Source organism: Phaseolus vulgaris, chromosome 7, assembly GCF_051622355.1.
Source record: "Phaseolus vulgaris cultivar YP4 chromosome 7, ASM5162235v1, whole genome shotgun sequence".
Taxonomy (NCBI): domain Eukaryota; kingdom Viridiplantae; phylum Streptophyta; class Magnoliopsida; order Fabales; family Fabaceae; genus Phaseolus; species Phaseolus vulgaris.
Genome location: NC_143504.1, coordinates 9,568,919 through 9,702,031, shown reverse-complemented (window position 1 = coordinate 9,702,031; position 133,113 = coordinate 9,568,919). Strand labels below are relative to the sequence as shown.

The following is a 133,113-nucleotide window of genomic DNA, read 5'->3' as shown; positions in this document are numbered from 1 at the left end:
ACCGGTGTAAAAGGTTGAGGGTGAGGGGAAAGATGGGGGCTTCTCTAAAAGGTTGAAGGTGAGGGTGTGAGTGAAGGGAAAGATGGGATGTTTAGGTTGCTCTCATAAGTGAAGAGAAAGGAAAGTAGGTTAAGATGAAAACCACATAGGATTTGAGGAAAGACAATGGTGTCATTGCTTTTGCTAAACATTTTTGGACTTTATCTTACACACTTCCATTACGCGAGCTTTGCATGACATGTAGCAACAGTGCAATACTGACACAACAATGCAAATGCGCATGAGATTCCTGACTTTGGTTTACATAATCTATTTGACCAGAGTTGAATGTGAATTCAATGCATAATTGAGTTGGTGAGGGAGTAGACGCGTCATAATGGTCATGCACATATATAAGATGTTTCTACGAAGCTAAGAAAACACATAACAAATTCAAATCACCCTACAGACTTTCGCATTGGTTTAGGGGACTTGGAGAGGCTCGTGAGTAAGCATAGTGGTAGGAGAGTGAGTTTGATTTTTCATCTCTGACCTCAGGTTAAGTTTCTGTGACTTTAGTTTCGTGCCTAACCAATTATCATTGAAAAACAATGCACTACATAATCGATTATGTAGTTAAAATAATAATGGATAATCGATTATATTTGTGACATAATCGATTATATGTTATTTTTGTCTGAACATAATTGATTATGGAGGTTGTGCAGATATGAACTTAATCGATTATCCTGGAGCATAATCGATTATGTTGGATTTATAACGGTAAGAAGAGTCGATTATGCCCCCTTAAATCTTTGGATAATCGATTAGGTGATATTTTGAAGGCAACTGGTAATTGGTTATGTTCATGGTTTTTCCAGATTTTTTTTTTTATTTTTGTTTTTATTTTTTAATAAAAAAAATTCAGGCACGGTTTGATCTTGCTGACAGTTGCATTGTGTTGTGATGGTCTTCTTCCTCCCAGTTCAGTTGTGATTTTATTATGCTCTCTTGAGGTATGTGTGATTTTTTTTTAAATGTATGTTTTATTTCTCTTTAAACTCTGTTTGGATGTTTATTGTTTTTGAAATTTAATTTCCTAAAATTATTTAAAAGTTGTTATTCATGTTAATTAGTTTATAATTTTAGATATCAATGTTTAGGAGAAATTTAATAATTATATTAGTAAATTAATTATTGTGTTAAGTTGTTTATAATGTGAAGGAAAAAATTTGATGAAATATCAATATTTAGTTTCTATGACATGAATTGAAATTATAGATGTGGATATGTTTTTTAAATATATTATTATTAAAAATATTGTAGTAATTAAAAAAACCAAACAAAGTTTAGAGAAGAAATTAGATTTTTTAATAATATGTGTAGATAGTTATTATTTTATGAATATTTAATTTTTTATAAAAAATAATTTTTTTTATTTAAAATTAATATTTTTACAGAAATAGAATTTTTTAATGTTATTTTTTTGACATTTTACATACACATAGCATAATGTTATTATGAAATAGATATAGTTTATTTCTCACATTTTACATAAATTATTAATCTTATAATTAAAAAGATTATAAATAATATTGTAGTAATTAAGAAAACCAAAAAAATTAAGAGAAGAAATTAGAAGTTTTAATAATATGTGTACATAGTTCTTATTTTTTAACATTTAATTGTTTATAAAAAAATACATTTTTTATTTAAAATTAATATTTTTACATAATGGAAATAAATTTTTTTAATATTATATTTTATTTTTTACATTTTACATATACATAGCATAATGTTATGAAATAGATATAGTTTATTTGTCACATTTTACATAAAATATTAATCTTATAATTAAAAAGATTATAAATAATATTGTATTAATTAAAAAAACCAAACAAAGTTAAGAGAAGATATTAGAAGTTTCAATACCTCAATCAAATCATTTAATTACATGAATATTTGAAATTTGAATATTTGTACATTGTTTTATGAATTATTGTTATTTAATTTTATGTAATTGTTAATTTTGTTTGTTTATGAAATATAAGTTTTTATTTTCTTTGGCATTAATTTAAATTTCAAATGAGAATATGTTTTTTGAAAATATTATTATTAATAAAATTTATTTAATTATTTTTTATAAAAATTAATTATATACATTACTGTAAAATAGAAATATTAAGATAGTAATAGAATTTATATTACATCATTTAAAATTAATTTAACAAACTAAATATATTTATTATTGAGAATCCATTCAGTTTGAGAGTGTTAATTAAAATCCATTTTAAATATAGACTAAATTAATGTAATTATTGTTTTTATTGATTAATAGGAGTTTTTTTTTAAAATATTAATCAGAACACATTTAATTTTGTTTTCTGTTTTTATATTATTTCTTTATTTTTTAGATTCTTTCGTTTACAAAAATTATTTTTTAACATTTAATTCTTTATTAAAAAAGATTTTGTTTTTATTTTAAATTAATATTTTGACAGTAGAGAAATATAAAGTGCATTTTTTCCCTATCAATCATTCAATACTTATGTGTATTAAAAATAATACAATTCATGTATTAATTTAGATAGGCTTTATTAATTTGAGATATTGTATACAGTTGAACATAATTTATATATGTATACAGTTTTTAATATACTAATTAAAAGTCAAAATTGAATGTAACGTTTGGATGATTATTATTAATATAAATTAAGTTTGTCTTATTAATCAAAATTAATTATATGCATTATTTAAAATGAAAAATATTAATATAGTAATGGAATTGATGTTATATTATTCATAATTTGTGTAAATATTTAAATCAATTTTTTTATATTACAGTATTATAATAATTGCATTATACATGATATCATCACTCCAAATACGTCATTGAATTGATAAGGGTAAAGTTCCAGCAGAAGATCATCATGTTGTTCCTCCTCCCCCACCCCCAACAACGCGGACGTTCTTGATTATTCAAGATACTTTAGTACAAAACGTCAAATGATGATGTTTGAAAATATGTTTCACGGAAACCAGTCTTATCACCAAAGGCTATGCATTATCCATTTTTTGTTGCTCCGAATTCCAAAATCGTCTGAATTTTCAAGGTTTACAACATTTTCTTGAAATCAAACTTTCGTATTATGAGGACTTGGTCAGAATATTTTATACAAATATAAAGATCACACATATTGGTCACCTTGCAATTGAGATTTGCAGAAAATGAATACACATTAATCAATTGGATTGGATGAATATTGCCAATCTCAGGTGTGACGGTGTTAAGTTAACCCCTAGGACGATTCTTGAGGAAGTAAATTTTGATCGAGCATTGACATTATCGTCCATGATTTGTGAAGATGTTCAAGGTCAAAATGTTAGAAATGTCTTTAGTCTGAAAATGAATGACCGAACTATTACATTACACATGGGCTCACATCTTGTGCCCTCGTGAGAGCAACTTTGTACAACTCTTGAATGAAGATATTTTCATGTTGAGGTGCATCAAAAATAATATAATGACTAATCAGCCTCATTAGATCATGCAACACATGATGAAATGTCGGGATAACAACATGCCTTTGTCGTATGGAATTTTGAAAACACAGATCTTGCAGGTGTATGGCTTCGACTTGTCAAATGAGCAAGCAATAATGCTAAGATGGAATCATTACTTTGGAAAAAAGAGTATGACGAAATTAAATATATTCCATGTCAATGGTGTTTGGCAACTTGGTAGGCCTCACCAGGCAGACAAAGAAGATGATGATGAAGAGGATCAATTGCCACAAGAAGATGTTCAAGGTGGTCAACCTAAGCCCGAAATCCCTAGGCAAACCGAAATGTTAGCCCAAATTTGGACGGAGATTCAAGACATACAACAAAGTATGAGGACCGTTAATACCCGTATTGATAGGGTAGATCAAAGGATGAAGCGAATTGAGGATACATTACCTTTATTGGAGAATCGAGAGCATTACTTTATATATATATATATATATATATAATTTAAAGAATCATAAATAATATTAAAATTATCTAAATACATTAATTTAACTAAAAAAATTAAAATAAATTAATAAATTGAAAAATAATATAATTATATTTATATTTTATATTTTATTTATTTGAATTCTACATTATTTTATTCTTTTATTTATAATTGAAATTTTAAATTATTTTAATTAAATAAAATGTGCACAAAATTAATTATAATTTATTTCTTCTTTTTTTATACATAAGGGTAAATTTGTAATTGTAAGGATCGAGAAAAAATAGTCTTAGAGTGGAAATGGTACAATTAAAATAACACCTGAATATTTTATTATTAAAGTGAAAATGCTATATAAATAGAAATTTAATTATTCAGGTTTCATTTTAAAAGAACTATCATCTCTTTAAAAACTCATTTTCCTTTCCTCTGTCTTCTCTCTAACATTCCGACCTCCTCGCTCATCAGATCAACGATCGGAGTCTGCCATTGGACTCCTGACATTGAACTCTACAAGATTGATCGATCAAAATCTTAGATAGAGTAAGTTCATTCTTGGCTCCTTTTCCTTTGGGTTAATTTTGATATGGTTAGGTTGCCTTTTAGTTTAAGTTTGCATGTGAGGTTTTTATCTTCAAAATTAGTCTCTGATAGCTCAGGGTCCTAGTGATATAGTTAGATTTGTGATCAGGACTCTGTGGTGCATGTTAGGGTATCCTTAAGCTTTTGGTGGGTTTGGAGCTCTTAGTGAGCATATGCTGGTAAGGGAAGCTAGTTTAAAATTTTCAATAGAACCCTAGGTTAGAAGATTTGAATGTGAGTGTGACGTGGTCACCAATTCCAAATTTTGTTGCAAGATTTCTTGTTTTGAGTAGATTGTAGTTTGATTGAAATTAAAAGTGTTTTAAATGGTTTTGCAATTAGAAATCATTTATATGTATAGATGGACATAATAGCTCACTGATTCAATGAGAGTGATTGTATCATGTCAATGTAATGTGTAGATTTACAAATTTATGAATTGAATGATATGTTGATTTATAATCTAATAGGTATATTAAGTTATGCAAAAAATTTCTGCATATTTCGCTCAAGCTAGATAATTCTAGTTCAAGCTAAAATTTTGGGTGCTCTCGGGTTGAATTTAGCTCAAGCTAGATAATTCTATCTCAAGCTAGATAATTCTAACTCAAGCTAAAATTTTGGGTGCTCTTGGGTTGAGTTTAGCTCAAGCTAGATAATTCTAGCTCAAGCTAAAATTCTGGGTGCTCTCGGGTTGAGTTTAGCTCAAGCTAGCAAATTCTAGCTCAAGCTAAAATTATGGGTGCTCTCGGGTTGATTTTAGCTCAAGCTAGCAAATTCTAGCTCAAGCTAGACTCTCTAAAAAACAAAAAAAATCTGAAATTTGTTTTCTATATATATTTGTTTCTAAAATGTTGGTTTATTTCTTTCTGTATAGTTATAAATTTTATATAAACTTTTATTTCATGTATATTTAATTGAAAATCTCTTTAATTAGACATTTATATGATTAGTAGATGAATTGTGGTATGTTTTGGAAATTCTAAAATTTTGTATGATTTGATTCTTTGATGTTGGATTTTTGTGAGGTTCAAAGTATGAATTTTAATCAATACAGTATTTTCAGGAAAGAAAAAAATACCATGTTAAGATTGTTTAGGATGTGCATTGACTAGGGATTCGTCTAGAAAGAGATATTTGACTCTACTGAGATAATGGAATCATATAGATGAAGTTATTCAGGTGGTGAGAGTCGAAAGAGATTCATATGAATGTGTAAGTTGTTTGAAAGATAACTAACTTGACAATTATATGAGTTAACCATGTCATACTATGAGAGAGATGATATTGAGATTATTTATGCGCATAGTTGTATGAATTTCACAGTAATGTAGTATGACAGGTGCAGATCTCTGAGTCTAAGTCAACGCACGAGTCTTCCAGAAGTAGAGTCAAGTGCCTATGTGTTATGAGTCAGTAGAAGTCTAACATAAGAAAGATGAATATTGAAATTGTTGATAGACACTTGATAATTATGTGGAATGCATGAGAAAGGATGAATGTATGTGGATGTTTAAATTTATATTTATGTTATAAGTTTTAAAAATACCTAACTTACCCTTTGTTTTGTTTTCTGATTGTTTTTTTTATCTATGATGATCTTGTATTTTACACAAGAGCAGATGATGCTACAGGTGATAAAGTTTTTCGACGAGAGGATGGATGATGGAAAATGTTTATTTTCTTTTGAAATTTTCTTTTTAATTTTATGTAAATGTTTCAAGTCTTATAAAGAGAGAGATAATTTGAAAGACTATATGAAAGATTTGCAGATATATTTGTATTATGCTTATATATTTATTTTAATATTTCATACAGATTATGATTATTAGATATGAGAAAATATAAGGATGTTATAGTAATTTTACAATTTACACAATTAAAAATAATTCAAATATATCTTACAACCATCACATCACTCACATATTTCAATGAACTTTACTCACACATCCACCCTAACATATCTCAATCCAAACACTCAACTTTCTTCACAAATCTTCACACTTTCACTCCCCATATGCTCAACTTTTTACTCCCTAATCCAAACAAAGCATAAAAAAGTAGTATAACAAGGCCTCTTTAATTCAAGAAAACCTTTTTTTTTTACTTTTCAGTTGTGCTAATGTAATATTTATAAATGTCATTTTTCTTAATTTTAAAGACTTATATTTGACAACAAACATTACATGTACAATAAAAAATGTGATAATTTTATGAATATAAATTAAGTTATAAAAGAGAAACATATTATGTAAAGAAATTGGGAGTACATGACTTTATCTAGCTTTATAAATTTGACAAAAAACAAAAGGATTATTGATTAACAGGGGAAAAAGAAAAGAAAACACAGACATTATGTAGAGAATAACATCATTATAAATGGTCACTACAGATTGTCGGTACTTGATTCACCGCCACCAAATTTTGGAGCATAATTAAAGGATCCTGACATGAGAAAAGAGAAAGAACCTTCTGAATCTTCAAAGGGAGTTTGAGGGAATTCATTAAACGCCCCAAAGTTACAACCTTCGAAGTTCAGCGATGAGAAATAATTCATAGGATCATCAATATTACCTTTCATATCCATCATGTTTTGAACTCCATTTTCACTTGAAAGCTTTGATCCAAAACAGAAGTTAACACTTCCTACCTTATTGCTGCATTCTCTGTTCTGGGGATCAGGTGGCTCGGCCACTCTTTTGATGTCATCCAAAGGAATAGCTGGTGTATGGCCTTGGAAAAGTGCAATGTGTCCAAAAAGCTTGTCTTTCCTTGAAAATGTTGTGCCACAAGAACAGAGCCATTTATCCTTGCCACAGTGTTTTTCATGAGTTTTAAGGTCTGCCATGACTGAAAACTTCTTCATGTTACATCTGCTGCAAGTATAGCTCTTGTCACAGTGCGTTCTCTTGTAGTGGTTTTTGACACACAAAATAGTCTTTAGTGGTAGGAATTTCTTGTGATCCTTGTTACGCTTGCAGCCGGCATAGGGGCAGGAATACCTCTTGATAAGCTTCGGTTCAGACCCAGTTTCTTTATGTGGTTTTGCAAGAGCTGCAGGGGTTTTGTACTCATCACCATGGCCACGCATGTGCATTCGGAGATTTGCATCCCTCTTGAATCCTTTCCCACATATTGTACAGAAATGTGTGTGAGGGGCAAGAATTTCTTCTTTTTCTAACTGTAAAATCTCATAGGAACCGGGTGGAAGACTCTCTCCCTCATCCACATCTTCTTCATCTTTTGGCTCATGTTCTTCCATGTTGTAGTTTTGCTCCATTTCACAAGGATTTGGTCGATCATTTGGAGTGGACTTACCAAACAGTTTATTTCCACTACTATTTTGTGGCCTAATACCACTACTTGGTTCTGATCCAAAAGGGAGGTTAATCCCATGAAGCTGGTCCATCTGGCCAACCAAGGGATTTGTATTTGTGAGGGTGTGCCTAACAGAGGGGAGAAGATTTCCAGCAGTAGAGATCAGTTGAACAATAATTGATGTAAGATCAGCTGTGACGAGCTGCTGTTCCTGAGTCACTAGTTCATGAGATTGTCCAAAGGGTTGGCACTTTTTATTGACAATTAAATGCACTAGATCCCGAAGATGATGAATCTTTTCTTCAAGGAAGCAAAGATTGTTCAACATTGCACTTGGATTCCAATCTTGAAGCTTAGTGGTATTTGATGAGTCACTTAGTGGACAATTTTCTTGGTCAGGGATCTCAATATCTGTATTAGATTGACCTGGAAGTACAGATTGGATTGGAGGAGAGGGTGGGTTGAATGTATTAAAAGGTGATTCAATTTCGAGACCATAGAAAGAAGGGGGATCTGAGGACAAATTTGTTTGCAATCCATTCCCAGGAGAGGTTAAGGAAGAGGACCTTGTGCAGTTATTAGCACATAAGCCTCCTTCTAGATCCATTTTAAACTCTATTCAAGGAATCAAAATCCCTGTCAATCAAAGTTATCAATGTAAAGAACAGGTGATGCACATCAGATGTTTTATAAACAATTAAATTATGACATATTACATTATATTGTTTACTTAAAGACCCAAGTAGCCTATATGCGATAGCTAAAAGGATCAGAACCAAATGATGAAGTGGGAGAATATATAAATGCACGGACATACACACATATGACCCCCCCTATTAGAAGAAATATACCATTCAACATTAGTGATGCAAATACAAATATCACATTCCATTTACAATTGGTATCAGATTCATGAAATCAAACCAATCTAGCAAATCAATCAACTTTGTGGTAATATGGCCAATTAGCTAGGAAACTCAAAGCTTTCAGTTTAGTCAATAACTACAGTAGTCTCAAACTCTCAAAACCAAGCTAGCTATTCCTCTCTTCAGGTATCTTCAGATCCAAAAATCCAGAATCAAATTTTCCCCTTTCCATAAATGTTTAAATCATCGTACAATCAGAAATGATAGGAAAAAAAAGGCAAAACCCTCATGCCATCACCCTTCAGTTATTACTATTTATAAAGCTGCAAATTCCAATACCCCATTTGTAGATAATAAATCACCAAATCTCTTAAAGGATAACTAGATAGTTACATGCTAAAAAGTTTATCCACCCATTCATTCTCACTTGTTCTTTACATTAATTAACAGCCCCAGTTTCAAACATATCATATCAGTTGCAACAAAACACCAATTCAGATTTTGACACCATAAAAGGAGGGGGTTAAAAAGAAGCAATTCAGAAAGAAAAAAAACACACAATAGATTCAAGGTACCAATATATGAAAATCTCTCCCAAAAAAATGGTACAGAAAAAAACGAATGCTTTCTGACCAAACCCTAAACACAGAATTAGAAACAGGCAGATAAAAAAACAGAATTAGAAACAGAAATCCCAGGAGTAAACAACTTACTGTCACAAATGATAGATTCAAAGCTCTATTAACAATCTGAATGCTCCAGTTGAAATGAAAAGAAAAAGAAAAAGGGGGAAAATTGAGATGGGGAAGAGAGAACATAGGAGGGTGAAGTGACTGCTTATATAATCAATAATAATAAAAAATAATAATCTCTGTTACCAAGAAGCTTAAAACTTTAAACTCTGTTTCTTCCTTCCTTCCTTCCTTTCTTCTCGTTGAACACAGCAGAAGCATATTTGGTCAACCCACCCACTGTTCCTACCCACCATTGGATGGGTCAATGCTGTGTGGGGCCCACAGTGAGGTGGTGGGCCATTTCTTATCACTTCCTCTCTGCATCCATCAATCAGGGCCGTTGGCTTGGTGGGTTTCAATCCATGATGAGAAGAAGCCAAAAAGGTTGAGCCTTTGAATTGAGACACGAAAGGGTCCCACATGCACACGACACAACTGACTACTAGGATGAAGTGTGGTTTGTTGGAATGTACATGCATGCATGCATGCATATGAAAATTATTTGAGTTGTCTTGAAAAAATGAAAGCGTGTGAAAAGTGAAATAATGGTTATGGTGGCGAAGTAGCTGGTGGAGGCATGTTCCTGTAGCGGCAACTGAAAGTGGTGAGAGCTTCCCACGAAGCTACCCTTCCTACAAACGTGGCTTTGTTACTCCTTTTCATGTACTTTTTCGGATCGTATCTACGTTACCCATATAATATCATATGATGCTACTTTTATAAAAAAAAAAATTCTCATTGTGTTAAAAGTTACTCGATAATGTATTTTTAATTTTAAGCTTCTAAACACTTCTCTTAAATGATATATCAGTGTTCGATATGACATCTAGAAGACACATATTCTTTAAGTGTCTAATTCAAAAAGTATTTGATAAATTTTTGATAATTTTAGTACGATTCTAATACAATTATAAAAAAGAAAAATACATTAATTTTTTAAAAATTCAAACTTTATTGTATAAATTATTATTATGATTAAAAATAAAAAACAAATCCTTGTGAACACAGTCATGAAAAATATCTTTCTGCTCCAAAAAATAATCTGAAACATATTTGTGCACGTAAATCTTTATTGTCAATTTATATAATTCATAATTATATAATATATAGATATGTGTCCTCGTGTCCTACATTTTAAAGATTTTACGTATCTTCGTGTCTGTGTCGTATCAGTGTTCGTGTCAATTGTCTGTGCTACATAGCTATCAATTTAAAAATTACTTATTGTGGAAAAAATATTATTTCTTTAACTAAATTTTGAATTTTTTTTATGTTCAAGATTTTCATCTTTTCTTTAAAAAAAGATTTCGCTTATTTTGAACAAGATTATCTCTAAATATGTAAGAATATTTTTTCTTTTTTGTATTTCCATTAAAAATAATAAGAGTGTTCATTTTTAAGAGAAAGAAAATGGTACACTAACATTTGGAAATTATTCATTGAATCTGTTCATTTAATTAGAAGTTGTCTTTTCAAAAATATAGTTTTTCTTCTTCAAGCTCATCTCCTTTATATATATATATTAAAGGGTACCAAAAATACTTGATCTCTTTTAATTATTAACATTTTTTTTTCAATTTAAGGTTTTTTTATATTAAAAGCTACCAAAAACAACTAAAACAACGGTGATATTATGGTTGTGACAAACAGGTACTTTTTTTGTTGAAATAGAAAGAAAAAGTTGAGGTAACATGACATACAAATGGAGTCAAAAAGATATATAAAAAGAGAGATAGTCAATCAATCTCAAAAGTCAAACAATTCTACTTTTTCTATTCATTTATCTTAATTTTCTATTTACTTTTCTTTAATCTAAATAATTTAACTTTAATATCTTAATTTTCTTTTCTACTCCTTCGTTTCCCCTCTCAATTCTCAACCTTAATGATTCAATTTGATGTAAGAAACAATTCTTAGTGTTTAGGATTTGATAACATGTTATTCATTTTTTTTAGATTTAATCAATAGTGTTTACAAGAATGAGAGACAGATTCAAAAACTGTTTATCTTTGAACATTTGTATGAAACTTTAAATTTATTGTAGGTTAGTGATTTTTTTATTATTTAGCTTACAGGGTTTGTAGGAAATATAAACATATCAAATTTTGTTCTTGTGTTTTTACGATGTTATGCATGCATTAGAAGTTGCTAAATTTTGAAGTAAGAGGAAAATTACTAGTGGGTCTTATTGGGAAGTTTATATTCATCAATACCAAACTGTGATTTTTGTTAACAAAATAATCCAATTCAAATACTCTAGTTTTATCTGTATAGAAGCTGAATTTATAAATCGGTTTACATTTTAAAGTTGTTAAAATAGAAGGGAAGAACAATTAAATGTTCCTTTGAAACTTAGAAAAGTTCTTACATATGAAACTAGTGTTCATCTTTTTAGCAAGCTTTTATAAATTGTCAAGAAATCTCATTTTCTTAAAGATATTTTTCAACAGAAAATAAATACGTTTTTCTACAAGATCTAAGAAAAAATTCTCAAGAAAATGAAAAAAAATATAACTGTATCTTTTATATAAAGTTACACTGACATCAAACAACATATATCAGAAATATTTTTTGTTTTTGTTTTTAGATAGTAATCTACATACTGTCAATTTTTACACTATTATTCAGTCATAAATCATCACATATACTAAATTCATTAACTTTTACAGTAATTATTTTAAAAGTAATCATATAATTTTTCTAATATTTTTTTAAGAGAAACTAAACTCTGTTACTTTAGCTAGTAAAGTCATATTCTAGACTTGTAATGGTTGAAGGACAAAGTGGAGGCCTACATACAGAGCACGCCAACAATGATTCAAAATATATGATATAAGCAATGACGAAATGACAAAATGATGAAAGGAACCACTATAACAAGGCTTGAAAATGACCATTTTGTAAAATAAATAAAAATAAAAGGAGGATTCTCATAAGTGAAAACACCATCAGCACCATTATTAGAGAATTGAGCACTTTCAACTACATTTGCTAGTTTGTAGTAACTACACCAATAGAACCAAAATTCCTTCCAAACACAACCAAGTTATTGAAAACTATGTATTTAACTATGCCATGTTCATAGGGTGAGTTTATATAATGGCACTCATTTCTTCTCTGCTGATTTGGTGACGGTAACTCCTTTGCTTGCATCAACAAGTCCCTTCAAAGAATCTCTCCTAGGCCGTGCAACCTTGTTGTTAGGATCAAATAGCAGGACTTCTTCAAATGCCTTCAAAGCAGACTTGTAATCTTTTTTACTGTCATAGGCATCTCCAAGATTGTTCCAAGCTGTGACATAGCCTGGTTGAAGCTTGACAGCTGTCTCAAACTGAGCAATTCCCTTGTCAACTTTCCCATCGCGGACATAGCTTACACCAAGAGCGTTGTAAACCTATTGGTGGATTGGTTTATGCAATAGTCACCAAAGTTGTTAACAAGTCATATTAGAATAAGAAAGGAGAACCACCAACACACTCTTTATTGTTGATAATTTTTTTATTAGAAACTACTAATCATGAATGGAAACTCATTTAATAATGAGTGAAACTACAATGGTTGCAATCAAACAAACCCTCTAACCTGAGCAAGATCCGGGTTATCCCCATCCCATTTATCAATTGCTTGGAGCAAGAACTTGGTAGCAGCAGGGTAAAATTTCCTGCGCAGCATCACTGCACCAAGTTCAAAAAGCTCAGTTGCACCAGCATCACCACTTCTTACTTGCTCCTGAGACAGTGGAAGAAAAGGAGTAAGGACAAAGGATCATAAAACATCTAGTTCCAAGTGGCTTGCACTTGTGTATATAATCTTTATTAGGTACCAAACCAGAGAAAAAAAATCAAGACACCTAACATAAAATTCAGGGTCTAATACATTTTGAGGTTCACGTCATGTATCCTGCACAAGAGAAACGTCTAATAATATAAAGGACCAAAGGGAAGATAGGTTCTTACCTGCAACTCCTTGGCAGATAGGTCGAGTTCTCTGCGGACAAGAACTTGACGAATCACAAAAAAAGTCCCAGTCCCTAGCAAACCCAGTAGCAATAGCAAGTATATTAGTTGGATGCTTAAATCAAACAATTCTCCAACCTCATATATCTCATTTATCTTCATTGAGCTGCTTGCATAAGAAACATCAGGAGAAATCACTGATATAGTTTGTCCAAGCAAGAATGCTGAAACCCATTTGGATGATCTTGCACCATCTTCAAGATGTTTGGTTGTAAAGTCATTCACTGAAAATCCTGCAACATTAAAACAAGTGACTATATCAACTTTAAAACAAAATTTGAAGACTTTGAATTAGCTGACGTTTGCCCAAATGTTTGAACCAAGTTTAACACAATGCTTAGAATTAAAAAGGTACGCAAATTTTCCATAGATTTTACCCAATCAGTTTCAGCAATTTGACTACTAACAACAATCAACATAATTAAACTTAATGAAAACATCATGATTATTTTTGCTACCTACAGCTGTCAAATAGAGTTGAATGATTGAATCCATTCCAATCATTTAGCCCATTGTAGTTTGCACACTTCTTAAAGACAGGTTCAACCCCTCCCTTAATCCGCTAGCCATTCAAGGTGGCTGGCTTTCTTATGCAACAAAAAAAAAATTAAAATACTTTCCCAAGTATTTTTCTTAATTTAAATCCAAATTATTGTTTATAAGTTATACTTAATCGTATTGAAGAAGAATTATAAATTTATGGCCTTTTTAGGGTTAAAAAAATTGTATCTTGGCTGTTAATTTTTCTGCTTGTAGAAGTGTTATTTTTTAATTGCTGTGTGACAAAAAAGAAAATAAGAAACGGGGATAGTAATTTGGTTCCCTACAAATTAAGAGGGTTAACAACCCCAAATTCCATGACTTGTCATGGATGGTTAACACATTGAGCAGCTTGAAGATCAGCTACAAGAACAAAAGATGCAAACACCCATTACCAATAAATACAAGCAAGGGATAGGGGCAAATCAGATTACTGAAAAACAAAATGGGTAACAACACACTTCAAATTAGTGAAATAACACTGATTAAACCAAGTCCATTAGTAGCAGACAGTCAAACACAGATGGGGAATCTTCTCAACAAGCAAAAACGTACATCCATATCAGTAACATTATATACAATGTAATTGACTGACGAACATGTAAATCTAAATGCATAGCTGCATAATATAATTTTTCCTGCTGTTCATCTCAACAAACCTCATTATCATTTCTTTTATGTTTTTGTTTTATCTTGGCATAATAATGGAGCATTTATTGATCATTACATAGAATGCTTCAGAGGTCTATCAAAATTTGGGCACGAATATGGTCAGTTTCTACATTCTAGAGCAACAACAACTTGTTAAGACTATACTTTGTACCATTACAAAACTTGCCATTTTTCTATAAAACACATTAGACCAATTCACTCGTTATATATGGAAAAAACATGTTAAGAATAATAAAATTAGAAACAGAGAATAGGGAATTACCTGTAAATTGTTTGTTGAAAAGGGTGCTAAGGAATTCCATTGGCATTTTCCTTTGAAACTTCTGTCTTCGTCCACGATGGAAGAAAAGATTAGTATCCGGAACTTAAGGAGTAAACAAAAGGCATGAATAATGAGAATGCTTTACTGATGATGGTATTTAGAATGAAGCATTTATACAAGACCTAGAGTTTATTTCTGTCAGCAAAATAAAAGAGAAATCAATGCATGAGTAGGAGAATCAGATAATGAAAATGAAAGATGAAATTTGAAACACAAGATTCGGTATAAAGGATGTAATGAAATGCTTAATTTTGCTGTAAAACACGTGAATGTTAAACAACCTGCAGCAAAATCCCACTCTTCATTGCATCAAGATTGTCTCCATGTCGTATGGAACCTTTATGCTGAATTCCGAAGGCATTTACCTTTCTGTAAATAGTGCTTTAAGTTAATATTCATCCATGCATCACACCACTGTGAACCACTAAAAAACAAGAGCCTTTTAAGAGGGTAACAAAACTGAAAGTATTTAACACGAATATGTATCATACTACAAGTCTAGAAATTCCTCTCCCCTAGCACTCCAACACAAATCACTCTATTACAAAAAGAGAAATGCTAGCAACCCACTTTCCACTGTGAGCTGAAATTTGTTAGAAATCGCAAAATTGTACTCTTTAGTAGCAGTAGTAGCCAACAAAAAAACTAACTTAGTGCTGGCCAATTACATAGTTACCCAATTCAGTACTCTCTTAAACAACATTAATCACTAACACTGACAGCATTTACACGAACCATTGAAGAAGGAGGCAAATGAGGCACCCCATTAGCACACGATGCTTAAAGCTCTAAACTTCAAAGTAAGAGACATAAATGGTAGAAAATTAAAGAGATAAGAGAGAGGATTACTTTACAGAACATGAGTAACGACGAGGAGGTGAGGATTGGGAAGGGAATTGGTTGCAGAAAAGGGTGAAGGGAGCAGATTCATTGAACTTGGATGTGAACAGAGTGGAAAGAGAGGGAGGAGAAGAGGAAGGGAGAATGGAACCACCCATCTTCTGTTTCTGCTTCTTGGGTTTGTTCCAGTTGGGGTTATCCTGCTCAACCAACCTATGCCACCTTGGACGGGAACATCATGGTTACATTACCTTTTCCATTATCCTTTTTAGTTTTCGCAATTTTCTTTACTAAATCTCATACATATATTGTTCTATCACTTTATATATATATTTTTGCTTTTATTGATTGGACTTTAATATTTTAAAAATAATATTTTTAATCTCTAGTTTTAATGGTCTAATTTTAGTTGATATATATGAAAATATTTTTTTAGTAATTTATTATCTGATTTTAATAATGTAACAAATTCATTATTTACATATATTAACCAAATTTAACAAATAAAATCATCATAATCAATATTATTTATTTTATAAATTTATGGAGTACAAAACTATAAATATAAAATTATTCACATATGAAACTATAGAGACCAACATTATAACTAGACTTAAAAGAAAAAATTCTAATAAAAATACATAATATGTCATAAATTTTTTTAAAAAAATGTCTTAAAATTATTATAATAATTATTTATAAGAATATTTTTTCAAATATATCACATTATTGATGTGCAATTTTAATTATTATTCTTATTATAATTCAATTAATATGATTTCTCTGTAAATATTTGACTATATAAAATTATATTGAAAAAAAACCCTACTTTTTTACAACATACTTTTGCTAGAAATCTTTGGTGCTTATTGTTGCCATCCAACTCAATCTCTTCCTCCACTGCATGTTAAAATTTACCATTAATTATTCAATCTATATTAATTAATATTTATAACTAGTTATTGTATTCTCTCATTTTATCCTAATAATCTATATATACTTATAAATAAGTCAATTCTCCCTTTCAAATAGATCTTGATTTTGTTGTTTCACTACATTTTTATAACAATGTCTATTCATTATTATTTTTAAATAGATAATTTAACAAATTTTATGTTTAATTAATTCTATTGCGTAACACAAGTATGATTTATCAACTAAGTAATTTTGTTGATTTTTAAATTTGAAGTTGTGGCTGGTCGATAATTATATATTTCCAGTACAATGTTTTAAGTTATAATTTACTAAATACATTTCCTTAGTTTAATATTTAAAATAAAGAGAATTTGAGAAGTAGAAATATATTTTTAAAGTTAACCATTGAAAAACACAATGTTTTGATATATAAATAAATCACTTTCTATTTTTCTTACAGTTTTGACTACTTCACCATTTTTTTTACTAAATTGCAATTTTTATTTTATATTTTTTTTATCACGACTTTGTTACTAAAGTGCAAAGAAACATGAACTAACACTTAAAAGACGTTACTAACATTAACACATAACATTGGCGGTGTGGTACGGTGGTTGATTGGTTTGGTTTTGTTAGAGTTAGAAGTTGGAACCTCCGTCTTCCTTCGATGAATTCGAGGAAATCGCTCTCTACTTAACAACACTGAACAACACACTCATTCTTCTCATTTTCTTTCTCTTCAATCGAATCCAACCCAAAACCCATTCTCATTTTTTCATTCATTCAACCATGGCTCACCTTCTTCACACTCCCTTCATCCCCTCTTCCTCCTCGCTCCGCCGCGCCGCCGTTACCCACCGCAAAACGACGTCTCCCCTGGTCGTTCGGGCTAAGATCCGGGAGATTTTCATGCCGGCACTCAGCTCCACTATGACGGAGGGCAAAATCGTCTCCTGGACCAAATCCGAGGGCGATAAGCTCTCCAAGGGCGACAGCGTCGTTGTCGTTGAGTCTGACAAGGCCGACATGGACGTCGAGACATTCTACGACGGCTACCTCGCCGCCATCGTCGTCGAGGAAGGTGGTGTCGCTGCCGTCGGATCCCCCATCGCATTCCTCGCTGAGACCGAGGATGAGATTGCTCAAGCCAAGTCCAAAGCCTCCTCTTCCTCTTCCGCGCCCGCGCCTGCAGCTGCAGCTGCACCAGCACCGCCCGTTGAGTCTCAACCGGAGAAGGTTGCGGCCCCCGTCGCAGCTGCGGTTCCGGCTCCGGTCGTAGTGTCCAGTCATCCCGCTTCGGAGGGAGGGAAGAGGATTGTTGCGTCACCTTATGCGAAGAAGCTCGCCAAGGAATTGAAGGTGATTTTATAGTTAGTTAGAATTTGGTTAGACGGTTGTGAATGAGTTAGATAGTTACATAAATTTCTAGCTGAATACTTATATAAGAAGAAAATAATGCACAAAATGAGTCAAACTTGTTAAAGTTAACTTATGCTGCTCAACATTTGCCATTTAGAGACCTTTAGAGAAGGTAGACAAGCTTCTATAAATATTGAAGTGCGTGTGTAGGTTTAAGTTATAAGAGATGTTTATTTTGTTTTATGATTTTGTTTTCTTATGAGTTGAAGTTTAACTTAAGAGAAATGTTATAAGAGATGTTTAATTGATTTTAACTAAGGAGAGAATTTTAAGTCATTTTACCTTTTTATATTTTTCTCTTATAAGTATTTATTAAGAAGTTTAATCTATTAAGGTCTTAGTTGCATTTTGTCCATTACATGTTGCCTAATTGTAAGAGCTTTACTCATCTATCACATTCACATCTTCTGCATTTTCTTGTTCTTTCCATTCTCTCTGTTCGTTTGGACTCTTGACATGTTTTCCAACAGGTGGAGTTGGGGAGGGTAGTGGGAACTGGACCAATGGGGAGGATTGTTGCTAAAGATGTTGAGGCATTTGCAGCTTCTGGAAATGTTGCAGCAGCTGCATCACCAGCACCAGGCAAGAGTGCAGCACCTGCAGGGGTGGAGTTGGGATCTGTGGTGCCTTTCACCACAATGCAGGGTGCTGTGAGTAGAAACATGGTGGAGAGTTTGGCAGTTCCCACGTTCAGGGTTGGTTACACCATCACCACAGATGCACTTGATGCCTTGTACAAGAAGGTGAGCTTTGAATGTGCAATACATTAAATGTGGTTGTATTGAGTTGCTATTCTAGTTGACTAAATCACATTGATAGATTATGTTGGTTTTCTTTTCAATGTTTGTTATGGTTTTTTTTGCTAGTTTGATGTTGCAATACTGTGTAGGGAAGAGGTCACACTATTATTACAGATCCTTTGGCTTGGTTTTTTGACTGTTTGAAATGTTCTAAATGTTTTCAAACTCTGTTCCCAGGTTCTGCATTTTGTTGAAAGCTTGGTGCCTTTAGAGATTAACACTCAACTCATAAAAGGGTGATAAGGGGGGAATTCACATACTTTGTAGTTTGTATATGGTACTAAATATGAAAGTTCTACCACTAAGTCATTAGATATGGTTGTGATTATGATTATGATTGATGCGAGATGAATATCACATGGATTCCTGTGACCTTTGTGTTTAATATATAACAGCACTTTATCCAATTTGCATATTCGATAGTTTGTTTCATAAGATAATATTCTTAGACCGTGTAATGAATGGGGGTTTATTAATTGACAGAGTCAATTGCAAGTATTGTTCCCATTTTTTTTCTATAGGATCTTCACATAACTCAAAAAGGAGTCAAAAAAGCTGGAAAGGAATTTATTACCATAAGGGGTCAAGTGTAAAAATGCTAGCCATGTATTCTTTGTGATGTTCTTACTTGTGATTTGAACATGCTATCGGCAGTTCATGGTAGTTTGATATCTTCACCTTTTCAAATTATTTGTACCGCGCACCCTGGAGTTCTGGATTCATACCCAAACTGTTATTATCTTTTCATTCATTAATTCTATGTTAAAATCTTCCAGATAAAGTCAAAGGGAGTTACTATGACCGCATTGCTTGCCAAGGCTACTGCGCTTGCACTGGCCAAACACCCTGTTATCAACTCAAGTTGTAGAGATGGTAATAGCTTTACATATAATAGCAACATCAATGTTGCAGTTGCTGTGGCTATAGATGGCGGATTGATTACACCAGTGCTTCAGAATGCTGATAAGGTTTTTTTTTATACTCTAATTTGATCAGCTTCTAATCCCCTCTTCTCTAGTGTAAGATGGTTCTTAATTGTGAAAAGGTATATTTGATGTAAATTGTAGATTGATGTATATTCATTGTCAAGAAAGTGGAAGGAGTTGGTCGATAAGGCCAGGGCCAAGCAGCTTCAACCTCATGAATACAACACTGGTACTTACATGCATTTTATTGGTTTTGTTCTACATCTTAGCAAATTTTAAAATTTATTATTGAATCCTTAAAATTTGTAGGTAGGGTCTAGAAATTTTGATAGTTTACTTCATATTATTAGAGTTCAGAAGTATATCACTACATACCTAGGAGATATCTTTGAATGAAAAGAAACAAAGTTTCAAAATATGAATGACAATATTGGCGTTCAAGTTCTTGATTAATGTGTGCACTGGGCAGACTTGTCTAAAGTTAATTTCAGTCTGAAAATTGGATTGGGATGCTTTGATGTTTTATCATCTACTTAGTCTTCTTTGACTGGATTGCAACTGTGAAATCAATGAATATATGACACAAACTTTATACATATGCATGGGCTATATATTTGAACAGTTGGTTTTAGGCATGAAATGTAATCATGTAGGCGTAAAGTATATTTGTGGAGCACTTGCAGTAGTTTATAACTATATACCAAAGAAAAATCTTTGTTCATATGGGTAATTCACTGACAAAGCTGAAGATTGTATCTGAATGTTTATCTATTTTCTTTTAGTGTAAGTTGAAGTGATGTATGAATTTTGATACCAGAAAATCTGTACGGATCAGTTTTCTGGAGGGTTTTGATGTTCCGTAGTTGTATTCTTTTAGGTTTACAATTGCAATGATGTTTAAGGTTGAAAGAATACATTGGGCTTGAAAGACTAAGGAAGATAAATGAGTCCTTAAGCATGAGGATTGACAAATATGATTTAGAATTAATTTTTGAGCAGAGGATATATCCTCTATTATCTGGCCACTACGGGGGCTTTAGTTAACCTAAGACTAAGGATGCAAAAAAGTTCAATGAATAGAGAATGTGAAGTTTAGTGATGCTGTGATCATCATTATTCAACAGCGAGGTGTGATAAATAACAAGTTGGAGGGAATAAAAAAGGCATACAATTTAAAAACAAATAACAACAACCAAAGGCTTATCTCACTAAGTTTGGCCCTCCATTTTGGATGATATATTAGTTAAGGCCATCAGACTCTTTTAAAGATCAAAATTTTCGTAAAACAATTTAGCACAAGGTCTTGATAGTTTTTCTTATTGTTTTCTTAGTTCTTTTACCTACCAATTTTAATTGTACTATCTTTCACTTGATCCACTCTGCTATTCACTAGAGCCTCCATTGATATTCTTTTTACATACCCAAATCACTTAGATGAGTTTTGGCCATATCCTTGTCCAAGTCCAAGTTTTATTTTCTTGTCTGTCTACCTCATCCATCATAGTCTGTTTTCTTTTACTTCACTTATTTTTACTCTCATTAATACCAAGATGGATCCGAGATACCTAAATTGCAAAGTTTCTGGTATTATGTGGGGAATACTAAACTCTGTTTTTCTCACCAATCTTAAAATCTCAGTTCTGACTTTACTCAAGTATAAGGCATTGATTCCCCCCCATTAAGGAGACATTACACTGTTATAATTGAATATTAAGGTTTACAACCAATGATTTAAATATTTTTAAAGGCCATACTTTATTATCATTCTGTGATTTTCTTGGCAATTTAATGGAACCACTGGAATTCATGGTGCTGCTGGTGTCTTAGTGGCCCATATTGTGTGGACTATTAGTGCTGACTAGTTCAATTCTGCCTGATATATTTGCTTTCTATTATTCTTGTTATGGGGATCTCTTGAATAAGAAGGATACAGATCTATTTTATTTACGGTGAAGAGTTTATGCCTTTCTAATGGTTGAACACTGACATCCAATTGGATCAAATTAAGGACTCTGATTTGGATATTTGTTCATCCTCACTGATTGCTTTTATTATTTATTTTTACAGGTACTTTCACTCTTTCCAATCTGGGAATGTTTGGTGTTGATCGCTTTGATGCTATTCTGCCACCTGGAACTGTGAGTGTTTTACTTGTGGTCAAATATTGCAAGAGATTGGCTATATGTTCCAATTCGATTAGTGATGGGCAACACGAATATTATCATTCTTTGGATTTATTTGTGTAGGGAGCAATAATGGCTGTTGGAGCATCACAGCCAGCTGTTGTGGCTACCAAGGATGGTCGCATTGGCATGAAGAACCAAATGCAGGTGCGAGAGTCGTAACATATGTATATATAGGAGTATCCGAGTATGACTTAGTTATTGTTAGAAAAACATAAATCCAGTTCCAAACTTGTTTCCTATAATAGAAGAAATTTAAATTTGCAGGTCAATGTTACAGCCGATCATCGAGTCATCTATGGTGCTGATTTGGCTTCGTTCTTGCAAACACTTTCACTGATTATTGAGGATCCCAAAGATCTTACTTTCTAGTCTCATTTTCCTAACAAAGTGAAAGAGCATTCCAATTCTGGGTGTGATTCCTCTCATCAGGTTTGTGAAGTTATTAATTGTTGACAAGCAGAAATTGAGGAGTCAATTACTCTTCACTCGGGATTTTGCCAAGAGTTTTGAGTAGAAAAGTTGAGCTGTGGTTTCTTATAACATATTTTTAGTCGAAAATGCCATTTACATTTTTCTTTTAATGCTACCTGATTTTTTTTTATTTTGTTTATTTGGGATGTTCATTATTGTCTAATAATGCACATAATTTATGTAAGCATACAACTTATTTTTGGATTCCAAATCTGGAAAAGTGAAACTCAAAGGATTGAACATTGATTATGTGATGGAATGGAACCAGGAAAGGTTAGTGATGAAGAAAATTGCTGCTGCAATATGATTGTCATAACACTTTGATTCAATGGCAAAGAATAATAGAAAATATGGTTGCACTTAGTTGAGGGAAAGTTAGACTTGTTTCAGTATTGAATATTTTTCAATGGAAAAACCTCCGTAGTCTGAGTTACTTGTCCAGAAATTTTGCAGGTTGGTAGTAAAATGAGAAGAGAAATACGTATTCAAGTTGGTTACTTGAAATGCTATTTGTATTATTTTTAGTTCTTGAAAAAAATTGTTTATGTATTTTTTTAATTAAAAAAGGAGGATTAGAAGCCCCCAAACTATGATGAAACAACACAGGGATTTAAGTAGTCTCAGTACATCTCCAAGAAGAAAGAACACAACCAATAGAACCTCTTAAAAGTTTGTTTCTAAGTTTTTATTGTACTAACAAATTTATCCCATTGTACCTCGTTCACAAGTTCCTTTTTTTTTTGGACTGATGAAAAATATTATACTTCTTTTTACTAAAATTTATCGGATCAAATATTATGTGTTACATTTGAACTCTGTATGATATACACAGTAAACATGAATATTCAAAAGTTTAAATGTACTTATTTTATCCTTTTGGTTCTTACTTTTTTTTTGTTATTTTAGCTCTTATAATATAAAACTTTTCTATTTTAATTTTTTTATAACGTTTTACTATTAACCGATGAGTTGACACACAAAATACCATATCATTTAGATGTGACATTACATATCATAAAAATGAAATACCATGTCACTTAGATATGACATTACATCACATAGGATCATGATATATCACATCATTACTTAAACACAATATATTGATATTTAAGATTGAAAAATGTAAAACTTTATGTTGCAGAAATTTAAATAATAAAATTAATACATTAAAGAAATCATTTACATATTTAATGTGAGATTATTTTTTTCCTTGTAAATGTTTATTATATTATTTTTATGGTATTTTTGAAATATTATGTTACTTTACACAACTATTTTTAAAATAAATTAGTGTAAAAAAATATTTTATACTTAATAACTCACCTAGGAAAAATGATAGTTTTAGTTAAATTAATTTAAATTTTTTTACTCTATTTAAACATTGATTTAGATCGATTTTTCTGATCGATGAACAGATGAAGTAAAATTGCCTAAAATATTTAATATTTTCTTTTTATTCTACATATAAACATATTATTCTTCTTATTATTAAATATTGATAAATATTATTGAAATTTTTACTAAATATAATGTGTCAAGAAGAAAGAAAGACATGGGGGTGGAAAACTGATTGGGGTGCCGCGGGATGAGAGAACAGAGAAGAAAGAGTGAGGTGAAAAGTTATTAAGATTTTAAGGACAAAAAGGTACTTTCATATTTACTATGGGTGCCTGAAGAAAATATGGTGTGCAGGAAGAAGCAGCCTTAAGCCACCCTTAGAAATAACTTAGCCCAATCTTCAAATACCAAAACACACCAAGAATAGGAAGGGAAAAGAAAAAGAGTCTCAATTTTCAAATAAAGAAAATGAAACATACAATAAAAAAACAAGGTATATAATAAAACCCTTATAATAATATGAATTTTTGTGTTATGTATAGTGTCATTAAAATTGTTAGTGAAATAGAGTAATTTTTTTTCTGATATGCTTTTTTTACAGATAAATTTAGTTGCTACAATTTATCTTTATTTCTTAAAAAAATTACATTTTTTATTCTTTTACTGTTATATTTTATACATAACGATATTTTTAAAATTAAATTCCAAAATATTTAATCTTTTAGAGTTTATTAACATAAAAACTCGAAACAAAAACAAATAGTTTTATAACATTCTTTTCCAAAATCAAATAAGTCATCACTAATTATTTTAGCCCAATATTTGTTGAGAAGAAATATGGACATATTAAAGCAAAACTTAAAAAAAATAAAAATTAATGGTAATGGAGAAAATATATGAAGGATTATACAATGGATAAAATATTTTAAGCAATGAGCTAATCATTTATATATGCTAGGTTAAAATTTGAAAAAAAAAATATAAGATTTGATTTAAGGATGACAAAACGGGTCGATCCCCAACCGACTTCATTTAGGTGAAGTAGGTTAATTTTTTTAAATCAGTCAATCATATTAGTTGCGTCCGCCTAAACCGCCTGAAGGTCAGAGAGGCGGGGACCCTTTCTTATTTATTGCACTTTTAAAGAGAAATGTTATGCTTTTGGAATTAAGATTGATGGTAGTTATATAAAATTTTATTTACATAAAGAAAATTTATGCATCATTTTATTCATTGAAATATTGTTGATATTTACTTTATTTTGTTAGCCATTAAACCTTTTTTTATTGAAATATTAATGTTTGATTCAATTTTATTATTTTTTCTTATATTTTTATTGTCTAAAAAATAATATTAATAACTACAATCAAGTAAATAGATTCAAAACAAAATAATTAAAAAAAAAATGTCAAACCATCTCGTTTGGTGGTCACTCCTAATCTGACTATAATGAGAAAACATAAAAAGGATGATACAACTTTATTAATTTAAGTTTACTTTAATTTTTATTTATAGATTTAAACATTTCTTATGTATCATAGACATTATTTGATAATTAATGTTTTTAATTAATTAATTTAAGCATATTATTAATGCAAGTTAAACATTAGAAGTTATATTTTCTTCATTAAAGTTTTACAATTTGAGTCTAAAATATTTGAATTTTAGATATAAATTTTAAGTTAAAATTTGTAGAAAAAACTTATGATATATTTTTATAAGTTGTTTCGTATGTTAATTAACTTTTTAAAAAGTCATATTATCCATAAACTTACTTTATGGTTGATTTTTTTTTATTTCATTTAATCATACATAACAATTTATCTCCAAATTATGACATATACTTTTATGTTAATTATTTTCTTTAAACATTATACTGGTCAATTTAGAGAATGTGGGTTAGGTGTATGGAGGAGAAATTTTACATGCCTTAAACACTTTAAACACTACTAGACCAGGTGTATGGAGGAGAAATTTTACATGCCTTAAACACTATAAACACTACTACTAGACCATTTTATGAACTAAAAATTATAAATATTTAAAGTAATTTTTTTTATTAACAAAAGTTTTTAAAATAATTTTTAAATTAATATCTAAATATCACTACAAGAAAATCATGAAACAGAAACCAATTTTAGAAACTAACTGTTATAATGACTAAATTAGAAATCATTTTAGAGACTAAAAATATTTTTGATTTCTAAATTAATTTCTATTATTGTTAAATGGTTTCTAAATTGGTATCTAATTAACAATCAAGGTTTTCGCTATCAAATTTAGAATCTAAATAATTGGTAGTTAAAATTTTGATAACTAATTAGATACTAATTTAGTAACTATAATACCTAATTATTTTTTATGTCTAAAATTAGTTTCTATTTCATGATTTTTTTTTGTAGTGTATTAACTATTAAGTTTTTAGCTACTAATATTTTAACTATTAATATTTTATAGCGCATATGTTCATAAGCATTCTTAATTAGTTGTCTTTTGATTAACTGAAAATTAACCCAAAACAAAAAAAATATCATGTCACACGATGTTTCTTAGTATTATTGGAAACACATGTGCTTTTATCAAATATATCCACACAAATTGTGTGTAGAGAATCTCTTCAAACATTACATCACAATAATATAGTATTGTTACGTACTTTTAAGTTTCTCCAAGTGTTAGGTTCTGTTGGAGTTATTATTATCATCACGAGGTTTTGGCTAGTTAAAATGGTGTTGTAGTTCGATAGAACCAATTTGAATATTTCTTAAATACTATTATTTTTTATTTATAAAAATAATTATCAATAAATTCATAGTCTCTCGTTCCTGTTAAATGTTGAATTGAATCAACAATCTCAAATACTTGTGTAAAACAAAAATCCTGTATAACTTTTGTTTTTTTGCCTATTATTGATTTCATAGTGGATGAAGAAATGGGTACATTGGTTTAGGCTTTCATGGCAAATGAATAAATCTCATACTTAATATGTAGTGACAATAAATGTAGCTTTGTGCAGCAGTTGAACTAAAACCCTACCCATAAAACAATAATCTGGTCCAAACCCATACTACAAACCTAACCTAATCCACACTCAGACATCATTCAATCTCTCTAATATCAGAAAAATTTGTCATTAACTAGCCAGGCCATGGATACAGAAGCCTTGAGCTTCTCCAAAATGTGTGACACTTGTGTTTATAGCAGTGATTCACCTCCTACATCACCAAAGGCTTCTTCTAACCAAGTTCTTAGAGAAGGAAGCAAAGTAGATGAAGAAGAAGGGTTTGAAGCAAAACTGGTCTCTGAGGGCCACAGGAAAAGCTTTTCATTTGTGGAAAGTGGAAAGAAGATGAAAAGAGTTGATGATGATGAAGAGATTCCAATGGACTTGTTGTGGGAGGTTTTGAATGAAGAGTTGTCTTCAGCAACAAAGTTTGGTAGCTGTTCTTCAAGGGAGATGGTTGAATTCAGATGTGCTACAGTTGCCAAGACAAGCACTGCTCTTGTTCAAACCAAGAATAGGTATGGTATGGTGCTGATGATTAAGGTTTTCAAGAAGTTTTTTTCCCTCAACAATTCTCAAATCAAGTTATTTTGGCAATCAGACTAGAAGTAAGATTTTTCTCTAATTGTTTGGTTAATTAGGAGGTGGTTTTAAGCTTTCTATTGCATGAGATGCTGTCTCTCACCATGTAATGTGTATAAAAGAGTAAATATAAATTACAGATATTGTCTTTCTCTGATTTATTCATACGAGTTCCATTATTAGCTTTTGATTAATCAATAATTACATGCTTATGTTTTATTCTACATTTTTTTTCCCACTCATTAGAATTTTTTTTTTTACAAATTAGTTTTTTTTTTTCAATCACTCAATTCCATAAAATTAGTTTATGAAATGAGGTTTACAAACACACTCCTTTACAGTTTGATAGCGGGTGGTTTGATAAGTCCAACAAACATTCGTTAGGAAAGATTCGAAATGACTCTAATATCATATTAAGAAATTGACTTTAAGTCTAATTCAACCCCATAAAATCGATAAAAAGTTGACTTTAAGTCTAATTCAAGCCCATAAAACCGACTCATGAGATGAAGTTTGCATTCACTTAAATAACATATTTTGTGTTTCCTTCTTATAATATTAATCTGCCACTCACATTCACTCTTTTTTTTATAAAAAAAAAAACTATTTTCCTCATGTTTTTAATGAAATGACATATATATCTTCTAATTTTTTTAAATAGAAATTTACTTTTATTTTATTTCTAATAATTGATACCCATTTTTATTTTTTTTAATAAAAATGGCAAACAGTATAAAAATTAAGGATTTTTTTTATGAAAAAGAAGTTGAAAGATTTAATTACATTTTTTAATATAATGTCATGTGGTTATTGACAAGACAATCAAATTATTGTACAAGAAATTAGTCTCTGAATCAATGAAATAAAACAAATTGACATCTCACATACATTACTTTTAAAATAGACATTTAGCTACTTTATTGATGGATGTTGTTGAATTATTGGTGGATGGAAGAGTTTATTAAATACAAAATTTCATAATTTTGAATTTAAAATTTAGTCAATATTTCATTATTAGATAAAATAAGAGAAGAGAAAGTCGCTTTATTGAGTGCCATCTAAAAATATATAAAAGATAAATATTTATTTAAAAATAAGAAAGGTAAATATCATTTATTAAAAAAGTATGAATTAGAAAATTATATTTAAAACCTGAGACATAAGTGTCATTTTATTATAAATATAAGAAAATGTTGTGAGACTTTTTTAAAATTAGATGTGGTGTGAGTTTTATTTAGTTATATGAAGTGCAATCTTCTCTTAAAAACAAATAATTCATAATAACATTGTTATTATTAATTAAGAATAATAATAAATTGATATTTATTTATTTTAATTTAAATTAAATATTTAAAAAGTATTTTTCACTATTTTCTCTTAATTTGTTTTCAAACTAACAACTACTATTTTTCACTAATTGTTTTTTTTTTTTCTGTTTTCACCAAGCATTCTCTAAATTATTGAAGAAGAAAAAAACCACTCTCTAAAGTACTTTGCATGAATTTTCAAATGTGCTTCTCTTGGTGCTTTGTTAACGTTGTTTTCTTGCATGAAAATGATGCATAACACATGTCTACATGCTTGCATTTTTAGCATGAAAAATTCGGAAGGCATTTTAAAGGGTTTTTTCTTTACTCAATTTTCATTTTCTTAACTACAAAGATATTACCTTCTACAGAAATTCATAGGTAATATAAAAAAATTTGTAGATAAAATTAAGTTATCTATAAATTACTTACAGACAAATTTTTAGATAAAATCACTTTTAGATATTTATTACATATGGATTCTAAAAATTCACAAATAAATTAAAAACGATCATATATGTAAAAAATATCCATATGTGATATATATGTAGGTTCCATATGTGATTTATTACGAACGGATACCAAATTTAGTATGGTATTACTTACAAAAATATCTATAGAAAACTTTTTCTTTTGCAATTTTAATAGAAATGAGTCTTTTCTATTTTATATATAAAATTTAGACATATGAATAAGATTTTTTTTTTTTAAAAAAAAAACTCAGTGAGATAAGTAGATTTTCAGGAAACTTTTTAAATATTTAAAATGTCATTCAACAAGTAATAAATGTTGAAAGAAGTATTATCTAAGTTTAATAATGTAAAGTAAAAAAAATTCAGACATAACACAATAATTCAACCATAATGAAAAACATATAAGCAATAAATACTCATCTAGTTTGTTAATACACTAATAGTCACTTAGTGTTGTTGTCCATCTTCTTACACTTGTTTATATAAACATTGTTGTTGTGATTGCAAATGTAAGAACTTTTGTTATTATTAAGGCCTTTTTCAAGTTAGCTTTTCTTAATCATTGGGTTTAAGGAACTTCAAGGTTGAATATTTATAAAGGGTATAATTTTGGTTTCATGATTTTTATTACTATTAGATTTATGTGTTATTGCTAATAAAGATTAAAATAATGTGTAACATTTATTTGTTTTTACAAAGTTGTCACAACAATCCACCCAAGAGGTATGAGTGACACTCCAGTGTGCATTATGTTACTACATTACAAGAAAATCATGAAATACAAACCAATTTTAAATATAAAAAGAATTAATTGTTATAGTGATTAAATTAGAAAGCATTTTAGACACTAAAAAAAATTGGTTTCTAAATTAGTTTTTATTATTGTTAAATGGTTTCTAAATTGGTATCTAATTAGCAACCAAGATTTTTGCTACCAAATTTAGAATCTAAATAATTGGTAATTAAAACCTTGATAGCTAATTAGATACCAATTTAGAAACTATTTAATAATAATACAAATTAATTTAAAAACAATTTCTTTTTAGTTTTCAAAATGGTCTCTAATTTAGTCACTATAATAACTAATTTTTATTTATTTTTAAATTAATTTTTATTTCATAATTTTTTGTAGTGCTAGTAATTACGTTATAATGTATATTAAATGTCCTAGTTTTCTATGATTGAGAGATTTTAAATTAAAGAAACTTTGGTGAAAAGAAATCAATTTTCTTAGAAAATGAAGGCATCTTTAGTAGAATTGATTGGTTGCAATGATAAAAGACAACAATATAACAAAATATCTTTTATAAAATGAAGACTCATCATGACCATTGCATTACACAGACTCTCATAAACTATTGGGTGAAGACCACAAATAATTTTACATTTCATTTAATACAATCAATGTCATAAAGAAAAGCAACTAGAACAACATAATTACACCAACACAATATATATGCAACAACAAGGTCACAATTTCACTAACAATAAGAATTTCACTTTGAACCAAAACTTTTGGTTGCAGAATTAACAACATATTGGGGAAGAAAAGAAACCATAAACATATCAATAATAAAATCAAAAGAAAAATCATGATTAGTTAAAATGTTGAAAAAAAATATCTTGATCACAATTGGGATTTTTCCATGTCAGACGTGATTCACTAAATTGTTATTTAATGGTAGATGCGATGACTTTCGATGTATTTTTTTTACGGATATACCAAAACATATTCATATTATTTTATTAGATAATAAAATGTTTTAATTAATAGTAAATTATACATATTTAAGTTTATTAATTTCTTATATTTCTCCAACAAGTTGAATAATAGTACGTTCACCAACCGAGGAGGACCTCCTCTTTTGAGTGTGACATGTGATCCAAATGTTGCATGTGACTCTACTAAATAACAATTAAATTTAAAAAATATAATAATTAGTTATTATATTAAAAAATAAAAATAAAATAAATAATAATTTAGAGACTAAAATTATTGATATCTAAAGTAGTTTCTATAATTAATAAAAATTTATAAAATAATTTATAAATTGATATCTAAATTAGTTACCTAGGTTTTAGTTACTAATATTTTAGATTATAAATTGGTGTCTAAAAGAGTAATAGAGACTAATTTAGAACATAAAGTATAGTAAGTAGTTAAAACCTCGGTAGCTAAGAGTTAGATACCAATTTAGAAACTATGTTATAAACTTTTATTAATAATAGAAACTACTTTAGATACCAATAATTTTTTTAATTTATAAAATGGTCTCTAATTTAGCAAAATAGTAACTAATTATTTTGGTCTCTAAAATTAGTTTTTATTTAATAATTTTCTTGTAGTAGTGATTGACTATTGAAGCTAAGTGTGTGACTGGGATATGGAGAGGCGAGGTTGCAAGATTAGGAGTAGTGTATGATCGATTAGAAGCAACAAGTGGGAAAGAGGATGGGGTGGATCCAATAGCAAAGGTTGGTCGCCAACATCAATTGCTAAACGGGTAAGAAATGAAGATGAAGAATGTGTAGTGAGTTAAGCAGATAGTGAGTGTAAGTTGTTTTTCCGTGATAATAATTTTTTCATGTAATGTTTCTCCCTTCCCTTTGTTGGCATGAGGTGATAAGGCAAGAGAGGTAAAAAACTTCCTAATGACATCTCTATATACAAAATAAATGTTAGCATTTATATTCCAAGGTAAGCAAACAACAATAAAAAGGGATAATTATATATAATAATAACATTTAATATTATTAATTATACAAGTTCATTACAATATATTAACACAAAACTCAAAATGCCTAAATTATTCCGAGCTAGAGATGTCATAGTCATCTCCAGAGTCATCTTCACTTTCTCTCTTTTCATTATGTTCTTTCCATTTATTTGTTTCTTCATTCATTTTATCTTAAAATATTTACACGTTGGTGATGTCCACTTGTTCAAGATTAGTCTCTAAATCAATCCAAAAACTTCTTCAACTTTAATCACTTCATCGACATGTGACATTTCATCTACTTTATATGACACTTCCATTTGTTCACCATCTTCTTCTATGTAACCTGAGGACTTTGTCTTGATTGCAACATATCAACCACATTTTTATCGTTTAATGTTGGTATGGTACATAATACACTTGCCACATGTGCAATGATAAATTGATAAAATGACAAGTGTTATTTCCATTCAAATATTCACAATATCATTTTTAGAATTCATTTTTGCACCTCTTCTTAATGGATCAAACCAATACAATTTTATTGAAATGATTAAAATGATGTTATACAAGTGTTTCAAATAAACTACGTCTACATGTTTTTCCATTTAATAGATTTTCAAAAAAAATTCTCCATTCAAATTGATCCATACATCACAATTCACACAATCCAAATGTGCAGTAAGTCTTCGAAATTTCAAAAACCTTTAACTAATTCTTACTTTTATAAAATGACTTGCATTATATTTTATCTTGGATGCAGAATTATTACAGAATAAATTTGTTAGCATCTAAAATTCCAATTTATAAAATTGCATAAAGTAGTGTAGAATTCAATCTTTGTACACAATGAACATAACTGACATCAACTAAATCAATATTAATTACTAGAATATTAAGTAGATTTTTTTTTATGTGGACGATATCAATGTTTCAACACCCTTATTATTATAACTTATCATAGGTTTAAAAGTACTAATTAGAATGACAAATTGTATTTAGAAGGTTGGAAAAACAAGACAAGTAGAATGATAAATCGTATTATTTTTTTAACTTTTTTTTGCTTACAATCTGCTGTAGCTTTTGTCTTGATACCTTAACACTAATTTCATCTATTTTTTTTTTAAATATTATTTATTATAATATAATATTTATTTTAAAAAATAATTTTTTTATTATTAAAGTGTCAAATAACATATTAGTTATATTAGTTAACTGTGCCGCTTCTATTCGAAAATGTGGATAACATATTAATTTATTACATGTTTATACTTTTTGTATAAAAAAAGCTTATAATAACTATTTTCCTTTATAATAGACAGATAAAGTCTTTTACACCTAAATCAAGAAAAATATTTCACTTCTTTTTTTCATTTTTAATGTAATTTAAGTGAGTTTCACTTGTTGTCAGTAATTTTCTTATTTTAATACAAAGTTACGTGTCATGGTATTAATATAACTATTTTTTCATATTAATTAATTAAGACGTTATTAATATTTCTCATGACACTTTCTACATGACATAACTAAAGGATATAAAAGATAATTATAGTTGTGACAAGAGGATAGAATATTTTGTTGTTGTTTTACTGAAACTGAAAATTTTACTAAGAACGTATTTGATTCCTACGTGATAATCCACTTATCACAGTTAAATTACCCTTCAAATTATTTAAATTCCAAAAATCTTTTACAAACTGAGAATACTGTAATTTTCCCCTTTTTATTTTATAATTACTAGTACAATAATCCATACTTAGACGGATGTTAAATTAATAATTTTACATTATTATAACAAGAAATTTTATTATATTTTTGTAATTATTTTAATATATATTAGTAAATGTATAATTTTAGATACTATTATAAATACAAAGATTTCTTATGCACATATATCATCTTGATTTATAAAATTGTATACTTTTATAATCATTTGCTTGATTTTTGTATATTTTTTCTTTTCTTTGGCATAATAATTAATAACAATAATCAAACAGAAATAGAATGCAAGAATCACAAAAAAAGCTTGTGTTTTACGTTTTCCATAATTAATACTAAACCAAAAACACATAAAAAACGAGATTAAATGCAGATTAATCAGAACCAGAATTCAGAAAGTGAAAAGGCCAAAAATAATAAAAGAAAAAAGGACAAACCCACACTAAGGCATAGATACAGAAGTTACGCATACCCATGAATTTTTCCAATTCAATAAATAATTCTATAAGATATTATAAATATCTTTATTGTCTGAAAGCAAAAACCTTATTCTCATCCACAATCCTTCCATCTTTTATCAGGACAACAAAACTTATTAAAAAAAAGTGGAAGCATAAACATGTGTGTACATCAACTCCAAAGCATGTGTGTACAAAAACATCAATTTCAAGTTTTGTAGAACAAGTACAAAAACTTAATCAGATCAAATAGTTCTACTTTATTAGAGTTGAGGTTAAAAGAGAGTTTATCCGATGTTTTTTAAGGATAAAACCACAACATCTACTACTTAAACGCATGAGTCTATAATTACTTCAATACTCATAGGAAGATGATGTATTTTATTCATTTTACTTACATTGCAGATGCATCACCACTTCTTGAATAAGAACAAAACACATATTTGTTATTCCTAATATGTGACTCCAAACTAATTTGCATTTTAATGTAACAACATAGTTAAGTTTTTATATTGTGGAGTAACCAGAATGCAGATTTGGCTATAAAAACCACATGCACTGGGATAGGGAATACGCACAGAAGAAAACAAGTTGAACAGATTTAGTAGTGAGAAGGGACAAGCAAATATGAGTTCCTACAGTGCAAGTGGTGATGTAGTTGTGACAACCTCTCCCAAAGAAGGAGAGGATGAGGCTGTCATTTATGCTTTGTTACTTTGCACTAGTCAGGTGTTTCCTTCAATGCTCAATGCTGCTATTGAGCTTAACTTGTTTGAGATCGTAGCAAAGGCAACACCACCAAATGCACCCATGTCAGCCTCTGATATTGCATCTAAGTTACCAACCCAACACCTAGATAGGCTCAAGCGCATGCTGCGTTTGCTTGCTAACTATTCTCTGCTCACTTGTTCCACCCACACCAATGAAGATGGTAGCATTGAGAGAACCTATGGACTCTCATCTGTTGGAAAATACTTTGTCAATGATGAAACTAGGGGTTCTTTGGGTTCCTTCACAACACTTTGCCAACATCCTACAGTGCTAAAACTTTGGTATGTTGTTTTATTTGCTTTATACAATAATCTAAATGGTAATGTATTACGTAGTGGACTTTAAGCCTAACTGAATCCTATAAAATCGGCTCATGAGGTGAAGTTTGCACCCACCGGTCCGATAGCGGGTGACCTGATAAGCCCAACAAACACTTGTTAGGATAAACTCGAGATGACTCTGATACCATATTACGAAATGGACTTAAACCTAACTCAACCCATAAAATCAACTCTAATACCATATTACGAAGTAAACTTTAAATCCAACTCAACCCTATAAAACCGGCTCATGAGGTTGAGGTTTGTCTCTACTTATATACAATGAAAAACTTTAATCTCTAGTCGACGTGGGATCTCCAACATAATGTTTGGTGAAAATCTCTGTGCTTATATACATTGCCTTTTAAGGAATAATTTATTTACCTTGTCGTGGTGCTGTGACTTTAGGCCGAATTTTAAGGATGTAATAACTGATTCTGAGGACGACCTATGCAAGAAGGTTCATGGAATGTCTTTCTACCAATGCACTGAAAGAGATCCGCAACTGAGTTACATTTTCAACGATTCAATGGCTAATCTTTGCAACATAGAAATGAATAAGATTCTTGAAGAGTATAAAGGATTTGAAGGAGTGTCAAATCTGGTTGATGTGGGAGGTTGTACAGGGCAAACTCTCCACATGATAATCTCCAAGTACTCTACAATTAAGGGTATTAACTTTGATTTGCCCCAAGTCGTCGAAAAAGCGCCATCTTACCCAGGTATATATGCCATTAGCACAAGTCATGTGTTCGATGATGCATGCTAGTTTTAATTTTAATTTTTACCAGAAGTTGACTTGGACATTGTCTAAAATTGCATGAATTAAGGGATACAGCATGTTGGAGGAGATATGTACCATTGTGTACCAAAGGGTGATGCCATGATTCTAAAGGTTAGAAAACACTTTTTATTGACACTAAAATTTTATGTTTGAGAATGGTTGATCTATCCAACGATGATTCTATTCAACTCAATTTTTATTTATTTGACTCTATGTAGGCTATGTTGCACAATTGGTCAGATGAAAACTGCTTAAGCATTTTGAGGAACTGTCACAATGCACTGCCACAGAATGGAAAGGTGATTGTGATAGAATTTGTAGCACCAGAAGAAGCTTCAGAGTCGAATGTATCAAAGCTTCTTTCCAACTTCGACAGCCTCATGTATATGACAAGTGGTGGGAAGGAAAGAAGTGAAGAGGAGTACGAGAAATTGTGCAAGCTTTCTGGATTCTCAAGATTTCAAGTTGTCTGTCGTGCGTTTTCTGCCTTAGGAACCATGGAATTTCACAAATAAATTTGCTTTCCATTAATGAACAGAGCTAGGTAGTTCAAAAACTACCTTCTTTGAAGCTAATAAAACTACCAATAAGATGTTACATCACTTCAGCTCTACTTTTCAAAAATATGGTTGAATTTCAGCTGATTGGCAACTTTTCTTCACGAGGACAGTGTTATTTATGTTTTTGTTGTTGTTGAAGACAGTAGTACTATTTATTTGTTGGTTGTATAACTTATTTCAAATAAATTATTACAGTCATACTTTTATAACCATCCTTTTAATATGGAGTGTGATCTTGACACAAATTTTTTAATTTATAAAAACCATAGATATGAATTTAAACGTAGGAAACTAAAAAACCTCAAATTTACAAGTAAATACATATTTAAATGAAAATACTTTTTATGTTTTAATTATGATGCAACAAATACAAAAGTTGTACTTATTTTTTGAAGATTTTCATATTCCTCATGTTTTGGTAATCACGAAAGATAGTCTTTTGTAGGTTCAAAAGCATTCTAATTAGTTGTCTTTTGATTCATTGAACATTAACCCAAAAAACGATGGTAAACAACCGATATAATAGATATTGAATGGAAGCATGAAACTGATGCTTCATGAAATTGTATGATGAATTTTTTGTCTTTGTTAAATTTTTTTTTGTGTGAAATAGGCTTTTACAAGTCTACGAGTCGAGTTTACGAGTCGGGTTTATTGGATTTATTGGACTGATAACCTTGGATACTACTGACCTGTTTACAGAAACAATAAAAAATAGCAGGTCACATGATCAGTTTGTCAGTACTATTGAAAACACTCACAGCTGTTGTATAGATGGATAAATGATACATTGTTTATCTGCAGAAATTTGTGAAAACTTGAGTTGATTTGATGAAACAGTTTTCAACCGACTCATCCTAAAAACAATCAGCTATTACAAAGATTAAGAAAAGATAATAAACAAATCAAAGTTCCAAATATTAATTTTTTCTTTTATATAAAGAACAATGTCAAATGAAACAAAAACTAAGGTCCAAAATGTTTCTCTGGAAAGTACAAGATTTAAGCAGAACAAATAATCTTTTTCATAAGAAAAGCAAATGTTTCCAGTAACAAAAAAAGAAAGGGAGACAGAGAGGTATTTGAACTATGTAGTAGTAGAGAAAGTGTTACACATTTAATTTAACAACTCATCCGTGCTTAGTAATGAAATGTTTAATTATAATAAAATCAATAAGAATGACGGGTGAGATTTCTAAGGTGAGTGTTAATGGCCTATCAAAAATTTATACATACAAACAATCCCAATTTAGAAAAGAAAAATGAGATACTGGAAGTGATGGAGAGGGAGTGAGTCATTTGATGCTTTGTTTGTTGTCTGCCAGGGCATAAATGAATTATGTCACAAATGACGGATACAGGTAATATGATAAAACATAACCACAAAATTATGTTGTGACACAGCAGCAGCACTGTAGTAGATCATACTTTGAGAAACACCACTTCACTTTCATGGCAAACACCTGTGCTGAAGCACAAGTCACTGAATCATCATGTTGTTGTCACACTCTGCAGCAGATGCTCAGCAGCAGGGAATCACAACTTCAACAGATACAGAAAACACTGGCCAAGTACATCATGTCATATCATAAAAATGTTGATAAAAACTGGCATTATTCTGGTGTATTTTAATGATGTGTCTTCTTCTCATCCAATCTATGACGGAACAACTTGGCTATGTGTCTCCTTTCACAGTCCTGGACATAGAAGAACAACAAAAAACCATTAATGCTACTTTCATCGCCGACCACCATCTACTGTTACAGCACCACCAATAATCTTTCTACATGTAGCTGAGCTTATATTGCCTCACCTTGAACATATTCAGATGAAAAGGTTTGTCTGCATTCATCCTTCTCAGCTTCTGATATGTATATGCAAAACTCAGCTGATCACGAGGAGTGAACCGATCAACTTCATTGAACCAAAGACAAGAAAATAAATTTGACATTGGAGTGTGCGCTCTAATAATAAAAGAACCTTCAGGTACATCTGTCAAGATTTTGTAAATCACTTCAGTTCATTTAATCAACAGCTTCGGAGAATTGACAGAAAATAAATACTTAAAAGAACATACTGCTTGGAAGAAGCTTGTTTGGATCCGATGCATCAAATCTTTCCATTCCATCGGCCCGGTAAAATGAAAATTGTTGATCTATAACTGTGTGATTATACTTGTTCAATTTCTTGTTCTGTGCTACTTCTTCCCACACACAATGCCGATCATAGTGATTGGATATTGCAAATTCATAACCCTTTCGCCACAAAAAGTACTCCAAGATAAGTAAAGGATCAAGCTGCAGCCGTAATTTGCTATCCAACCAAATTGAATACCTGAAATGAAAATTGAAAATCTAAGAAAAGAAAATTATACATGAAACAAACAGTAACTAAATAATTAACTAATAACAAAGAAAATCAATAAGAACCCTTTCCAAAGATTTCAGATACCTATGTACAGAACTAAATACAAAATAAGTTCACATTTTTGTTAATCCCCATTGCAATAAGGACTTAAATGTTCCAAAACCCAAAATTCTAAAATAAGGAAATGCACAAAGATTCATTTTCTAAGTTGGTTTAGGCTAGAAAGGTTGGGGAATTAAAAGAATCACTATAATTTAAGCCATTAGTTGTATTACATACTAAGGCAGTCTAGATTTTTTACTGAAACACCTCCAACTTATAAAACATTGGAACACACAGTAGCATCCACAAGTATAATGAAGCCTTAATCCCAAGTATGTTCAAGCCAATAAATCATTAATTAAAATTTGATATAATACTCCACACAAATCTCTTTCAACATTCAACCCCATCAAAGATTTATCAAGCAGTAACCTTTGTGCAGTTATAAGGCCCTTTATTGGTAATAAAAACCTATGGTCACACTCTTTAGTTTCTCCTTTACAATACACTATTTCCAACACAACGATTTGGTGTGCATAATAAAAGAATCAAATGTTAGAATCAGCTAAATAAAATTTTACCATTTTATCTTAAAGTGAAAACATCATCAACACATCTTTTGTGGTGTTTAATGCCACATAGCAGTCATCATAATTTAAAACATCATTACTGTTAATTTCGAAATTACACCACCTATGCTTTCTCATATCAGTCTCACCTTGCAAAAGGAAAAAGTCGATGTGGCAACAACTTAGGTATTTTGCCCACTCTTCGCATATCATCATATGGTAGATTCTTCACTACCACCAACTTCCAAAAGCCAATGAAACCCATTCTATCAGGCACATGCCCTTCAGAAGAGAGTGTCCGTATTGTAATTTCATCAGTAAACATAACAAAGCAGACATTCTTCCTCGACAATCGAGTGACCTGAAACCACAATGATTTGGATCAATAAATAAAACATACTCTGGCAATTACATCAAAAGTTGATGACTATCCCCAAATTTCCAATAGTTCCAACAACTCAGTGTCAAAACCAAAACATTCAATGCGAATAAAAAAATGCAATTTTGTGAAAATAAAGTAAAAGATTATATCAGTTGGTAACCTTAAACTATTATCCTTGGGTAATAAAAGATTATTAATTTTATATAATAGATTATAGATGCCTCACAGAGAATAGAGCACTGCCATACTTAAATTGAACTTTGAATAGAGTAACATTTTTACTAGAAAATTCATAAGTGATTCTTAACCCCCGAATGCATCTCCAACCGACAAACTGAACTAAAAGATAAAGTAGACCAATTACCGTTTTGGTGGCTGGGATCCTCAAACGATCAGAATTTCCAAATATGCATGAAATCACAGCAATGTGGCACCTGCTGATGTAACTTGTATCGTCTTCTGTCAAGTCAAATCCAGTACTTTGAGACCCTTCAGGACCTTTAACAAAACCACAGTTTATTTTCTGATCACGTGCCAAAAATGAACTTTCTCTCTCTTCTAAGCTCTGATGGCCTGCAAATCTGGGAACCCATTGTTCTTCTCCAAGGGGCTTCTCTTCCATCTCTGTGTAATGTAAGTTAAATCTTGCAAATTTTCGACTTTCTAGGGGTTCTACAAGCTGTGAAGTTGAGTTTAACAATTTCATCTCACAGGATCCTGTTAAATAGGTAACATGTCAACAAAATCTTCTTTCTTATATTTTATACTTGTGATAAAAGTGGTGGTGATAGAGAAAATATTATGAACAAAACCACTTCTAGGAATGATAGAAAGTCCAAAGAGGGCTTAAAACAATAAAAAAACAAAAACAATTAGATATGTCTATATAAAGTTGGAGATATTCATAAACTATATTAATAGTCTGTAAACAGGTCTTAAATCAATTTTAAGAACGTCATTTAGTAAATCTTTCTCACACTTAGATACATGAGGAAAAACGGTGAAAGCAGGAAGCAAAAAGACAAAAAAAGTAATCACACATAAACTGTTTATACAGATCTGAGATTTCTATGGAATCAATTTCAACAAGAAATTTATTAAACAAAGAAAAAACATCACATTTTTTAAATATTATCTATTATTTTTTAACAAATTATAAACCAACTTCAATGTCCAATTTATCTGTTTTTAAATAAAATATACATGCCCTCCCGCCCTCAAAATCTTGCAGGAGATATAAGATATAATTGAAACTTATATTCTAAATGTTATTTAATCTTGACTTCCATATCTACATAATCATCTCCTGGTTGATAGACCATAAATCAAAGACGTCCAAAGCACATCTTAAAACATTAATAGGTATTCATATATTTAGTCCTAGACATGAAATAAAAAACCAGAAACTTGCTGCTTTTCTACAGCTAATGTGTGAGTTTGTTTGATCCTTTATAAGAAAAAAAAAACAATTTTTTTACAGAAAAAACACATTATATTTTTTTGAAGATGTTCGTTTAAACTTCTTTTAGAAAAGCAGAAGCCAAAAAAGAAGCAGGAAACAGCTTATTTTGACAAGTTACTTTTAGCTTATTGAAATAATCTAGTCCTGAAGCTGTTTTCAAAATCATGGATGGAAACTACACTTTTTTTTAATTAAGAGCAGACATAAGTAACTTCTGCTTTTACAAGAATCACTAGTTAACTATGAAGTTCGGAGAAGCATCTTCAATGGTTTGTCCTTGTGTCCACCACATATCGGACGCTGACACGCTTATGACACTTGTAAAACATGTATCATATACTCTGCTGAAATGTCAAATTTAAAACCTCTCACACAGCTCCAACACAACTAAGACACGACACACCATCAATAAAGGCAGACACGATTTCTTTTATAAGTTAGAAAGGCAGAAACTTAATGGTTAAGTTTCTATTGTAGTTTAAAAATTAGGAGTGGCATGAATATTTAGATTATATATGTATTATTAGGAATGTTTTTATTTATTGTCATATCATATATTCATATATTGTGGAATTTTTGAAGTTGTTAATTTGTCTTTAGATGAACCTTGTCTAGAGTGTCTTTTTGAATGACGATGATCAAGAAGAGGGTGAAATTTCTTAAATAAATTATATCCTCTTTTCACTTTTTGGACTTTAGATAGATGGATTTTTTTTTTTTTTTGTATTAGGTAATAATATGTTCAAATTGTTATATTGACTAACTTTTTACAGATAATTTTAAATATACTAATCTTAATTGTCAAATTAAATAATTCATAATGATGTTCAATACACACATAGTATCTGTGTGGTGTATGTGTCAGTATCTGGTCTGTGTCATGCCCGGTGTCCGTGTCATGCCCAGTGTTCATGCTACATATCTAATTAATAGTCATTTTTTTCAAAAGCACATTACTTTTAAGCTTAAACAAACACCCAATCAGCCTAAAATATTTGGCTTCGAGTGTTCAAATGTCATTAATAAATTGATCAGAACCACTACATCCTTAGACCACGAGTATTATACTAATTTAATACACTGTAAGCAGGAGATTAGACAAATAATCAACGGATCAACATTGTTAGTAACTCACCAAATGGCATAAAGCAGGAAATCATCAAAAACAGGGATCATCGCTCTATTAATTCCTTAGCCAACCGAAGATATAAATAAAGTAGAAGCACATTTGGGGAAGCCTAGTACAAGTTCATTTACAAAATTTGTAACCATTAAACCAAATAATACGTCAAACTAACTATAGTCTACATAAATCCCCCATGTCCCTGGCTCTTTTCATTAAAGGGAATAAAAGGAAAACCAAGAGGAACCAAGCAACACAAGCTGTGATCTTGAATGTAGACTGTTTCATTTTTAATCAGAGCATTTGAACAATTATTTCAGTTTCAGTATCTAATGATATAAACTCAAAAGGTGGTTTATGATGCTGCCACACTCTAATTCTATGGTTGCACAAACCCAAGTAGTGAAGTATTCACTGGTTCACTACTTCGGAGATAAATCACTTCCAACTGAAAAGTCCATTGGTTCAGTCAAGGCCAGCGAAAGATAAATTGTGGTTTGGTTTGACGAGGTTCCCTTCTGAAAACAAAGCAGAACCCCCAACCCCCAGGCGAGTGAGTAAATAGCTATTGGTCATTATGATGATAAAAAAATGCTTAAAAGTCCTTATAATTTAATTTGAGAAATTAGGGGGTGAAAAGGCACCGTGTAACCTAATGAGGGGCTTAAAAGTTAAAACAACAAGAACACCAGAATGAAAAGAAACAAAAATGAGAAACAACATATTCAACACGTAAAGGATATCTCAAATTATATTCCCAACACATCTAGACAATACCCCCTTACTCCAACCCATAAGAAGCCCTCGAGTTTAGACAGTTCCCCATTTTAAGATTAACTGTTAGAAAAGGTTAAGAATTTTATCCTTTATTCAGAAACTACGAAAAGACCTGCACTGCAACAGAACAGAACTACAATATTTGCCAGCAACTCTATCTTCATGACCAACAGTAGTATGGGTAACAAATAAATGGTGATACTGAATACAGATGCAAATAACTTTCAGAAGGAGTTCCATGCAACAGATATAATTTGGGAGATCTACTAAAAAAATCAGAAAGAATGAACTTCACCTGAAAATTTACGTCGCCTGACTTTCTTCTTTGTTTCAGGATGTGATTTTCTAGTTGATTGTCCATTAAAGTTACTTGCATGTTTAGAATTTGTTTTTCCCTCAAGAAGGATTTTTTTATTCAAGGAAGACGCCCCTTCAATATCCTCAGAAGTAACATCATCATTGTTTTCCTCAGCAAGAGAATCATTAGATTCTTTCTGTTTCTGAACTTCATTGTCCAAGCCTAACACATTTGCATTTGAATGTTCGCCTCTCATATTTTTGCTATAGCTAGTGTTTTCCAATTGAACATCATTAAAATCAAAAAAATCATCATATTCATCGTCAATGTCATCCGACGCATTTTTCTTTTCAAGGTCAGTCTCATGCAACAGTTTCCCATCATCTTCAGTGGAGTGTCTCAGATTCTTCAAAGAAGCCTCATATTCTGCTTCATATCTTTTCAACTCATGACGTCCAGCTTCATTATATAAGCCATCGCCTCTCCGCTTTAAGCCATCATGAGAAGACTTGGTATCTTGGTCCTTCTTTACAGCATCATCCTCTTCAGCAATTTCATCTCCAGGATCCTTACCTGTCTGCTCCATCATATCCTCATCATAATCACCATCCCTTCTCCTATCATCCTTATCCCAATATCTTGAATCTCGGCCATGTCCTCCAGAGCCATGCCCAAAGTCAAGAACTTTCTTCTTCTGTATCCGAGGTACATTTGTAAGAAAATCAGATTCACTCTTTAAATCAACACTATCATCGCCATTGTTACTTATTTCTGCAACACAGATTGACAATCTTTAAAAGCCAGAAGCAAACTAAGCTAAAAAAGTAACAATAAGAACAAAATGAACTCCGATGCTGAAGCAACAGCAAACAATTTTATCATAATAGATGAAACCAAGAACTCAATCTATTACTTTTCTAAATAACCTAACCCCAATCAACCAACTGAACAGCCCAAACCAAACATTAACCAAGAAAAACTACAGATTCGAAAACCCTCTCCCATTCAAAAACCAAACAAGAAATCACACTCAAGTTCATGCAAAACCCACAATGTTCATCACATGGGTGCTCAAGAACACCAAAATCAACAAAGGCATTGTGATCAAAGAAAGAAAGAAATAAAAGACTCATCAAAAGCAGAACTTCACCGTCTCTAGAAATGTAAGAGAAGACGAGCACAGTAACGACAAGTACGAGGAAGAGGAAAACAAGAATTGCCACCACCGACAGTTGCGTGCCCCTTTCGGATCGCGCCGATCGCCGGGACCGCTGCTGCTTGTGAGCGGCGCCACCGCGAATCCCAACAGCGAGGTGATCGCCTGCGCCGTTGGTGTGGTGCAGATCGTGGGGCCCCACTCTCACCCCAAGCCTCTCCATTCCCGATTGCCTCTGCTGAGCCATACCATAACAATGATGCGCACACACTGTTTCTGTTTCTCTCTCTACCCAGCACCGATTGCCCACGTGCTCCTTTTCCTCTAAGATTCAAACTTCCACACTTTGGTGTGATGGGAAGGTGTAGATTTCAGGTGGGTACGAGGTGAAGAGGAGTGTGAAGCAAGCGATGGTTTGAAGTTTGATTTTCTGTGATTTGGGGAAAAAAAAAATGGTTACCCCGTTTTCAATTTCTTTTATTAATCTAAAAAAAGATGGATATGTATGACAGTAAGCAGAGGTTGAGTAAATAAGAGAGAGAAACGTGGCCGGCGACGGTGCGCCGCCGTAGTCTTGGGCGGAAATGGGTTTTATTTTCCCCCTGAAATTAGAGGCCAATAAAGTATATCATCTTTTTAATGATTGGGATTCAAAGATTGGGTTAAACTTTCTGTTTTCTTCTTTTCCTTTTCCATACAACAGAGAAAAATATCAAATAAGAATGATTTCATTACTCTACTCTGTTAATTATTGATTGTTTGTTGGGTTCCATTAACCATACTTGGATTGTGTTTTGATCTAGTTTTAGAAGATCTCACACATTATAGCATGGTTTGATCCACTTTTAGAAGATCTCACATGTTTCATAAAAGAACTACCATTTACTCACAATAATTACTCAATTGCAAAATTATGAATGTTAAATTTTACAATAATTGTTTTTAAATTCACATTACTGATGATTTATAAATAGATTATAAACTTAAAATTTGATTTGAATGATAATAAATAAGGAAGGGAATTTTCCCAAGACATTGCATGCTATACGCGTAGCCAGAGGAGCAATGTTAACATAATGCTGTCACGAGTAATGCCATTTATTCTCATTCATAAAATATTCTGTTAGTCAAGTTTAAAGTACAAAATTTATTACTAACCACTTTTTTTTTATTTACAAAAACTTAATTCACACTTTATCATTAATGTATAATTTGTAGTCTAAAATATTCTGTCCAAAATGTATCTTTTTTTTTAATTTATTCTCCGTTTTCAAGTATTTTTACAAGAAATACTGAATAATGATTAGTTTTACTCACAATTTAAAAACATGTTTTAAGTCGATAATGATTAGTTTATAGAAAAAATATTGCATCCAGTACCAAAGGTTTTGTCACTACTATTTTTCAACCAAATTTGACAATTTATCTCAATAACTAACTATTATATGTTTTAAAGATTGAGATGAAAATATGTCAAAAATAAAATATTCTTTTATTGTGAAGAATTATATTACCATAAAGTTTATCTTTAATGTGAGATATTCAATCTTAAAATTATATTTTCAAAAGGGTTTAATTGCTTGCAATTTTCTCAACCACCAAAATGTGGAACCTTTGACTCCACAAAAACACTGTTTTTCAGTGATGGTGTTGGGTAAGCCAATTAGCGTAGAAGCATAAGGGCGTTGATGGAGAGTCTCAAGTTTGCATCTTTGGTGCTGTCTCCTTATCGACGTTCTGGTACATTCAATTTTTCAATCCTTCTCTTCCTCTTTTCTGCTATTCATTCATTTCTTGTCCCTGGACAATTCTGGTTCTGTTATCAAATTCAAAATCTCAATTCAGCACGAGAAATATGAGGAATTTGCTTTTTGGGTGTCCTTGATTTTTGTGACTCTTTTAGAGGGTGGACTTTGCTTTAAATTAATGGTGTAGGTGGGAAAGTTGTTTTTGCTTTTCCTGGGTACCCTTTTTGTTTTTCACCTTCTTTTCTCTCCCATATTTAATTTGCTAAAGTTTACTGTTATCAGATGTTTATGTGTTATATTGCAAGTGCAGGGATGTTAGGGAACCGGTTGAATTCTCCTTTACTTACTATTGATTCTGCTGCACACTTTTGCTCTTGCAAGGTAAATGCTTTTTTAACATTTTTCTAGTTTTATGAAAATGTTTGTCAGGAAATGGTTTGTCCCGAATTATTTATAAAACAGAATTCATGTTTAGGTTTACATTATAGGGCTTTCCAAAGAAGGACTGAAATCTGTTTTATAAAAAGTTAAGAATCGGTGCTAGTCTATAAAAAAGTCAGCTACAGTTAGAAAATTTTGGGGGATTCCCTTGTTTTGTCAGCATTTAGCAATGAAAATGTAAATAGTAAAGAGGTAGGCAAGTGTAGAAGATATATTGTTTGAATTGCGATTAGGACAAAAGTTAGATGGAATTCCAATAGCACTTCTGATGTTATTTTTTATCAAAATTGGAGTTTCATATTGATGATCTGCATGATTAGCTAATGTTTATAACAAAGGTTAATATAGACTACCCAGAAGAAACTTCAATTCTGATTTGGGAACCACACTAAAAACTACATGTAAGTTTTGTCGGATTGGTTATTGTGTTTGCTTGCTCTGTGGAAATTAAAGAGAAGTCTGTTGATAGGAAAAATGCTTGCAGTCAGCTAGTCAAGAGTGTAAAGTTTGCCATCTTTTGGAGAGGACCATGTTATGTTAGGCTTTTCACTGTACATAATCCAAGAAACTGGTCCAATGATGGGTTTTACAATGTTTTCGGACAGTTATTTCTTCAAAGAATGGGTACTAGTTTATGCTATAAACTGAAGAGTGAATGCTCTTTTGTCCTAAAAGAGACATCTTTGTCTGTATGCATTCATTTAATCATCAGGGGGATTGTGGTATTGAAAAGTATTACCGTGCTAACATGTTTAATTTCTCATAAGCCTTCTAGGATAGAAGTATATTAGAATGCTTCATGGTTTTGTATTTTTGTTGGTGGAATTGGACTGAGGTAAAGAAGGCTATGATTTTAGCATATGTATTAACTGTCTCCAACTACGAGAACTGAAAAAACATATTTTTTTTTTATTTTGAAGGTTGACTTTGATACTAAAATTACTTTAGTAAGGAAACATGGAATAGAATTGAGTAGAAAATACAAAAGGACAGTTTTACAATTTGGTCATTGTGACATGTGGGGATTTTGTTATGGTTGACTTGATACTAAATGCTTGGTTATCTAGCATATGTTACATTTTTTACTCCCTATTCAACAAGGAACTTTATTTTATTGTTTTGCACAATATAAGTAATATATGAAGATTCAGAACTGAAAATTGAAGACTTCGATATGCTGCTAGAGAATACTAATTTTTAACAACTAAACCAAATCAAAATATTGTAGTAGAGCTCCAGAAAAGTAAAGTTCACTGTTCCTTGTTCTATGATGTCCTATCCTTATCCTGCATCTTGAGGAATTATATATCAGAGTTGAATAACTAAGTGTTGAGCTCCTACACACGCACGCTATATATCTAAACCTTTTCTAAAACTGTACTAAACCCGGGCTTTGACAGTTCTCCTTGAGTTACAACTGTGCAGAGGTTTGAATTTAATCATGGGGCTATTTATTCTGTCTTTACAGTCAACATTATCACACATTGTGTTTTTTATGCCTTATGCGCAGCACCATCAGTCCTAAAATGCGTATTTGGATCTGCAATGGACAGAGTTGAAATGCAACATTTAACAAGAATATAAAAACTTCATAGACAAGGTTAATAATGGTCGTCCAAGTCTGAAAATTGCATATAATCTTGCAGGCTGATCTTGCTGCTGCATCATCAAGTATTCCACTGCCAAATATCAGATTTTCACCAAGTGTAACAACAGCAACATGGACCTCAAATCTTTGTACCAAACATTGGATATTGCGCTCAACTGTGCAGATAGAAAATATAATCACAAGTAATGAAGATCAAAGCATGTGGGAAGCATGTAAACAAGCTCTTTCTGCATTTAACTTTAGTGATGAAGAAAAGGACAAGATACTTGGGAAAGCATTTGGTCTTGTTCATTCCCCTTATTGGGGAGAAGAACGTAAGACAGAAGTTCCCAAATTTGAGACAGTAAATGGAATACTAGACTATTTAAGTAGTTTAAATCTTTCTGATGATGATCTGTCTAAGTTGCTTAAAAAGTTTCCAGAAATTCTTGGATGTAATTTAGAAGAAGAGTTGAAAGGAAATGTAAAGATCCTGGAGGAAAAGTGGGGTATCGACGGAAATTCTCTTAGGAAACTTCTTCTTAGAAATCCAAAAGTTTTGGGTTATAATGTTGACTGCAAGGGAGACTGTATTGCACAATGCACTAGATGCTGGGCTCGCTTCTAGATGACATTTGTACTTGTATATGAAGAAATGTTCTCACTTTCTAGGATCCCAATAACTAATTTATTCTCAAGTTGAAGAGGATTGTTTAGCAATTATGATTTAGACACTACTGTGAATTGTTGATTGCTGTATGTAGTAGTGTCCCAACTAATAGGTGGTTTCTAAATCATGTTCTTGTGTTGGAAGAAGTTCAATGTTGTTGATGAGCTATAAACAATATTTGATACCAAATTGAAAAAGTTACAACTTCAATGCAAATTTGCTCTCCTTTAAAATCCATAGAAAGAGATATGATGAAGTGGAATAAAATAAAACTATCAATAGGTTTTATTTTTTGGATTGCTTACAAGAAGAAGGAATGAACATGAAGTAATGTAAGGTATTCAATTCTATTTAATACTTATCTTCTTCTTTCTTTCCAATTTGGGGTTTTAGATGGATATTTCTTTGTTTTGCTTTTATTCTATCATAATAATATCTAAATATTAAATATAAACCTTAATTTATCTCATATTTAATTTTATTCATCATTAAATTTGAAAGATGGCATAAAGGGGATGACTTACACCTTTGTTTTTGTCAGCAGGTAGGTATTTGTGTTCAGTTTGTGCAAGAGTTTATTTGCATCATTATAGATCAAATTTATTAGAAACTATAAAATCATGGGAAAGTTTAAAGTTGTAACTTTCAACTAATTTTAGACTTAGTATAAATTAGAGTAACCACTCTTGACTTTTAATCCATCCTCACACCCCTAATTTCATGCTTAAAAAGTGGTTCATACAAACTGAAAAAGAAACTAACATGTTTCATAATTCATTATATATACAGTTGGTGGCGGATCTGCTTAGACAAAAAGAAAACAACATGAAATTTATTGAAAGAAAAGTGGTGGCAAGATAAAAATCTTACGTCAATTTGGTGTTTGCATAAGAGTGAAAACCAATACAAAGTATTAATAATGTTTTTATAATAAAGATTAATCTAATCGACAAACAACAGTTCATATTTTATAAAAACATCCGTTTGATTCTTATTAATTTTGTCACTAATTTGTGAATGTCTCTTCATACTTTATTCAGTTTTGAGATTTATCCCAACTTTAGTAGTTTATCGAGACCTTTAAATTAAAAGATAGTAAATATACTCTTTTTTTCATAATTTTTCTATAAGTATATACTCTTCAACAACCTTTAAATCTTAAATAAAACTTTAAGTAAATAAAACTAAAAAAAAAAATCAAGAAATATATTTATATTTTGATCTTAAGTATGTTAAAATAATATTGAGCGTACCAAACAAATCCTCCACGGGGAGAGAGTTTGTCTTTATAACAATTTTTTCATTCCTCTAGTTAAAAATGATAAGAAAAATAATTGCATTCAAAGTATTGTCTACTTTGGAGTTCAAAACTTCATCACGATTTTGTCTTTAATATACGCATCAGAGGATTAAGGGAGGAATGTGTATTTAAATAGTCCTTGACCTTGACTCCTAAGCAATATAAAACTATTGGACATATTGAAACAAACCTTCAGTCGAGTTCTAAGGAGAACAAAGATTTGTCTTTGGAATCACTTTTTCATTCCCCCGTCGGTTAAAAGTTAAGGGAACGAGACTTTGTCTTTGAAACTTCTTCTCAATCTCACATAAGGTGTCAATGTTTTGACTCAAGTCCGTTGAGATAACATTCACATCTAAGGTATTGTTTGTCTTTGAGCTCGGAGTTCTAACATTGTTTTGTCTATAAAAGACACTTTAGATGATCAATAGAAAAAAATATATTTAAATTTCTCTTGACCTTAACTCTTAAGTGATGTGAAACTATTCAGCATACCCAAAAAATACATTATTAAAAGAGAATGTATCCTGAGAATACCCAAAAAAAAATCCAATTTGATGGTTGTTTATTTTCAAACAACTTTAGATTGTGTTGATTCGATTTGGTAGTCTTTTATTTTTAAAAGACTTCATACTTTTATGATCTAATGTGTGACTTCATACTCCTTTTATAAAACCCTTGCAAAAGTAGTATTATAATGTAATACAAAACAACTTTGAAGAATTCTTAAAAATTAGATAAGAAATCAAAACACTTTAGTTAAGTATTTACATTCACTAAATGGCTAACTAGATATTTACTGTCAAGTTTTTTTTCACATATAAATGGCCTGTTGTGACGACAAGGATTACCTGGTATATATAACGTTGGTGTTATATTTAAGACCTTTTAATGCCTTATTGAACTAAAATTCAAGGCCATGCAACCTCTGCTATAATAAATAGTTATTGAAATAAATTCCACTAAATAGATTAGCCAATAGGTTTGTGTGAGGCAAACAAAAATTTCAGATAATAACATGTCCTTTACTTTAAATAAAAAAAATCTATTGTGAAATAAAAAAATTTAACAATCGATAAAACAGTATAAAACAATTCTTCTTTAATTAAATTGTATTTTTAAAAATTATCTTAAAACATAGCCATTTATTTTATTAATAAGATTTCAACATATGAGACATTACAAGAAGCAAATGTTCTATGAATAAATAAAATTATTGTTTTCTTACTTGCCTTCACGGCAATAGAACTTTCAAAGTGCATGCATACGAATGGGGTGGTTTATCTTGCTACAGCTGGAACCTGTTCTCTCAAAAATTACCTTTTTCTTTTCCATATAAATAGTGAGAGCTGGGATCAAAGCTTCAGACCCAGAATCTACCTCTATCTGTCACTGTCTCTTTGTCTTGCTTAAAACCTTGTTTTTCTTGTGAAAGTTGCAGGTAATTTAACTATGGCCCTCACCAGAAAAACAGTGGTCATGGCTATTTTCTGCTTCATCCTTATGCATGAGGTTAAGTGGTTCATTCATGACGTGTTAATATTACTTCCTTGCTATATCAAATCTATTTATCCATTCATCATGAGTTATTAATTGGCCATTATATTTTCCCACCTTTTTCATTTTTTGTAAGCAAAAATCTTACCAAAGAAGAGGCAAAACCAGCACAAAAACATGTACAAAGTTTTGCAAACACCAGTTTTTTGTTACAGTATGTAACATCAACACAAAAGAATGTGCTCCTTTCTATAAGACTGAACTCATAAAAGATAGATCACATCACATGTTAGAACAAGCCATTCTTGCTACACCTGACACATGAGAGAAAAAAAAAACTCAAAAACTCCTTGATAAAACATGTAGCCTCTGAAGCCTTGTAGAGACAAGCTCCAATCAAATGCATATTTTTTTGGAAAAGCCAATAATTCAATGTTGTCTAATTTCCTAGCTAGGAAGAACTTTTGAACCTCTTCAATATATAGCAGCAAGCTAAACTCAGATACCTAAGATTCTGACTAATATGAAAAAAATTATTTTGCTATTTTGCTATTTTTCTCTTTTTTGTTCTTTCTTAATTATGGGAAAAATTTCAGTTGGGGATCCACAGTGGAAATAAGCACATGGTCGCTGCCAACAAGATAGGTAAGATTGAAAACTATTATTTTACATATTCTGTAGTGTTTGTAGTTTAATTAGTTACTGATGCTATAAAATATCTCAGATGAATCAAATAATCCGAAATCTAGTAATTAATCAGTATATATATAATATAATATTGGATTTTAATCCTCTAAAATGGGGTGAATAATTATGTGGTTAAATGGTGCAGACTGCGATGGGAAGTGCAAATACAGGTGTGGGAAGGCTGAGAGGTACAAAATGTGCATAAGGGCGTGCAATAGTTGCTGTGAGAGGTGCAACTGCGTGCCACCAGGAACTTCTGGGAACCAAGATTTGTGCCCTTGCTATGCTGCACTCACCACACATGGAGGAAAACTCAAGTGCCCATAAACATGCTTTTAATAATCTATAATGTACTCACCACACCATATATGCACTTAAATAAAGATGCAATATTGACTCCAAATCATAGAACAACTTCAACTCCAACTTCCGTTTTCTTTAATCAGAAAATTAACCATATGAACCTCGATCTTGAGAAGAATTATGTAAATACATATGCTGGATTTTCTTTCAATACTATCTTCTCGATCCTAACCTCTATAGACTCAATAATGTCTCTTACAAAATGCAGTATGATGTCTATTTGTTTCATGCTCCCGTGGTAAATTTGTTAATCAACTTAATGTACGGTGTTTTGACAATCACAATAAACAATTGCATAGTCTTACACAATATCCACCTCTCCAATCATCTCCTTCAACCACAGTTCCTCCTTTACCCCTTCTATGAGTGCGATATATTATGTTTGGATAGTAGATAAAGTCATGACTAATTGCATACTAGATCTCCAACAAACTACAGGACCCAAGATAAATACATACCTAGAAAGTGACTTTTTGGTATCAACATTTCTTACATAATCAACGTCCAGATACCTTTCTATAACAACTTTGTCATGGACAGACCTTTTATACACTCAACCAGACAATGTTATTGCTCTTATATATCTCAACACATACTTCAAAGCCTCCCAATGAATTTATACAGGATTCGTCATGTACCTGCTAACAACATGAGTCAAATCTAATTTGCTACAGACCATCTCATACATGATGTTACCAAGCTCATTAGCATACATGGTAGTCTTCATCTTCCTCCTTTCCTCCTTAGTACTTGGAGCTTAAGCAATTGAGAGCCTCATATGGTGTCCAAAAGGTGTCCCCAGAGATTTAAATTCATGCATCCTAGACCTCTCAACCACCTTTTACAAGTACCCCTGTTGAGACAAACGTAGTATCTCAACCATCTCATCCTTTTGTATGTTCATCCCCAATATACATCTCGTGGGATCAAAATTTACATAAGATCTCATTCATCAACAAGAAATATAAATCCAAGATTAAGCAGAGTTCAAGTCATAAACATTTACCATGTTAATTATCCATTTAGTACCATCTAAGGATTTCATTATTGAAAAAGTGAAGATGCATAATATTCAACATAAATTCTCTTAAATGTACAATGTAAAACAAAAAATAAAAATTTCATGAAACCAAGGTTCCAAGCCTTTGGAACCACATCCGTAATTGGACTATGGACTATATTAAAATATAGAAAGAAAACAAAACACTTATGAAAAAGAACCTTTATATGATATAAAAGATTATAAAGAGAAAAGAAGATTCTAATAGTAATGTAGGATTATAATACATCATCCCTATTATTCTAAATATTTGAGAGACATAGGCTCTCCCCAAACTTTCAAACCAACAATTCCCCTAACTAACTCTACTAAGTCTACTTTTAAACAACTTGGAAAGCTTTGAATTAAATCTTGTTATCTGTTGTTGAAAAGTTAAAAACTATTACGATAAAAGTGATTTCATTAATTATTTTCAAGAAAGCATCCAAATAAATCAATGAAGACTACCATTAGACCTCTGAATTTAGCTTTGGCCAAACGACTTGTCCCTAACTCATATGGGCTAGGGTTAAAAAGTCCACAAGACCAAAAATCCTACACAAGAAAAAGTTCATAGGACCAAAATGTCAACAAAAGCTCAATGCCCCAAGGTCAACCATCAACCACTTTTTTAAAGCAAAAAAATCTTATTTAAAAATAAAAATGAAAAAAAAATTACTTAAATTTTTTTATACACATAAAAAATATTCACTCAATCAAAATCCAAACTTAGTACAAAGACAAAGTGGGGTCAAGCTTAGGTCATGTTAGGTCAACCGACCATATCTAACTAACCGAGATGGACGCAAATCAGGTTGAGTCTAGGCTAGGCTGAGACAGATCAAGTTCATTCAAACCAAGTTAGACCTGACCTAAGACATGTTGAGTCAAATTGAGCATGAGTTGGGACAAGTTAGGTCAAACCAAGTCCAGGTCAGGTTGAGTCCAGTTTCAGGCAGGGCAAGTCAGTTTGACAAAGGTTCAACTCATATTAGGCCAAGTTAAGTTGTAGTTACGTTGGCCAAGTCGAGTCACGCCTAGGTCAGATTGAGTCGGGCAGAGACTAGGTTTTCTAAATTCGATTCTAGGTCAATTTGGGCAAGGTTGGGTTGGGCTCAAGTCAAATAGGTTGACTTCAAGACACGTTATTTCGGGTCCACCTTGGGTCAATTCATTTCGGGCCTAGCTCAGGTCGAGATGAGTCAGACCCACCTCGAGCCAAGTCATGTAAGGCCCATATCATGTCGAGTCAAGTATGATCTAGGTTGGACCGACTTAAGTTGGGTCCATGTCAGGTTGTGTCAAGTCTGGCCCATGTTGGGTTAAGTCGACTCAAACTCATGTCAGACTAAGTTGTGTCGAGACTGCATTGAGTCGAGTAATTTCAGGTTCATGACAAGCTGAGGCCAAGTCAAATTGGATTCATGTTAGGCCAAGTTGAGATTGAGTTGTGTTAGGTCAAGTTAATACAAGGTCTGCCAAGGATAGACCCATGTAAAATAATGATGGATCAGCAATTTGGTTGGACCCTAACTTTTTTAATTAAGTTACAAATAATGAAAATTAATTAAGGACCAACTTATAGTTAATGTAAAGTATTTAGGGATCATTTTTCAATTTAGAATATTTTAAAGACTCATATGATTCTAAAATAATTTAAAAATTAATTGAAGTCTTATAGTAAGTCTCACACACTTTAATACTGATTCTAACCCACTTAATGTGAGTTTTGCGGATTATGGCTTTTTCAACCTACTCATTTGGTAGGAAAATAAAAAAAAGAGCTTATTTGTATAATGGGTTGGAGTTAGCCCATGAATCATGGGTCAAATTGATAACTCTAATTACCATAACCAAAAATGGAAGATAAAAAGTCCAAAATACCAAGACTATTTAGAGAAAAAAAGTAAAATAAAAGAGAAGTTGTAAGCATAAACACAATTTTATAAAAGAAAAAGTCATATATTGAAATACAATTTATTTATTTTCAAGATAATTTTTTTTTCATAAAATGGTTATTTTTGTAAAAGAATTACTCTACCGATTATTCATCATGGTTACGATTTATTACATTATCAAAGTGACATAAAAATAAGATTCTACATGGTTATAGTTAGAAGATTCTACATCGATCGTTGAAAAATTGATGTAAAATGTTAAAAAAATGAAGTCTCTTAAAAGAATAAATGAATTTGGCCAATGACATAAAAAAATGTTATCATGTCTGCTCATTTTCTTGGTTCCTTCTCACTTCATTTTGATCAAAATTTATGGACATCAATAAGTTCATGTCTCTTCGTCTATTGAAATCACTTTAGGCTAATTCTCCCTACACCATTTCAATTCTGATGTGCATCCAACATATATTTTAAAACTCCAAAGTGCCCATGTCATCTTTATTTTCAAAAAAAGTTGCAGAAGAGGTGTTTATTGTGGTGAAGGCGTTTTGAGTAGAAGTGGTGATGGTGTAGTGGTTTGTTGTGGTGGTGAAGGCCAAGACATTACTTTTATATGCGGTGCAGTTGACTTTTGAGGTAAGGAAAATCGTTTCCGTGTGCTTTTCACTTGCAAATGATGTTGAGTTTATACCGGATATCAGGATCCAGAAAGTTGCCTACGGATGCAGAAATTCGGAAGTATGTAGTGTGTACTTCAGATTTCCATATCTGTAATGAGATAATAGGTTTGTGGATCTTGGCATCCAGAAGGTATTAATGTTTGTCCATATAAGCTTGTGGATGGCCATATCTGAAAGTGACATATTAGTTATGGACTTGCATATCCGAAACTTCCTAATTTGGGTTACGGATATGGATATCCGAAAGGTAAAGGTTCCTGACATATGTTCTTTTTTTGTATACAGTAGTGCCAATGGATTTCGTGGATTCACACATGGGAATTTCAGGGGAGATTGATGTGTGGGATGGATTAGACGATGTTGATCTGGAGCAGTCAATATCCGGCAACGGTGCCAAAAACTTGATGACTTTTTATGACAAGTGCATCACGTTGTCAGAAGTAATAATGTGTCCCTAAGGACAAATATCGAACCCACAAGGAACAGTTGAACAACCAAGTAAAACATTCACTAAATATAAAACAAAATAATAAAATTTTGTTGGAATTTGTTGTGCTAGCAATGATTAAGAAGAGAACAAGGCAAAAAGTTGTTGCTTCAATTGGAAAAATAGGGATTGAGTTTCATCTTTCTCACTCTTGTATATTTTGATTAGCCTAATAATATTATGTCCTTTGATTGATATTGACATCCGTATAAAAATCATTTATATCGATTCCTCGCATATAAAATTATTAAGATGCTTCTTAAATATTGATTTCTCGCATATTTATAAAAACAACTTAGAATTCAGATCATACGTTGATAACAATTAACATTTCAAGTCTATTCCTAACACTCAAATATGTTAACTATTATTGTTTAGGTCAGAACCCTAAAAATACTTTCCAATCAAATTTAAAAACAAGAATTAGATGCAAAACAATAATACCAATAATAAATCAAGAACATAATATTATGTTCAGAGATCATCTCAATACATTAAAGTTTGAGCAAATTACTCTCAATCCTAAAGAGTAGAATTAGCCACACATCTTCTAACACCTTCTATTATCCCAATTGGATCACAAGTCACTCAATGGTGTTTTCCTCTCAATCTTGCACATTAGGGTTGTGCCTAAAACCTCTTATTTAACCTATTTTGCTTGGACTCAAGTGACTTTTCGCTTAGGCGCTAATGGGCTCGCTTGGGCAAACAAAACGTAAATAGGCCCAACGTTACTAGAGTCATCTCGCTAGTGTCATGTCTCTTCAATTGCAGCTCCACGGTCAACACATAAGGATTCTAACAACAAGTCATTCGCCTTATTTGCATCTAAGGTTTAGTGCGTATGAAATTGTCCAACAATGGCCAGATGCAACAAATTTGACATGTCATCTATAATGATGATCATCTCCCCAATAAGTAAATGAAATATGTTTGTCTCTACATGCCACCTCTCTACGAATGCACAAAACAATCCTCTGTCTAAATTCTCATAATTTGCATGAATGAAACCACCTAAGCCAGACATATCTACTGCAGCCTTTGTGCTCTTGTGTGGTGCTCCTAACTTATTGACCTTTCTCCCATGAGAAACCACCTTAAGCTCACCACGATCCTACAATAATCAACAAATACATACATAACACACTCAATTAACCAGTCATATAAAATGTTCATTACTTACCAAATCATTCATAACTGTCTCGCCACATGATCTTCATAATTAATTAGTAATGACTTATCCACTGACCCTCCTGGATAGCCTTCGTCTTCAATTTCCACTTCTTCTTGTTCAATATTCTATTCAAAGTCCCCATTTGCAACTGAATTACTAGGACCACCACACTTTCTTCTCACAGATGCAGTTAGTCGCATGCGATCCACATTAGAAGATCTTCCTCCTCTAGTCCTCACCATGTTCCTAAGCATTTCATAAAATGACCTCAAATGAAAAAAAAACACACACACAATTACTTTTGGATTATCATATCTGAAACACACTTATGGATTTATGCATCCAGAAAAATCACTGAGCATTGGCTTCCGGATTATCGTATCCAAAATATTTACGAATATCCAAATCCACAAGTCATCACTCCTACTTTGTGCTTCTAGATTACAACATCCGGGAAACCTCTGAATTTCAACATTCGCATAAGACTTACATAACAAAATTCACTTTCGGATATACATATCCGAAGTTCAACAGGTTCACGAAAAACTTACATTCTTCTTTGATGAGTACAACCATCCTAGCAAGACAACCACCACTTTTCTTCTCCAACGACAGTTCTTCTTCGCGTGTCATCGTCGCTATACATAAGTACGAGGATTCAAGTGATGGATATGAAATGTGCTCAATAAACTCTAAAAGGTCTTTTAAATCAGTAAGAGTAAATAAAAAATTTCTTATGATAAGATCAAGACTGATCTGTTACAGGGAAAATCAACCATCACTTTATTGTGTTTGTTTTTCAAACAAAACAAGAAAAATAAAAAAGAATTGCTAACAAGAAAAAAAGAAAGAAAATATGTATGAAATGGTTTACATCTTACATGTGTTATACACTTAAGTATTAGAAATTTGTTCTTATCAATACTATTTTTGACTCTTATATTAGAAGTAAATAAAGCCATCTCTGGATAATAAGAATGATCTTTTCATGAATCAAACTATCATAGGATTTGTTATAGTTGCAAGCAAATGTTAATATACTTAGTGTTTAGAGTATTGATTTCAGTAATGTGTTCGATATGTTTAAAATATTAGAAACATGGACAATACAAATAAATAAGAATACATGCATGTTTGGATTCATAAACATTTTAAAAGTAGGCAAACATATTTACACTATATATTGCATACAATATATAGTATTACTATAGCTGTAGTAATAATACTTACAATGAAGTTACTATTTTTTTAATAAAGAATCACAACTTGGCTTAAAAAGTGAACATACTAGTCACATGTTATTTATATAAATATAAAAAAAATGAAAACTTGAATATTTTTGGTAATATTGGAATATCTTACATTTTACACTAATAATAGTTAACACATGTAATATGTAAATTATAGCATGCTAAAAAACCTTTATTAGTTAATACTCTTAGAAAATATTTTAAGAAGTTACAAATTATATAATTTTACAAAATTAAAATTATAACTTGTTAACCTACTTTTTTTTTTTTATAAAAAGTGAGTGTTTGTTTTTTTAATAATAATATCACCAGATACTATTTTTTGTTTATTTAATAAAACAACAACTTCAAATTATTAACACAACTTCCTAAAGATGTAATTATATTATTACATTTGATGGTGGACGCTTTTATTAAAAAAAGTATGTTATATTGAATATTAAACTATTTATTTTAATTATTTTAAATCATATAAGGATTAATACATAAACAAGATTTAATAGAAAGAAATAAATTAAAATAAAATAAATTAAATATCCATAGCAAATATTTCTTAACACATTTTTACTTTTGTTTTCTTGGCATTTATGTATGAGTACATTTAAAAAAAGTTTGGAAAAAATAAGTGCAGAAAGCGGTAAAATACAAGAGTAATGATTGATTCGTTGTTTGTGATAATTCATATTCAGATTTTTGGTGCGAATCGGTGAATTCCCAAAATGGGTGACAGAAGAAAGAAGAAGCGTCGTCTACATGACTCGTCTACGTCCTCATCCTCTCCGTCGTCCTCGTCGGACTCTGACCGCTCTTCGCGGCGGCGGCGGCGGCGACGCGAAAAGGAGCGGCGCAGAAGGAGCGAGGAAAAGGAGGAGCGAAGGAGAAAGAGGAGAGACAGAGAGAAGAAAAAGAGGAAGAGGCTCCATGATTCCGATGACTCCTCCAACTCTTCGGAGGATGAAGACAAACAACCTAGGGTTCTGCCTGAAACTGTGATAACCGATATGATGATAGAGTTCCCCAACGTCGGCAACGATTTGAAGCAGGTTTCACTTTCATTTCTCTTCCCATGCTTTGCCAATTTCATTGATAGTGTTTTTTTTGTGAACACTAGATTAGTGTTTTAAATTGAAATTGGTTATATTATATTGCATATTTCACAATATATGCTTGGTTCTTACTGGTCTTTTTGTTGTTGTGGTTGTGTTTAGCTTTTGCAAATGATTGATGATGGACAAGCTGTTGACATAAAGGGTATATCAGAACGATCTTTGGCGAAGCATTTGAAGAAGCTGTTTCTTTCATTAAACCTTAAGGAGAACGGAGATGGGGTTTTCTTGCTGCCTTCTAAAGCTCGCCCTACTTTGGATGTTCTTGGCCCTCTCATTCTCTCCTACACAAATCCCATAATAAATGAGCAAGCTGAGGCTTCTGCACCGGTGCCTGAATCCGGTTCAGTTCCAGTGGATGTTGAAAAGGAACAGATGGTGGATGACCATGTGCTCGCATCTCCAGATGATCATTCTGCAGGTCCTAGGAAAAGGTGACAATTCTTTTTGTCATTTTGTTGACATTATTTATTTATTTATTTGAAGTTATTGCTTACTTTACTGTGCAGGATGATTGGCCCTGCAATGCCATCAGCTGAATTACTGGCTGCTGCTGCCAAATTAACAGAGGCGCAGACTGAGCTCAGGTGCCAACCCATTTAAGTTCCTATTGATTATGTTTCCTGTCTCAATGGAGTCAATTTACGTCTGATGATGGTGGATGATTTTTAATGCTAATGTCTTTAGAGAGGCCGAATTGGATGATGATAGTGAACTATTTATTGGACCTGCACCACCAGCTATGGTTTCTGAAGCAGAATCAGCTAATGATGCAGAACGTTTTGAAGAGGTATTTAATCCCAGTGTCATTAATCAGGATTTTTTTCTTTCTTCAAATATTAAAATAAAATACTTAGATTTAATGATTGATATATGATGTATTGGTTTTCCACTTATAAGATTGGATTTTATTTGGGGGACATGAGAAATAACTTCTTCAATTTGGATTCCTTCAGCTAAACTGAACAATCTGTCATCTGAATTTGACAAGCCATTAACGTTTGATGTATTTGAACTTCTGGGTTAATCTTTAACTGTCTGCTTTGTTATGGGATAAAGATAGTTTGGTTTTCTCTGATCATGGAGTCTCCAGGGAAGCTCCAGTTGTTCATCTCTCAGATTTTTTTGGGGGTGGTGTTGATGGTAGTTTGGCTCTTTGAACGCAGGAATCTTTATATTTTTCCATTTAATCTTTTTGATTTTACAACTGGTTATATCTGTTTTGTAATTTTTATCTTTTTTTAAAGAGTTTCTTTCAGGGGAGAAACTCTTTAATTCTCAGATTACTTGTTACTTTATTTCTGAATTAGGTTTTGGATACTTATCTCTAATTGAATGCTGAGGTACAAGTTATTGTCTGTTTATTTCTCAGGTGACCAGAATAATGGAAGTTGAGGCTGATAGTCCATATGATGTTCTAGGAGTCAATCATAATATGTCCGATGGAAATGTTAAGAAAAGGTAAGTTCTCTTATGTGATTTTTTTAATTGATCAAAGAAGAAAGCATTTGTGGTTAATTTTGTGTTTGAATTAATTATTTTAAAAACTGATTCAACTGTGTTGTGCCCCCACCCTAAACAGAGTTAGTTAGGAAATGGGTGTTCTCTGAGTGATTATTTAGTACAACTGTGCTGCCTTACTGCTCCAAAGAAGTTTGTAAATCATCATGATCCAAATCATTGTATAATTGTATTATCATGTTAAAAACAAAATGTGGACTATAACAGTCTGTTCTGTACTAAAAACATAAGCATGTACCCAAGACATTCTATATCTATGCTGGGAACTAAAAGGGAGGCATTCTATATCTATACTGGGAACTAAAAGGGAGACATTCTATATCTATACTGGGAACTAAAAGGGAAATGTCTCTAAAATATATTAAGTTCTATATTCTATACAATAACAACAAAAAAATCCAATCTTTGGCCATCAAATGACTACGTATGATCAAGATCATTTGGTTGTCTAATGTTGTCTTGATTAATGCCATTTAGGTACTGGAAGATATCACTATTGGTTCATCCAGATAAATGCTCTCATCCGCAAGCCCACCAGGCATTCATTAAGTTAAATAAAGCTTTCAAAGAGTTACAAGATCCAGAAAAGGTGATCCTGCTAGAAGGGTGGTTTATTATTGAAGTTAAAGTTTTTTTCATGCTATATGCTTGCAACTCTTTCTTTTTAAGGTATACACTTGGTTAATTGGTTTACCTATGGGTTTTCTTTTGCCTTTTTGTTTTATTGGTTGATTGTTTCACTTGAAAGTAAAAAATATTAGCTTTTTAAACTTGTACAGAAAATATAGCACAAAGTCCTTTCTTACAGAAAAGATAGGATGTGAATCAGGGAATAGTTATGTATCCTTCTTGAGTTGGGTAGTGGGAACACTATGAGCGGCAGAGTTCTTGGCAATTTGGGTTTATTTTATTTACAATTGATTTTTATTTGAGTTCAGATCCTTACCTATGATTTGAGGGAATTTATTTCCTCTGTTTGGATTCAGCAACAGGGAAGGCACTTGTTTATTTTCAACTAAGAAAAATAGTGATAAGCTCTTTTTGCACTTTAAGGACTCCAGATCTGTCAAAAATCATCAAGTGTTTAAAAAGTTTGTGTGTGAAGCAGAATTGTTGTTCAAGGAACTTGAATAGTGAATAATTTAGTGTGACATGGCTGAAGAAGTCATTTGAAAAAGCAAAAGCTGTTAGCAATTTCTTGCATTTGACCTACGATATTGCTGACATTCATGTGTTGTGTTGTTTGCTAGTGAATAAGCAATCATTGGGGGCTGATTAGGTATGTTTGGGTTGTCTTATTCTAGGGTAAATAGTATATTTTTTGCTGCTTTTGAGAAAATTTATTGAAAAGAGTAATATATCCCCCAAAAGAAGCTAGAACAAACAATCTTGCCCACTAGTAAGATGAATTAGTGGTTTCACACGAAACTTGGTAATTATATAAATTTCAGCACTGGCCTTTTAATTTATTTCTTGTATCTTTAACTTTTCCTTTGGTTTTTCCCTATAGAATTTTGTTTATTAAGAATGCTGTTTTGTTTTGGCATGTATTTCTTTTTCTGAGGAGATGTTTTGTTCTCACATTTGACATATGCTAGATTAGATATTTTTGTAATATATTTGAATTCTTTTTATTAACAAGATGATGTTGTGTGCTTTTTGCAGCGGAAAGCAATGGATGAGAAAATCAAACTCAAGCAAGAACAAGAGGAATTTAAGGTAATTTGAACTTATTTGTCTGGCTATACTATTAGTGATTGAAGCCCTAATATCATCATGTGACTGCAGGCTCAACTTAAAACTATGCGTGAGGCTGCGCTATGGAGAAGATCTCAAGGTGAGTTCCACAATGTAGAGAGGGTTCTTGTCTAGTTTCTTGAGGTCACTTTTTTGAGGTAAAAATTTGAAAGGTGGGTGGGGAAATTGAAAGGGTTAAGTTGTGTTAGAGATAATTGTAGCACCAATTGCCTATGTAAAACATGAAAAGGTGGTGGGAAGGGACGTGGAGGAAAATATAGAGCAAAATGAGCTTAGTGTGGGAATTACATTTTCTAAGTTTGTAAAGCATATTATCATTTCTCATGTAAGCCAAAGAAAAATTGTTAATATTTTGTATTTATAATGAAGTAGAGGAGAAAATTTGCAGGTTGTTTCAACCTTTAAAGTTACCTTATGTTCTAGTTTTACTGTACATAATGATTAAAATCATTTTAGAGGCCTCTTTTTATTCTTATTTTCTTAATTGCTATGATCTACCATATCACTGGGAGAAGGTACTGTACTCATATTCCTGAAAACCAACATAAAGTGTCAGTGCCTGTTGATTTGGTGATAGTGTGCTTAATTTGTGGTATTTGGGATGTACTTTTGCCTCTTGCTGGTCTTGTAACTGTTTAGGTTGGAAACCCCCACCCCATATACATGTCTTTCTTGGAAGGAAAGAGCATATATTTGGGTACTATTATTACCTGCGAACTGTTATCTTATTGCTAGGAATTCTTTGGCAGGTATTTCCATGGAGGGTGATGAAGAACTTCTGGCACAGACAGAGGTTAAAGTGGAGCCACAAAGGGATGAGTGGATGACAACACTGCCTCCGGAAAGGAAAGTAAGTATCGTCAATCATTTGATATTGGACACTTGTGCAAGCTACACAAGTGCAATTGGACACCGTTGAGAAAATGTAATCCATTTATATGATATAATGTATAGTAACTTTGAAATGTGGTTTAATTATGATTTTGATATAATTATAATATTGAGTCACTTTAGCTCTCTATATAAATGATCTAGGACATATTTTGGTTGGGTATGTAATTTGTATATACCAGCTAGAAATTGTAAACTTGCTTGGCTTCTTATATTTGGGTGTAGTGTTTATATTTGATTTTCTTAATTGATTGATGTTATTGGTAGTAGGACAGGTCTAAAGCCTTGAAATGAATTTCTAAGCATTTAATGGAACTGTAATGCCCTTTTCTTTGGGTCATGTAATGCCTAAAGAATTAGGTCTGGTGCTTAGGATCTCATTTTGTTTGAGTAAAACCTCAGTCAGTGATATGCTAGATCAAACCCTTTACATAAAAACAAACTTCAAAATTACAACACCAAAAGCAAGATTAAACACTCAAAACAAATCATAATCATTTGGCGCAAGGTGATTAGAAGCATAAAATCTTCTAGCCTCTAGCTTTTGAATCAACATATCTGGTTGATATTAATAGAATTACTTAAACTTTAATAGGAGAGCGCATTATCAACATGGAGAAAGTGTCCTTCTGTTCCAACCCACACTATTTCTTTTCTTTGTTAGTTTTATGAGAATGATATAATTCTTTCATCATTATTTTGATATTTATTAAGAAGTGAGTTTAAGGCTAACTCATCCATGGAAAACTGGCTTGTAAGGTGAGGGTTGCTCCCACTTATATACTGTAAATTGTAGGATCTCTAGCACACACCCCCACGTGGCCTAATCTCGAGGCATGTACATCTCGTGCATTGGACTAGATATTCGTGAGTGGTTTGATAGTGCCAGATAGCAGGTGGCACAACAGGTCCATCAAATTTTGCTAGGATAGACTTTGATACCACAAGCTCACAAGGGAGGGAAGCCATTGCTCTATACACAGCTTGAACAGCTAATCGGGCAACAACATTTTGTTTCTTGCCCTTCCAAAAGATAATATTATTTCCTCAAGCAAAACAGAATAACCTGTTGTAGAACGGCTATCCATAGGAGAACCAGTCCAATCAACGTCACAATACCCAAAGATTTGGGTATTCCCTTTATCTTCATAAAGTAGTCCTCATCCTATTTACAATTTTCTTAGCTACTACCACATGTTGTCTCCTTCCTATTATTCCTTTATTTCTTCCTTTTCTTTATTACTATTCCTAAAAATGTGACAGAAGCACTTGATTATTCTAGGTGGTGACAAACCATGATTACTGAAATGTGGCTCATGAACATAACAAAACATGGGAGTTAGTTCCTTTTTTGTCTCTAAAGAAGACATTATGCTGTAGTTGGGTCTATGCCATTAAGGTTGGACCTAATGATGATGTTGATGGCATCAAAGCTCGATTGGAGGCTAAAGGATATACTTTGATCTATGGGCTTGACTACAGTAAATTTGATCTCTAACATGATCAAAATCTGGATTCCTTGCACAAAGAAACAACCATATAAAACTGATCTAACTTCTTTTTTATCTCTTCTAATGAGTCAAGTTCTAAGAACATCTTCAATTCCTCCACTGTTGATTGGGCTTCTGCAATGGTTTCTGTTCTTGGAACTAGAGGAGGGTGGTGGTAAGTGAGGTCCTCAATGCACATATTGTAAGAGAATGGGACACACCTTGGAGAACTGTTGCTCTTTACGTGGCTTTCCTGACAAGAGTCAATATTTCCAAACTTGAAGGTTTTGAGCCAAAGTTCTCTAATGAAAAATATTAGGAATATTTAAGGTTGAAATCCAGCAGCCTAGCCCAATCATCTATAACTCCCAATTTGTCAACAACTTGCATTTAACAATCTGTGGAGAGTCAAAATCCATGGATAATTGACTAAGGTGCATGTGATCATATTTCTGGTAATATCTTGTTCTATTGTCTCTCCTTTCCTAAAACACTTCATTTTATAAACCTAGCCAACAGATCTAAAGTAGCCTCTAAGCGAACTGGTCAAATTTCTCTTTCTCCCTCTTTAAACCTAAAATCTGCACCTACCTGTCCCTTTAGTCTCATTTCTTTAAGACAATTAACTAAATCATTAAATTGTTCAGTAAGATTTGATGCCAATTCTTTTGTTACAGGAACGTGGTATGGGTCGATAATTGCCAAAGGACATGAATCTAGAGTCCTACTTTGGTACTAGCTCATCTAGATCTTGTGTTGCATCTGCATCTCCTAAACTGCTACATGAATGCTTAGGACATCCTCATTTGACAATTAAAAACAGAGGTTCCTGAACTTAGTAGTCTCCAAACTTTGGAATGAATCATGTCAATTAGGAAAATATGTCAGGTCTTCTTTTTCGAAACATTCTTGTGTCTGGATGTAACTCTGCCTTTTCTATCATCCACGTACATTTGGGGGCCAAACCGTGTGTCATCTTTTGGTTTTAGATATTTTGTCATGTTCATTAATAAGTTTTATAAATGTACTTGAATTTATCTAATGAAATATCATTATGAACTTTTGTCTATTTTTACGTCTTTAATGAAGTTAGAAATCTGTTGGAAAAAGTAATCAAGGTCTTACGAAGCAATAATGCTAAATAATATTTTTTCTCTTATTCATCTAAACTCTTCAGCTCACACAACATTCTGCATCAGTTTACTTGCCCTCATACACCTCAGCAAAATGGTATAGTAGAAAGAAAAAATAGACATCTAGTTGAAACTGCTCGTACCTTATTGTTTGGTGCAAATATGCCTGTTCATTGTTGGGGTGATGCTATCCTAATTGCCTCTTTTCCCATTAAAAGAATGCCTTCTTCTTCACTCGAAAGTAAAGTTCCCTACTCCATTCTATTTCCAAAAGAACTCCTCATTCATATCATTCCACGTGTTTTTGGTTGTGTATGTTTTGTTCATGATATATCCCCAGGATTAGATAAACTCTCAATTAAAGCCATCAAAATGTGTCTTCCTGGGCTATTCTAGACTTCAAAAAGGATATCGATGTTACTCTCTTGAGACCAAGAAATAATATATGTCTGTCAATGTTACCTTTATTGAACCAATTCCCTTCTACATAGGATTCTAATTCCCTCCAACATGTTCTTCCTGCGTCCTTAGTTGAGTTTTCCGTTACTTCTGCTCCCAACACCTAGAATCCATACAAAATCCTCCTGAACCATTGTCACTACCTCTTATTACCTATGCAGGAGCCAAATTGCTAGTCCATACCCCAAGGTGAGTCCTCTTCAACAGGTCCTTCTTAATCGTCACCTAATACCACAACTCTTGATCATGATAACACAAGTTGGTCCATTGTCATTCGCAAAGGTAGTCGACCTACCCGTAGTTCTTATCCTCAAGATGTTGACAATTAATTTCAATGGTTTAGTCCTCTCATGAAACATTGGATTGAATGTAATGTGGAGAGCCGCTTGGTTATCATAATACATCTTCATTGGTTGAATCTCACAAATCTAATTCTTCACAAAACCAGCTTGTAAGGTGAGGATTGCTCCCACATACTGTAAATTGGTGTAAATCTCTAGTTGATGTGAAATCTCCAACAATATTCTCTCTATTAAATCTGATTCTAATTTACTAAAATATGCTTAACCTTTAGAGCAAGTTATTTAATCAAGAAGAACTCGGTTATTTTGCTAAACATACTTATTGAAATATCTGTGTTTCAGCCTGGTGGTATGACTATGCACTCAACCAAATTTAGTCGGGGCCCAAAGGAAGGTAGAGGTGATACTAGTGCTTGGACAGACACCCCTTCGGATAGGGCCCAGAAAGCAAAGATGAAGTATGTATCTTCCATTCTATTCCAGAGTGCTTTGGTTGGTTAATTTCTCTTTCCTGCAACATGTATAGCCCGCCACATGATCAAGAGCCTTATAACCAATATTTATATGACAGTTATTTGGAGGCATACAATGAAGCTACTGCACTAGCTTCAAATGACGATGATAAGAAAAGGGCCAGTGAGGATGCAGACTTGGTGGACAAATACAACAAAGCAAAACGGTCAAAAACATTGGTGCAGAAACATCAAGAAGTGGTTGCTAACAAATCCAAGAAAAAGTCCAAGCAAGTGAAGCAACAGCCAGGGAAGGAAGAGTGGGTGGGTGAACATCCATGGAAGCCATGGGACCGTGAAAAGGATCTGACAGCTGGAAGGAAAACTGTAAATTTTGATTCAGAAAACATGACTAAGGATTTATCTTCAAGGTTTTCTTCTGGAAACTTTCAGAGGAACTTCCTTTGATTTGAGCGAGTTCGAGTTTCATTTGCTGACCTCTTTTACCTGGACAACATCTGTTCAATGTGCTTCTTTGAGAAATTGTATTTTTCTTTTTCGTGATGGTTAGTTTTCCTGTCATTTTACAATTATTTTGATTTCCTTTTCTTGATCAACTCTATCATAGGCTAACTGATTCTCTTTTCTACAAATGCATGATGCAGTAGCCCGTAGGTGCTGAATACAGTCATGCGCTTCAAATGCTACGGAGAATTCTAGTTATGCAATTGCATCACTGGCGAATTTATCCGAAGGAGTTTGTATAATAAATGGCCCTATGCGTATTTTTCTAACCGTGTATATTTAATTATCTATCAAGCATGCTTATCCGAAGCATCTCTGTTTGTGGCACATGTACTTATAGCTTCAGAAATAGTAGAGCTAGTGTAACGGCATCCTTGCTAAAAGTTTAATTTTTTTTTTTTATGTATCCAAGTTACATTAGCAGTGCCATCTTTTGAAAACGAGGTTTTATCATGGCTATGTGTGAACTAAAAGTTTTTTTGTTTTCCTTTTTTTAATCATCTTCTACCTGAAGCTTTACAATTTTCACTTTTTACTCAAATAATCAGTGGCTTGGGGGATATTCTGAATAAGATTATTGGAATGATATTAAAACTCATTTTGATCAAATTCAATTTTTATATGAATCGAGGTTAATTTTTATGAAACTCTTTTTAATTTATGCATCAATTGGTAAGCTTTGTGTTTAAAAAAAGGTTTAAATAGGCTAGTGAATCCAACTTGAGAGAATTTTAAACTACACACGAATATGAAAACTCTAAATAAGGTCAAAACTAGCGAGAGCAGTTATTAAAAGTCAATGAGGAACTGAATTTGAGCAAAATATTGACGACCAACCTATCTGATGTTATTATTCATAGTAAGAGAGTCCAAAACTGGCTTAGGGGGGAAAATGGATGTTATATTATTGGAAGAAGAAATAGTAAGTGAAACATCCTTAATGCAGGAGTTTTTTGAGAAGAAAGAGGTAGGGAATAAAACAAACAACTGTCCTGGTAATAGAGAGGGCATGGTTTTGAAAAGCATGTGTTAACATATTCAACTGTCTATTAACACATATTCAACTGTCTATTAACATGTATTATGCGCATTATTTAAAATGCAGTTTTGGATTATGAAACTTCAATAACCAGCTTCGTGGCCTTTAATAAGCACCCGGGTTGCATAATGATAATATGAAAGCCACTATCCACTGCCATTCCAAAACCAAACATCATACCCATACCAATCTTCTTTAGCCTAAAATTACTTATAATATCAGTGTGCAACAACAAGTACCACAACTTGTAATTTGTAATTAACTGACGGAGACAAATTCTATTTTCAAACAGGAACTTTTTTGGAATGAATACGTGTCTAATACAAAAAATAATTAATATTGTCACCATTTGTGCACTTCAATAATAACAAAAATGCTCTGACCTATATTTTATACCTATAGAAATCCATAAATTTCCTGCATGTCCTTATACCTTGTCAAAATATCACACCCATAAAAGCTAGATTACTCTTTCAACATCCATTCTTCATCTCAATAAATTGTTATTATTCTATTTAACTTGTTATTAAGCTGAATGTATTTTTTTTTTGGAAATGATGTCACTTTCGCTTTTTTAAAATAAATGGCAATTCACCTTGTTATTATCTATTTGGACAAAAAAAAAATTATTACACCTTTGCCTGATACGACTTCAGTTATATTAGTTTGCTTACATTGACACAACTTCAATTAAACGTAAACATCCACTTAATCAAAGTCGTTCAATCAACACACAACTTTTATATTGAAATCGTGGGACAAGGGCACGATTTCATTTTTTACCACTCTTAGAACAAAAGTCGTGTGCTCTAGTACAATTTTTTGATTTGAAATCGTGTCATGTTAGCACGACTTGACCAAATGCATAATAAAAAATTGTTCAAATTTGTAATAATATATGTGAATTGTACCATTTAGTATAAAAAATAAAAAATCTGTCACTTTCATTATTATAAGCAAAAGAGCAATTCATTGAAAAGGTCTATTACGCCTTCATTTTTACCTCCATAAGTATATAAACTCATTTTCAAATGAATGTTTAATTACCTTTTTGGTCCCTACATTTTTGTCAATATTCAATTTACTTTGAAATTGTTGATGATGGCCTGCACTTTTTCTTCAATGGCCTTCTCTTGCTTTTGCACTTCAACAAGGAACCTTTTCAAATGCGAAGGTGTCATGATGTCATTCTCAGAGTAATTCTCGAAGAGGGTCTTGATCTCCAATGGCACCTCTGCCAAGGTCAGCTTGAACCGTTAACGCCAGCAGAAACACACAAAAAACCCTAAATCTACAAACCCTCAAACCAAGGATTCTCTCAACCCACATAGTAAAAATCAATAACAATTAACCTTACAAACACAATAGATAACCACGAACTGCATCGTAAACGTCAAAACTCCAATGAAAACACCAAAATTCAGCCCAGTAAAATCAAAATTGCCGTAGTGTTCTCAATTCAATCCTTAATCTCTAATCCCCCAATTTCACTCTGTCTAAAACTTAAAATATAAAATACAAATTTTTATATCAGATAATGTCACAATACTATGAATAAATGATGTCATTAGGCATCATTGGTGGAGACATGATAGAATAGATTAAATTGCACCTTTTTAAAACATTTTGGGACTAATTTGATTCATTATAATGAATTGAATATTGACAAAAATATTATATGAATAAAAAAAAAGGAAATTAAACCTAAAATTAATCAGAGTGTTTACCGGTTGGGTATGGTGATGTTAGAATTTTGAATAGCTAGGTACTTTGTTGGAGATCCCACATCGACTAGAGATTAGAGCCTTTCATAGTATATAAGTGGGTGCAAACCTCACCCCATTGAGTCGGTTTTATGGGGTTGAGTTAGGCTTAAAGTCCACTTCGTAATATACTTACTTATATGTTCACTCCAGGTAATTGCACTATAAATGAATTAAAAAAAAAAACAAGAAAAATACATAACATATAATAAAATTCTAACTATTTGTAGGCTCTTAATATTGAACTTGTAGAACTTAAAGCTCGATTCATTTGAGTTTTCAATGAATTGAATTCATATACTGGAAGCAAGGAGGATCAAAATCAAAAGTCTTTTTGACAAAACTTTGTCTTGTATAAGAAGGAGAGGTTTTCATAAAAAAACAAAAAGTTAGCTATCTGAGTGTGACGTGCCAAAAATGGTGAAAGCTATAGAAAAGAAAAAGTTGGAAGTAAGTCTAAAAATTGATGCCATGATGATTAAGATTACCTAACCTGGGATGATGAGATTTATAATCCATTTTTCTTTTTCTCTCATAAAACCTTTGCTACATTCCAATCACAAATGCAATGTTGATGGTGCCATTTAAATTACTAAGATAAATGTAATAATTAGTTAATTAGTTAATTTTGATTAGAAAGTAATATTACTAAACCTATAATATTGTATTTTAGTTTTGTCTAAGAATTGAATGTGAATTCTTGCAATAAAAAAAATTAACTTTGGCAAAAAAATATATGTAAATGTCTACTCTTAAGTCTTTGGTGTGTTTTTTTTTTCGCCTCTTAGAAATGCAAACTGAAAGGAAATTTTAGGTTTATTTTGAAAAAAATTCTTGAAAACACTTAATAAGAAGAAACAATAAAATAAGTTTTTTTTATCAGTTAAAAATAACTTATTCATAAGTTAACTTATAGAACTATTTCCTATTATCTTCTCTAAAATCTAATTTTTAATTTGTATGTAAATTCATTTTATCTTATGATTTTTTTTCTCTTGATAAAAACTTGGGTAGAATTTTTCTCCAAAAAAACCTTTCTTTGATTAATGTAAAGGGCAAGTGCTTTGTCATTTGTTTGTCAGCAGCAATTGGAAGTAACATATATAGAACATAATTCAGGTAGAGCTGGGTGGCCATACAGCAATCCAAATAAAATATTTCTCAAGCTATTTATTAAATACTTTATTTATGTATACAACATGTATCTTTTACTCTAAACAATTTTCTTTACTTTAATTGAGTAAGACTATTGTGAACAACAAATCCTCTTTCAAATATTTAAATAAAGTACATTCTTAAATTCGAATTCATAATTGGTTAAACTAAAGCAATCTTATCACTTAATTCATATTTATAGTTAACATAGTTAATTTTATACTAAATAATCTACAAAGAAGCTTGTTAAGTTTATTGATAGTTGAATTAATTTTTTTTAGTCTAAACTTTAAATCTATTTATACGAAGAAAATGATTGAACTATGGACAAAATCAATCCCACATTAAAAAAATACAGAAAAAACATATTTAAAAAAAAAACATGTCAGTTTATTTATTAAACATTTTAAGAATAGCAAACCTAATTTTTGAGCAATGATTAATCTATATCAATATAAATAAAAAAATTAGAGGAAAAGACAAAAGGAATAATGAGGAGAAGTAATGATGAATTGATGTATTGACACAATCTTAGGAGAAATTTATAAAGGGAGACAAGTTAGGTTGCGACACAAGGCATGTCATTATCAAACTTGGGTTAAGCTTGAAATTTGGTCTCTAGAAGGTTTGCTGTTAAAGAGGAACACATAGTGTAAGCAAGAAAATAAGATGAAAGGAAAAGCAGAGAGAGAGAGAGAGAGAGAGAGAGAGATAATGAGAAGAGTTGAAAATGTATGCTTTGTAAATACATTTAATGTATATGTGGGACTGAGCAGCCCAACCTCCTCTGCAGTCCCACAAACCGCCCCAAATGCTTCTCTCAACTTGCTTCATTTCCACTATTTCTTTCTTTGATGAAGCAACCCCACCACACCCCTTATCAAAATCATGACATTTGCCTTCTAATCTAGTAGGCTGCATCATCCTCCATTTCACCTTCCAATGCTTTCTTTTCTGCGGCTGCTTTTCCAACAATCTATTCCCCTCCTCACCTTCATTCATACAGACCTCAAAATACTCTCAACACAACAACTCAAAGGGAATCATTCTCTTTCTTCAGTTTTAAAAACTATTACCTCCTTAGCTTTCAATTTCTTTCATCACTTCTGCTCTTCTTGTACCAAAGTTCTCAATATCAGCAGAACTAATTAAACTTGAGTGTTGTTGAGAAACTAATATATATATTATGTGCCACTTCTAATTAATGCCAACCCCATGTTTTAGAGACTACAATCATACCAAGCTGCAGCATCATTGCCAACATGATATTTTTACCCAAAATAAGCAACTTCAAGCAAAATGAATAAAGTCAAATTTAGTTGAAGGAAGGTTATTGCTAGTTCCTATTTAGACCACTCTGGTGAGATATCACTGGTCACCACAGACACAACTTAGTTACCGGCCATGATAATGACAAATTGATGATCAATCTCACTTACTACGGATTTTGACTCAAACCACATTTTTTGTTTACTGTCTGAAGTTGACTAAATATGAACAGAGATGGGGTTTTAATTATTATTCCACCCTTTTGACCTGAGGTTAGAATTTTGTGGTTACTGAGATAAAAGTTAATGTCTCATCTCTTTTGAGTTGGTGTGACTTTAATTACTCCTAGCTGGCTTACTACAACAAAAACTGCAGCTCTTCAGTTTAGTGTGAACAGTACGTTACATGCTTTTGGCCACAATATATGACTGAATTTATTGCAGGAATCCTTGTGTCTATGAAAAAGTGGAAGAGAGAAATAACAAAAGGGAAAACGTAACATATTTTTGTTGTTACACTACATATAATGAATAAAATCAGGGAACAGGATGCATACATATATATATCACAATGATTATCCCTTCTTCCTTATGTTGCATGCTAAAATAATAATGGGCCTTTTCTCTCTCAACCAATGAACTGTGTATCTTGTTCACACGCAAGTCTCATGGTGCTTGCACTGAAAACTAGATTCCGGATTTTCTTTCCTTTTCCCTTCTCCCCAACTTGAAATTATAACTATACTCATTAAACCAAAAAAATATCAAGTGGTGGACCTGGTGGACACATGTTGGTCATTTTGCGGATAATTGCTTTTGCAAAATACCCTTGAGAGATTGAGATGACTACAATCATCATAATCCACAAGAGACAACATAAACTATAATTACTAAGACATACATATGAATATATGATCATATGGCATGGAATTATATTACTTTTTTTTCTGACAAGCCCAGAATGCTTGTTATGAAAATTGAGAATTTTAACTCCACAGGCACAAATTGATCTTTACCATGGACTTGAAATTTATAAACAGATATATAATATATATAAAAGGTCATGTATTGGTAGAAAAAACATAATAGTCCTGCACATGCAGTGTCTGCATCATAGTATTTGAGGCTTCATCTGGAAGAAGAAATGGTTGCCCCACCTCAATTGGTATAGGTAGCAGAGGTACTTTGTGATGGTGAGGTATGGAGGGCTAAGGTCACTTTCAGACAGTTTAAGTTAATCAACAACAAGAACAGTATCTAGCATAAGATCTGCAGATGTTAAGCTCCACCACACGCGCCCATAATAATAATGACATTTGTTTTGCTCCTGTTGATTATTAATTGTCCAACATAATTACTCTTTTTGTTCACTTGCTGCTACCTTGGTACTAATTGATTCAATCCTTGCCTATCTGAAATAATTAAAGACAAAAATTGAATTTCAAACCCATTTAGCATTAGTTCTTAATCAAAGATTGGCATACTTGATAGACGCAGAGCCAATTAGAATTGGAAAATATATCTTGGCCAATAATTACAGCATTAAAATATCATTGAAAACGTAAAGTCGGTAGATCATATCTGTTTGTGATGATTTTTTCAGATTGGATTCATGATTTTCTCTGATCTATGAGAATTGAAACGGGACCCACTGTTTTTTCTTCTATTAGTCTTTTTCTTCTTCTTTGTTCTTGGGGGTGAACCTAAAATTGAAGACCAAGTAAAGAAGGTATAGTCTTGGTAGTTAAAGCAGTGTTTCATTTCATCTCATATCATAGTTAAAAACTAGTAGAAGGTTGATAGGGTCATAGAAGTTCCTGAACTTTAGATTCACCTTTTGTTTGTTTCGTTGAAAATGGAGCACCGACTATCTAAGAAGATGTGGATAGGTTAATCTTAAAAGAGAAAGACGATCAGATTTGAAGATACTGATTTGACAATTATGGAAGTGGTAAAAGGTTTTGTGGACATAACACTTTGATTCCATGTACATTTCACATATCTTTAACTTTATTTCTATTGCAGATTAACATGATGTTTACGTCATGTTTAGCGAATGAATGTCTTGTCTGGTGACAGGTCTGTAGATCATGAAAATAAAAATAACAGGAATAGACTTAGTCTAAAGGTCTTTCCATGTCAAAACCAATTCTCATTTCTCAAGTTCTTTTCTACGTCGTTGCAGCATTTTTCCACCTCTGCATGACCGTCTTGTATATAGCTCCTTCACTTTATCACTGCCACAAGTAGTGGTTAATGTTTATGTCTAGCTTCTTCTTATCACCTATGTCTATGAATAGTTACAGTTGACATTTGTCATACATGAAAACAAGGTGTGAACCAGAATTTTGACCCATATGCAACGTAACATGTAAGTTGCTCTAAATTTTGAACCCACCAAATTTCTAAAATATGTAAGTAAAAAGCATGAATATAGGTAATAAAACAACTCTTGAGAAAACTTGACAGTAATTATTAACTAAAGAGAAAGGAATATTTTTTTTTTACAAAAAACTCATGATAGCTTTAGTAGTTTGAGTTGATTACGTAGGATTTCAGTGCCTTGAATATATAAAATTTATTAAGTTTCTCAACAAATTTGGTTTGCCATAACTTTTCTTGTACGGAAAATCCTAATTTTTTTTTTCATTTTCTACCTAAAATCTTCTCAAATTGTTTTAAATTTTTCATCCAAATAATCAAACTGACCAAAATATTTCACAAAATATCAGTTTTCATTTAACTTCTAGCTTTGCATCCCATAAAAAATTTAAAATTTCACCTTAAAAAAAAAGAGTTCATACATTAAATTTATCATGAACTCTATTTGGATATCAAAATTACTAAGAATTATACATATATATATATATAAATATATATATATATATATAAATTAACAATATTACCAAATTTAAGAAAAAATACAGAGTATATATCAACATGAATTATTAGTGTATAATTAATTCATTAACTAAATAAGTTTTTGATATTTTCAAATTAATTTATATTAAAATTGACACCTTATAAATGATATTTTTTATTATCAACATAAATATATTAATTTTACATTGATAGTGTGATGTCACTTTTTATAATTATCAGTTTTTAGGCTCAAAAATCAATTTCATCCATCAAATTTTAAAAGCTCAATGTATTTCCAATATTTTTAAAAGTTCAACCTTGGTCTTAACTTTTTTTAAAAAGTTCAACTTTGGTCTTAATTCTTTTTAGAAAATTCCACAAAAAAAATCATTAAATAAAAAATAATTTTAGAGATTAAAAATAATTAGTTGATATATTGATTAAATTAGAGATCATTTTAGAGACAAAAAAAAAATATTGATTTCTAAATTAGTTTCTATTATTAATAAATAGTTTCTATTATTAATAAATAATTTCTAAATTGGTATCTAATTAGCTACCAAATTTAGAATCTAAATAATTGGTAATTAAAATATTAGTAGCTAATTAGATACCAATTTAAAAACTATTGTGAATAATAAAAACTAATTTAGAAACCAATAATTTTTTTAGTCTATAAAATGATCTCTAATTTAGTCACTATATGAACTAATTATTTTTTATTTTTAAATTTGATTTCTATTTAATGATTTTTTTTAGTGTTGAATGTCGTTTTTTAAAACGATTGAGTGTGCTAACAATACATATAACTAGATGTGAAGTAACAAACACTACAAGAAAATCATGGAATAGAAACCAATTTTAGAAACAAAAAATAATTAGTTGCTATGGTGACTAAATTAAAGATCCATGTCAGAAACTAAACAAATAATTGGTTTTTAAATTAGTTTTTATGATTGTTAAATAGTTTCTACATTGGTATCTAATTAGCTACCAAGGTTTTAACTACCAATTATTTAGATTCTAAATTTGGTAGCAAAAACCTTGATTACTAATTAGATATCAATTTAGAAATCATTTAACAATAATAGAAACAAAAAATTCTTTTAGTCTCTAATTTAGTAAGTATAGCAACTAATTAATTATTTTGTGGTCTCTAAAATTGGTTTTTATTTATGATTTTCTTGTAGTGAGAGGCACTTAGATAAATCTATTTTAATGAGGACAATTAACAAAACACATTGAATCATTTTAACAAAATTTGAGATCATATTAAAAATTTTAAAAATGCTGATTAAAAAAAATTTAAAAAATCTGGTAAATAAATTGACTTTTTATCATTAATATAGGACTAAAATGGTATTTAAACTTTTGATAAATTAACCCGTGGTTAATTCGATAGTTATTATACGGATCAAATTAGTATATTTATTAAATATTGGAATAAAAATATTATCTTAAAAAATATTAATAAAAAGTATACCAAAAACTTTTAATCCCTATTCCATTAAATTCTATATGAACATAAACTTTTTAGACTAATGCATAACTATTAAATTCTATAGATAATATAAAAAATTGTGAGTATGAAAACCGATCGATGAGGTATGATTTTCCAATGGGAACAAAACATTCCTCCATTCCCAATCTATCTTATTAAACCTTCTTCCATTCTTGTTTCTTCTTTATCATGGATCATTGAGAGTTGGAGGTGGGCTCCCAAATAGGAACTTTTTAACCCCTAAGTGGGTCCTCTAAAAGTTCACGTCTGGGGCCTAAACAATCATCAATTCTACATTCTTTTTACTGATTTCCCTCTGCTTCATCTTCTCAAACTAAATTAACCAAAGATGAAACAAAATAAGCCAAAATTTGATTCTAGAATGAACCAATTCGCACCGTTCCTAATATTCCAGGCTTTAAAGCTTGTAGTGCAGTTGTTTGCAAGCTAATAAACGAATTCACAGCATTTCAGGGCTCATACACAAGCAATCTGTTCCACACCACTACATAAAATATACAAGAGATGTATTTAGAAGCAAAGAATGTTTCCATATTTGTTTAACTTCTTCTTCCTAGTGCCTTTCTGTTGAAGTGGAGCATATAATATACACTTCAGAAAACTACATTCAAACAAAACTGTAACCTAAGCTTGTTTCATTATATGTAAACCTAAAATGAGGTTTATACATGTGAATTAAACTTATAAGTTTGTTTCTGTGATCTTCTTCTTAGTTCTTCTTTTCTTCTGTGCTCAAAATTAATTTTCTTTGATTCTGTCACTTTATGTAGACTTCTTTTTCCTCATATTGGAATACCTAGATGTTAAATAGCGTATATGATCAAGCCACGGGTCTATTATAGCCCTAATATAAAGCAAATGACAAATTAATTGCATTAGAGTTTAGACACAATAATTTGGTCTAATATGTACACCATTCTTCTAAGTCTAGGTCAAAATAAAATAATATTATATCATACAACTATAATTGAAACGCTAATAAAATGATCACATATATTTCGGTGGCTTCTTTAAAATCGTGTTGCTATCAGCATAAACACATACAAAATATTATTTTCCTAGAAAATTAGAATTGAATTTTTAATTATAAATTAAAATCTGATTTTGCAAATTAAGGTTTTTGAGTTGAAGTTCCAGCAAGTTGATTAAGGACACACTTAAGAGAGCTTAATCTTCATCCCTCATTAGTGAAAACAAAAGTCTAAGTTCTGCTTTTGTTAGTCACTAATGATTGTTATTTCATTGCGGTTAATTATGATAATAATTAACCTATTACTACAATTTATAACCTTTCATGTTTTTAATAAAATAGTGGGACACAACACAACCACATAAGCATATAAAATACAATAAAAGCAAATTTATACAAATGTATACAAGCAATGAATAGATTTGGTGTAGCTTTAGGTAGGTTTCCATCAGATGGACAACTAAGAAGTTTTCATACAGCAAACAGCACTACAAAACAAAAGAAAAATCTTTAAACAAGCAATTCCAAGGTTTAAAATCAATCAAAATGATACACACTAGTACTATCATAACTGAAAAACTAGATAGGCAGCATATTTGGATTGCGTTCACACGAAGTTGAATATATTCTAAAGAAAATTTGTGAACTGGGGTTGAATGAGGGTTGTAACAGAGATCCAAGGGCACACAGAAACAGCAAACCATGGTCCACTCATCCCAGTGTGAATTTAAAAGGAGTATGTAAATAAAGAAATGAATGTTTGAGTAGAGTATTAATAAAAACTGCATAGTGAACTGATATTAATAAAAAAAGAAGAAGCATATGTAAGCAAGTGTTGGGACAAAATGACGTCAATGTCAGTGTTAAACCATTAATTATTTAATTTAGAGGTGACAAGTTGGTGGTTAAATATTGCTGTTCTGGCAACAGAGTCCCTAGAAGGTTGTATTCAGTAGGTGTAAAGGGTACCCTCATGTATAATATGGTTATAGTAAGCTTTCTATAGAAGCTTTCGGCTTTTGGTCACTGCTCTTTCATATAATAAATGCATTTTCTGTACTAGATTTGCAGCATATTTATTTATTTATTAAATTAATGGCTCTACTCTGAATAAGACAATAAACCCTTGCAAAGTACAATGGTAGGTTGGTAATCCCAGTTTATCTAGGCTTTATGTGTTTGTATAAAACAAATAAACTTAATCCTTTGAGTATTCATATATACACACACATAATACAAATCCCGAAATTGCCTTTTCAATCTACATCCATTACCTTTTTATAATATATATACAAAAGAGTGCATTGTTCTCAAAGAAACCTGTTATCAGTTACTCTTACTTTTGCAAGGGATAATATATAAAACTCTATTCTTCCTCAATGATCAAGTCATTTAGCTGGAACTTCAATGTTTAAGACAAAAACTGCTGCTCTTCTAACTTCAACTGCCAAGTTTGTTCTTTTTGTCCCGGTAATCCATTAATTAGATCTTAAGTTCGTCAACACTCAGTCTAATGAAAGTGGTTTTGTGTACCATAATATCTCTACTCCATTGTAGATTTTTCAACACACTTTTTCATATTAAAATATTTAATTCGTGTATAGAATTATATATTTATGCAAATTAACTATTTATGATAGAGTTAACACACTCTCTTTAACACAAAAAGTGAGGACTGATATACTTTTATCTCTAAAAATATTTATAAATTATTTTCCAATTATTGGTGATATAAGAGACTGTTTTAGTGTTATGAAATAATGGTATTATAAATTTAACAGGCTGATAGGTAGTGTAAACTTTTATACTTACTAAAATTATGATTTTGGCAGCATGGCACTAACAAAGTACATGTTTTGAAACCAATGGGTTTGATTATCTGATATACTAAATTGATTGCAGAATGAGAAGATGAATCATGGAATGCAGAGAATGGAAAAATAAAAACGAGAACCGTGGTAAAGAACAATCGGATAAACTATGGTGGAGGGCTTATGGTATGCATATGAAAACACTAAAGCGAGAAGACAGAAATGATTAACATATTGATATGGACAGCTTAGGAGTCTGACATAGCTTCCACATGTAAGAAAAGCAATGGTGCCAAATGTAGAGGGACGGCGCACCAAACAGACAATTGTGAAACCTCAATTGTGAAGGATGGAAGAGGAGAATGTGACATGCATGTACTCACTATTTGTGTCTGTTGTTAATTAGTGGAAGAGCCTCTGATCTAGGACATTAGCCAAGTATAATACAAGTTTATGAAAGCTATGAATGAATGAATGATCCATTACATATAATAATAATAATAAGAACAAGAGTAATATATTTGGTTAAAACTAAGTGAGCACTGTACAGTAGCTAGCATTGTTGTTTAAAGTGGTGGAATGGAAAAGGCTTAGGGTACAATATAGCGGTGGAAGGGGGGTGGCGTGAAAACTCGGTGTCACGCCGTCCAAACAAAGACCTTTCCATCTATCTGCCACCCCACGCGCAATCAATAACCTCATCTACAATATGTTTCTATATGTCTATATATTTATATATATATTATTCTTCTGCTTCTTTTCTCTACAACATTCTCTCATCCCTTTCGATACATGCTCTTGCAAATACATATATATAACTCTCCTACCTCTCTTTAGACAAACATTCACCTTCACCTTACTTCAACACACATCTCTCTCTCCCTCTCTCTCTCTCTCTCCATCCTCTCCCTTAGTCTTATCTCAGTGCCTGTAACTAGCAAACTCAAGAAGAAGATGACATTAACCCAAATTCCTGTGAGTATTGTGTATATATTTATTGTGTCCATAAATGTGACGATTGTTTCTTTTCTCCTTTCTCAACAGCGTGTCAAGAGAAGTCTGAAACCACCTTGAGTCTATTTTGGTAATGATCTCTAGGAGGGTTTATCTGAAGAGAACCAGCTTTTTCAAATTTATTTTGCAAAGGGAAACTACAGCTTTCTGGGGTTTATTATATTATATCCATGTCCATCTACAAGCCTGAAAATGTTAAATGGATCTATAGCTTGCTTTTCTTTCACATTTTGGTTTTCTTACACGAATGACACCAATCCAAGAATGATATATCTTGGTTTTTGTCAACTGAGAGCGTGTGAATATCATGATCTTAACAGTAGAAAAAGAGAGAGATATGATTAATTTGAAAATTTTCAAAGCATCAATGAAACAGTCTCCCCATTAGCAAGAGATGAATATTAAATCCATTAGTATTAATTAGTTAGGGCTAGCTGGTTTGTCCAGGTTTAAGAAAACCATGTATAGGTAGTGATTGTGTCCTTGGAAAATTCTGAAAATTAGCTTAAGCTGATGAGTGGAACTTTATCTGTAGCATATATGGTGGCTACATGTGTGCCTGGTGGTCGTGAATTGTGATCACGACATTTTCAATAGGGCAGGTCTTTCTCCACCACCAGCAGGCGTTGGGAGTGCACTGCACTCAAAGAAATGTGACATGCTTGTGACAGCAAAGTCAAGCTTTTCGGCCAACTTTTGTGTTCAATATACTTTTGCCAACTCCATGTCATGCAAATAAAGGCACAAAAAGAGCTTCTTAGGATTAATCATAGGCCTATTTTGTTAGTTAATTTGTTTTATTATGGTGGGTTCCACACATGGTCTGCCAATTTTGTCATTGCACATGCTGCACAATTGTTGGGTCCAATACCAAAGTTATACATCATCATCATCATCATTACTTCAAAATATCTCTCATCCCTAGAGGTTTTTAGAGCTATAAGGTTGTAAACTATTATGACTTTGATGAAGTGCAACGCGGAGCCAATGGCCATTCATTTTTTTTTCCTTTATCTTCCAATGCTGCCCTTACCATCAGGAAAAATTTGCAAAAAGAATTTGAGCATCTTATTTTTCGTTTCATAATCATTTGTTTTTCTCTTGATGCACGTAAAAGAGAACAAGACAAACCCTTATGCATAATATTCAAATTAAAACGGAAACATAAATGGTCAAATTGATCTTTCATAATGACTCCTTTTCCTTTGCTTCTTTCAGGAGAGATCATCAGTTGATATGGAATCATGCGTGCCTCCAGGGTTTAGATTTCATCCAACGGAAGAGGAGCTTGTGGGCTACTATCTCAAGAGGAAGATAAACTCCCTGAAAATCGATCTTGATGTTATTGTTGAGATTGATCTGTACAAAATGGAACCATGGGACATACAAGGTATATATATATAAATATAGTAATTAGATAGTTATATATCATTTCCACAATGCAACTAATCTTCACATCACACCATTTTCTTAAATTAAAGGGACATAAATAATCTTTAAGGAATTATAATTCAAAACAAAAGTCAACTTCAGAAACTTGATAAACTTCATCTGTTAACTATATCCATATCATAACATTATTGAGCAATTTATGACATTATATATAGTTAGAAAGTTGTTGATGTGCTTAATTGAAATTATGCAGATAGGTGCAAGCTAGGATATGAGCAACAAAATGAATGGTACTTTTTCAGCCATAAAGATAAGAAGTATCCTACAGGAACAAGAACTAACAGGGCCACTGCTGCTGGATTCTGGAAAGCAACTGGAAGGGACAAGGCTGTCATGTCCAAAAATAGAATCATAGGAATGAGGAAGACCTTGGTCTTCTACAAGGGACGTGCCCCTAATGGAAGGAAAACAGACTGGATTATGCATGAATATAGGCATCAAACCTCTGAACATGGTCCTCCACAGGCAAGTTTCTTCTCACTTCAATCATATCAACCACTGTGATCAAATATGAAGTAATCTATAATCAACTATAACAGTGAAAATTATAATTCAATGGTTGCTTCCAATACTTTCTTAATCTAATAATGTTGTGAAGAAAAAAAAACACTTGTATGCATGAAGTTAAGGAGAAGGCAAACATGTCATTTTGAGCAAATAGGGTCCTCAACACTGTTCTTCACTACTCCAAACAGTACTTTTCCTGTTTCATACTTTTCATTTTCAAACATACACACTCTTTTTTCAAATTGCACCATTATATGCCACTTTCTAAAGCATTTTTTGTTAGGATGGTTTGAAATTATTCTCATAAATTATATGATTTTCACTTCTTCTTAAATAAGTTGCGTGAATATATAATCCAATTATATAAACACAGTATTAGACAAAAACGTTACTAACTGTTTTTTATTTTGGTAAAAAAAACTGTTTTATATTTATATTATGTAAAAGCTCAGTCTTCTTTTCTTTTTTCTATATGACTTTTTTTATTCTTTTCCTGTGATAACTTTTAATTGTCGATAAAGTTACTTTATTTTTTAAATTATAACACTTCAATTTTTTGCCTTTTTCAGGGGGATTTCAGTAAGTAAACTTTTTAATGAATATTAAAGGATTCTTTAAGCGAGTATTAAAGACATTTAGTATTTTGAATAAATTAATATTTTTATTCTGTAGTGTGTAATTAATGTTTTTATTTTAAATATAATTAATGCTTCTACTTTTAGTAAATCTTTTTTAATTTTACTTAATCATTATCGTAGTTGCACTAGTTAAACCTTTGCCTTAAATGACAAAAGCATGCTTATGAACTTTTTAAAGACAATGCCCAACAAAGTTTTCATACCATTGTTATGGAATTTTTAATCTAACAACGATGTGCTAGTTTTCTTTTGATTTTATAACATATTGATCTTATTAAAAGGTATTTAACCTTTTAAAAAATGCACACGCCATGATTTGATAATTGATGTATAAAAATATATAGCATTTCTTTAAATTCACTACTATTTCTATGACACAAAACAAAAGGACAGTTTTTGTAAGAGACTTTTTTATTTGTGAACGTAATTTATTTTTTTACTTATCTGTGACATTTGTTTGTAAAAATGTGAAAGAGTATAAAAATATTATGTAAATAAAATGTCTTTTCACTGAATTCTCCTTTTCTTTCTTACTTTCAATCACATTTTAATAATATATACTTTTGGAGAAAAAGGGAATACTGTTTTCTCACACTCCAAATTCTATATTATTCTCTCTTTTTTTCTTTCTGTCCATCCACAAGTAAGTGAGTGTAAAATTTTGAATATATATACATGCAACTTTAGGAATCAATAGATGGTACATGAAACCAACAATTTCAAACATGTAATGAAAAGATATTCACTTTCTCCAAAGGTACTTTGTCTTTTATAAAGCTCAAAGAGTGAGAGGCAAATTAGGACACGCTTGTACTCTATATTATGTTAATAATAATAACAGTAATACAGAAGAAGCATATCTGAGGATTGATGAGAAAAGGTGAAAGTGACAGTTTATAATTCCTGTTTCAGGAAGAAGGATGGGTTGTGTGCCGAGCATTTCGGAAGCCTAGTCCAAGTCACAGGCAAGGTTATGAGGCATGGTGCAGTAGTAGTAGCCATCAACAGTTTCTCAGAGATCAAAGCTTTGCAAGACCCTTATCAATTGCTGATATTTTGAATGAAACAAATGTGCCTCATCATCATCACCCTGCTGAAGCTCCAAGTTTTAGTCTTCCTTTTGGCTCAGATCAGCAACCCTTTATTCTGCCAAACCAAACTGTTATGGACAAACAGCTGATTGAGCTTCCTCAGCTAGACAGTCCAACTGCAAGTTTTGCAATGAAGGAATGTAACCAACAACACCACAATGGCCTCACAAATGAGGAATATTGTAGTGATGAAAGGAGCAATAGCAGTGCTCAAGGTATCGATTGGAAGAGTTTGGACAACTTGTTCGGATCACAGTTGAGTGAGACAGCTTATTTTTCACATCCAAACGTGGCCTTGATGATGCCCCATAATAACCATGATCAAGCTAGTCATATCCTAGGATGCTTCCCAGATTCATAGTTAACTTTTGTGTGTCACCATAATCATCCATAGCCAAAATTAATGAATAAAGTCTAAGTAAGATAATGGATAATATTCATTTATCATACTTGTCCATTATCTTACCATAAGCTAATTTAGAAGTTGCTGGAGATTGAACCAAAAAGCTTTTTAGGTGATGATGATATTTTATATATATATATATATATATATATATATATTTTTTTTCGTGATAAAGGAGATTCGCTTTGAAGAGTGAATCTCTCCTTTGTTTAGAGTTCAGAAGATCACAACCTTTTCTTTTCTTCTTTTTGGGTACTAAGTTTAACTTTCTATTGTCCTTACTTGTTATGTCACTTATAAATGTACATTCTCAATTGCATGCATAGTGTGCTTTTCTTTTGCTTTAATCTTTTACCATCATCAGTGATTTGTGAGACCATTGTGTGTGTTTTTCATCAATCAAATGACAAATGAGGTCACAGCTACATTATTATTGTGAAATTTTTAAGAGTAATGTTATATATAAGCCATAAAAACTTATGTGACCTTTATTCTATCTTGTTATGAGTTTTCAAGTGGTTAGAGACTGGTTCATTTTAATTATATCAACTAATCGAATTAACTATAACATAAGATAACGATGAGTGATATGAAATTTAAAAAATAATGACTGTCTTGTCAAAAAAATTAATTTTTTTAACGAAAAACATTACTCTTTTGTTAATAAAAGAACATTATAATTTAGTAATAGTTGTCTGTTGGAAATATTTGTCCCTATTTTCCTATTATTCTTTTGTTCCTGTATTTTTTAAAAAGTATTTTATATAACAAAAAATTAAAAAAAAAATGAGAGACAAAATAAATATTATATATAATGTATAGTGCCATTTTTATGTATATATAACGGAATTTCTCCTTTTGTTGTACACATTCGATATTTTCATTTTATTTTTGTATTTTAAAATTATAAAAACTATAGCATATTAATTTTTTTTTACATATTTCATATTTTTATTTTATTTTTGTATTTTAAATTTTAAAAATAAAAAATAAATATAATGGGATCATTTTTGTGAATATATATAATAACAAAATAATTCAGTGTTCCAACAAAATACAACAACTTTAGTTCAACAAACTGTAGGGATATCGTGTGCGGAAACGTGATAATTTTCAACCAAAGATTATGAGAAATTAAAGTAACAAGTAAAGTGATAATGATACCAGAATTTTTAGGTGGAAAACCCCTTTAAATAGAGGTAAAAAAAATCCTCTCTATATGGGTTAAACACTTACACCCAAGAACAGAAATATAGAGTATATGAAAAGAGAGAGGAAGCACGTGTGTGTTGCTTGTTTGTAGTGTGTTACATTGCTTGAAGGAAGCCACTATGTATAGTGGTTCTAGGAGACAACAATAATAAATACAATTAATGGTAATTAACCTCTCATTGATTGCAATTGATTGTGGCAATTAACCTCCCATTGATTGCAATTGATTGCGCAATTAATCTCCCATTGATTGCGCAATTAATCTCTCATTGATTGCAATTGATTGCGGCAATTAATCTCCCATTGATTGCAATTGATTGTGGCAATTAACCTCCCAATTATGACAAGAAAACGGAAAGGTGAGTTATAAATCCACAAATCTCCACCTTGACTTGCCTTTGATTGGAACACTCTCTCGCCATGAAGCCTTGATTAAGATAATACCAGCTAAGTTCAGGCAATGATCGAACTTAGCCGATGGAAGTGGCTTGGTCAACATGTCTGCAGGATTTTCGGTCGTATGAATTTTTTCAACAATTATATCTCCTATATCAACAATGTCTCGGATAAAATGGTGTTTAATTTCAATGTGCTTGGTCCTTGAGTGATACTTACTGTTCCTGGTTAATTGAACAACACTCTGACTATCACAAAATATAACAAGAACATCTTGTTGAAGACCAAGTTCACTTACCAAGCCTCGAAGCCATATAGCCTCTTTCATACCTTCTGTAGCAACAATATATTCTGCTTCAGTGGTGGACAAAACCTCAATGGCTTGAAGTGAAGAATACCAGCTGATAGTAGACTCACATAGGGTAAAGATGTAAGCTGAAAGTGACCTTCTCCGATCTAAATCACCACCATAGTCAGCATCAACATAGCCAACTGCTCCTCCGGGATCGGCTCTATGTTGATCAAATACCAAACCAAGATCTGGAGAACCTTTCAGATAACGAAGTATCCATTTAACGGCTTCCCAGTGTGCCTTGCCTGGATTATGCATGAACCTGCTACAAAATGCTAACAGCATAAGCTAAATCAGGTCTAGTACATACCATTGCATACATGAGACTTCCAATTGCATTTGAATACGGGACATGTGACATGCGTCTTTTGTCCTCGTCTGATTTTGGACACTGATCTGATGACAACTTGAAGTGGGCGGCAATTGGAGTATTAACAGCTTTGCAATCTCGCATTCCAAATTTGTCAAGCATCTTAAGAACATACTTCTTTTGTGATAGAAAAAGTTTTCCAGCTTGACGATCTCTATTGATCTCCATTCCCAAAATTTTCTTGGCAGGACCTAAGTCCTTCATATCAAATTCACTGCTAAGCTGAGCCTTTAACTTGTTAACTAAAAATTTATCTCTTGCAGCAATCAACATGTCATCAACATATAGCAACAAGTATACAAAAGACCCATCAGATGTCTTTTGAAAATAAACACAGTTATCATAGCTACTTCTGGAGTATCCATGTCCAACCATGAAAGAATCAAACCTTTTATACCATTGTCTTGGTGATTGCTTCAAGCTGTGAAGAGATTTTTTCAAACGACATACATGGTCCTCCTTTCCAGGTACAACGAAGCCCTCAGGCTGCTGGATGTAAATCTCTTCCTCAAGATTACCATGAAGAAAAGCAGTTTTCACATCTAACTGTTCCAGCTCCAAATCATACAAGGCAACTAAAGCAAGTAATATACGTATTGAAGTATGACGAACAACAGGAGAAAATACTTCATTAAAGTCAATACCTTTCTCTTGATCAAAACCTCTTACAACAAATATTGCTTTATTCCTTGTACTCTCAACACCAGGGATCCCTTCTTTTCTCATAAAGATCCACTTGCAACTAATGACTCGTTTTCCTTCTGGTAACTTCACCAATTCCCATGTTTCGTTTTTGAGAAGACTCTCAACTTCTTCTTGCATAGCAGCAATCCACTTTGTTGAGTCGTCACCAGAGATAGCTTCAGAGTAATTCTTGGGTTCACCTTCTTCACCCATCTCTTGTACAATGGTTAAAGCATAAGCAATGTTGGCAAATTCTGCAATTAATCTTTGAGTTGGTTTTCTTGGTCTTTGTTGTGGAAGTTCTTGAGCCATAGACCACGGCTGTGGTAACCCTCGTCGTTTAGGTGGACATTGCTCATGTGGAGTCACATGTTCATTTTGTACCATCAATAACAATGGCTTGATCATCTTGAGTACTAGAGGAAATGGGAACGTTTTCCTCATGAGCGGGTGTTTTAATCTCAAACTCCACCTTCTCTCGAGCATCTTCCTGGTCACCTGTATCAATTGAGGAAATAACAGTATCTTTTACATAAGAAAGCATAGCATTTTCATTAAAGGTCACATTCCGGCTGTGAATTATTTTGTGAGATTCTGGGTCATATAAACGATAGCCTTTAACCCCTAAGCCATAACCCAAGAAAATGCACTTCTTAGCACGGGGTTCTAATTTTCCCTCGTTTACATGAGAATAAGCAGGGCAACCAAATATTTTAAGATTAGAATAATCAATAGGGTTACCTGACCAAACTTCTTCTGGAATGTTGCAATCAATAGATCTGTTAGGAGAGTGGTTTATCAGATAACATGTTGTTGAAGCCGCTTCAGCCCAAAAAGATTTGCTCAAACCAGAATGGGAGAACATGCAACGAACTCTCTCCAGGATAGTTCTATTCATTCTTTCTGCAACCCCGTTCTGTTGTGGAGTACTTGGGATGGTGAAGTGTCTGGAAATGCCTTCCTTCTTGCATAAATCATTGAATTCATTCGAACAGAACTCAAGGCCATTGTCTGTCCTTAACCTCTTTATCTTCTTGCCAGTCTGATTCTCAATCAATAATTTCCACTCTTTAAAAGTGGAAAATGCTTCATTCTTATGTTTGAGAAAATACACCCATAGTTTTTGTGAGAAATCATCAATAATTGTCATCATATAACGACATTTACCTCTGGAGGGAACTTTTGACGGACCCCAAAGATCCGAGTGAATGTAATCCAAGGTACCTTTGGTTCAGTGTATGGCTTTAGAAAAACTAACCTTTTTCTGCTTACCAAAAATGCAATGTTCACAGAAATCAACCTTTCCAGTACAGTGGTTACCAAGGTGACCCTTCTTCTTGAGGATTAGAATTCTCTTCTCACTCATGTGGCCTAATCTCATATGCCACAACTTGGTGTTATCTTTGTTGGGTGAGGCAACAGCTGCAGAACCTGTAACTGTTGAACCCTGCAGCACATACAAACTATCACATCGAATTGTCTTTAGTAACACAAGAGCTCCTTTAGACACTTTTAAAACTCCACCTTCAGCTGAGTATCTACACCCATGAGATTCAAGGGTGCCTAAGGAAATGAGATTTCGTTTCAACTCAGGGACATATCTGACACCTGTTAAAGTTCTAACAATTCCATCACGTGTCTTGATTTTGATTGTTCCTTCACCAACAACTTTGCATTGAGCATCGTTTCCCATCAAAACAAGACCATTATAAACTGGTTCATATGTGGTAAACCAATCTCTATTGTGAGACATGTGAAAAGTACAACCAGAATCAAGAATCCATTCATTTCTAGACCTTTCTTCAGTGTTGGAAGCTACAAAACAATCCCCATCAGATTCAGTTTCAACAATACTAGCTTCGGCAAATTTTTCTAGTTGTTTACCATTTCCCTTATCTTCTCTATCTTGCTTATTTTTCAATTTATAGCATTCAGAGATCTCGTGTCCCTTTTTCTTGCAATAACAACAATATTTGGAGTTCTTGCCTCTAGATTTTGACCTAGATTTATGTTTAGTGTTCCTACCTTTCTCTTGGTTTCTCCCTCTAACTACTAATCCTTCACCAGAATTTTCAGAATGAATTTGAGTATCAAATTTTTCTTTGGCTAGTAAATTAGTCTTGACATCATCAAAGCTTAAGGTAAGATAATTATCGTATAACATAATTTCTTTGAATTGTCGGTGCGAGGGTGGTAGAGAAACAATAAGTAGAACTGTTTTATCCTCATCATCAATTTTAACATCCAAATTTTCCAAATCAATTATGATGGAATTAAATTCATCAAGGTGAGATTGGATGGGAGTACCTTCGGACATTCGAAGTGTAAAGAGTCGCTCCTTTAACCAGAGTTTGTTTGTAAGACTTTTGGTCATGTATAGAGACTCCAATTTACCCCATATGCCTGTTGTACTTTTCTCGTTGATGACCTCACGCAACACCTCACGGGACAAGAATAACTGGATTGCAGACAATGCCTTTTCATCCATCTCATCCCACTGCTCCTCCGTCATAGTGGTTGGTCTCATCATTTTACCTGCCAGAACTTTCTTTAAACCATTCTGGGTGAGAACAGCTAGCATCTGGACTCGCCAGATAGCAAAGCTGCCTGGTTGAATTATCGAAAAGCTCTGATACCAATTTGTAGGGATATCGTGTGCGAAAGCGTGATAATTTCAACCAAAGATTATGAGTAAAGTAACAAGTAAAGTGAGAATGATACCAGAATTTTTAGGTGGAAAACCCCTTTAAATAGAGGTAAAAAACCACCGGCGAGAGAGCAAAAAACTTTCACTATAATGATACTGGGAGTACAATGAATTCCTCTCCGACTAATAGATAAATAGCCCTAAAACAAATCCTCTCTATATGGGTTAAACACTTACACCCAAGAACAGAGAGAGTATATGAAACATATTTGAAGTGTGTTACATTGCTTGAAGGAAGTCACTATATATAATGGTTCTAGGAGACAACAATAATAAATACAATTAATGGTAATTAACCTCTCATTGATTGCAATTGATTGTGGCAATTAACCTCCTATTGATTGCAATTGATTGCGCAATTAATCTCCCATTGATTGCAATTGATTGCGGCAATTAATCTCCCATTGATTGTGACAATTAACCTCCCAATTATGACAAGAAAACGGAAAACTCACACAAACTTTAGTTTGAAACATATTTACCATTTCGAGAATACAAATCTTTTTAAAAAAAAATACACATTTTTGTATACTTATAACCATATTTTATAGTTCATATATGAGAGAAAAACATTTAGCTCATCCACATAGTTCCCAAAGGTACCCGAAATCTATTTGCAAAAATACACTTTCGTTAGACAAAATGTTGAAAATCAAATGATGTTATGATATTTTTAAAATACCTATAAGATTCTATGCATATCATATTCGTCTTTATCTTCTTCCTATCCTTTTGCAACTCTCTTTCGGTTTCAAACTGTAAGTTTATTTTATAAGGGTGATGTCTTCTTATGTAAAAGCCACCATTTGAAGCAACACTTGGATGGAATAGACACTCTTAATTGATGCATGGATTCTGACTCTTGAAAGAAAACACAAAACAAACGCTTTTTAAGTACAAAAATTATAATGTAATGAATAAGACTATAAATGAAATTGTATATTATCTCTTTATGTTGTATAACCATTTCCATTGAAAACGAGTTTTTGTGTTTGATGAAATCCCAATTCCATATTATATTCACTGTAATGGGCAGTATACTAGAAAATCTAAATAAAAATAAATTTTAAAAATAAAAAATAATTAGTTGTTGTATTTATTTTTTTCTTCAAAACATTTATACATATATTATGATAATGTTAAGTTTATTTTGTAAAAAAAAAACAAATGAGTAGAGAGACAGAGACAGACTCATTATATATATATATATATATATATATATATATATATATATATATATATATATACTGCGTGGGTGATGTTATTCCCAATCCTCTGCTAGTTAAACTTTATTTATTATATTTAATTCTTGATAGTCGTATATGTCAGGTTTGAATCACACAAAAAATTAGTTCAGTTTCATGATAAAGCATTGGTAACATGAGAGGGGAATCAATTTACTTAAATGTTTGATAGTTTCAAGACCAATAATACTAGAATATAGAAAGCAATAACAATAACAAGATGGGAACAGTTATCTTGTATTAATATCGTAACAACACCATCATTCCTTTTATTAATACTAATACGGTGACAACATCTAACAAGGAAACAAGGAAAAAACGTGGCATAATTAAAATGATTTGGCGATTTACATCTAACAAATCTTAAGTATATTTTTCTTATAGTCCTTTCTGATTTTTTTTTCATTGGTGAGATGGTGAAATGTCAAATATTCTTAGTTATAAAATAATTTACCTTTTCTTTTCTTGCTCACTTCATCTTTCTCTTCCATCATACACCTTTATTCTTTAGGTCCATCATGTATTTGTATGAGAGAGACTATGTTAGAACAATATTGCTCTTTGAAGAATCAGCTCAGTGCCGTTTGAAAAGGTTTGTTTTTTAAAAAAAAATCATTATTGTTAGTTTTGGTTTATTCCAGATTGGGTGATAAAAAGGCTTTTGATCCTCACAATCCATAACATTTTGAAATTATTTGGCAATTATGATTAGAACTAGAGTGATCCATCTTAATTTGATGTTAGATAGAAATTGAAAACATCGTTCCATAGAAGAGATTGAGAACAAGTTGTCACTAACTTCACTAGTGCAAAATGTATAAACAAATACGATTTATTTAATGCGGCTTTGCGCTCAAAGGATTTCATTAAAAACGCGATGATATTTTTGTAATTAAGTTCATTTACAAGTACGACTACTAGTAAAACCACACTTGTAAATCAAACGTTTGGATTTACAAAGGCGGCTATTTGTACAACCGCCCCTGTAAATCAAAACGCTTGATTTACGAATGCGGCTTTACAAATAGTCGTCTTCTTAAAACCTTTTTAACCCTAATTCAGAAACGCGTCACTTACGTTTTGATACTCTCCTTTCTCTCGCGCTTCGTTTCTCTTATGTGCTTCCTCCATTAACTATGTTTTCTCTTTTCTTCCTCTCTTCTTTGCATTGTGATGGAAACCGTCCAGCCATACACAACCCCATAATAAGGAGGATGAAGACCTAGAGGTTGTTTATTAATTTAATTGCAAATATGGGTCTAATTGGGCTTTTGTTTATTTTTGTAGGCCCAATCAAGAGGACAACTCTAGGGTGAAGGAATGTACAAATATATCCAAGAAGACCTCCAACTCATCAAAACATAAACTAGAGCTTTGATCAGAAGAACACAAGAAGACTGAGTTTCTGCTGACTAGTCAACATTATTTGTGGGCCAAGATTTAGCTTAAATAAATGGCTTCTTCTTCCTGCAGCTCCACGTTTTTCTTCCTGCACCCCCACAATTTTAAATATTCCAACATTAACCTTGACCTATAATTTCAAAAGAGGTTACCGGATATCGGGATCCGGTAATATATTCTGGATTCATGAATCCGGAATTGATTAAATTGTGTTTTCCGGATGAGGGGGTGTTCCAGAAGGTAAAAGATAATAAATTGTTGTTTTCCAGAGTGCTGAATCCGGAAGCCTAAACTGCATTACGGATTGGTGGATCTGGAATTGTTTTTTTGTGTTATGGATTCCTGAATCCGGAATGCATCACTTGCATTATGGATTTATGAATCTGGACTTGTTTTTTTGTGTTATGGATTCCTGAATCCGGAATGGTCTTTTTGAATTATGGATTGTTGGATCCGGAATAATGTTTTTAACTTATGGATTCATGGATCCGAAATGAAATGATTTTGTTTCATTTTTTATTTATTTGTAGAAGCATGAACATTAGTGATGAATTTGAACAAGAATTATATGATTAGGTTTATTGTGGGATGATGATGATATTGAGAAGTCATTATCCATGTTCTTCATGTCTTTCATCTTCATTAACATGTCTTCTTCTAAGAGAGGCTGTGGGACGTAGACGATCACATTGTGAACCTCCTCCCCTAGTCTTCACCATTACTGTTCAATTACACCATTCAAGTTAAACCAAATTACAAACTAATGGATAAGATGTTGAACCAATACAAACAAAAAACAGCTAATATAAAATTCTATTGAAACCAAAAGAGAGAAAAAAAGCATTGTATCATTTCTACTAAACAAATATAAATAAACTATAGACCAAAAAAAAATATTAAAAGAAAAAAAAAAGAAGCTCATTGCAAATCATATTTGAAGATAGAAAAAATCTTTTGATGAAGTTTTATATGTTGAAGAAAGGATGACCATAAAAACACAAATCCGGATCCACAAATTCGGAAGCTTCCTGGATCCACAAATTCGGAAGCTTCCCAGATCCACAAATTTGGAACCTTCCCGGATCCACAAATTTGGAATCTTCCCAAAACCATAAATCTGGGAATTTACTGGAAGCAAAAAATCGAGATTTTACCGTATTTTGTGATCCAAAATTCTATCGGATTTTATAATCTAGGATGGAAGAAAACACTTACGGAAACAAAAATCCATAAAAAAAACGGAAGTGCAGATCCAAAAGCAAAGAAATTTACTTACCTTTGTCAAGAGCACTCTAAATCACCAACAAAAAATGTGAGATTGAAGGAGAAGGATTTGGAGGTGTCGCACTGCTTGTAAAACATGAAAGTGTGCTGCTGCTGGAACATGAAAGACACGACTACGCAAGAGAGAATCCTTGCCTGCACCTCTTTAGGGTTTTTTTAGATTAAGGATATTTTTGGAATTTTAAAAACTAATAAGGGTGATTTAGTCTTTTCATAAGAGTGTGGGGGTGCAGGAAGAAAAATGTGGGGGTGCAAGAAGAAATTGTCTAAATAAATTATATAAAGTTGTTTAGGATTTCATGGGCCATGTATTGGGCCTCGTAGCATAAAGTAATTGGACCAAATATTTGGGCCAAGTAGCATAGGTTTTTTGGCTTGTATTTGGGTCAATTGTAAAATATGACTAGTTAGGGTTAAAAATGACTAGTTAGGGTAACAATTGGGCTTCTTTGAGCCAAATGTAACCCTAAAACATCTAGGGTATATTGGAGAACGAAAATACTTTAGCATGGAGCACATGGACGTCCACATTGCAACATAGGAGTGGAGAGGATTTAGCATGGAAGGTGTGAGCTAAACATGGAAAGCATGACTCCACATGGCACCTTCTCATTGGAGTGTTTTATTTTAAAGTTTAAACTTTTGGGTCCAAAATGTTCAGCTCTCTCTCCTATAAATTGAGGTGCTTGACTCTCATTTTGAAAGATTAATCTAATAGTGAATTGCTGCCAATTTTGTGTCAATCTCACTACTTGTCTCCTACCTCTCTAGGATAGACAATTGATCTTCAAACTTTCATTCTACCAAAGTGAGATGGCCTCACCACTCACATTTCATACCTAACATGCACCTCCAAGGCAGCCACATCTCCTAGGAGAGCCTTGACCGTGAGCATCCATTGAGCTTCCGCAAACTCCACCAACAATTATCCAAAGGATTAAGGCACTCTTCCATCACATTGTCTTCGTGCCATTGGTAAGCATTGTCTTCCTCTCTTCTTCTTCACCATTGATTTTTGTATGTTTTGTGTTTCTCTTATGTTTTGTCTTATGCCATTGCTAAGGTCATGCTTCATTGGGAAGGTTTTTTTTTGCTTTCTGTTGTGCCTTCCTCATCGTTGTTGTCGCCTTGCTCCGTCATATATTTGTGTTTCATTGGGGAATTTTTATTCGCGTTTCTTGGACTTCCATTGGGATGAAATGCGAAGAGGTATGATATGGATGCACCAAGATATCTAAAGAAATGCTAAAATAATGATCCCGTTCTTCGGAAAAGATAAAAGTTGAGAACTTTGATTAGAAACTCAATCAACAGCGAAAAAGCAAAGAAACCCTAAATGTCTATCGTAAATGCGGCTATGTAAATAGCCGCATTTATAAATTGAATTTACAAATGCAGCTATATAGCAACCTTCTTATCTCTTCGATTTACAAATGCGTGCTCATCAAATGCGGTTATATAGCCGCCCTTATAAATGTAAAATAGTCGCACTCGTTTTGCTTTTCTGCACCAGTGATTGATGGTGATGTGTTGTATGAGGTTGTTGGAGGACATGATGCGCAACAAGGATTTCCCAATGGACCTTATGATACCTCCATACTAGTGAGTTATGTTATCACTTTGCATTAAGACCATGGGACAATGAGGTAAGAAATAAAAACTTCAGTTACTGACGTTACGTTTGGTCATTTATTACTATTTATAGTTAGAAACACAGATATATTTTCGTTAGGATCGAGGGATATTGAAGTTTGTATCCTATGAGTTTAAGTTAAGTAAAATATGGATCCCTTATTCCTAGATTGAGGTTGTCGAGTTTAACTCAGGATTGTAGTTGTTGTGCGATATCAACTATGAAATTGTTGATAAGAGTCTCATATCAAACTTTGTCAAAATGTGACACCAGGACACCAACACTTTCCACATTCCCGTTGGTGAGATGATCATCACATTGGATGATGTGCCTACGTTTCTGCATATCCCCATCATGGAACAATTTTGTGAATATGTGACGTTGGATTTAACGTCAGTGTCAACATTGTTAGTTAAGTTGAGATGAACTTGGATGATGTCAGAACATAGTTGAGGCTTTGTTGTGTCACACATGTTAGACCCAGTTGGTTGCGAGAAATATATGAGGAGTATTTCATCCATTAGAGATGTAGTCTACATTTTGGGCTTATTTGTTGTATCTTGTGGGATGCACAATCTTTATAGATAAAAGTGTGACATTTATTAGCGTGTCATAGTTGTAGTTGTTTAACAATTTATACATGTGTGTTGGATATTCATGGGGTGTTGTCGCCCTCACCCACATGTATGACTAGCTTAGGGATGCACATTTTGTGCAAACAAAGTAGTTGGGTGGTTATGTGATGTTTTTATAAGGAAATATTATACATAATTTGTACAACTTAGACTTATATTCATTAATATATATTGTTGAAATTGTAATCACGTGAATATATTCATTTAACTTCTGATAAGCATGTTTTTATATACATGAATGAGCACACTTTATTATGACCTATCTATTCTCACATTCATGGCATTCAAATCGCATTCAACTGTGGTCAAACATATTGTTGGAGATCCCACATCGACTAGAGATGAGGACAATTCATTGTATATAAGTGGGTGCAAACCTCACCCCATAAGCCGGTTTTATGGGGTTGAGTTAGGCTTAAAGTCCATTCCATAATATGGTTTGTGTTGAAGATCCCACATCGACTAGAGATGAGGACAATTCATTGTATATAAGTGGGTGCAAATCTCATCTTATGAGCCGATTTTATGGGATTAAGTTAGGCTTAAAGTCCACTTCGTAATATGGTATCAGAGTCATTTAAAGCATATCCTAGCGAGTGTTTGTTGGGCCTATCGTGCCACCCGCTATCGGGTCGTTATCGGACCACCCATAATATGTTGTCCCACACACGAGTTGTTAGTCTCGGCGTGAGAGGGGTGTGTTGGAGATCCCACATCGACTAGAGATGAGAATATTTCATTGTATATAAGTGGGTGCAAACCTCACCCCATGAGCTGGTTTTATAGGGTTGAGTTAGGCTTAAATTCCACTTTGTAATACATATTCCCTGGACCAAAGTGAGAAATCTCTTGTGCATAGCATGCATAAAGTATAAAGTTGAAGAAAAGCAAGGGGTAACATGGTATTCCAACCTCTCCCACGTGGTTTTCTCCTTACCATCCTCTCTTTTCTCTTCAGTGGTGAGAAGACGAGCGACACCCACAACTTTTCCTCCCCCTACACCTTCACACTCAACGCTCCATTGAAACAAACAGGAGTGACACATGTTCATCTGTCTTCTTCAACTACAATGTCATCAAAAAAACAAACACAACCTAAGTCCTAACTTGCTCAAAAGAAATATGATTTACAAAGAAAATATATATCTATTACTTATCCTAGCATATATACCTAGTGTCCATTAGACATAGATGCGGCACATTAAACCTCACTTATAAGCAATCAAAAGAATAATAAACCAATAAAATTAGATGAGATCAAATTGTCTTAAACTCTACTGTTGTCCAGATCATGTTAGTTGATTTTAAAGTTATAATTTTTTTATAACTTTTTAATTTTAAAGTATTCGTTAAAAAAAATTCCTTAAACTATACAATAAATGCTTACAAAGTAATTTCAATTAAAAATGATAGTTTGTTTTCATTTATTTAGTACCTTTTAAAAAATAATTTATATTTAAAATTAAATAGATGATCGAAACAGATATGTGTTTTTGTTTTGTATGAAGATCTCACATCCTTGATTCGTATTTCCATTTTATTCTATGAACAACAAAAACGTATTTGATGAAAAATATTTTTGTAGAAACAAATAAAATAAAGTTTTGGGGTATACTTATAGCAAAAATTTTCTGGATCAATGTTTTTGCTTGTTTTGTGCTCCGAATATTCTTTTCTACAAAACATTTTTTTCCTGTTGGATTAAACAAATATCTCAAAGACATGACCTTGACCACCCCCAAGTTACAACCCACAAATTCTTCCAGCATCTCTCTGTGTTTCTTCTTCGACCTCTATATCTAGAAAAACACTATAATTACTCTTTTTAATTAGGTTTCTAGAAAATTTGTATTTTGAATTCAACAATCCAAAATTATAAATTTTAGATTTTCTAAAATACAAAAAATCACAAATGTTAAAGTTTAAATTTTGTATTCTGAAAATTCTCTAGATTTTACAGTCCAAAATTAAAAACAAACAATAAAATATAAGAGTAATTTTGTTATTTTAAAAAATATGGGATATAAGAAGAAAATATGGTGGTATAGGAAAAATTCTAGAACTAAGACTTCCTACAGGTGTGTGAGTAGGCATCAGCTAAAGGATGTATAAAAGAGTATATAATAAAAGTTAAGTTAAATATATATATATATATATATATATTACAAATATTTTTATTTACGAGTCATTTTTATTGGATTTTTTTTTCAATTTTGAAACAAATTATATAATACTCACATTAAAATAATATTTTTATTTATAAACAACTTTTGTTAAAAATATTGTAAAATTTCATGTTTAGATCAAAATTTATGAGTCTTAAAAATGGTCTTGCACCATGAGATTTATTAAAATTAAAATAAGACTTGAAAATTTTATAAAACTTTTGTATGATAGAATTTTTTGGATTTTTAGGAATTGAAATGATAATTATTCTTTTCGCTTATTTTAAGTCTATTTAAACGGGGCTCAAGTTGTTTTAGTTGTTCTTCAAATTTTTGTTGCATACTGTTGTTTTTGGAATCTATTATATTTTTACTAAGTCACACACCTCTCGCACGATTTATCAACTTAAAGTAATTTCAATCAAAATATAAGATAAAAAAGTAATTAAGAGTAGAATTTGAAACAAGAAACACATGATTAATATCTAAGAAATATGTAGTTAAGTAATGGTATAAATAAGAGAATGATTGTTATTGATTTATTATTATCATATAGTGGATTAGTATTTAAGGTAATATAAATTATCATTTATTACAATAATTAAATTATACGCTAACGATAAAAATACCATGATTATAAAATTGAGATCCATTGATTTAATTCATTAATTTGATTAAAATATACACTTTTTTAATCACTTTTTTTAGTATAATGAAATGTATGGATATATTTGTGTGAAATAAAATAAATAAAAGAATTAAAATAAATTAAAAATAAATACAATGATGGCATATACATCTACTTAAATTTTATAATTGTCATATTTCTTAAATACTTAAGTATGTTTTTAGTTCCGTTGAGTTAGTTTTAGTTTTTTTTTTATCTTTTGTTTTGTTTTTAATACATTTAAAATTTGAAATCATTAAATTCAATTTTTGTTATCGTATAATGAAATAATTTAAATTTCAGTCTTCCACACAAATTTTGTTCTCTTTATCTATATATATAAACTTATATATAAAGAGAATTTGTTTTTATAACTGTTTTTTTAGGAAGATGTGAATACACAGACACATTGTGTCTGTATTTTTACTAGTAAAATATAAAATGTATTTTTTCAATATATATTTAAAAATAAATAAATAAAAAATTGTATAAATAAATAAATGTATACCATATTTTCTAAGTACAGTAGTAATAATAAGTACTATTCAGGATAAACATAATATTACGTTTGTCTGACTGAAAATAAAACGACAACAAAAAAAAGACACAAATAACAAAGCTTTGTCTTTTTTTTTTTTTGTATCAGCACCTTTATCTTTTATTTAGTTAAAAAATATTGGAAGAAAAATAGTTGATTTCTAAAAATTTCAAAATATTTTGTCTTTATTTTTTTAATTTTAATTTACATTTTCTCCTCTTCAAAATATCATGAAGAGAGAAATGAACATTTTCAAATTTGTTGAGATAAAAAAAATGGAAGAAAAAGGTTAATGAAAATATTAGAAAAATGCCGCAAAAAGAAGGGATTCCGGGAAAATTGCAAGAAATAACAAGAAGAAGGAGAAAATAAAATCACAGTCTTCTTAATTCTTATGTTCTTCAAAGTTGAAATTGAAAAGCTCTCTTTCTCTCTCTCTCCATCAGATTGCATTGCAGCTAAATTTCGCAGAAGGATCCTCTCTCTCTCTCTCTCTCTCTCTCTCTCTTTCTGGCCCCAAATCTAAGGGTTTTCACCCAAACAAAGAAGAAGAGCATAATAGCATCCACCCTTTAAAATCCCCAATACCTCGAACTCCGGTCGGCTCGATTCCCATGAGATTTGGTTAATTGGATCGTACTATGGCGGCGCCGAGGAATGTGACGGCGACGAGGGATGAAGAGAAGGGCGAGGATGACGATTCACCCTCCGCCAAGAAGCCCAAATTGGAGAGGTTCCCGCTCAACACGTGGGAATTCGCCGCCGCCGTTGCCGTCTTCTTCGTGTTCTCCACCGGCCTCTTCTGCATTTACCTCACCATGCCCCCCGCCGCTTACACCAGCCTCAAACTACCCCGCACGCTCTCCGATCTTCGCCTCCTCAAGTACCTTAACCATAACAACTATGCTGTTTCTTCTTTTTATATTTTAATCATCATTGTATGAAATTTGTTTATTTATCTATTTATTGTGTTAAAGGGAAAATCTTTCGACGTATGCGACCAACAATCCTGCGCAGTTCATTCTTGGCTACTGCTCCACATACATCTTCATGCAGACTTTCATGATTCCTGGGACAATCTTCATGTCCCTCTTAGCTGGGGCGCTTTTCGGAGTTGTACGAGGAATACTATTGGTTGTTTTCAATGCCACTGCCGGTGCATCTTCCTGTTTCTTTTTGTCTAAGTTAATTGGCAGGCCTTTGGTTACTTGGATGTGGCCTGAGAAGCTAAGGTTCTTCCAAGCTGAGGTTTGTCTTTATATCCTTTTTTTTTTCTATGTTCATGACAACACTTTGAATTTGGTGGGTGTTGTTAATGTGGAATTTTGTTTTCTGGGTGGTTGAATCAGATTGCAAAGCGTAGGGATAAGCTGCTGAATTACATGCTTTTTCTGAGGATAACCCCGACATTGCCAAATCTGTTCATCAATTTGGCCTCTCCCATTGTTGATGTTCCGTTTCATATATTCTTTTTGGCTACTTTGGTTGGTCTTGTTCCGGCTGCATATATTACTGTCAGAGTAAGCTTCTGTGCTGGTGGTATTGTTTTTCTGCAATATGCTTGCTTTGCTGGTTTCTCTGAATTAGATATTTTTATCCTATTCCAAATTTTTATTCTGTACGTGTCTGCTTTCTTTTTTTGTGTGAGCTCCTTTTAGTTAGTGGGTCTCGTGTACTTGCCTATAGGCTTTTACAAGGTTGTCAAGATCGTGATTTTGCACCTAAGATTGCACTGTTCTACTATTTCTCACGCTTCTCCATGCTTGAGAATATGCAGCTTTTCAACCTGTAGAATTAGAGACTAGGATCATTAGGGAAGATCGCTAACCCCTGTGAATTTGAGCTCCAAAACCTAACATTAATCTTTTATTTTTGTGGGTTGGATTGGGCGAGCTAAATGAGAGACAACATGGTTTTTTGCCCTGAAATCTCTTTCTTTGTCGCCCTTATATCATTGAAATCTATCTCCTGTCTGTTAATTTATAACATGTAAATATTCATTGAAATACATTTTTGTTTTTTATGTATGATTTAGCTATGCATGTTCTGATGAAAGTTCAACCCCTCCCTCCCCTTTTTTATTCTACACAGGAATAAAATCTTGCTTTTTGATAACTTCGGGCTTTTTGCTTTTACTTTTGCATTTGAAAATTATTCTTCTTAGATAGAAATGAGGGATAGAGTATCTTCTTGAATGCTTCTTAAAAAATTTATTTGATGGATGGTCAGCAACTTAAGATCCAGGTGTCTCTGGATTTAAGATACCTTCCGAGGGTATAAGCTTTACAATTGACAATGTACTGGTTTTGTTTTTAATACCAAGGAACTTTATTAATTAGATCTGTTTAAGTTGGAGTGGGATGTTTTTTATTCCTAAGGAAACAGTTCATTAATGTATTGAGGTGATTTTTGTTTCAATGCATATATATGAGTGCTCACAGATGATTCATTTATATTTTACATATTAGAACAACTTGAGTAAATCATTATTAAGCTATGAGATTTATTGCAGCATTTATCTTGAAGGCTATTGAGGATTTGAAAGATTATGCTAGCAATGTATGGCACATTATTAGTTCCATTAAGAACTGCTATATTGAGAAATGCATCTAAATCTTTTTTTTCCAACTGCTTAGGATGTATTTTCTGTTGTCCCTTTGGTTTCTGCCATTAGCTGTATTAGGTTATTGAAGTGGTAAAAGTAGTTTCCTTGTTGATTGCTTTTGTACATTTTGTATCTCCTTTCATTTGTATTAGGCCAATGCGGACCATGTGTTCTTACGTTAGTATGTTTTTCTCACTTTTACCGAGTCATATTTTGATTTCAATCAACGTGGATGGTTGTTGCTTATAATTGCTAATTTATGGATGAAAAGGCTAAGTATCATCTATGATAGTCATGCTTTTGATGATCTTCTGCTTTTCTTTTATTGCACTCCTAACCTCTCTATTGTTGTTTAATCAGGCTGGCCTTGCTCTTGGGGATCTGAAGTCAATTAAGGATCTATATGATTTTAAGACATTATCGGTACTTTTCCTCATTGGTTTTGTTTCCATAGTTCCAACACTTCTGAAGAGAAAGAGAGTATACGAGTGAAGTTGTGCGGGCTTAGCTTGCATTATACATTTTGTCAAAAGATAAGTTACGTTATCAGAGAAGATAATATTGAAGAAAGATATCAATGAGAAAGGATGTATTGTTATTAACTTAAACAGTGGCATATGCTCCATTTTATTTTCTGTGGTGGAGCCTAAGTTTTTTATGTTTCCCTTTTTATTTTTTGGTCGTGTGGAGATAGCAAGGGTAAACATAGCTGAGTGAGTGGTGTACAATCAATTGAGCTACGGTTACGAGGCTTTGTTGGAGCATTAAATTACACGTACTGGCATTGATGTCATCAGGAAGGTTGTGGTGATTGTTTAGCGATGCAGTATGCATACTTGCTTCTCACCATTTAGGATCTGACTTTTATCTGTTAGTGTTGCTTTTTCAATTTAACATATGATGGTAGAGAATTTCAACCATTACTCTTCCTCTCGTTAGATTCACCTCTATGTCTCTGATATTGTTATCCAATTTGATGCTCTGTCTCCAACAGGAAGTCATTTCGATGTTACGTATAAACTTAGATTGAAACGGACTGTTTATATTATATCAGCCAGATATTGCAATCTGCGCTTAAAGAGTTGGTGTTTAGTTTCACTCCATTGCTTTCGTCATACATAGCTTCAATAATAAGATTTATTCTATGTGAATATAGCTAAAAGCCAATCACGTTTGTAGTTAATGCCATTGCATTAACTGACGAAACTTAAGCATAGTAAAGTCAGAACATCTCAATTGCATTTTACAATGAAAATCTTTTCGATTTTCAAATGAATATGTGCTTCCATAAAAGTTGACACTAATAATGTACTTAGGTAAAATTCTTTAGAATTAAGATATTAAAAAGATATCTTGAAATATTATTCAAGTTTAAGTGCTACTAACCCATCTCTTGTTACATGGTTCGAGTACACATTGGGTGGACATCAAGTGACAAATTGCAGGTATCAGATCATGAGTTCATTTTAGAAAACTCATTAAGGAAAGACGATTGTCTAAAAATTTCATATCGCATAAGGAAAAATTCACAAGTGCCAAATGGTTCTACATTAACTAAGTTTTTTACTTGCTACACATAAGAACGGAACTACTTAAAAGAGGATAAGCCAATCACTTAAAACTTTGAAATTAAATTTGTTCCAGCCATTCTTCAATGGAAGGCAAGAGAGAACTGAAAATACAACAATTTCAAGCAAACAAAAGCACATTATATGAGTGAAAATTGGCACGTGTAACTTGGAGAGAGAGAAATAGCAATGTATTTGGAAACGGGAGATTACAATAATACATTACAATATGCAATTACATATCTAATTAAAGCAAAACTAAAAATGGCGGAATGATTGCATAAAATTGGAGATGACGAAGCTACAGTATAGGGACAGTTCACAAGATGTTCATGATTCTAAATCCTCCTTGATATCGTCCATAGTAACTTTTGGGTAGTTCTCATAGCCCATAATGCTATTTATCCGTAGACGTGTATGTGGCTGTTACATGTTGAAAATCAACACATTGTCAAGAATCACAATGACGAAATCATATTTTTAAATAAGCTTTATTTGGTGAGATGTCACAAAAAAATTATTTTTTAATCAGATTCCCACAAGTCATTGTATGGTTTAAGTAGCATAACGTTAATGTAATGGTAATCTTAAAATAAGTGGAATTAATTATAGACACTTAAAAAGTATGGTGAAGTGATGACTGCCATGGAAGGAGATGGCTGGTTCCCAAGGAATGAAAACCATTTTTTTGTCATTTTACTTCTACATTTCCATAAAAGCTCGGACAGATCATTCCACCAAACTACCAAGAAGGGTGGGATGATAGTTTGCATGAGATCCTAGGTTTAAATCTCCTTATTGCTATTGTACACCAACAATATAATGGAGCAAAACCAGGGTTAATAAAATATGAAAAAATAGCTTCTCATTGAGAGATAGAATAGAAGCTTGATGGAAACAATGAGCATTAAGACCAAGAAATTGCAGGGATTTGTTATTCTCTCCCTTGGTTGAATTCAACTTCGTGAAAAGTAACTAGATAAAAGAAAGAACAATTAAAAACTAAAGATGCAAAATGCATTTTAACAATTTTCATGCATGTTGACTGCTTATTGTAACTTATAATGGCTTATCTCTAGCCAAGAACATAATTAACGTAGTCAGTCACACAAACAAAGAAAATGGATTCACATATTTTCAAGCTCCCTTCAGAGATTAGAGGGTACGAGAGAATTCACCCATTCGAATAAATGATTCCCAACTACTCCCAAGCCATGCAAACCAACATTTCAATTGCAAAATATTTGATAAATAATTTGATTGCACAAATAAAAGCATAACTTTTATACCTGTCTGTGTCCAATGGTTCTGCGATAGTGTTTCTTCTTTTTATATTTGAAGACAATTACTTTGTCGTCTAAACCCTGCATTAAAATTGAAATGGTAGGTAGAAGATTTCAGAAAAAAAAAAAAAAAATACTATCTGGAGAAGATAAACAAAAAGAAAGAGGTTTACCTGCTCTTCTACCGTTGCATATACCACAGCATCTGTTACTATTGGTTTCCCAATGTAGCAAGATGTATCAGTGCCAACCAGTAAAACCTTATGCAAAGCAATCTGTGGTTCCCAACAGCTAAGTTAAACTCATAATAAAATAATCTTAGAAAATTACAGCAGTTATTAGTATTATCACTTTAGCTGCATCATCATCACCCCGAACCACTTGTAAATAACTTCATTTCCCGCAGCTTAGGCCAAGTTTCTTAAAAATACTTTTTTGTCGGAACCTTTAAAATTATAGGTCCTATCCTAAACCATGGTTCAGATCATTAATAGGTCAAAATTATATATTGAACAATAACATGTAGCTATAAATCTACAATCAGTTAAATTTTCATGATAATTAATCGTACAGAAAAAGGAATGGAGCTTTCTTAATTTTGTATTATCGTATGAGTAAACTAATCAATGAACTTCATTCTCCAAACATCTATCTAGGCCTCTACTAGGAGAGCCAAAACTTTGTTATATTATAATAAAGGAACAGATAAATTGTCTGTCTGTTGCAGATATTTTTTCTTGTGACTACCAGTTACATCAATAATAATAACATTGGTATTTTGCCCCCAAAAAATGACATGCTGTACTTCATGCACTTGCGCATGCATAAAGACTATTCTGATATTCACTATTAAACTGATTATTACCCAGCAGCCATCACGTTCAAATGGCAGAAATTTTAGAAGCAATAATGTTTGGGAGAAAGTGATGGTAGTAGGCTTGTGATGCACATAATCAAATACAGAAAAAAAAGCATTGATAGAATTTTAAGAATTATGCAAAACTGTGGTTGATGATCTTAAGGCGTATCTCTATTACTGGAGCTAGAGGGAGACCGAGAAAAATTACAAGCAACATCAGCATGATTCAGAAGTCAAGGGTTCGTCTACAGACATAATTTCAGAATAGAATATTAAAACATCATTTGACCCATGTAGCAAACCCCGCATAGTAAGAAAAGGCTTTATATTGTTGTTCCAAAACAGCAGAAGTTAAGAACAAGGTTAAGAAGTAAACAAGCTATCATAGTTATGCACCTTATCATTAACATTTGCACCTGACAACCTCTGAACAACAAGCTTTCGCCCGGGATGAACAATATATTGGCGTGAACCAATCTAAACAATACAACAAAAACAAGTTCAGAATCACACAAAATAGAAGATAATATTAGCAGAAACCCCAAAAAAATCCTATTTACCCCATCCAACAAAATTTAAGTGGGACAACAAAAACAACACTTCGAACAACCAGAATTAACTGTTTTAATCGATGACCGCCACTTTTCAATAGCACCAAAAAATACATAAGCAATAATTAAAAGCAGCCTCAAATCTTGAAGTACAATTGCAATTGGCCAGAAAACTCATCTGGGTCAACAATTTAAACCGAAGCTTGCAACTTTTCCACATTGGGTCACTGAATCCCATACCCAACTTCAGAAAAAGGAAGCTACTCCCTATTCATTAATCAGAACTCACCATTACAACAGCAAAGAGACCGGGTTCCCATGAGGGTGGCTTAGCCGGGACAATCTGGACCGGTTCAGGCTCGGTCGAACCGGTTTCTGCTTCGGTTTGGGCCACCGCAGATTCTGAGGACTTGGGAAGGGATGCGAGAGGTGAGCGAGGCGAGAAAGTGAGGTTGTAAGAGTGTGAAGGAAAACGATTGAGATTGAAAGGTTGAGAAAATAGAGGTTTAGGGTTGTGGGAAATGGTGCAATGGGTTCCGAAAGTTGCGCAGAGAGTTGAAACAGTGGCAGTGGCCATTTTTTAGAGCTTCTTCCTCTCTCTCTTCTTCTCAGGCCTATCTATCTTCTCTTCTTTGCTATCCGTTTTCTCTTCTCACTCTTATTTTTCACCCAAAAATTCATTTTAAATTGCCTTTTAGTTTTATTTTTTTTAACAATATAAATTGAACAAATGAAAATCAGGATGCACACCAGAAGCAAACAATAATTTATTTATTTTTAAGTGATTTTATATTTTTAGATTTCAACATTTTCGGGGTAATATTCCTAACTTATATCACGAAAAATAATTCTTATATATTATTTTAACAAAAATTAGAACAACTCAAACAAGGATGAACTCAACTCTAACTAAAAGTATTATTATGAATTTGTACCGTTAAAACAAACTTAAGTGAGCTTAAATTAAAAGAAGAAAAAATATACTAATTTTGTTTAATTTAATGTAAATTACACTTGATTTCTTTTAAATAGATGTAAAAAATAGTCAATTTATCAAATTGAACCTGACTTATTTAATTTAACTTATATGAAATCTTTAAAATATTGATCTTATATGACTTATCATGAATTAATAGATTACGCCACTCAGAATACCTCAATTAAAATAGATATTTTTAATATAAAAAATTATATATGTGTGTTATATTTAATAAATAAAATATAAAAAATTAAAATTCATAATAAAAAAAATTAAAAATTTCATACAATACATAAAGAATTAAAAATAAATAAAAAAGACTACTCTGATTTACATATCAATTTTCTTCCCAAACTTTAAATTTTACATATTTTAAATAATTTTTTTGCCTATTCATCCTAAGTTTTCAAATTTTTTATATTAAACACAATAAATTTAAAAAAAAAAATAGTTTGGCATTATATTTGTAATATAGTAATTTTTTTTCTCATTTTTAATTAGGTTGACTCAAATATACGACGGACCAAAATTGAAAGAGAGTTTAAATCTATTTTCCACAACTATTTTTCATTGCAAAAAAATGTTCATAATTAAATCATGTTAAGTTGTTTGTTGTTTGTTTTTGTAATAAATAAGATGTATTTAAATTATCATTAATCTCGATTTTTAAGTTATGTGAACTACTGAGTGTATTGGAATAAGCCCCTAGATCAATGGTTAAAGGAACTAGAGTTTCTCTTTAAAATCACTTTTCCATCTTGTTGAGATAACATCATTATGGTCAATTTGGGAACTTGAAACTTTATTATGATTTTTTGTTCTTAAAAAACACCTCAATGGGTTGAGAAGGTGTATTTAAATTATTTTCTACCTCGACTCTTAAATTATGTGGGACTATTAACGTACTGGAACAAGTATTCGTCTTTGGCACTACATTTCCATCTCCATAGACGATGTTAATGTTTTGACATCAAGTCACTTAGGATAACACTAACTGGAAAAAACCTCCAATTGAGGGTTAAGGGAACGAGTATTCGTCTTTGGCACCAGTTTTCCATCTCCATAGACAACATCAATGTTTCGACATCAAGTCACTTGAGATAACATTGTTAAAATCAATTACCAATTACCACATCATATATATTGTCCACTCTAAAATTCAAAAAACTTCGTAACAATTTTATCCTTAAAAGACACCTTAACAAATTAATGGTGTATTAAATGTAGTTATAACATTAAGTTCCCATATCATAATATCTAAAAATAAAAATAAAAATCATTTAAGTATCTCCACGTATTTTTTTTCTCTATTATCTCTATGTTATTCTAACATGAAGTATGATCATATCAATTCATATGACATTGTAAAAATATCAATTATATTTCAGGTGAAACAATGTAAGTTTTCACATTCTACATGTTCCAAAATACTTGTAGGAAGCATGTCCTAACAAATACTAATGTTTGACCTATCAAAAATACCATTGGTGAAATTTAACCTTAGTGGTCAACTTTAATCGTAGTTTCTTATGTTAGAGATTACTTACATATGTGATAGAAAACATAAAAAGCTTTGATACAAGAATATGATTTAACTTTACACAAAATATAACATTCTCTTAATGAGTTACGTGCTTAATATTGCATCCCTTAAGACCACAATATCATCCCAAGTATTCTTACTATACACCCATAAAAGAATAATACACCTAAAAGAGATGACACACTCATAAAGAATAGCATATCTTACATGCATCTCGATACACCAATCACATATATAATTATATGTGTACATTAACATTTACATAGTGCAAAATATGTTGTTTAAGCTAACTTTGTCTCCTAAATTAAGGAAGAATTTATCGTCTAAATAGTGTCACACTTTCTTAGTTACACAAATCCAAACAAAATAAATTAGGTATGTCTCCTTGACACTTGAATATTATTGTTTAGGGTTTAACATTGACATGTAACATGGTTTCACACATTTTAGAATTTGATGCTCCACCACCACATCACCACTTAAGAAATCTCCTATGGCTTAGGATATTTACTCTAAAGGTAAGCATCAGTCACTCCCTTGAATGAATGGAGTGTTAACTTAACACATATAACAAATAATCAAAATCAATATAAAATACTTATTTCTTCTTGCACTTACAAACAATAACCATATTAACACAAACAATGTAATTATCTTAAAAAAACCTTGGACTTCGAACAACAAAACATTGATATTCATAATTATAGTAAATACAATCATATACCTGCATTATAGTAGTTTACATATCCAATAATAAATGCTAAAATTAACTTTCTTTTAGCTAGAAGTGGTGTGTCTGTAAGAATTCTTTTATGCACAGCTTCCCACAATTTCCATCTTTGATCCATTTAAAACTTTAGGTCTTATAATATTAATCAATCTCAATTTAAATTTAGATATGAAAGTTGAAATTTATACAACCAAATAGAATCATGTATATTAATTCAAAATGGTTCATTCGTATAATTTTCTCTTCAATTTTAAAATACTGGGGTAGTTAATTTGTTATTTTGATAAAATAATGTATATTAATTCAAAATGCTTCATTTGTTATTTTTAAACATTTTTAAAAAAAATAAAAAAAATACTCGTATAAGGCAAAAAAATAATTATTAGGTGAATTTCATGTCTTTTTTTGAAATACATTAATAAGTATCATTTTTATAATACATTAAAAAATTGTTGAAACAGGAAGGCTGAAACTAAATTACCATTGTAAGAAAAATATTTTGAAAATGAGAATTTTTAAAAATAGAGAAATGTTTTAATAATAATAAAATTCTTACTAAGAAATTGTAGATCATATAAAATATATTCTGCTTAAAATTAAGCTATATTTTTATCAAAATTTAATTAAAATAGAATAAGTTTGTAAATGATTTTTAATTATCACTGAATTATAAATTATCATATGGTAAAATTATCTGTAATAACTAATTGTAAAATTATATTTGATTTGTTTTAAGTAATTACCATATGAAAATTTTACACTAATAAAACATCAAAAGAGAACTCGTTTTATTATAAGGAAAATTGTGTAACCAATAAGGTTAGTCCAGTGAGATAAGAATTGGACTCATAATTTTTAAAGGCAACATGACTCTGTAGGTAGACTTCGGTATCCTTTTCTTCTTCTTTTAGCTTGAAAAATAATAGCATCACATCTCCCTTCTCTTTGCTCTTTGCTCAACACAAACACATAAAGCCTATTTACCTTTTATTTACCTTGTATGTATGTTGAGTATCTTTGACTTCACCGGATACAGAGTTCCAATATAAAATAGATAATAGTCATTTGTATGAAAAATTGACTATGACTTTTCTTCTATCATCATGTTTCCTAAGGGTACTAAAGATTTCAATTAGCATATTAGGATGAGTCTTTCAGTCCTAACTCGTGCAATAATGAAGTGCTAACATTGCTGTTCATGGTTCTGTTTCTACCTGGTTCGCCCCTTCTCATCATTGTTGTAAACTCCCCATAATTAATTCTCCCATCCTGAAAAAGGACACATAAGTTAGAAAAAAAAATGTCTTATGTGCTTTAGAGAGGAAGGTATCCTAGGTAAATTCATTCAAATATCAGAGAAAGAAAAGCCTTATTTGGGACCGCTAAAATGAAAGAGTTGAGAGACCAAGGTTAAGAAGGAAGGGCACAGAACGTTATTAGCATTTAAAATTTGCTCAATATCAGTGATATAGATTAATAGCTCAAAAAAATATTGAGAATTTGATAATGTAAGTGCTTACGGAAATACAAAAGGATCAACTCTACCTCCACAGGACGACTCCTTAGCTAATATAAAAGTAAAGTTGGTGATTATATTTAAACGGCTCGTTTTCAGAAATTATTTGTTATGAGAGTAGGATGACTCCTTAGCTAATATAAAAGTAAAGTTGGTGATGATATTTAAAGGGTTTATTTTCAGAAACCTGAGAATTTAGTAGATATTTGTTATGAGGGAAAAAGGATCCTTCGTATTAGCATTCACTGAGTTGGATAATCTGTATTAGCATTCTGTTCTAGTATCTGTATTAGCATTTACTGAGTAAGTGGATATTCTTTCTTTCTTGTAAGAAACTTTCGTGACACGTGTTTTCAATAATATTATACAGATATTGATTCCTTTCATCCTCTCTTTTCTACCCTTGTGTGTGAATATAACATTGGTGCTTTCATAGTATCAATGGCAGAAAAATACGTGATTAAAAGAGCTCGGAAATGATGTTAAGAAGATTTTAGAATTCGTGGAGAAACGCAATGTTGATTATGAGTCTCATTTCGAGCAGTTGAAACCTGCTATGCGGGAAATCTCGAATGCACACACTACTGGGGTTCGCACTCTGATTCAGACAGGATTAGCTCATGCACACCACCATCCCAGGTTGCAACGTCAAACTGGATTTCCCTAGGTTTGATGGGTCGAATGTGTTTCAATGGGTATTCCAAGCAGAACAATTCTTTGACCACAATGCAGCACCAAATTTACAACACTTGACTATAGCTGCCATCCACCTCATGAAAGATGCTGTTTCGTGGTTTCAGATGATGCAGAAGAACAACACATTTCCATCCTGGCAGAGTTTCACTCGTGCCTTGGAGGTGGAATTTGGTCCCTCCCTATTTGAATGCCCACGTTCTATTCTATTTAAATTGACCCAAAGGAATTTTGTTGCTGAATACTATACGCAGTTCACAGTACTGGCAAATAGAATCACTGGAGTCACTGCAGATGCCTTGCCTGATTGTTTCATCAGTGGGTTAAAGCTGGATATTTGTAGAGAGGTATTATCCGAAAGTCCCCACTCCTTATTAAAAGTAGTATCCCTAGCCACATTGTTTGAAGACAATCATACCACTACCTCCGCTTCACCCTTCACAAACCTGTCAGTTCCCACCATATACCTACTACCCTGTCTGGCCTCCTTCCTTTGCCCAGCCAACAACCAAACCCACCACCTGTTAGACTATCCAATATTTGAAGAATCTCCCCAGTCGAAATGTTACGCCGAGAAAAAGGCTTGTACTATACTTGTGACGACAAGTTTACACCTATACACAGATGTCCCAACAAACACTACTTACTCCTTTATTCTGCAGACTTAGAGGATTAACAACCTGACACAGAATTCCCTATTTCTTCTAATAAGGACAGTCCCGACAATGAATTGCAACATCATCTGTCATATAATGCTTAAAAAGGATCCACGGGGATAGGTACTAATGGAGTAATTGTGCAATATTATTAGATACTGGTAGCTCTGACAATTTTTTGCAGCCTTGAATTGCTCAACATTTGAAGCTGCTAGTGGAACCTATTTCTAGTTTCCACTGGGACCCTGTAGCTACTGCTGCCTTTGAACATTTGAAGCAGGCGATCACAGCAGCCTCTGTATTGACACTCCCAGACTTCTCACAAATCTTCATTGTTGAAATTGATGCCTCGGAAAGTGGTATTGGGGCAATCCTAAGCCAACATCACCACCCTATTGCATATCTCTCCAAGAAACTGTCTCCCACTATGCAAAAGCAATCGGCAGAGATGTATGCCATCACAACAGCCATTGCCAAATTCAGACATTACTTGTTGGGCCACAAGTTCATTGTTAGAACTGACCAAAAGAGCATCAAATGCTTGTTGGACCAAACTACCCAAACACCAGAACAACAAGCATGGCTCCATAAATTCCTTGGCTATGACTTTGCCACTGTACAAAACCAGGCAAAGAGAATAAAGGTGTTGATGCTCTTTCCAGATCCTTCTGCATAGCTATATCGTAGCCTACTTGGGATTTTATATCCCTGCTAACCGCTGCAATTGAATCTGACAATACTTATAGGGAGATTGTATGAGCATGTAATTAGAGTCAACCTCCCCACCCTAATTATTCTATCCAAAACCAGTTGTTGTACTGGAAAAAAAACGATTAGTTATCCCTCCCCTGGATAACTTCATTCAATAGGTTTTGCATGAATTTCATGACTCCCCTATAGGCGGCCATGCCGGTGTTGCTCGTATATCAACTCAATTCTTTTGGCCTAGAATGTATAAGGACGTTAAAAGACATGTTCAACACTGTCTCACATGCCAGAAAGCCAAATCCAGCACTGTCTTGCCCCAAGGATTGTTACAACTGCTCCCTATTCCTGCACAGATATGGGAAGATGTGACTATAGATTTCATTGTGGAACTTCCTCCTTCACAAGGATGTACAGTCATTATGGTCGTCATTGACAGATTGTCAAAATATGTTCACTTAGCCACTGAAAACTGATTATACAAGTAAACAAGTTGCAGAGGTTTTCCTCAAGATTATCGTAAAGCTCCATGAGTTTCCAAAATCCATAGTCTCATATCATGATCGAGCTTTCACTAGTAGGTTTTGGCAACACTTGTTTAAACTCAGTGGCACTACATTAGCGATGAGTTCAGCTTACCATCCTCAAAGTGATGGTCAATACGAGGCTCTCAATAAATGCCTTGAGATGTATTTACGAAGTTTTGTTGGTGAAAATCCAAAAAAATTGTCTGAATTCTTAACTTGGGCAGAACCATAGTACAACAGTTACTTCAAAACCAGCATTGGAATGACACCATTATGAGTTGTCTACGACCGTGACCCACCTACCATAACCTAGTATCAATTCGATCACACTAACCTTCCATCCTTACAAGAGTTGTTGCACCAACATAATGAAATTCTATTGCAATTGAAGAAGAATCTATTGAAAGCTCAGAATCACATGAAGAAGTTTGCTGACAAAAGAAAAACTCTAGCGGACTTTCAAGTTGGTGATTTCGTGTTTGTCAAACTTCAACCATACCGACAAGACAACACTTAGTGCACCTCCGCAAGAACAAAAAGCTCAGACTTCAATACTTAAACCCATTTTCTATCATTCAGCGGATTGGCCCAGATGTTTATAAGCTACAGATACCACCACCCACTGCCAGAATACACCCTGTTTTCCATGTTTCAGTCTTGAAGAAATGTTACGGAGACCATCAGCAATTATATGTGCCATTACCTCGGATCACAAATGTAGAAAGTCCACTCACCCAACCCAAACATGTTCAGCAAATCCTCATCTCATGGGAGGACCTCAATCCATTAAACAATACGTGGGAGGATATCAATGTCATCACAAAAAGACTATCCAAATTTCAACCTCGAGGACAAGGTTGATTTCGATGGCGGAGGAAATGTAAAGGGTCAGCTGATAATGTTATGGGGGTAAAAGGGTCAACTGATAAAATGGCAGATGAGAAATGAGGGCAAAACAAAAATAGTGAAATTGTTAGTCAGGTGGCACATACGGTCGAGGACAAGAGAAAGACTGTCAATCGAAAAAGTGAGCGTAAAAAGTTAGTCAATCAAACCCTGAAGGATTCCGTGTGGTGAAGGGATTTTAAGGAACAACAGTGGTACCAGAAGGGTGTAGAATCATTTTGGAAATTATCTCTCTCTCCTTGGCCCTTTGGGGATTTTCTATTCTAGTATCTGTATTAGCATTCATTGAATCAGTGGATATTCTTTCCTTCTCTTGTAAGAAACTTTCGTGACGCGTGTTTTCAATAATACTATACAAATATTGTTTCCTTTCATCCTCTGTTTTCTACCCCTGTGTGTGAGTATAACAATATTGCTAAAAACATTTTCAATATTTAAAAACTTTAGAATAAAAGCGTAAATGGTAGAAATCAAAATTGAAAAAAATAGCAAAAGTTGCTTTAAATATTGAATCCTTATGAAGTCTCTAATCCTGATGGTTGACTTCTAAGAGAAACAAGAAAGGAGAAACATATTTCACTTTCACTAATTTTATTGTTAAACTAAAAAAGAAATCAACAATGAAGTTCTTAGTTAAACTAAGCAAAGTGACAACACTCACATCAGCATATACTAGTGAATTTAGAGGAACTTACATTGTCTTGATCAATCTCTTTGATCATCTCATCCAGATGCAAAACACCAAGACCGAAGTCGTTACAAGCCTGTTGAAGCTCATCAATGGTTATATAACCACTACCATCTCTATCAAAATAGGAAAAAGCAGCAACCAAATTTTCTTCTCTTTCCATCTTATTCAAGTGTAGTGTAGCTGCGAGAAATTCACCATAGTCTATTGTCCCATTGCTGTCTATATCAGCCTGCCAAAGTGCACAAGAGAAGCCAGTTAAAGATCACCCAATTCAACATATACAAAAGAAGCAAAAAAGATATGAAGCTATTTCACATAACACCTCCGTTTGTATTGCATTCTATGATAATGATAATTTACCTACCGCCTCCATAAGGGATTTAATTTCAGATTCCATGAGATCACATCCCACACTTTTCAAACCATCTTTGAGTTCCTGAAAAGTGATTGTCCCACTATTGTCTTCGTCAATCATTCTAAATAACTCTTTTAATCCACCTATTTCCTCTTCTGAAAGTCTTTCTACTATGACCTGAAGAATTTTTTAATGTAAAATATAAGTGCACGACTTAGATGGACACAATACTATACAAAAAACTGATAAAGCATACAAATTATTTATGTTTGGACAAGCTTGAGAGAAAATAAGAAAAGAATGAAATTGACTTTTGTATGCACAAGCTAATTTGGAGAAACTCTCTCATATAGCTTCTCTACATTTTTTTTTCACTTATGCACAAGCTAATTTTAACCTATACAGAAAATAATTTCATTTTTTTCTTCATATTTTTCTCTTCTAGAAGTCCTTATAACAGACCCAAAATCAAAATGAATGGAAATGATTAACAAAGAGACCATAGAACTGAATTTAATCATCACCCTAGAACAAACAGAAATCTTACCAAGGATAGAAATATCCAACAAAAGCAGAAATAAGAACGAAATGGATTCATAGAAACTTTTTGTATAACTTCAAACTAAAAACTAAGTGACATGTCGTCCAGATTTAGATATACCCCTCCAAAAAATGGCACATGCAACTTTTATGTCATATATAAGTGATAGGAAAAAACTCCTCTCACACCTAATGAGGATCAAAGTATGAGACAAACACAAAACAACACCATAAATGAAAAATACAGAAAAGTATGAATTTACATGATTCGACACCTCTTGTCTATTTCCACCAAATTGTCTCAAAAGTGTTTCATTATATAACAATGCATTAGTTTTCTAGACAATCTTGAGAAAATCCTGCCCCTTCTCTTGTAGGGTGGTGACCCTCTCTCTAGATTGAGTGTATATTTTTTTCTTCATATGATCCCTTTATAAAACAAAGCTTCATGACTACCACCATAAATAAGACTCAATAGACTTTAATTATTTCACCTCTAACCTCATTATGATAATGGGATTCTTCAAGAGTCAAGATGCATTCCTACCCCTACCTCTTGGAATATACCTCTTGACTTTCCACTACTTGTATCAATGTCAGGAATTTTGGATTGAATTTGCAACAATAAGTTATGAGAGGTTATCTAATTTGACAAATTTTTAATATAAATCTCAAGACAAAATTAATATCATTTTTTTAAATCAAACAAAAAAAAAGGTAAGGCATACAATGATACTAAACATACACGTAATGCCATCTTCTTCAGTTTATTCATTGTTGAGAAATGCTTTAGGCGTGTCAAAACAGCAGGATCCAGAGGTTTGTCCGGGGCAACACTATCATCAACAATCCAAGGGTGACCTGAGTGTATAAGACTCCGTACTTGTTAGATCTACTACTAAGCTATGACATTGTAATGAGCTGCCATACACCTATAGCACGTGAAATTCAGTTATTACTAGCATTCAAGAAACTCACACAAGACTTCATGAGCAGAAATTCTTTTCTTAGGGTCTTTATCCAACATCTGTTTTATCAAATCTTTAGCACTTCCTGATATACTTGGCCACGGATTAGATGCAAAATCAACCTCTTCATGCAAAATCTGTTTGTAGACTCCTGATTCGGATTCTGAAAATAGTAAAAAAATTGAATGCAACTCAGGCACAAAGAAGAAAACGAGAATGTGATCAAATAATTTACAAAGAAAAAGTTTAGTTGTTAGTCGAAGAGAATTACAGTACATATTAGGATCATTACTTGCCCAGAAAGGTGGGAGCCCTCTCAGTAAGATGTACAGAATAACACCAGCACTCCAAACGTCCACTTCTGGTCCAGATTGTTTGCACAACACCTCTGGGGCCATATAGTAGCAAGTTCCTACTATATCACTAAAGGTTTGTCCTGAGAAGAAACAAGAAAAGGGCAAAGGTAAGAGTGTGTTTGGTATTAGCTTGTATGACAAAAATCATACACAATTACTAAATACAGGGTGATGGTTAAATGACCAAGGAAAACTTGTATAACATCAAGAAAAATAAAATAAAGTGAATATAACGTGTGTCAGAAATTTATGGATTAGAACTACTTAGTTAAATAATATTAATTATGAAAATAATGGTTTTGCACCAAGTGTCAAATTATGCCCAATAACAACGAAAAAACGGGCAAATAGGTAAAGCAAATTACACCCATTGAAAACAAAATAAAGAACAAACACAAAGTTAGAAATGAAAGCACCGTCTGCAAGTAATTCAGAATTAAGCAAGGTAATCATTAAGTTGCTTACTTTTAACACTCTTTCATACAGAGCACACAGCAGTTACAAGTTAGGTCAAGTTATAACAGAAAACTAACTCCAAAGAATGTATGTACAAGACCATTGGTTCACCAGATGATCTAATTTTGAGTCATAGATCCACAATAATCATTATATTGTTCTAATTACATGATGGATATTGTTTTAATTACATTACTATATGATGACAGTGAATTATGATATCTTGGACTTTCACTTAGTACTCACCATATTTTTCTCTAAATATGAAATTATTGCCTTATTAGATAGACTTTAATGCACGGCATTGGGCAAAACTCCATTGTTTGTGATTCTAAAGTTTACATTAATCCTTTGTGGTTGTTATTATGTTTACCACAACCATGCATCATTGTTTTGTAAATTAGACATAGACATTTGGGGAACATTTCTAAATCCTAGACTGAGAGGTTCATTAAATTGCGCATTTAAGATTTCTCTATTTTTTATATCCATGTCAAGGGTAAGCACGCAGCTAAACCCAAGGCAAAGACAACAAATGTGTTGAAGTTGATTCACAGTAATAATGTGTGGACCTGTTACACTACACATATTTACTTCCATGGGAGGTAATTTGATGAGTTTCATAGACAAATTCATAGGCAAAAATGGACGCATTATAAAATTGAATTGAATATAAGAGATGAATAGAACCTGGTTTAAAGAAGACAGAGAAGCCAAAATCGATGACCTTGAGGGTGGCCTTACTGGCAGGGGTATCAAACAAGAAATTTTCAGGTTTAAGATCCCTATGGATGACCCCAAGAGCGTGGCACCCTTCGACCACCCCAACAATGGTCTTCATCAACTTGGCAGCCTCACGTTCGCTGTAATGCCCCTTCTGAGTGATCCTATAGAAAAGCTCACCCCCACGACACAGCTCCATCACAAGGTGCACCGCAAACTTGTCCTCATAGATTCCCTGTATCCTTGCCACATTGGGTTGCTCCGACAAATGGTGCATGATCTGAATCTCCCTCCACACATCATCACACTCCTCTTGGCACAAGAGCTTGGCCTTTGGGATGGTTTTGCAGGCGTAACTCTTCCTTGTCTCCTTGTGGGTGCAGAGGTAGGTGGTGGCCAAGTGCCCTTTTCCCAGCACCTTCTGCCCCACAACGTAGTGCTCCTTCAGGTCCGGGGTCTCGTGCGGCAACACGTTTTTGCTCTTTGATGCGCTCCAATCTTTCGACATTTTGCCACTCTCCGACAATCTCCAACACTCCTTCGTACATGCTCCTAGTAGCAACTGATTTCCCACGATCACCATGCCACATTTTTAGTGTCTTGTAACAACTGTCTACCCTATAATTACTGTTCTTTGAATAAGGTCGAAAACCAAAATCAATTCTAAAACTTTTATATGCAGCAATCACCATTTTCGAACCTATATTCATCGTTAATACACTCTAATTAAATAAATATAATCGTTCGCACCATTTTGCAAACACAATTGCTACGTCCAAGAAAAGCATATTCATATTCATACTCTGTTAGCAAAAATTAAGTAATTTTATTTAATATTTTAGAAAATAACCTTATATTCATGGCACTTTTTTAACTCAATTTTTTTTATTTGTATCAGTAATTTTAATTAATACTTTTTTTATTCTAACTTTGAGTGAACTTATTTAAAGTTTATAAAATTAATGTGTGATTTCTTTTCAGAAAGTTAAGTAATCTCATCACAACTAATTTTGAGATTGCGTTTCATAGAAGAAAAATAAACAGAACGTATGAAATACAAAAGGGTGAATGAACGAAAATAGACGGAAAAAAATGAGAAATTAAGAATATTTGATTGGAGAAAAAAAAATTAAAAAAATAGTAGATCTTATTGTATTTTAAAAAATTATACTTTTAAAACTTCCAAAATAAAAACTCACTTAACCACTCATTTTAATAATAAAATATTATATATTAGTATTTTAAGTTATATATATAACTAAAATATCAATACATTAAGTTGTTAAAAGGTTAGTTTTCTCTTTTTAATATCAAAATTTCAATACTTTATTTCCATTTAACCAAACCATTTATGTTGTCTTCTTTCTATTTTCATTCTTCCAAAACAGACATTAATTGTATTGAGAAGGGATACTAATAATTTTTCATGTTTAGAAAAAAAATCTAAATAGACATTTTATTTTTATTATAAAATTAGACATACACTTACTCCTAAAATTATCTTGGGATGGTTACAAAAACTATGACTTATATATTCCTAATCCATTGTTATCTCTAGTGTCACAAATTACCAACCTTAAACCATAGTTGTTTACCAATTTTCCTTCATTCTTTTCTCTATACTTTTCTGCCTTACTCCACAAATAATAGCATCATCACATTTTCTCTTGGGCGAAAGCAAACCATTCAAACAAATTTTCATTATATATAAATATATGGTCAACATATTCAACTTCACGAATGTTCTAAAGAAATCAAGTGATAAGCCATTGCTCCAGAAGGTAAACAAAGTTCCAATACAAAACAGATTATAACCATGCGGTTGGAAAATTTTACTATCATTTTTCTTCTACCATCATTGCTCCTAACTGTACAAAAAACATCAGGTAGCATATCAAGAGGAGGAGTCTTTCATTCCAAATGCTTCTGCAATATTGAAGTGCAAATTGCTTTTCATGCTCATGCATCTACCAACATCCGGACCACCCTTTTTCATCATTGCTGCAAACTCTGCATAATCAATTCTACCATCCTGAAAAACAAAGGTACGTAATTAGGACCTAAACACAAGTTCAGAAGAAAAAAAGGCCTCAAAGTACCTAAGAAAGCTCTCAAATAATTTCAAACAAACATTGTCAACAAAGATATTAAGAAGTGAACTTTAAGCCTAACTCAATCTCAACAAACCAGTCTACAAGATGAAGTTTGTGTTCACTTATATACTATGAAATGTTCGATATATACTGTGAAATGTTCGATGTGAGGTCTCCAACAGAAACATAGTTGAATACCTCTAAAATATTGAGAAGTTGGCATTGAGAACTCACAGAAGTACATGACAAGAAAGGATAACTCTACAGGATGATCCTCAGAACTAAAATAAAAGTAATGTGTGGTGATCACATATAAAATGCTCAAGCAGTCTTTCTGACTCACAACAGACAACTCAAGCCAAGCCAAGAGTTACAAATGAAACAAAGATCTGACTTCAGACAGCCGTAGCTATTTACTTTCTTTATCAGATCATGTACTGTATGTAAATTACTCTTTTGCTGATTATTACACCCCACAGCAAAAAAATTCTGATGCAGCATGGGAAGTTCTTTAGGCAGAGAATCATTTCCCACTTGAAGCATCCAAAATTTTATCATCTAGTAGAATAGTAGTGAAAATTACATTGAAGCTATAATTAAAGAATATATCACTTCCAACTTCATGTAGAGTCAACTAGTTCCATAGTATAGTAGTACCCATTCCTTGCATGAGAAAGCAGAGAAAAGAAAAAATATAAAGAAAACAGAACTATTGAATATCGAATAAATTGTGCAGACAGTGTAAGAAGGCAACTTTTCTGAAATAGGACTTAGATCACCTTTTTTCTTTACCTTGTTAAGTTCAGCCATGGAGAATTGTGCATGAGGTAAGTAAAATTTTATTTCGTAGTAACATCCAAAAAAATTGCACAATTACTTAACATGGAACCCAAATCACAATTAACAACCCAACACATGACATGATGATGGGTTTTTATTCCTGTGATGAGTAAATTTTAAATCTCCAAGATCAAATTTTCTATAAACTAAAATTCCATTCTGCCTAAACTTTCCAAAAGCATCCCAGATCTGTAATGATGATGGCTGGCTTCTAAAAGAATCAAGGCAAAAACTTATTTCATTAATTTTAGAGATGATGAGTTCACGTAATATCATCAATTTTATTGGGAAAACTAAAAATGGAATCAACAAGTGTTAGTGAAACTAAACAGTGACAACAAACAATCACATCAGCAAGTACTAAAAATACCGCAAACACAATTACAGGAACTTACATTGTCTTGATCAATCTCTTTGATCATCTCATCCAGAGGTACATCACCAAGGCCAAAGTCCTTGCTAGCCTGCTGAAGCTCATCAAAGGTGATGTAACCACTACCATCTTTATCAAAATAGGAAAAAGCAGCAAGCAAATTCTCCTCTCTTTCCATCTTATTCAAGTGCAGTGTAGCAGCAAGAAATTCACCATAATCTATAGTTCCACTGTTGTCTATATCAGCCTGCCAAAGTTCATAAGAGAAGGCAATTAATGATCACCCAACTCAAAATACACATTAGAAGCAGAAATTCTATGAACTTATTTGAAATAACATTAAACACCATTCTATTACATTCTCTGATAATAATAATAATAATAATAATAATCTACCTACCGCTTCCATAAGGGATTTGATTTCAGATTCCATGAGATTAGAGCCCACACTTTTCAAACCCTCCTTGAGCTCCTCAAAAGTTATTGTCCCACTGTTGTCTGTGTCAATCATTTTAAATAACTCTTTCAATCCACCTATTTCTTCCTCTGAAAGTCTTTCAGCTATGACCTGAAAAGAATATTTGAATGGGTCAGCGCATGATTTAGATGAACACCAGACTATATAAAAAGTGACAGCAAATAAAATTTATAAATTTGATATGAATTGATATTTTGAAATAAAGAAAATATAAAAGTGATTTAATCATCCTTAACTGGAACAGGCCGAAATCTAACAAATGATAAAAATATCCATCAAAATCGAGAAAGCTCTAATATGAAAGAAATGAATTCATAGAAACTGGCAATTCTGTATACATAATTTTAAATAAATAACTAACTGACATCACATCTGTATTTAGCTACCCCTATTTTCTTATGTAATATACATTCATCATCATCACAACCCTTGTATTTATGACATCACAAAAGCATTCTAAGATCTTCAATCCTATACACAAAGTATTGGCTCATAGAAATTCATAACAAATTATTATGTGGAAATGATTAACAAGTTCATAAGTATTAAAATGCTACTTTTAAGCCATACACAAGTTATGAACTTATCCCATTCAACAAGTAAACAAAAAATCTTAAGAAAAAAATTAATATCATTGCTGAAATCAAACAGAAAAGAGTAAGGCGTATAGTGATAACCAAACCTACCCGTAATGCCATCTTCTTAAGTTTATTCATTGCTGAGAAATGCTTTAGGCGTGTCAAAACAGCAGAGTCCAGAGGTTTGTCAGGTGCAATATCATCAACAATCCAAGGGTTACCTGATTATACAAGACTCCATAGTAGTTAAATCTGCTACAAAGCTTTGGTAATATAATGATATGGCATACACCAACAGCACATGAAAATCCGTGACGACTAGTACTCAAGGAACTCACATAAAACTTCATGAGCAGAAATTCTTTTCTTAGGGTCCCTCTCTAGCATCTGTTTTACCAATTCTTTAGCATTTTCTGAGATACTTGGCCACGGCTCAGAAACAAAATCAAGCTCTCCGTTTATAATCTGTCTGAAAATTCCTGCTTCACTTTCTGAAGGTAATACAAACAAAAAGTGAAAGCAACTCAGGCACAAAAAGGGTAACAACTAGATGACTAAATAGTATACAGAGAGAAAAATCTTCACAACTGTGAGTCCAAGAAATATACAATAAACATTAGAATCGTTACCAGCCCAGAAAGGTGGCACCCCACTCAGTAAGATGTATAGGATAACACCAGCGCTCCATACGTCCACTTCTGGTCCATATTGCTTGCACAACACCTCAGGGGCAACATAGTAGGGACTTCCCACAACATCATGAAAGGCTTGTCCTGAGGAGAAACAAGAAAAGGAATGGTGAGTCGTACATGCAGTAAATACATATATTGCTTTCTTTTAGGTACTGACTAATACGTAAAGGAAAAAAGTATATGTTCAACGTCATGAAAAATAGAACAAAATTGCATCTGATGCAGAATATAGGTATTCTATTCAAGCACTGAACCCCTTGGCCCAAACTATACATGTTTCTATCCAAAAGGGAACCATGGAATCGAAGATTCTTTGTAATGAGCTCCTCTATCCAAGCATATAATAACAAGGTTTTATATAAAAAGTCCAAGGTATTTGGAACATGTAACTGCAATTTTGGCTACAGAAGCTAAATTTATCTGCAATTTCCTACAACATCAAAAATCTCGATGAAATCATGACCACAAGTTAAAACACTTGTTCATAATTAATAAAATTTGTAGACATACCATATATCATAAGCATTGGAAAAATCACCTGAGACATGTATATGCATTACAAAATAGATAAAATATATGCAGGTGCTTTTGAGGCGTTTTATCTCAATAATATTGTGTAATAGACAACTTATATGCAGGTGCTTTTGTGGTTGATCTACATTCACATTTGAAGTTCCATCTTAATAATCTTGTCTAATAAAAAATTACTATAAAGGTTAAAATAGATTACGGACGTGAAATTAGAATTGTGATTAGAGAATAGAGAATAGATGAAAGGAACCTGGCTTGTAGAAGACAGAGAGGCCAAAATCTGTGGCCATCATCTTGGCATCTTCACCAGGGGTGTCAAACAAGAAATTCTCAGGCTTGAGATCCCTATGCATGACCCCAAGAGAGTGGCACCCCTCCACCACCCCAACAATGGTCTTTATCAACTTTGCAGCCTCTTTCTCGCTGTAATGCCCCTTCTGAATGATCCTGTCAAAAAGCTCACCCCCGGCACACAGCTCCATCACAAGGTGCACGAACACAGAATCCTCGTACGTGGCCTTTATCCGAACAACGTTGGGATGCTCCGACAAATGGTGCATGATCTTAATCTCCCTCCACACGTCATCATAATCCTCCTGACAGAGAAGCTTTCTCTTGGGGATTGATTTGCATGCCAAGAGCTTCCCCGTGGTCTTGTGCGTGCACAGATAAGTGGTCCCAAATTGGCCTTGTCCCAGCTTCTTCCCCAGAACGTAGCGGTCCCTTAGTCTCGGTGTTATATGCGGTAACACGCTACGTTTGGATGCATGAGGATTCCTCTGCATTTTGCTTGAACTCCAAAATGTTTCTGTGGGGGGAGGTATGAATGAATGAATGTGATGATATGTTATTATTGATCAGAGTTTATTTAACTTTTTCAAATTGTGAAAGCTATAACTATTTTTGTTTAGATGGAGGATATGAAATCATAGTCATGATACCCAAAGGAACATAGTTAAGAATGAGATTATGATGTTGTTATTTAGGTTGTGCTCAAGTTATTGTGTCTTGTTTTGGTTGTGGGAATAGAATTTTTCAATATAAGCCATCCATCACCTCATCTCAAAATAATGGTTAATTTTCAAATCTATAAATTAATTCTTTTCTTCCTAATTCTTCTCTTCATTGCTACCTTCATTCTATCTTTACATTTAATCTTTATTAAGATGGAGAATCTTATCAATATAAAAAATAATAATCAACTTTTTTAAATCATAAATAAATAACTATGACAAATTATTTTAAAAAGGGGACATATTCAACATTAGAGTTTACATTTTGGTAAAAAAAACTATTTATACAATAGGTTATAAGTTCTGTGTTAACTTTTTATATTATTTACCAACATTACTGTTTTTTTTTTCTTAAACAACGTTAAGAGTTTAATTTTATGTATTAATAATATATATTTACTTTTAGAAAAGGATGGAGTAAGTTGACCCACGAATTTGAGGAAATTTGATAAGAAAACTGTGAATTGATCAATTTAATATGAAAAGACAAAACTAATAAAAATCAAACGATAAAATACTTAGACAAAATAAACAAATATTTTAAGAACTTTACATAATAAAATTTTTAATAATAAAAAATATTTTAAGAACTTTACATAATAAAAATTTTAATGATTTAATTAAAACTACCTAAACTTATTAAGAGGTGATTAAAATTTAATTATTTTTTATTATAAAAAATAAAATATAAAATAATGAATATGAAGTTATTATATAAATTATCAAGGTATTAAGATCCCATAAGTTATCCTAGTCGAGTTTGTATTGCAGTCTTCACTTATCATCTTTTAATTTAAATCATATTTAAAATAATTAAAAACATAATAAAAAATGTATATATAATTACTTTTTATTATCTTTTCAATTTTATATCATCTTTACATTGCAAACAAATTGAAATAAGTGACATATTCTAAATATGGAATTTACCATATACATATTTCTTTAACAAAGTTATTGTTTTAAAAAGTGGATAAACTCTTATATCAAGAATATAAAATAATATAAAAAATAATTTTTAAAAGGGCCCAAAAGTACTAAAAATTAATATATTTGAGAATTATGTTTCTTTTAACTACGTATAGGATATGGTTGCTGGTAATTGATTAGTTTTTAACTTAAATCACAATTTTTAACTTATAATTTATATAATATGATAAGTTAGTTCATTAGATTGAAAATGTTTTTATTGCTGATAAAAAAAAGAATGAAAATGTTTGGTAAACTAATTAAAAAAATCAATATATATATAACATAGAATATAACTGCATAAATTTTATTAAGTAAATAAATTTTATTTATTTATTTTTGAAAAATATATATATTATTATGTAATTATAATTTTAGCTTTTTAAATAATTATATTTTTTATTAAATCTTTTGGTATTTTTACTTATTTTTTAAAGGTTGTATAGTTTTTTTTTTATTTAGACAACTGATTTCATTAATATAAATTGATGCAAGAAAAAATAATTAAATTAATTTTTTATTTCTCAATTTAAATTAGTGTTACATGAAATTTATATTCTTACAATTTTCACTCTATATAAATTTCACATGTTATTATGTAATGAAATATTGTTACTTCAATTTATAATATTCATTTTTTTTATTTGAATTATATATAAAATTAAAAAGTAACTTAATAAATAAAATAAATAAAAAATTTGTAAAATTAAAATAAGCAATAATAAGTACAAAAATTAAAATATGAATTAATTTATTGATGTTACGAGTTGTACCTTTAAAACTAAGATTTTTCATGAAGAATTATCACCAAATTTGGGTAGCAATGTATCCATATTAAAAAAAATGGGCATAGGGAGAATAAAAGTAGGATAGGGTGATAAAAAAATTAGAAATGTATGTTAAAAAAATTAAAGTAATATATGGTTAACCTTGGCATAGGACACTCATTGTCGCACTAGTTCTTCAATCAATGTAAATATGATTATTTTTTGATAAAGCTGCACTACACATGTCTTCTCTCATGACAAAGGTTGATCACAAATAACTATTGTAAAGGGTAAATCATGTTCCTCGTAAAGAAATAACTTCTATGTTTTTTTGTTTCTCTTAAGCACAGATAGCATAATCTGGGATCACTGATAAAATTAAATCACTGCATCATCGTGCATGAGAAAAAGGAAGAAGAAGAGAGAATCTCAGAAATGAGCTGCAAAAACAGATCAGATCATGGGTCATTCTTGCATTAAAAACATGTGCATCATTTACTCCTACTTTTAGCCATATCAGTGCATCATCCACGTTGAGTTTGTGGAGAACTAAGTTTTTATAAAAAAGTCACAAGGAGGTAATTTGGAAATTCAGAGTGTGAAGAAAATCTTTAGTTCTATAGAAATGGAAAAAGTGATGATCATGCTTAGTAGAATTCCGACTTGGCTTCCATCTTACTATTGTAAATCTTCTCGCTAGATTAACCGCAACTTAGATGTGTATTTTGACTCTTCAATCAGAATTTCATTTTCAGATTTCAAGAGTGCATGTTATGATCGATCGTGCTTGTTATTATGGAATGGAACTGCTTATATATCAAGTCGCAATCATTTCAAACATAATAAAGTGGTATCCCAATTGAGCGATTGATTAATACTGCAGGTAAATATATATATAGCAAAAAGACTGTAATAAGGTAGTCATATGATTCTTACACCATGAAATGATCATAAAACTTATCTAAATCTAGATGACATGAGAGAAAATGAAGATGAAATCTGAAACCAGTGGTTGTGTAGCTACAAACCACAAGGAAAACAAAATCTTAATTATAATTAGTCTTTACAAACAAATGAATCACTCGGCAGAGGGTGTCAATACCTTAACCATAACCTGCATGACACTCACTCTCGTTTGTAAGGACAATATATAATTAGCAGTTTCTCTGAAGAGTCCATCCAACCCCAAAGAATCACAGTTGGGTACAAGGCTTTTCAAAGCTCTCACGCGTCTCCGAATCCCATTTGATCCTCTTCTAGAACCACCCCTTCTCTTCATCAAAATCCTCCTTGGCCTCCTAACACCCTTCTTTGCTTGTGCAGCCAAGAGTTTGGTCCTCAAACACCTGTATGATGAAGTTCTGTTTGGTTGAGCTCCCTGATGCAGATCCTTCAAAGAGAGGGAAACGGGTAAAGGGTGTGAAGAAATTCCCATGATGAAGCTCTCTTAAGTTTTGAAATTCAGGGTCTAACACAAGAGGGGTGTGCATAAATGGCACACCAAGAGAGCATAATTTATATATGAGTTGTTTGCATTAAGGATTAGAAGGTGGGGCCATAGTACAATTTCCAAAGAGGCTTCCAAGGGAATGGGAGAGAGACAGGTGTACCTAAGTGTGTTGCTTGCTGCTTTGGGCATGTTCTCCAACCCAATGCACATGCATCCACATGATTCTCCTTCACAACACCCAACCTCTCTCTAAACCACCACCTTTCATCACACACACACACACCTTCATCTAGTAAGACCACCCTGGATTATTCCCCTCCCACTTTCCAAATTCAATGCACTCACCATTTCAATTACCCTTCTTCCAGCTCAATCAACGTGGCATTCCACATATACAAACTCATCCCTTCATTATCTTTACTACCTGCTGCTTCAAAGGAAACCATGTTACTGCTCACTACAACATTAAAGTATTCCAGGACTATTATTTGTCACTCCTTCTGTAAACAAAAAGTGGACATTTTGGATCACCATGTTGGGATAAGATAGATAACCTCCCAGATTCATGAACCCTGTTACTTTTTCCATTCAACTCATGATGAAGAATCAGTGTTCAAAACAACTTCCCATACGTTTTGCTCATGCCCTCTTCTTTCCATACACAACTGATATATAACAAAACACGATACATTGTACTTAGTACTTCCACATACACGATGTGAGATGAGATCCGACAAAGATTCCTCCTTTCCCTTTAATTCTGAATCTTCTCATGATCCCAAAAACCAAGGGAGCAATGAAGGTGCAGACCATGCCTCCCCTAAAGCATGAAGCCTGACCAGACTACAAACCAATCAAGGACTCAAATAACACCCACATACATGCATGAGAATCCAAGTAACAAGTCTCTTCCATGTGGATGACAAAAGCTAAAGCTGTGTGAAATATAGAAATTTAGAAAAGATATTCATGTAATCTATAATTTCCCACACATCAATTCATTTATGTTCAAAATTAAGTGTTACTAGATCTTCATATATACCTAGATTCTGTGGTCCTAAAAATTTAAATCTTGATATGATTGTAGGAATGAAATTTCTCACCTTTTACATATCTTTTTACCAAGTAAAGTCACTCTTTTATGGGATATTAGTCTCTCTTTTTTTCACGCGTGAATAACTTTTCTACATGACATTGAAGAAGGAAACACTTTATCTGAAAATTCAATATATGTAACCAAGTCTTAAATTTCCTTTATAAAAAGAATAGGAGATTGTTCCAATTCAATTCGTCTCTCAAATCCATCATATTTCTGTTCCAAATTGAATCGTCCTTTACAAAAAAAAAATGTACTTTACTAAGCTATATTCTTCTTATTAAAAGAAAAACAATACGTACAAAACAGAAATTACGATCTTTCTCTAAATAGAAAAAAAAATACACTATCTCTTTATAATAAAAATACCTCTATTCAATAAGAAAAATACTAAAAAAATTCTTAACTTCTTGGTTAGATGTGCAACAATTGTTTTGGGTTATTTAACTCTATAGAAATTAATGATATTTATGTACAAACATTTAAATTTAAACATTTTTTTCCATCCATTCATATTTCACTTCCAAAAGCGATAAACTTTACATTATAGTTTATCATTGCTACATTTTTCAAGTACGTTTACACGGAAAAGTCTATTTAATACTTAGTAAAATAAAAAATAACTTTTAAGTTCTTTCACTTTTTTCTTTCTTAAATGACAACTACACACTTAACACAGCATGCAAATTCTACAATTCAAAATGCAAATTTGCATTCTCATTTATAAAAATGTCTTTTAATTGAATTTTATAATTTGAAAGTCATTTTCTAGATTCATAAATAATTTTTGAATTATAAAATTTGGAAGTCAAATTTATATTCTGAATTTTAAATTTAGAAGTCATTTTATTAAAAAATAACTTTAAAATTTTAAAATTTAGAATACAGATTCATAAAAGTATTTTTGGAATTACAATTGAAGATATAGGAAGAAATTCACTCACAAAGGTCATAGCAGCGTATTTGGAACAAGTCAGATCAATAATACA

At 32.1% G+C, this 133,113-nt stretch overlaps 15 protein-coding genes across 22 annotated transcripts; 8 read left to right on the top strand and 7 right to left on the bottom strand.

The window, feature by feature from the left end:
- Positions 1 to 6,782: 6,782 nt before the first annotated feature.
- On the bottom strand, positions 6,783 to 9,843 carry LOC137827873 (protein SENSITIVE TO PROTON RHIZOTOXICITY 1). 2 transcript variants are annotated; one of them, XM_068634231.2, is made up of 2 exons: positions 9,621 to 9,843; positions 6,783 to 8,512 (listed from the first exon to the last, which is right to left on the bottom strand). In XM_068634231.2, exon 2 carries the CDS (start codon positions 8,481 to 8,483, stop codon positions 6,945 to 6,947), a length of 1,539 nt encoding a protein of 512 aa, XP_068490332.2. In that variant the 5' UTR covers positions 8,484 to 8,512; positions 9,621 to 9,843; the 3' UTR covers positions 6,783 to 6,944. The 2 variants fall into 2 exon arrangements, with proteins under 2 accessions (XP_068490332.2, XP_090161143.1); XM_090305017.1 differs by having other exon boundaries at positions 9,456 to 9,748.
- Positions 9,844 to 12,409: 2,566 nt separating this feature from the next.
- On the bottom strand, positions 12,410 to 16,180 carry LOC137828033 (Tetratricopeptide repeat (TPR)-like superfamily protein). The gene is made up of 6 exons (XM_068634432.1): positions 15,876 to 16,180; positions 15,308 to 15,395; positions 14,967 to 15,027; positions 13,433 to 13,725; positions 13,059 to 13,205; positions 12,410 to 12,870 (listed from the first exon to the last, which is right to left on the bottom strand). Exons 1-6 carry the CDS (start codon positions 16,022 to 16,024, stop codon positions 12,583 to 12,585), a joined length of 1,026 nt encoding a protein of 341 aa, XP_068490533.1. The 5' UTR covers positions 16,025 to 16,180; the 3' UTR covers positions 12,410 to 12,582.
- A 1,119-nt stretch (positions 16,181 to 17,299) lies between these two features.
- On the top strand, positions 17,300 to 22,873 carry EMB3003 (2-oxoacid dehydrogenases acyltransferase family protein). The gene is made up of 7 exons (XM_068634207.1): positions 17,300 to 18,140; positions 18,671 to 18,943; positions 19,777 to 19,968; positions 20,068 to 20,155; positions 21,994 to 22,064; positions 22,173 to 22,256; positions 22,377 to 22,873. The coding sequence occupies exons 1-7, from the start codon at positions 17,571 to 17,573 to the stop codon at positions 22,479 to 22,481; spliced, it is 1,383 nt and encodes a 460-aa protein (XP_068490308.1). The 5' UTR covers positions 17,300 to 17,570; the 3' UTR covers positions 22,482 to 22,873.
- Positions 22,874 to 26,913: 4,040 nt separating this feature from the next.
- LOC137828435 (uncharacterized) lies at positions 26,914 to 27,668 on the top strand. Its single transcript, XM_068635014.2, has one exon. It carries the CDS (start codon positions 27,070 to 27,072, stop codon positions 27,529 to 27,531), a length of 462 nt encoding a protein of 153 aa, XP_068491115.1. The 5' UTR covers positions 26,914 to 27,069; the 3' UTR covers positions 27,532 to 27,668.
- Positions 27,669 to 34,753: 7,085 nt separating this feature from the next.
- LOC137827859 (isoliquiritigenin 2'-O-methyltransferase) lies at positions 34,754 to 36,828 on the top strand. Its single transcript, XM_068634212.1, has 4 exons — positions 34,754 to 35,233; positions 35,681 to 35,994; positions 36,103 to 36,167; positions 36,275 to 36,828. Exons 1-4 carry the CDS (start codon positions 34,809 to 34,811, stop codon positions 36,569 to 36,571), a joined length of 1,101 nt encoding a protein of 366 aa, XP_068490313.1. The 5' UTR covers positions 34,754 to 34,808; the 3' UTR covers positions 36,572 to 36,828.
- An 849-nt stretch (positions 36,829 to 37,677) lies between these two features.
- LOC137827857 (uncharacterized) lies at positions 37,678 to 45,628 on the bottom strand. Its single transcript, XM_068634211.2, has 7 exons — positions 44,787 to 45,628; positions 43,634 to 44,407; positions 40,341 to 40,693; positions 39,744 to 39,955; positions 38,694 to 38,950; positions 38,430 to 38,608; positions 37,678 to 38,313 (listed from the first exon to the last, which is right to left on the bottom strand). The coding sequence occupies exons 1-7, from the start codon at positions 45,037 to 45,039 to the stop codon at positions 38,245 to 38,247; spliced, it is 2,097 nt and encodes a 698-aa protein (XP_068490312.1). The 5' UTR covers positions 45,040 to 45,628; the 3' UTR covers positions 37,678 to 38,244.
- Positions 45,629 to 46,336: 708 nt separating this feature from the next.
- LOC137827641 (Mitochondrial transcription termination factor family protein) lies at positions 46,337 to 49,455 on the top strand. 2 transcript variants are annotated; one of them, XM_068633854.2, is made up of 3 exons: positions 46,337 to 46,532; positions 46,851 to 46,921; positions 48,628 to 49,455. In XM_068633854.2, exons 1-3 carry the CDS (start codon positions 46,481 to 46,483, stop codon positions 49,195 to 49,197), a joined length of 693 nt encoding a protein of 230 aa, XP_068489955.1. In that variant the 5' UTR covers positions 46,337 to 46,480; the 3' UTR covers positions 49,198 to 49,455. The 2 variants fall into 2 exon arrangements, with proteins under 2 accessions (XP_068489955.1, XP_068489956.1); XM_068633855.2 differs by having other exon boundaries at positions 46,524 to 46,727.
- A 2,442-nt stretch (positions 49,456 to 51,897) lies between these two features.
- Positions 51,898 to 53,229, top strand: LOC137827640 (gibberellin-regulated protein 2). The gene is made up of 3 exons (XM_068633853.2): positions 51,898 to 52,051; positions 52,633 to 52,681; positions 52,869 to 53,229. The coding sequence occupies exons 1-3, from the start codon at positions 51,992 to 51,994 to the stop codon at positions 53,048 to 53,050; spliced, it is 291 nt and encodes a 96-aa protein (XP_068489954.1). The 5' UTR covers positions 51,898 to 51,991; the 3' UTR covers positions 53,051 to 53,229.
- A 6,943-nt stretch (positions 53,230 to 60,172) lies between these two features.
- On the top strand, positions 60,173 to 69,704 carry LOC137827788 (DNAJ heat shock N-terminal domain-containing protein). The gene is made up of 12 exons (XM_090304622.1): positions 60,173 to 60,657; positions 60,823 to 61,154; positions 61,230 to 61,307; positions 61,408 to 61,510; positions 62,093 to 62,181; positions 62,719 to 62,830; positions 63,907 to 63,960; positions 64,030 to 64,078; positions 64,749 to 64,849; positions 68,617 to 68,732; positions 68,846 to 69,292; positions 69,392 to 69,704. The coding sequence occupies exons 1-11, from the start codon at positions 60,334 to 60,336 to the stop codon at positions 69,192 to 69,194; spliced, it is 1,707 nt and encodes a 568-aa protein (XP_090160748.1). The 5' UTR covers positions 60,173 to 60,333; the 3' UTR covers positions 69,195 to 69,292; positions 69,392 to 69,704.
- Positions 69,705 to 82,393: 12,689 nt separating this feature from the next.
- VND7 (vascular related NAC-domain protein 7) lies at positions 82,394 to 86,849 on the top strand. Its single transcript, XM_068635717.2, has 4 exons — positions 82,394 to 82,616; positions 83,874 to 84,045; positions 84,301 to 84,572; positions 86,165 to 86,849. Exons 1-4 carry the CDS (start codon positions 82,596 to 82,598, stop codon positions 86,702 to 86,704), a joined length of 1,005 nt encoding a protein of 334 aa, XP_068491818.1. The 5' UTR covers positions 82,394 to 82,595; the 3' UTR covers positions 86,705 to 86,849.
- Positions 86,850 to 102,294: 15,445 nt separating this feature from the next.
- LOC137828138 (putative membrane protein At4g09580) lies at positions 102,295 to 105,562 on the top strand. Its single transcript, XM_068634589.2, has 4 exons — positions 102,295 to 102,917; positions 103,012 to 103,282; positions 103,384 to 103,554; positions 105,000 to 105,562. The coding sequence occupies exons 1-4, from the start codon at positions 102,676 to 102,678 to the stop codon at positions 105,129 to 105,131; spliced, it is 816 nt and encodes a 271-aa protein (XP_068490690.1). The 5' UTR covers positions 102,295 to 102,675; the 3' UTR covers positions 105,132 to 105,562.
- Positions 105,563 to 106,376: 814 nt separating this feature from the next.
- Positions 106,377 to 109,595, bottom strand: RPL21C (Ribosomal protein L21). The gene is made up of 5 exons (XM_068633852.2): positions 109,190 to 109,595; positions 108,746 to 108,826; positions 107,664 to 107,765; positions 107,497 to 107,571; positions 106,377 to 106,630 (listed from the first exon to the last, which is right to left on the bottom strand). Exons 1-5 carry the CDS (start codon positions 109,475 to 109,477, stop codon positions 106,538 to 106,540), a joined length of 639 nt encoding a protein of 212 aa, XP_068489953.1. The 5' UTR covers positions 109,478 to 109,595; the 3' UTR covers positions 106,377 to 106,537.
- Positions 109,596 to 112,918: 3,323 nt separating this feature from the next.
- On the bottom strand, positions 112,919 to 121,923 carry LOC137828709 (calcium-dependent protein kinase 11). Of its 6 annotated transcripts, none has more exons than XR_016522908.1 (7): positions 121,212 to 121,922; positions 119,981 to 120,145; positions 119,720 to 119,872; positions 119,487 to 119,602; positions 118,211 to 118,378; positions 117,851 to 118,075; positions 112,919 to 113,421 (listed from the first exon to the last, which is right to left on the bottom strand). XR_016522908.1 is itself a non-coding variant. In XM_068635389.2 (7 exons), the coding sequence occupies exons 1-7, from the start codon at positions 121,825 to 121,827 to the stop codon at positions 113,293 to 113,295; spliced, it is 1,551 nt and encodes a 516-aa protein (XP_068491490.2). In that variant the 5' UTR covers positions 121,828 to 121,917; the 3' UTR covers positions 112,919 to 113,292. The 6 variants fall into 6 exon arrangements, 3 of the variants coding, with proteins under 3 accessions (XP_068491490.2, XP_068491489.2, XP_090160411.1); XM_068635389.2 differs by having other exon boundaries at positions 120,002 to 120,145; positions 121,212 to 121,917; XR_016522906.1 differs by having other exon boundaries at positions 113,109 to 113,421; positions 118,207 to 118,378; positions 120,002 to 120,145; positions 121,212 to 121,919.
- A 999-nt stretch (positions 121,924 to 122,922) lies between these two features.
- On the bottom strand, positions 122,923 to 127,798 carry LOC137828863 (calcium-dependent protein kinase 4). Its single transcript, XM_068635601.2, has 7 exons — positions 127,080 to 127,798; positions 126,236 to 126,379; positions 125,945 to 126,097; positions 125,715 to 125,827; positions 124,951 to 125,118; positions 124,573 to 124,797; positions 122,923 to 123,276 (listed from the first exon to the last, which is right to left on the bottom strand). Exons 1-7 carry the CDS (start codon positions 127,612 to 127,614, stop codon positions 123,139 to 123,141), a joined length of 1,476 nt encoding a protein of 491 aa, XP_068491702.1. The 5' UTR covers positions 127,615 to 127,798; the 3' UTR covers positions 122,923 to 123,138.
- A 2,647-nt stretch (positions 127,799 to 130,445) lies between these two features.
- Positions 130,446 to 131,062, bottom strand: UPB1 (transcription factor UPBEAT protein). Its single transcript, XM_090305064.1, has one exon. The coding sequence runs from the start codon at positions 131,011 to 131,013 to the stop codon at positions 130,657 to 130,659; it is 357 nt and encodes a 118-aa protein (XP_090161190.1). The 5' UTR covers positions 131,014 to 131,062; the 3' UTR covers positions 130,446 to 130,656.
- Between the last annotated feature and the right edge of the window lie 2,051 nt (positions 131,063 to 133,113).

Coding starts and splice junctions, on each gene's coding strand:
- LOC137827873 (XM_068634231.2), bottom strand. CDS start 8,483: ATGGATCTAGAAGGAGGCTTATGTGCTAATAACTGCACAAGGTCCTCT.
- LOC137828033 (XM_068634432.1), bottom strand. CDS start 16,024: ATGGGTGGTTCCATTCTCCCTTCCTCTTCTCCTCCCTCTCTTTCCACT. Junction 15,028..15,307: donor AGAGTGGGATTTTGCTGCAG/GTTGTTTAACAT, acceptor GGACGAAGACAG/AAGTTTCAAAGGAAAATGCC. Junction 12,871..13,058: donor ATAACCCGGATCTTGCTCAG/GTTAGAGGGTTT, acceptor ATCCACCAATAG/GTTTACAACGCTCTTGGTGT.
- EMB3003 (XM_068634207.1), top strand. CDS start 17,571: ATGGCTCACCTTCTTCACACTCCCTTCATCCCCTCTTCCTCCTCGCTC. Junction 19,969..20,067: donor TGCTTCAGAATGCTGATAAG/GTTTTTTTTTAT, acceptor TGTAAATTGTAG/ATTGATGTATATTCATTGTC. Junction 22,257..22,376: donor GCATGAAGAACCAAATGCAG/GTGCGAGAGTCG, acceptor TTAAATTTGCAG/GTCAATGTTACAGCCGATCA.
- LOC137828435 (XM_068635014.2), top strand. CDS start 27,070: ATGGATACAGAAGCCTTGAGCTTCTCCAAAATGTGTGACACTTGTGTT.
- LOC137827859 (XM_068634212.1), top strand. CDS start 34,809: ATGAGTTCCTACAGTGCAAGTGGTGATGTAGTTGTGACAACCTCTCCC. Junction 35,995..36,102: donor AAAAGCGCCATCTTACCCAG/GTATATATGCCA, acceptor GCATGAATTAAG/GGATACAGCATGTTGGAGGA. Junction 36,168..36,274: donor GTGATGCCATGATTCTAAAG/GTTAGAAAACAC, acceptor GACTCTATGTAG/GCTATGTTGCACAATTGGTC.
- LOC137827857 (XM_068634211.2), bottom strand. CDS start 45,039: ATGGCTCAGCAGAGGCAATCGGGAATGGAGAGGCTTGGGGTGAGAGTG. Junction 39,956..40,340: donor GGATCCCAGCCACCAAAACG/GTAATTGGTCTA, acceptor TTGTGGTTTCAG/GTCACTCGATTGTCGAGGAA. Junction 38,314..38,429: donor TTCATCTGAATATGTTCAAG/GTGAGGCAATAT, acceptor TTCTATGTCCAG/GACTGTGAAAGGAGACACAT.
- LOC137827641 (XM_068633854.2), top strand. CDS start 46,481: ATGGAGAGTCTCAAGTTTGCATCTTTGGTGCTGTCTCCTTATCGACGT. Junction 46,533..46,850: donor GTCTCCTTATCGACGTTCTG/GTACATTCAATT, acceptor TTGCAAGTGCAG/GGATGTTAGGGAACCGGTTG. Junction 46,922..48,627: donor CACACTTTTGCTCTTGCAAG/GTAAATGCTTTT, acceptor ATAATCTTGCAG/GCTGATCTTGCTGCTGCATC.
- LOC137827640 (XM_068633853.2), top strand. CDS start 51,992: ATGGCCCTCACCAGAAAAACAGTGGTCATGGCTATTTTCTGCTTCATC. Junction 52,052..52,632: donor GCTTCATCCTTATGCATGAG/GTTAAGTGGTTC, acceptor GAAAAATTTCAG/TTGGGGATCCACAGTGGAAA. Junction 52,682..52,868: donor GGTCGCTGCCAACAAGATAG/GTAAGATTGAAA, acceptor TAAATGGTGCAG/ACTGCGATGGGAAGTGCAAA.
- LOC137827788 (XM_090304622.1), top strand. CDS start 60,334: ATGGGTGACAGAAGAAAGAAGAAGCGTCGTCTACATGACTCGTCTACG. Junction 61,308..61,407: donor GAGGCGCAGACTGAGCTCAG/GTGCCAACCCAT, acceptor TAATGTCTTTAG/AGAGGCCGAATTGGATGATG. Junction 64,850..68,616: donor CACTGCCTCCGGAAAGGAAA/GTAAGTATCGTC, acceptor TCTGTGTTTCAG/CCTGGTGGTATGACTATGCA.
- VND7 (XM_068635717.2), top strand. CDS start 82,596: ATGACATTAACCCAAATTCCT. Junction 84,046..84,300: donor GGAACCATGGGACATACAAG/GTATATATATAT, acceptor GAAATTATGCAG/ATAGGTGCAAGCTAGGATAT. Junction 84,573..86,164: donor CTGAACATGGTCCTCCACAG/GCAAGTTTCTTC, acceptor TTCCTGTTTCAG/GAAGAAGGATGGGTTGTGTG.
- LOC137828138 (XM_068634589.2), top strand. CDS start 102,676: ATGGCGGCGCCGAGGAATGTGACGGCGACGAGGGATGAAGAGAAGGGC. Junction 103,283..103,383: donor TAAGGTTCTTCCAAGCTGAG/GTTTGTCTTTAT, acceptor TGGTTGAATCAG/ATTGCAAAGCGTAGGGATAA. Junction 103,555..104,999: donor CTGCATATATTACTGTCAGA/GTAAGCTTCTGT, acceptor TTGTTTAATCAG/GCTGGCCTTGCTCTTGGGGA.
- RPL21C (XM_068633852.2), bottom strand. CDS start 109,477: ATGGCCACTGCCACTGTTTCAACTCTCTGCGCAACTTTCGGAACCCAT. Junction 108,827..109,189: donor GTCTCTTTGCTGTTGTAATG/GTGAGTTCTGAT, acceptor TGTATTGTTTAG/ATTGGTTCACGCCAATATAT. Junction 107,766..108,745: donor GTGCAAATGTTAATGATAAG/GTGCATAACTAT, acceptor TGGGAACCACAG/ATTGCTTTGCATAAGGTTTT.
- LOC137828709 (XM_068635388.2), bottom strand. CDS start 121,827: ATGGTGATCGTGGGAAATCAGTTGCTACTAGGAGCATGTACGAAGGAG. Junction 120,146..121,211: donor CTCTGTCTTCTTTAAACCAG/GTTCTATTCATC, acceptor GTTTCTTCTCAG/GACAAACCTTTAGTGATATA. Junction 113,422..117,850: donor AAGAGATTGATCAAGACAAT/GTAAGTTCCTCT, acceptor GTCCTTTTTCAG/GATGGGAGAATTAATTATGG.
- LOC137828863 (XM_068635601.2), bottom strand. CDS start 127,614: ATGCAGAGGAATCCTCATGCATCCAAACGTAGCGTGTTACCGCATATA. Junction 126,098..126,235: donor GGTGCCACCTTTCTGGGCTG/GTAACGATTCTA, acceptor TATTACCTTCAG/AAAGTGAAGCAGGAATTTTC. Junction 124,798..124,950: donor TCAAATCCCTTATGGAAGCG/GTAGGTAGATTA, acceptor GAACTTTGGCAG/GCTGATATAGACAACAGTGG.
- UPB1 (XM_090305064.1), bottom strand. CDS start 131,013: ATGGGAATTTCTTCACACCCTTTACCCGTTTCCCTCTCTTTGAAGGAT.